The sequence below is a fragment of the Heterodontus francisci genome, unplaced genomic scaffold (assembly GCF_036365525.1).
Source record: "Heterodontus francisci isolate sHetFra1 unplaced genomic scaffold, sHetFra1.hap1 HAP1_SCAFFOLD_835, whole genome shotgun sequence".
NCBI classification, from domain to species: Eukaryota; Metazoa; Chordata; class Chondrichthyes; order Heterodontiformes; family Heterodontidae; genus Heterodontus; species Heterodontus francisci.
Window position 1 is genome coordinate 41,056 of NW_027140925.1, and position 144,179 is coordinate 185,234.

A 144,179-nucleotide genomic window follows, 5' to 3' on the forward strand; every position below is an offset into this window, starting at 1 on the left:
ATGTCGACCACATCCACTGCACTACCTTTATCAATCCTTCTTGCTACTTCTTCACAAAACTTAATTATGTGAGTAAGGTAAGACCTTCCATTAACAAATCCATGCTGACTATCCCAGATTAATCTTTGCCTTTCTAAGTGACAGTTTATCGTAGCTCTGAGAATTGATTCTAATAATTTGCCCACCGATATCCGACTAAAGGCCTGCTCGGGTCTGGAAATAAAACCCGACCGAACCCGACAGAACAACATCGGACCCGAGTCCCAGCCGGCCCGAGCCTGACATGAACATATTGCACTCACTGTACTTAGCATTTTTGGATGGAATGGAAGGAAGCTGCTGCATGAGCGCGGTGACATCATAGAAACACTTACTTTCTCACTGCGCAGACTCAGAGTCTGTTGAGTCCAGATGCACGTTTCCCTCCTTGACGTCCCAGACTCCCAGCTCAGGCAGGCTTTTAAAATGTTGATGCTTACTTACTCTACTTCCCTTTTTCTCACAGCCGATCCAAATGAAGTACTGTGTGTGTCCGACCCAACCCGAGTCTGAAAGCCGGATCCGGAAGAGCGATCCGATCCGTCCCGAACCCGACATATGTCGTCGGGTCTTGTCCGGTTTTGGCCGGGTAGCTGGCCTTGAGCTCAGACTGAAACGCCTATAATTATTTGGCTTATCCTTGGCACCAATTTTAAACATTGGTATTCCGTTCACATACCTCCAATGGTCTGGTACCTCTCCTGTATCTAGTGAGAATCTGAAGATGATCCTCGGAGCATCTGCTATTTCCTCCCTGGCTTCCTTTAATAGCCTGGGATACAATTTATCTGGTCCTGGCGATTTATCCACTTTCAAGGATGTCAGAACCTCTAGTACTTCCTCTCTCATTGTTCTTATCATATCTAATATTTCACAGACCTCCTCTTTAGCTATAATGTCTGCATCATCTCTCTCCTTTGTGAAGACAGAGACTCAGTAAGGACCCTGCCCACATCTTCTGCATCCACGCATAAACTACCTTGTACATCTCTGATATGCCCTCTCCTTTCCTTAGTTATCCTTTTATTCCTAATGTACTGATAAACCATCTTTCTGTTTTCCTTGATTCTACCTGCCAATATTTTTGACGTCCTCTCTTTGCTTTTCTAATTACCTTTTTTACTTCACCCCTGCACATTCTTTACTCCTCTCGGCTTTCTAAAGTAGTGTTTGTTTGTGACTGTCATAAGCATCGTTTATTCTGATTTATCTTACCCTATGTGTTTCCAGATAACCGGGGGCTCTAAATTTGACAACACACTGTGCAAGAAAATTCTCTTCATTTTGCCTCTGATTCTTTGCCCATTACCTTAAATCTGCATAATTTTAATGATGTTGTGAGCACAGTCCTAGCAAATACAGACCAGTTAGTTTAACATCAGTGGTGGGTCATGTTTTACAAATAATAATTAGAGAAGAAATCAACAGAAACTTGGAGGGGTTTGAGTTAATGATGGATGGCAAGCACGTATTTGTAGGAACATAAGAGCAGGAGTAGACCATTCAGCCCATCGACCCTGCTCCGTCATTCAATTAGATCATGTCTGATCATCTACCACAATGTCACTTTCCCATGCTATCCCTTGAAGCCATTTGTCTCCTGAAATCCATTGATTTCAGTCTTGAACATGCTCAGTGTTGATCTTCCACAGCCTCTGTGTTGGTGAATTCCAAAGATTTACCACCCTCTGAGTGAAGAAATTCTTCTTCATCTCAGTCTTAAATTGCTTACCCCTTACTCTGAGATTATGTCCCCTGGTTCAAGACTCACCACCCAGGGGTGGATCTGCATCCACCCCGTCACCCCCTGTAAAAAATTTGCATGAGATCACTTCTCATTTTTTGAAAGCCGGGAGAATACAGGCCCAGTTTTCTCAATCTCTTCTCATCCGACAATCCTGCCATCCTAGGGATTGCCTGCTGAACCTCAGTTTCACTACCTGCATGGCAAATATATCCTTCTTGAGACAAGGAGACCAAGACTGTACACAATACTCCGGGTGCAGTCTCACCAAATGTGTATACAATTGCAGCCAGACATCTTTACTCCTGTACTCAAAAACCCTTGAGATGGAAGCCAACATACCATTTGCCTTCCAAACTGATTGGTGCACCTGCACACTGGCCTTTAGTGACTCATGAACAAGGAGACCCACGTCCCTTTGGAAATCAACACTTCCCAACCTCTCACCAGTCAAAAATATACTGTCTTTCTGTTTTTGTTTTACTGTAGTGGATCACTTGATACTTATTCATATTATATTCCAGCTGCCATATTCTTGCCCATTCTCTTCGCCAGCCAAATCCGCTTGAAGCCTCCTTGCATCCTCCTCACAACTAACTTTCCCACCTAGTTTTGTATCATCAGCAAATTTGTAAATATTACATTTGGTCCCCACATCCAAATCATCTATATAGATTATGAACAGCTGTGGCCCTAGTACTGATCCTTGTGGTACCCCCACTCGGAACAGTCTGCCATCCTAAGAATGACCCGTTTATTCCCATTCTCTCTTTTCTGCATGTTAACCAATCAATCCATGCCAGCATATTACCCCAATCACATGTGCTGTAATTTTGTTTACTAACCTCCTGCATGGGATCTTATCAAAAGCCTTCTGTAAATCCAAATGCACCACACCCACTGGTTCTCCTTTAGTAATGCTGCAAGTAATATCCTCAAAAAACTTCAACAGATTTGTTACACATGATACCGCTTTCATAAATCCCCTTTGACTCTGCCAATTTTATCATTATGTTCTAAGTTCCAGTTATCACATCCTTTACAATAGATTCTCAGATTTTTCCTATTACTGATGTTAAACTAACAGGTGTGTAGTTCTCATTCTCCCTCTCCCACCCTTCTTAAATAGTGGGATAGATTTGCTACATTCCAGTCTTCAGGATCTCTTCCAGAATCTATAGAAGATTGAAAGATGCCAACCAATACATCCACCATCCCGATTGCCACCAGTTGTTGGGAAAATGCTGGGACTCTATTCCAGAGGATGTGATAAATGGACAGTTGGATAATAATCTGCTTGGGCATCGTAAACATGGATTTATGAATGAGAAATCATCATTGACGAACCTGTTGGAGTTTTATTGAGGCTGTTACGAACTGAATTGAGAAAGGGGAGTTGGTGGACGTGTTATACTTGGATTTTCAGAAGGTTTTTGATAAAGTCCCCCACAGGAGGTTGGTTAGCAACATTAACGTACATGGGATAGGAGGTAAATACTGGCATGGATTAAAGATTGGTTAACAGGCAGAAGACAGAGAGTAGGAAGAAACGGGTCATTCTCACTTTGGCAGGCTGTGACTGGTTGGGTACCGCAAGGATCAGTACTTGGGCCCCAGCTGTTAACATTATATGTCAATGATTTGGATGTGGGGACCAAATGTAGTATTTCCAAGTTCGCAGATGACACAAAACTAGGTGGGAATGCATGTTGTGAGGTAGATGCAATATGTCTTCAAGGGGATTTGGACAGACATAGTGACTGGGCAAGAACATGGCAAATGGAATGTAATATGGGCAAATATGAGGTTATCCACTTTGGTAAGAGGAACAGATGTGCAGAGTATTTCTTAAATAGTGAAAAATTAGAAAGTGTAGATGTACAAACGGACCCGGGTGTCAGTAAATCACTGAAAACTAACATGCAGGTGCAGCAAGCAATTAGGAAGGCTAATGTTCTGTTAGCCTTTATCACAAGATGATTTGAGTACAGGAGTTGTGAAGTCTTACTTCATGTGTATAGAACCTTGCTTAGACCACACCTGGAATATTGTGTGCAGTTTGGGTCCCCTTACCTTAGGAAGGATATTATTGCCATAGAGGGAGTGCAATGAAGGTTCACCAGACTTGTTCCCGGGATGGCGGGACTGTTCTATGAAGGGAGATTGGAGAAACTGGGCCGGTATTCTAGAGAGTTTCAAAGAATGTGTCGTGATCGCATTGAAACGTACGAAATAATTAAAGGGATAGACATCGTAGATGCATGTGCGAAAATTCCCCTGGTTGCGGAGTCCAGAACTAATGGATACAATTTCAAAATAAGGGGGAAGCCATTTAGGACAGAGATGAGGAGAAAAGTTTGACTCAGAGGTTTCTGAATCTTTGGAATTCTGCATCCCAGGCGGATGTGGAATCTCAGTCGTTGAGTATATTTAAAGTATAGATTGACAGATTTCTAACTACAAATGACAAAAAAGGGGATATGGAGATTATGTGTGAAAAAGGCATTGATATGGATGATCAGCCATGGTCATATTGAATGGTGGAGCAGCCTCGATGGGCTGAATGGCCTACACCTGCTCCTTTGCCCCTATGTTCGGAAGCTGCTTAACACTTTCAAACTCGAGGTCAGTTTAGTCAGGCTGCTTTCTGAGGGTTTGGAATGTTTGACGGTACACTTCCGGTACTATCTCATGTACACCCAGGATAGCAATTTTAGTCATCTCATAATCTGATGAACTTTCATCTGGCAATAGTGAATAAATCTCATGGGATTTTCCTGTTACTTTGTTTTGTAAAAACAGTGTCCAGCTCTCTGCTGGCCATTTCGGTTGCTTTACAAGCTTTTCAAAAGTGACGAAAGATTCTGCCACATCCTCCTCATTGAACTTTGTCATGAACTGGGAGAACTTTAAGAGCTCAGTACATTTTCCTGAGCTAGGGGTAGCTCCCTCAATAGCTGTGCCTTCACTGGGTGTATCGGTCTTCCTCCAGTTGTTTGAGCCGCCTTAACTCCCTTTCCTCCTTCTCCTTCTGGAACACTCTGACTTTTTCCCTTTCGTGACACTCACTCTGCTCCTTCTCGCTCTCTCTGGAATTCTAATTCTAGTCTATTCTGTTCTAGTTCTACCTTAGCTAACATTATTCTATCTGTTAGTGATTCTAACCCTGTTTGAGTCTTCAGCTTCAAGTGAAATATGTTTGGCCAAAAGTCTTAGGATTTCGGGTTTCCTACCTTTTGGACAGATAGTAATCCCTAACTGTCCAGCTACATTACTCAACTTTTCAACAGACAGGCGTTTTGACCTGTACCGAGTTACTTAACTCTGTATGCAACTCCTTTCTTGGGAATGTAACTCCTTTAGGAAGAAAGGGAGGGAAAGAGGAAACTACAGGCAAGTTAGCATCACATCTGTCTGAGGTAAAATGTTAGAAGCTATTATTAAAGACAGTGTGGCTGGCACTTAGAACAATTCAACGTAATCAGGCAGAATCAAAATGGTTTTATGAAAAGGAAATCATGTTTAATCAATTTGTTGGAGTTCTTTGAAGAGGTAACATGTGCTGTGGAGAAAGGGGAACCGGTGGATGTACTGTACATCGATTTCCAGGAGGCAATTGATAAGGTGCCACATCAAAGGTTTTGTGAAAATAAAAGCTCATGATGAAGGGGGTAACATGTTGGCATGGATAGAAGATTGGTTAGCTAACAGAAAACAGGCAGTAGGCATAAATGGGTCACTTTCTGGCTGGCAAGATGTAACGAGTGGTGTGCCACAGGGATCAGTACTGGGACCTCAACTTTTTACAATTTATATAAATGACTTGGATGAAGAGACCGAAGGCATGGTTGCTAAATTTGCTGATGAGACAAATATGAGTAAGTAAGTAACATGTGACGGGGACATAAGGAGGCTGTAAATGAATGTAGATAGGTTAAGTGAGTGCGTAAAGACCTGGGAAATGGAGTATAATGCGGGAAATTGGGAAATTGTCCATTTTGGCAGGAATTATACGAAAAAGAAGCATATTATCTAATGGTGAGAGATTGCAGAGCTCTGAGATGCAGAGGGATCTGGGTGTCCGTGTGCATGAATCACAAAAGGTTAGTATGCATGTTCAGAAAGTAATTAGGAAAGCTAATAGAATGTTATCGTTTATCGTAAGGGTAATTGAATACAAAAGTAGGGATGTTATGCTTCAGCTATAGGGGGCATAGGTGAGACCACATCTGGAGTACTGTGTACATTACTGGTCTCCTAATTTAAGGAAGGATGTAAAAGCATTGGAAGCAATTCAGAAAAGGTTTACCAGACTAATACCTGGAATGAGTGGGCTGTCTTATGAGGGAATATTGGAAAGGCTCGGCTTATATCCACTGGAATTTAGAAGGGTAAGTGGCGACTTGATTTGAACATCTAAGATCATGAGCGGTCTTGACAGGGTGCATGTGGAAAGATGTGTGTATCTGGGTGTATCTAGAATTAGGGGTCACTATTTAAAAATGAGGGGTCGCCCATTTAAAACAGAGATGAGGAGATTTTTTTTTTCTCTGAGGGTTGTGAGCCTTTGGAATTCTCTTCCTCAAAAGGCAGTGGAAGAGACTCATTAAGTGTGTGTAAGGCAGAGATAGATAGATTCTTGATAAGCAAGGGGGTGGAAGATTATCGAGGGTAGGTGGTAATGTGGAGTTGAGGTTTCAATCAGATCTTACAGAATGGCAGAGCAGTCTTGAGGGACCGAGTTGCCTACACCTGCTCCTAATTCATATGCTCATATGTTTGTATGCTCTGTCTTCGAACGTGGGCATTTCAGTGTTCCAGCAGTGAAAACAACAATAAAGCCTGCATTGACATTTTCAGTTTAGTCTACTTCAACGCCAGGAATATCCGGAATAAGGTGGGTGAGCTTGCAGCATGGCTTGGTACCTGGGATCTCGATGTAGTTACCATTCCGGAGACATGGGTAGAGCAGGGGCAGGAATGGATGTTGCAGGTTCCGGGATTTAGATGTTTCAGTACGAACAGAGAAGATGGTAAAAGAGGAGGGGGTGTGGCATTGTTAATCAAGGAGAGTATTACAGCGGCAGAAAGGACGTTTGAGGACTCGTCCACTGAGGTAGTATGGGCCGAGGTTAGAAACAGGAGAGGAGAAGTCACCCTGTTGGGAGTTTTCTATAGACCTCCGAATAGTTCCAGAGATGTAGAGGAAAGGATAGCGAAGATGATTCTCGACAGGAGCGAGAGTAACAGGGTAGTGGTTATGGGGGACTTTAACTTACCAAATATTGACTGGAAATACTATAGTTCGAGTACTTTAGATGGGTCTGTTTTTGTCCAGTGTGAGCAGGAGGGTTTTCTGACACAGTATGTAGACAGGCCAACCAGGGGCGATGCCACATATGATTTGGTACTGGGTAATGAACCCGGCCAGGTGTGAGATTTAGATGTAGGTGAGCACTTTAGTGATAGTGATCACAATTCGGTTAGGTTTACCTTAGCGATGGGCAGGGACAGGTATATACCGCAGGGCAGGAATTATAGCTGCGGGAAAGGAAATTATGATGCGATTAGGCAAGATTTAGGATGCGTAGGATGGGGAAGGAAACTGCAGGGGATGGGCACAATCGAAATGCGGCGCTTATTCAAGGAGCAGCTACTGCGTGTCCTTGATAAGTATGTACCTGTCAGGCAGGGAGGAAGTTGTCGAGCGAGGGGGCCGTGGTTTACTAAAGAAGTTGAAGCGCTTGTCAAAAGGAAGAAGAAGGCTTATGTTAGGATGAGACGTGAAGGCTCAGTTAGGGCGCTTGAGAGTTACAAGCTAGCCAGGAAGGATCTAAAGGGAGAGCGAAGAAGAGCAAGGAGAGGACACGAGAAGTCATTGGCGGATAGGATGATGGAAAACCCTAAGGCTTTCTATAGGTATATCAGGAATAAAAGAATGACTGGAGTTAGATTAGGGCCAATCAAGGATAGTAGTGGGAAGTTGTGTGTTGAATCAAAGGAGAAAGGGGAAGTGTTAAATGAATATTTTCCGGCAGTATTTACAGTAAAGAAAGAAAATGTTGTCGTGGAGAATACTGAGATACAGACTACTAGGCTAAATGGGATTGAGGTTCACAAGGAGGATCTGTTAGCAATTTTGGAAAGTGTGAAAATAGGTAAATCCCCTGGGCCAGATGGGACTTATCCTTGAATTCTCTGGGAAGCCAGGGAGGAGATTGCAGAGCCTTTGTCCTTGATCTTTACGTCGTCATTGTCGACAGGAATAGTGCCGGAAGACTGGAGGATAGCAAATGTTGTCCCCTTGTTCAAGAAGGGGAGTAGAGACAGCCCTGGTAATTATAGACCTGTGAGCCTTACTTCGGTTGTGGGTAAAATGTTGGAAAAGGTTATAAGAGACAGGATTTATAATCATCTTGAAAAGAATAAGTTCATTAGCGATAGTCAGCACGGTTTTGTGAAGGGTAGGTCGTGCCTCACAAACCTTATTGAGTTTTTCGAGAAGGTGACCAAACAGGTGGATGAGAGTAAAGCAGTGGATGTGGTGTATATGGATTTCAGTAAGACGCTTGATAAGGTTCCCCACGGTAGGCTATTGCAGAAAATACGGAAGTATGGGGTTGAAGGTGATTTAGAGCTTTGGATCAGACATTGGCTAGCCTAAAGAAGACAGAGGGTGGTGGTTGATGGAAAATGTTCATCCTGGAGTTTAGTTACTAGTGGTGTACCGCAAGGATCTGTTTTGGGGCCACTGCTGTTTGTCATTATTATAAAGGACCTGGAAGAGGGTGTAGAAGGGTGGGTTAGTAAATTTGCGGATGACACGAAGGTCGGTGGAGTTGTGGATAGTGCCGAAGGATGTTGTAGGGTACAGAGGGAGATAGATAGGCTGCAGAGCTGGGCTGAGAGATGGCAAATTGAGTTTACTGCGGAAAAGTGTGAGGTGATTCACTTTGGAAGGAGTAACAGGAATGCAGAGTACTGGGCTAATGGGAAGATTCTTGGTAGTGTAGATGAGCAGAGAGATCTTGGTGTCCAGGTACATAAATCCCTGAAAGTTGCTACCCAGGTTAATAGGGCTGTTAAGAAGGCATATGGTGTGTTAGCTTTTATTAGTAGGGGGATCGAGTTTCGGAGCCACGAGGTCATGCTGCAGCTGTACAAAATTCTGGTGAGACCGCACCTGGAGTATTGCGTGCAGTTCTGGTCACCGCATTATAGGAATGATGTGGAAGCTATGGAAAGGGTGCAGAGGAGATTTACTAGGATGTTGCCTGGTATGGAGGGAAGGTCTTACGAGGAAAGGCTGAGGGACTTGTGGTTGTTTTCGTTGGAGAGAAGGAGGAGGAGAGGTGACTTAATAGAGACATATAAGATAATCAGAGGGTTAGATAGGGTGGATAGTGAGAGTCTTTTTCCTCGGATGGTGATGGCAAACACGAGGGGACATAGCTTTAAGTTGAGGGGTGATAGATACAGGACAGATGTTAGAGGTAGTTTCTTTACTCAGAGAGTAGTAGGGGCGTGGAACGCCCTGCCTGCAACAGTAGTAGACTCGCCAACTTCAACTGCATTTAAATGGTCATTGGATAGACATATGGATGAAAATGGAATAGTGTAGGTCAGATGATTTCACAGGTCGGCGCAGCATCGAGGGCCGAAGGGCCTGTACTGCACTGTAATGTTCGAATTCTAATTCTAAAAAAAAAGTTTTTTCTCAGGATCAATTGTTTGTCCCTACTTCCGATTTCTCATTTGTTGTTGGTTTGCGATCACTAGAACCTCCAGATTTCTGTGACAGCCAGGTGAGGAGGGGTTCCAGGCTCCCCTCTTGTCTTATATCTTATTTCACCACAACAGAGTTTATTCCTTTTTAGCAGTGGGCGTGCTGACCACCTCAGTGAGTGTTTTACCTTCTCTCTTTATTGTGATCGTGAAAGAGCCAATAGGACAGGTTTAAACAAGAGGTGAGTTTATTATACTTAACAATCTAAGCTGTATCTAAATAAAATAATAAAAATATACGCAACACATTCACGCACACACTCACACGAGAATCACACACAAATAAATTAGAGTGAGGAATATATTTGTGATGGATTAGTGTCCAGAATAAATAAATGTTAAAGAAAAACGTCTGTGAAGTTGGATAATTCTCTGGTCTGCATTTTCCCACCTTTAGTTATGCGTTTCATGTCATCTGCAAGAGCTGAAATTATGTTTTTTTTACGCATACGTTTGTGTCAGTTATATATCTATCTATATGCCAGGAACGGGACTGGTCCTAATACAGACTCCTGAGAAACAGCACTGCATACTCCCCCTCCCCCAGTCTGAACAATGTCTGTTCACCACTTCTCTCTGCTTTCTGTCCATGAGTCAGTATCATATCCACACTGTCACTGTCACATTAGTCCATATGTTCCATTTTTCATAACAAGTCTATGAAATGTCATTTGATCACCGGTCTTTTGGAATTCTGTGCACATAACACAAAACATGTTATCCTCATCAACACTCACAGTTATGTCATCAACGAACTTGATCAGGATTATCAGAGATGATTTTCCATCAACCTATCCGTGCTGTTTGTTATTTATTATCCCATGTTTTTCCAAGAAAGATATATTTTTGTGCTGGGTTCTGGCCTCTAGTAATTTCCAACCACTGACATTAGACTGACTGGTCAGTAATTACAGGATTTATATAATCACTCCTTTTGTAACAGGGAGTAACATTTACAGCCCTCCAGTCCTCTGTCATGACTCCCCTATCCATGGAGGATTGGAAGATTCTGACCAGTGCCTCTGCTATTTCCACCATTCCTTCCCTCAGCAACCGTCTCCATTGTTTTATCAATCACTGCATAGTGTTCAGTTTTCCGAATCAGTCTATTGAATGTAACTTGATCAAACACCTTTTGAAAGTCTATAAATATAACTTAAATCACACCACCCTCATCAACCCTCTCCATTGTTTTATCAAATAACTCCATCATGTTTACCTCACCACCACCTCTCTCCTCTCCTCCACTGCTGTTAAATTATCCAACTGCTTATCCGATATCCAGCACTGGATGAGCAGAGATTTCATCCAATTAAATATTGTGAAGTTTGAGGCCATTGTTTTCCCTGCCCAGTCCAAATCTGTTCCCTTGTTATTGATTCCATCCCTCTCCCTGGTAACAGTCTCAGATTCAGACAGTCTGTTTGCAACATTGGTGTAATATTTGGGACAACAGTAATAGGCATATGGACAAATGTGGGTTAATTAAGGAAAATCAGCACGGATTTGTTAAGGGAAAATGGTGTTTAACAAACTGGCTGGAGTTTTTTGAAGAGGTAAAAAGGAAGCTTGATGAGGACAATGCTGTTGGTATGGTTTAAATGGAATTCCAAAAAGAATTTGATAAAGTGGCACACAACAGACTTGTGAGCAAACTTATAGCTCATCGAATAATAAAGGACAGTAGCAACATGAAACTAAACTGGTTGAGTGACAGGAAACAGAGAGTAGTGATTAATGGATGCTTTTCGGGTTGGAGAAAAGTTTGTAGTGGAATCAAAACAAAATACTGCATATGCTGGAAATCTGAAATAAAAACAGAAAGTGCTGGAAATACTCAGCAGCGTCTGTGGAGAGAGAAACAGAGTTAATGTTCCAGGCTTGTGACCTTTCATCAGAACTGGATTAGGTTAGAAATGTAATAGGTTTTAAGCAAGTGAAGCGGGAGTGGAGGGTGTAAACACAAGAACAGAAATGTAGTCATGAGAGCGGGGGTGGGGGATAGAGTGTGTTGAAATGACAAGCGAGTGGAAGCTCGGGGTCATGCTTTTGGACTGAGCGGAGGTGTTCCACAAAGCAGTCACCCAATCTGTGTTTGACCTGCTGTGGTGTTCCAGTGAACATCAACGCCAGCTCGAGGAACAGCACCTCATTGTCCGAATAGGCACTCTACAGACTTCAGGACTGAACATTGAGTTCAATAATTTCAAAGCATGACTGGTCCATTTTTATTATTTGTTTTATCAGTTTGTTACCATGTGCCAGACTTAAACTGGGATTTTTATATTGGTGCTTTTAGCTCGGGCTGTTCATTATTCTATCATTTAACACCTGCTGTGCACTAATGCTTTGTCTTTCACCACACCATGAAGACACTCTCTTTGCCTTTGCCCCACGACCTCCTGGTCAGTGAATCTCTCTGACCCTCTGTTCTATCAACACCCCTTCTTATCAATTTTGCCCCATCCCTGCTTTATTTGCTTAAAACCAATTACATTTCTAACCTTTTCCAGCTCTGATGAAGGGTCAGAGACCTGGAACATTAACTCTGCTTCTCTGTCTACTCAGATGGTGCCAGACCTGCTGAGTATTTCCAGCACGTTTCGTTTTTTATTTAAGATTTGTAGTGGAGGTCCACAGGGATCAGTGTTTGGACCCTTTCTCTTCCTGACATATAGTAATGACCTGGACCTTGGTGTACAGGGCACGATTTCAAAGTTTGTAGATGATACAAAACTTGGAAGCATTATGAACTGTTGGCAGGATAGTGTAAAACTTCAAAAGGACACAGACAAGTTGGTGGAATGGGCAGACAGATGAAGTTCAATGTGGGGAAATGTGAAGTGATTCATTTCGTAGAAAGGACATGGAGAGAAAATATAGAATAAAGGTTAGAATTCTAAAGGGGGTTCTGGAGCCGAGGGACCTGGATGTATATGTGCATCAGTCATTGAAGGTGGCATGACAGTATCAGAGAGCAGTTAGTAAAGCCTACAGTATCCTGTAGCATGGAATACAAGAGCAAGGAGGTTGTTTTGAACTTGTATAAGACACTAGTTCGGCCTCAGCTGCAGCGTTACGTTTAGTTCTGGGCACATTAGATAACATGGAAACATTGGAGAGTGTGAAAAAACATTCACAAGAATGGTTCCAGAGATGACGAATATCAGTATTGAAGATAGACTGGAGAAGTTGGAACATTTTCCTTGCAGAGGAGAAGGCTGAGAGGAAATTTGAAAAAGGTCTGCAAAATTATGAGGTGTCTGGACAGAGTGGAAAGGGAAAAACTGTTCCGATTTCTGAACGGATCGAAAGCGAGAGGACAAAGAATTAAAGTAATTGGTAAAAGCAGCAGAACTGACATGAGGAAAACATTTTCATACAGTGAGTGTTAAGGTCTGGAATGCACTGCCTGAGAGTGTGGTGGAGGCAGATTCAATCGAGGCATTCAGGAGGAAATTGGATAGTTATCTGAAAAGGAAGATTGTACAGAGTTACAGGGAGAAGGCAGGGGAGTAGCTCTAGATCAATTGCTCTTTCGGAGAGCCAGTGCAGACTCGATGGACAGAATGGCCACCTTCTGTGCTGTAACAATTCTGTGACTCTGTGGCATTCGACCACAAAATGAGCTTCCAACCTCATATTCGTGCCATCACTATGACCACCTATTCCCACCTCAATAAGATCGCCCAACTTCACTCCTGTCTCAACTCATCTGCTGCTGAAGCTCTCCTTCATGTTTTCATTACCTGTAGACTAGACTATTCCAAGTCATTCTCCCACATTTTACTATCTGTAAACTTGAGGTAATCTAAAACTCTGCTGCCTGTGTCTTAACTCACAACAAGTCCCATTCCCCGATCACTGACCTACATCAGCTCACTGTCAAACAATGCCTTTATTTTAAAATTCTCAATCATATTTTCAAATCCGTCCATGGTCTCATCCCTCACTATCTCTGTAATCTCTTCCTGCCCGACAACCCTCTGAGATATCTCTACTCCACTAATTCTGGCCTCTTGTGCATTCCTGATTTTAATTACTCCCCCATTGCTGGCCGCACCTTCAGTTGCCTCGGTCCCGAGCTCGGGAATATCCTCCCTACACAGCTCTACCTCTCCACCTCACTTTTATACTTCAAGACACTCCTTTAAATCTTACCTCTTTGACCAAGCTTTTGGTCTCCTAACCTAATATCTACATTTGTGGTTCAGTGTTATACTTTTTTTCATAATGCTGCTGTGAAGTACCTTGGGATAAGTTCTTGTTGAAGTTTTCCAGACATGATTTGTCATTAGCATATCCATGCTGCTTGAAATTAATTATGCTATGTTTTTCCAACTAACGAATATTTCTGTCCTGGGTTGTGAAATTTCCCCACCACTGACGTCAGATGGACTGGACAGTACAGGGTTTGCTCCATCTCTCCATTTGTAACCAGGGTGTAACATTTACAACCCTCCAGTCCTCTGTCACCACTCCCATATCCAAGGAGAAATGAAAGATTCTGTCAAGTGCCTCTACTTTTTCCACCATTCCTTCCCTCAGCTATCCTTATACATCCCATCCCTACTGGGTAAATGTTCTATTTTATTGTGGGACAAAAAGAGTTGGATTGAAAGGGGTTAACTGAACCTGTTTGTTCAGTGACTGTAATTAATGTCATTCTCCATGGACTCTAATTGTGTCAATGGAGGGTTTCCCGCTGCTATTAATAATGGACTGCTTTCAATGCGTTATCACAAAGTGTTAGCGGGAGCATCAGACCTGGCACTAACAGGGATCAGCAGCTCCAGAGAGAGGGAGAGGATAGATCAGAATCTGAGAGCAATAGATTGAAATGTTCCAACAATGGATCAGAATCTGAGAACAATTGACTGGAATGTTACAACAATGGGTCAGAATATGAGGACAATAGATTGGAATGTTACAACAATGTGTCAGACACTGAGAACAATAGATTGGAATGTTACAACAATGGTTCAGAATCTGAAAACAATAGACTGGAATGTTACAACAATGGGCAGGAGTTTCATTTGGGAGTTTGACCGTCTTTCTGCCAATTATGATCGGTTCCCATTAGAGTATCCGATCTATCTCACATTGAAGATTATGCAACACATTTACTATCCCATCCTTGCTATTATCAGTGTCCCTGGTAAGTCTCTCTATATAGCTATGTATGTTATAAACCAAGTTTAGCAACATTACTGCTCTTGTCATTTACTCTGCCCTCCTTGTTACTTTTGTTATCCCTGGCAAAACTCTATCTCCAGCTATGAGCTCAATAAACCATTGCTACTTGTATTAGAGTTCGTGTAATTTACTCGACCGTGTTTTCTGCTGCTGCTTCCCCTGCTAAGTCCCTATTTCCCGCTATGTGATCTGTAAACCGCGTTTCACTGAAATAATGTTCTTACAATTTTAATTTTGGGAAGAGTGGAGCTCGTGCAATCGGTCTCCTTCAGAAATTCTGTCCATATCCATGAACCACGTACCCCTAACTGGCTAATGTCTGAGGATGAATCAGACAGTTTGCATCCTCTGCGTTCTATTTAACCCTGAGCTGAGTTCTGACCCCTTATTCTCTCCATCACCTGCCCTGCCTATTACCAGCTCTGTAATATCATCCGTCTGCCACAGCTCATCTGCTACATAAACCCTCATCTGTGCCCTTGTTAACATGGAAACATATAAAATAGGAGCAGGAGTAGGCCGTTCGGCCCTTCGAGCGTACCCCGGCATTCATTATGATCATGGCTGATTGTCCAACTCAGCAACCTGTTTGCGCTTTCCCCCCATATCCTTTGATCTCTTTCATCCTAAGAGCTACATCTAACTCCTTCTTGAAAACATGCAATGTTTTGGCCTCAACTGCTTCCTGTGGCAGCGAATTCCACTGACTCATCACTCTCTGGGTGTAGAGATTTCGCATCTCAGTCCTGAAAGGTTTACCCTGTATCATTAGACTATGACCACTGGTTCTGGACTCCACCACCATCGGGGACATCCTTCCTGTATCTGTGCTGTCAAGTCCAGTTAGAATTTTATAGGTTCCTATGACATCCCCCATCATTCTTCTGAATTCCAGCGAACATAATCCTAACCGACTCAATCTCTCCTCATACATCAGTCCCGCCATCTAGGGAATCAGTCTGGTAACCTACAGCAAGAACATCCTTCCTTAGATAAGGAGACCGAAACTGCACACAATATTCCAGGTGTGGCCTCACCAAGGCCCTGTATAATTGCAACAAGACATCCCTGCTCCTGCACTCGAATCAGCTCGCTGTGAAGGCCAACATACCATTTACCTTCTTTACTGTCCTTTGCACCTGCATTCTTACCTTCATTGACTGGTGTACGAGAACACCCAGCTCTCCTTGCATATTCCCCTCTCTCAGTTTATAGCCATTCAGATAATAATCTGCCTTCCTGCATTTGCTACCAAAGTGATTAACCTCACATTTATCCACATTGTACTGCATCTTCCATGCATTAGCCCACTCACTCAATTTGTCCAAATCACCCTGAAGCCTCTCTGCATCCTCCTCACAACTCACCCTCCCACCCTGTTTTGTGTCTTCTGCAAATTTGGAGATATTACATTTAGTTCGCTCATCGAAATCAGTAAGATATATTGTGAATAGCTGGGGTCCTATCACAAATCCCTATGGTACCCAACTAGTGACTGCCTGCCATTCGGAATAAAATACCCATTTATTCCTCCTCTCGGGTTTCCTGTCTGCCAATCAATTTTCTATACATCACAATACACGAGCACCAATCTCATGCACTTTAATTTTACAGGCTAATCTGTTATGTGGGACTTTGTCGAAAGCCTTCTGAAAGTCCAAATAAACCACATCCACTGGCTGTCCCTCATCAACTCTACTAGTTACATCCTCGAAGAATTCTTGTAGATTTGTCAAGCATGATTTCCCTTTCGTAAATCCATGCTGACCCTGTCCGATTCTACCACTTTTCTACAAGTGGTCTGCTATAAAATCTTTGATAATGGACTCTAGAACTTTCCCCACCACCGACGTCAGGCTGACTGGTCTATAATTCCCTGCTTCCTCAACAACCTCCCTGGGATTACCCTCCAATCTGTAGGAAATGTTCCAGAATCTATAGAATCTTGTAAGATGACCACCAATACATCCATTATTTCTGGGACCGCTTCCTTCAGTACTCTGGGATGTAGATTATCAGGCCCTGGGAATTTATCGGCCTTCAATACCATCAATTTCCCCAACACCATTTCTCTACCAATACAGATTTCCTTAAGTTCCTCTCTCTCACTAAACCCCATGTTCCCCAACATTTCTGTTATGATATTTGTGTGCTTATTTGTGAAGACAGAACCAAAGTATGCATTTAGTTGGTCAGCCATTTCTTTGTTCCCCATAATTAATTCCCATGTTTCTGACGGTAAGGGAACTACATTTGTCTTCACCAATCTTTAAATCTGTTAAATCCACACTTGACTATTCCAATTCTATCCTGGTCACCCTCCCAGTTATAAACCTCCATAAACCACAGCCCATCCAGAACTCTGCTGCCTGTAAACTAATTCGCACCAAATCCTGATCACCCGTCACCCCAAATCCTGATCACCCATCACCCCTGTGCTCACTGATCTACATTAGCTCCGGGACCGGCAGCACCTTAAATTTAATATTCTCATTCTTGTGTTTGAATCTCACCCTCAATTAGTCCCATTGCCCTGTCCATTCCCATATTCCAGCCTTCAAGTCTTTTCTTCAATTCCCATTTAAAAGAAGGCTTCTTTCCTTCTGTATCTATCTATTTCAGGTATTCTCAGCTCTGCAGTGTCACTGGGCCCAATGCCATGGAAGTGTGGATCCATAAAATGGTACGGGCTGAGCTGCCGGTCACTTTCAGTGCTGCATGCTAAACAGGGCTCTAGTCCCTGTTCACCAAGTATGTGCTGGTAGTGTGCAGAGGGATCTGATCTGACAACAATCAGCCATTCCAGCAGCTTTGCTATACGTCTTTTAAACTAAGTGATGGGGGTGTGGTACATTGAGCTGTGTGAGAGGTTGGTGATGTTGGGGGTAGGAGATGCCATGTGGTGATGAATTCACTGACATTGGCCACCCGTGTGAGCTCATGAAACTTCTTCTGGCTCTGCTGCCAGGTCCTCGGGGCCAGATTCTTGCATTTGACCTCCCTGACCACCTGCTCCCATTCCCTTCGGAAGACGTTCCTTATGGGTCTCCGCCCCACCCCACAGAAACATGGCCACTCTCCTCTGGTCAACCTCCATGACTCAGGCCTCCAACACCACATCCGTGAACAGCAGAGACCTCTCTCTGTCCTAGTATTCCATTTACCTTGTCTCCAATTGCAGCATTCACAGTCAGCAGCAGCAGCCTCCTGTGATTCAGTAAAGCTTCCCTTTAAGAGGGACAGACTACCTTTAAGAGCTGAATCCTGGCTGAAGCACGTGCCAGCCTCACACACAGTGAGGTGCCTGTTAAGCCTGCAGACAGGCAGCAGTGCGTGTCACCCTGGGCAGCACGTAGAATTCATGGAAATGAGGAGGCAGCAGGAAGTTTGTGTGTCACCTGCCTCAACAGGAATGGGCACGGGCAGATCACGAATCACAATCCCTACCCCTGAAAACTGGTACAAACGTCTCTTCCACTCTGTCTCTATTTTCCTTCCCCTCTTTCACCCTTTCTCCCTCTCTCTCTGTGTCTCTTGTTCATACAATCAGAGATTGATGCAGCACATAAAGAGGCTATTCGGTCAGTGCTGTCCCTTTCAAAGAGATATCTAATTAGTTCCACTCCCTCCTCTTTCCCCAGACTACGATTGTTTTTTTTTCCTTGTCAAGTTTTTGTTTAATTCCCTTTTGAAAGGTATTATTGAATCTGCTTCCACCATGTTTTCAGGCAGTGAATTCCAGATCGCACCCACAGACAGATTGGACCAAATATCCATGGAAGGGTTAACGCTCAAAAGGAGGCTATTCAGCCCAATGTGTCTCTGCTGGATGAAAAAACTAGCCGCCCAATCTAATCCCATCTTCCAGCCGCTGGTCCATGGCCTTGCCAGTTGCAGCACTTCAGGTGTAGGTCCAGGTACCTATTAAAATAATTGATGGTTTTTGCCTCCACCACCGGCCTGGCAGTGAATTCCAGACACCCACCACCCTCTAGGTGAAAAGGTTTTTCCTCATGTCGCCTCTGATCCGTCTATCAATCACTTTAAATCTGTGCCCTCTGGTAATTGACCTCCCCGCGAGGGGAAACAGGTGCTCCCTGGTTACTCGATCTGGGCCCCCTCATAATTTTGTACACCTCAATCAAGTCACCCCTAAGTCTCCTTTGTTCTAAAGAAAACAATCTTAGCCTATCCAATCTTTCATCATGGATGCAATTTTCCATCACTGGTAACATTCTTGAAAATCTTCTCTGTACTCTCTCCAAAGCAATTATGTCCTTCCTGTAATGTGGTGACCAGAACTGTACACAATACTCCAGCTGTGGCCTAACCAGTGTTTTATACAATTCCAGCATTACATCCCTCCTTTTGTATTCTATATATCGGCCAGTAAAGGAAAGCATTCCATATGCCTTCTTCACCACTCTGTCTACCTGTCTTGCCACCTTCCAGGAACTGTGGACAAACACTCCAAGGTCTCTAACATCTTCTACCCCTTTCAATATCCTCCTGTCTGTTGTGTATTCCTTCGCTTTATTTGCCCTTCCCAACTGCATTACCTCACAGTTCCCCAGATTGACTTCCATTTGCCACTTTTCCGCCCACTCAACCAAACCATTTAACAATTGATATCATTCTGGAGTCCACAGCTATCCTCTTCACTATCAACTACATGACCAACTTTTGTGCCATCAGCAAATTTCCAGTCATGCCTCCCACATTTAAGTCCAAAGCATTAATATACATCACAAATTGCAAGGGACCCAACACTGAGACCTGGGAACGCCACGAGACACCGCTTTCCATTCACAAGAAACATCTGTCGACCATTACCCTTTGTTTCCTGTCATTGATCCAATTTTGGAAATAAATTGCCACATTCCCCTGTATCTCATGAGCGTTCACTGTTCTGATCAGTCTGCCCTGTGGGACCTTTTCAAACGCCTTACTAAAATACATGTGGACCACATCCACTGCACTACCTTTATCAATCCTTCTTGCTCCTTCCTCAAAAAACTTAATTGTGTTAGTAAGACAAGACCCTCCCTTAGCAAATCCATGCTGACTATCCCTGATTAATCTTTGCCTTTGTAAGTGACAGTTTATCGTTGATCTGAGAATTGATTCTAATAATTTGCCCACCGATGTCCAACTAAAGGCCTGCTCGGGTCTGGAAATAAAACCCGACCGATCCTGACAGAACAACATCGGACCCGAGCCTGACCGTACCATATTGCACTCACTGGACTTAGCACTTTTGGATGGAATGGGAGGAAGCTGCAGCATGAGCGCGGTGACATCATAGAAACACTCACTTTCTCACTGCGCAGACTCAGAGTCTGTGGAGTCCAGATGCACGTTTCCCTCCTTGACATCTCGGACTCTCAGCTGAGGATGACTTTTCAAACTATCATGCTTACTTACTCAACTTCCCTTTTCCTCCCAGCCGATCAAAAGGTAGTACTGTGTGTGTCCGACCCAAACCGAGCCCGAAAGCCGGATCCGGAAGAGCGACCCGAACCCGACATATGACGTCGGGTCTCGTCGGGTTTGGGTCGGGTAACAGGCCTTTAGGTCAGACTGACCAGCCTCTAATTATTTGGCCTATCCTTCGCACCATTTTTAAACACTGGCACTATGTTCACAGACATCCAATCGTCTACTGCCTCGCCTGTATCTAGTGAGAATGTGAAGATGATCCTCAAAGTATCTGCTATTTCCCCCCTCGCTTCCTTTAACAGCCTGAGCTACGATCCATCCGGCCCTGGCGATTTCTCCACGTTCAAGGATTTCAAACCCTCGAGTACTTCCTCTCTCATTATGCTGATTGTATCTAATATTTCACACTCCTCCTCTTTAACTACAATGTCTGCATCATCACTCTCTTTTATGAAGACAGAGACATAAAACCCATTAAGGACCCTGCCAACATCTTCTGCATCCATGCACAAACTACCTTTTACATCTCTGATAGGCCCTCCCCTTTCCATAGTTATCCCTTTATTCTTAATGTACTGATAAAACATCTTTGGGGTTTCCTTGATTTTACCTGCCAATATTTTTTCATGCCCTCTCTTTGCTTTTCTAATTTCGTTTTTTTACTTCACCCCTGCACTTTCTTTACTCCTCTCAGCTTTCTGAAGTATTATTTGTTTGTACCTGTCATAAGCCTTCTTTTATCTGATTTATCTTACCCTGTATGTTTCTAGATAACCGGGGGCTCTAAATTTGGCAACTCACTGTGTAAGAAAATTCTCTTCATTTTGCCTCTGGTTCTTTGCCAATTACCTTAAACCTGCATCTTCTTCATGATGATGTGAGCACAGTCCTAGCAATTACAGACCAGTTAGTTGAACATCAGTAATGTTTTACAAACAATAATTAGAGAAGAAATCAACAGAAACTTGGAGAGGTTTGAGTTAATGAAGGAAAACAATCACGTGTTTGAAGGAACATAGGAGCAGGAGTAGGCCATTCAGCCCATCGACCCTGCTCCATCATTCAATTAGAATCCTTAAACACGGGTGATGTCCCGGAGGACTGGAGAATTGCTAATGTTGTCCCCTTGTTTAAGAAGGGTAGCAGGGAAAATCCAGGTAATTATCGACCGGGGAGCCTGACGTCAGTGGTAGGTAAGCTGCTGGAGAAGATACTGAGGGATAGGATCTATTCCCATTTGGAATAAAATGGGCTTATCAGTGATAGGCAACATGGTTTTGTGCAGGGAAGGTCATGTCTTACCAACTTAATAGAATTCTTTGAGGAAGTGACAAAGTTGATTGATGAGGGAAGGGCTGTAGATGTCATATACATGGACTTCAGTAAGGCGTTTGATAAGGTTCCCCATGGTAGGCTGATGGAGAAAGTGAAGGCGCATGGTGCCCAGGGTGTACTAGCTAGATGGATAAAGAACTGGCTGGGCAACAGGAGACAGAGAGTAACAGTGGAAGGGAGTTTCTCAAAATAGAGACGTGTGACCAGTGGTGTTCCACAGGAATCTGTGCTGGGAGCACTGTTGTTTGTGTTATACATTAATGATTTGGAGGAAAGTATAGGTGGTCTGATTAGCAAGTTTGCAGACGATACTACGATTGGTGGAGTAGCTGATAGTGAAGGGGACTGTCAGAGAATACAGCAGAATGTAAATAGATTGGAGAGTTGGGCAGAAAAACTGCAGATGGAGTTCAATCAGGGCAAATGCGAGGTGATGCATTTTGGAAGATCCAATTCAAGAGTGAATTATACAGTAAATGGAAAAGTCCTGGGAAAAATTGATGCGCAGAGAGATTTGGGTGTTCAGGTCCATTGTTCCCTGAAGGTGGCAACGCAGGTCAATAGAGTGGTCAAGAAGGCATACGGCATGCTTTCCTTCATCGGACGGGGTATTGAGTACAAGAGTTGGCAGGTCATGTTACAGTTGTATAGGACTTTGGTTCGGCCACATGTGGAATACTGCGTGCAGTTCTGGTCGCCACATTACCAAATGGATGTGGATGCTTTGGAGAGGGTGCAGAGGAGGTTCACCAGGATGTTGCCTGGTATGGAGGGCACTAGCTATGAAGAGAGGTTGAGCAGATTAGGATTATTTTCATTAGAAAGACGGAGGTTGAGGGGGGACCTGATTGAGGTATGCAAAATCATGAGAGGTATGGATTGGGTGGATCGCAAGAAGCTTTTTCCCAGAGTGGGGGATTCAGTTACTAGGGGTCATGAGTTCAAAGTGAGAGGGGAAAAGTTTAGGGGGGATATGCGTGGAAAGTTCTTTACGCAGAGGCAGGTGGGTGCCTGGAATGCGTTGCCAGCGGAGGTGGTAGACGCGGGCAAAATAGCGTCTTTTAAGATGTATCTAGACAGATACATGAATGGGCAGGAAGCAAAGAGATACAGACAGTAAGAAAATAGGCGACATGTTTAGGTAGAGGATCTGGATCGGCGCAGGCTTGGTGGGCCGAAGGGCCTGTTCCTGTGCTGTAATTTTCATTCTTCTTTGTTCTAGATCATGTCTGATCATCTACCTCAACGCTACTTTCCCGTGCTATCCCTGTATCCCTTGATGTGATTTGTCTCCCTAAATCCATTGATTTCTGTCTTGAACATGCTCAGTGTTGATCTTCCACAGCCTCTGTGGTGGTGAATTCCAAAGATTTACCTCCCTCTGAGTGAAGAAATTCTTCTTCATCTCAGTCTTAAATTGTTTACCCCTTATTCTGAGATTATGTCCCCTGGTTCAAGACTCACCACCCAGGGGAAACATCCGATCTGCATCCACCCCGTCACCCTCTGTACAAATTTTGTATGAGATCACTTCACATTTTTTGAAACTCGAGAGAATACAGGCACAGTTTTCTCAATCTCTCCTCATATGACAATCCTGCCATCCCAGGGATAGTCTGCTGAACATCAGTTGTACTCCCTGCATGGCAAATATATCCTTCTTTAGACAAGGAGACCAAGACTGTAAGCAATACTCCAGGTGCAGTCTCACCAATGCTGTATACAATTGCAGCCAGACATCTTTACTCCTGCACTCAAAACCGCTTGAGATGGAAGCCGACATACCATTTGCCTTCCAAACTGATTGGTGCACCTGCACACTAGCTTTTAGTGACTCATGAACAAGAAGACCCACGTCCCTTTGGACATCAACACTTCCCAACATCTCCCCAGTCAAAAATATACTGTCTTTCTGTCTCTGTTTTACCAGAGTGGATCACTTGACACTTATTCATAATATATTCCAGCTGCCATGTTCATGTTCGTTCACTTATCCTATCCTAATCCGCTTGAAGCCTCCTTGCATCCTCTTCACAACTTACTTTCCCACCTAGTTTTGTATCATCAGCAAATTTGTAAATATTACATTTGATCCCCACATTCAAATCATTTATATAGATTGTGAACAGCTGTGGCCCTTGTGCTGATCCTTGTGTTACTCCCGCTTGTAAGAGCCTGCCATCCTGAGAATGACCCGTTTATTCCTACTCCCAATCCCATGCGTTGTAATTTTGTTTACTAACCTCCTGTGTGGGACCTTATCAAAAGCCTTCTGTAAATCCAAATACGCCACATCCACTGTTTCTCCTTTAGTAATGCTGCAAGTAACATCCTCAAAAGACTTCAACAGGTTTGTTGCACATGATACCCCTTTCATAAATCCACGTTGACTCCGCCAATTTTACCATTATTTTCTAAGTGTCCAGTTATTACATCCTTTACAATAAATTCTAACATTTTCCCTATTACTGACATTAAACTAACAGGTCTGTAGTTCTCATTCTCCCTCTCCCACACTTCTTAAATTGTGGGGTTACATTTGCTACTTTCCAGTCTTTCGGATCTCTTCCAGAATCTATAGAAGTTTGAAAGATACCAACCAATACATCCACCATCTATATTGCCACCTCCTTCAACACTCTGGGATGTAGCTCATCTGGTCCAGGGATTTATCAACCTTCAATCCAGTTAACTTTTCAAGTACTACCTCTTTACCAACACTAAATTGCCAATTTGCCCCTCGTACCTTCATAGTTTCCCTTTTTCAGGTTTAACACCCTAGTTTCAAAATTAACATATTCAAATGAAATGTGAAATTTTATCATAATATAGCCATTATTTCGCAAAAGCCCATTCACAGCAATGTTATTAACTAACCCTTTCTCGTTCCATAAAATAGCCCGATTCTAAGTTAATCCTTCAATGTACTTCTCCAGAAACCCATCTCTTACACAGTCCAGTAAAGGCAGATCATACTTCACTCATTTAGTTGAAGGTTTTGATGAAGTAACAGAGACGGTTGATGAAGGGAATGCCGTGGATTTTGTGTATATGTATTTTAGGAAAGTGTTTAATAAGGTACCACATAAAAGGCTGGTTAGCAAAATTGAGGCTCATGGAATAAGAGGATCATTGTCAAATTGAATTAAGGACAGAAAACAGCGAGTGGTAATAAATGGTTGTTTTTAAGTGTGGAGGATGTTAGACAGTAGGTGTTCCCCAAAGGTCAGTGTTGGGACCATTGCGTTTTTGCGATATATAAATGACTTAGATATTGGAATGCAGAGTAGAATCTCCAAATTTGCCTAAGACATCAATTTTGAGATTTCTGAGCCAGTCCCAATGCTGATCACATGTCTTTGAGTGTACATTCTCTCTCTCCAGCTCTCTGTCACAAATTCTTACCCAGACTTCGCAATAACCACAGGCATTTGACTGATTATAATCCCTCTCTGTCTCCAAAGCTCCTACACATTCCCAGCAATGATCGCTCAACTGAGTTTGACATTACTCACAAACCAAGTAAACTAAGCCTATGATCCCGATCTCTGTCATCCCTCTCCGACACCACTGTAAGATCTGATCAACGGTCACAGATTAACCAAAAGGAGGGAGAAGGTTCACAAGCAGTTAATTAAGTAATGACAGTTCAAATACAGGACATAATCTAATTGGAAACAGTAGACATATGACCTGTAACAGGTGAAAAAGTATTTCTGGCTACGGATTAATTGTTGGAAGCTAGTATCAAATATGTTATAGCAGGGCACGTAGAGAAATTCAACATGATCAGGCAGAATCAACATGGTTTTGTGAAAGGAAAATCATGTTTAACCAATTTATTAGCGTTCTTTGAAGAAATAACATGTGCTGTGGATAAAGGGGAGCCGGTGGATGTACTGTACTTAGATTACCAGAAGGCATTTGATAATGTGCCACATCAAAGGTTATTGTGGAATATAAAAGTCCATGGTATAGGGGGTGACATATTGGCATGGATAGAAGATAGGCTAGCTAACAGGAAACAGAGAGTAGGCATGAATTTGTAATTGTCTGGTTGGCAAGATGTAACGAGTGGTTGACACAGGGATCAGTGCTGCGACCTCAACCTTTTACAATTTATATAAATGACTTGGATGAAGGGTCCAAAGGTATGTGTGCTAAATTTGCTGATGACACAAAGATAGGTCGGAAAGTACGCTGTGCGGCTAAAAAGGGATGTAGATAAGTTAAGTGAGAGCGAAAAGATATGACAAATGGGGTATAATAGGGGGAAATGTGAAATTGCCCATATTGGCAGGAAGAATTAAAAAAAATAAACACAATATCTGAATGGTGAGAGACTGCAAAGCTCTGGGATGCAAAGGGATCTGGATGTCCTAGTTCATGAATCACAAATGTTAGCATGAAGGTTCAGCAAGTGTTTAGGAAAGCTAATGGAACTGCTTATTGGGAGAGCAGTTGAATGCAAAGGTAGAGAGGCTATGTTTCAGTTGTACAGGCATTGATGAAACTGCATCTGAAGTATTGTGTACAGTACTGACCACCTTATTTAAGGAAGGATGTAAATGCGTTGGACGCAGTTCAGAGAAGGATTTCTAGACTAATACCTGGAATGGGTGTGCTGTCTTATGAGGAAAGGCTGCAGAGGCTAGGCGTACATCAGCTGGAGTTTAGAAGTGTAAAAGGCGACATATAAGATCCTAAGGGCGGGGGGTGGGGGGGAGGGGGGCAGAACAAGTGCGGGCGACAGAGAGAGAAACAGAAAAAGATAGAGAGTGAGGGAAAGAGAGCGGTCACATCAGCTCATCTGCTGCTGAAACCCTCATCCATGCCTTTGTTACATCGAGGCTTGACTATTCTAACACACTCTTGGCTGGTCTCGCACATTCTACTCACTGTAACCTTGTGGTCATTTAAAACTCTGCTGCCATCTTCTAATTTACACTAAATTCTGTTCACCCAACATCCTTGTGCTCACTGACCTACATTGGCTCTTGGTCCAGTCACACCTCAAATTTAATATTCTCACTCATATGATCAAATCCCTCCATGGCATCACCCCTCTGATTATCCTAATCCCCTGCCCATTTCCAATATTCCTGAAGCTTGTTTATCTTAAAGTGTTTTGCTAATTCCCTTTTTAAAGTGAGTTTATTTCCCTCTGTTTCTCTCCCTGACCACACATTTCATCTGTCCAGCTCCACTGGTGCTGTGGAAGTTTGGATCCATAAAATGGTGTGAGCTGCACAGCCGGTCACATCCAGCACATTGTACAGGACACCCAGGCTGGCCGGGGTGCTAGCGTGGGTGCAACGTGTGTGTGTCTGTAGCGTGAGGAGGGGTCATAGTGTGGTGTCAATCAGCCATTCCAGCAGCTTTGTTGTACGTCTTTGAAACTTGTTCTGTGCATGTTCATTGACCGCCTGTGTTAGTCACTCTCAGCTGAACATACATTCAACAGCACGAGGAACCCCCTCTAGTGTTATTTAAAAGGACCAGGCATCCATCTGACAGGTGAGGGACTTTTGACTGACTTCTGCTATTGTAAAGTTAGTGGAGGTGCTGTGGATGGTTTTCTGGAGGTTGTGTTGTGAGCTGCTGCAGACATTCAGGGAGGACAGAGGATTTGGTTACCCAAATGTGGACGATATAGGGGGACTGTAGTTACAGTGTCTCTGGGTCAGTAACATGACCAACAAATGGAGCAGAGGCTGCCGAAAGGGGAAGCAATGTGATAATGATCAGATCTGTTTTTGTGATGTTGATTGAAGGATAAATATTGACCAGGACAGCGGGAATAATTCCCCTGCTCTGCTTCTACATAGAGCGATGGGATATTTAACATCCATCTGAGAGGGCAGATGTGGCCTTGGTTTAACATTTCATTCGAAAGACGGCACATCTGACAGTGCGACACTCCCTCAATACTGCATTGCAGTGTCAGCCTTGATTCTTGTCATCAAGTCCTGCAGTGACCCTTGATCCTAGAAGCTTGTGACTGAAAGGTGAGAGAGCTACAAACTGAGCCACGGCTGACATTGGTCCTTTAATCCCAAGTGTTTCTAATTTGGTAACACGGCCGTTATGTGGTACTTTATCAAACGCATGTTGAAACGATAGGGGTAATGAGAAAATGCAGGCAGGAGCAATCATAGAAACACAGAATAGCATTGCATTGAATGAGGCCATTTGGTCCATTTATTCTGTGATGGCCCTTTTGAAAAGCTTCCAGTTCGTCCCACACACTGGCTCTTTCCCAGATCCTTCCTTTTATTCTCCTTAAGATATTTATGCATTTCCCTTTTGGAATCTACTGTTGAATCTGTTTCCTTCAGCCTATCAAACAATACATTGCAAATCCCAAACACCCATTGTCTAAAAAAAATCCTCGTGTCACCTCTGCTTCTTTTTTCCAATCACCGTAAATCTGTGTCCTCTGGTTAATGGCCCCTCACACATTGGAAACGGTTTCACTTTATTTAATTTATCTAAATCCTTCATAATGTTAAACATCTCTATCAGATCTTCTTTTAAATTTCCCTGCTCTGAGGTAAACAATCCCAGCTACATAACTGTAATCCCTCATCCCTGGAAAAGTTCCAGTAAAACTCTTCTGTCTCCTCTCCAAACGTTTCCTGTCCTTCCTCAAGTGTGGTTCCCATATTGGACACAGGTGGAGCCGGACTCGTCTTTTCTATAGGTGTAACATAACATCCTGACTATTCTACTCTGTGTCTGTATTAATAAAGCCTAGGAATCTATTTGCTTCGTTAACTGTTTGTTAACCTGTCCAACTAACGTCAAAGATTGTACACAAACACCCCTTGTCTCTCTGTTATTCTCACCACCTTTAAAGTTGTGTCATTTACCTTGTATTATCTCTCCACATTCATCCACATGCAGCTCACCATCACCTTCTCAAGGGCAATTTAGGTATGGGCAATAAATGCTGGCCCAGCCAGCGACACCCACAATCCATGAATAAATAATATCAACAACATCTTCCCACAAAGTATCACCTTACATATCTGCCATGCCAATTAAATATTAGGAAGAATGAAGCCACTGTTTTCAAACCCCACATCAAACATTTCCTAGCAACAGACTCCATCCCTCTACTTGCCAACTCTTTGAGACTAAACCAAACTGTTCACAAAGTGATGTCATAGTTGACCCTACAATGAGCTTCCTGCTAAATATTCACACTATCACTAAAACAGCCTATTTCCACCGAATCTTCAGCCAGCTTTGCCCGTCTCTCAGCTCTTCTGCTGATAAAACACCACCCACCCCCCACCCACTTGCCTGTGTTACCTGTAGACTTGACTATTCCAACACACTCCTGGCTGTTCTCCCACATCCTACCCTCCATAAACTTGAGGTGATCCAAAACACTGCTGCCTAACTCACACCAAGTCCTATTCACCCATCACCCTCTGTACTCACTGACCTACATTGGATCCTGGCCAGCAACTCCTCAATTGTAAAACGCTCAACCTTCTTTTCAAATCCCTAAACAGAGTGAGATGCTAGGCCCTTTCAGAGGGCAGTTACGAGTCAATGACATTGCTGTGAGTCTGGAGTCACATGTAGGCTAGACCAGGAAAGGACGGCAGATTTCATTCTCTAAAGGACATTAGTGAATCAGATGGTGTTTAATAAAAAAAATCGCTAATAGTTTCATGGCGCCATGACTGAGACTAGCTTTCTATTCCAGATTTTAACACACTCGTGGCTTGTCTCACACATTCTACTCTCTGTAAACTTGAGGTCATCCAAACTCTGCTGCTCTTGTGTTAACCCGCACCAAGTCTCGTTCCTAATCACTGACGTACATCAGCTTCCAGTCAGGCCATGTCTTGATTTTGAAATTCTCAACCGTGTTTCCAACTCTCTCCATTTTCTCACCCATCCTTATCTCTGTATTCTCTACCAGCCCCACAACCCTCCAAGATATTTGCACTCCTCTAATCCTGGGCTCTTGTGTATGCTTGATTTTCATCATTGCACCACTGCCAGCCAGGTCTTCAGCTGCCGAGGCCCAAAGCTCTGGAATTCCCTCCCGCCACCACTTTTTTTATTATTGTGTGAGATGTGGGCTTCGCTGGCAAGGCCAGCATTTGTTCCCATCGCTAATCGCCCTGACAATTGAGTGACTTGTTTGGACATTTCACAAGGCAGTTCAGAGTCAACCACATTGCTGTGGGTCTGGAGTCAGATGTAGGCCAGATCAGGTAAGGACAGCAGATTTTCTTCCCTAGCGGACATTAGTAAATCCGATCGGTTTTTACACCAGTCAATGATAGATTCGTGACAACATTACTGAGAATAGTTTTCATTTCCAGATTTTTATCAATCAGTTGAACTTATTAATTGATTGAATTTTAATTCCCACCAGCTGCCATAGTGGGATTTGAACCGAGGGCATCAGCCTGCACCTCTGGGATTCTAGTTCAGTGACATCGTTACGATACCACTGTCACTGCTTCTATGCCTCACTTTCCTCCCTTAAACCACTACTTAAGACATTCTGCTTTGACCAAGAAATGTAAGTTGCTGTTGTTGAGCTTTGCTAGACATGATTTGTCATTACCATATCCCTGCTGCCGTCCATTCATTGTCCGGTGTTTTTTTTCAAGCAACGATTGCTTTTGTCCTGGGCTGTGAACTCCAGAAATTTCCCACCAGCGACGTTAGACTGACTGGTCAGTAATTACACGGTCTACCGCATCTCTCCTTTTTTAAAACAGTGTGTAACATTTAGAACCCTCCTGTCTCTGGCACCAGTCTCATACCCAAGGAGGGTTGGAAGATTCTGGCCAGTTCCTTCCCTCAGCACCCCCCACACATCCAATTCAGACATGTTCTACTTTATTAGAATTAGAATTAGAACATTACAGCGCAGTACAGGCCCTTCAGCCCTCGATGTTGCGCCGACCTGTGTAACCATCTGACCTACACTATTCCATTTTCATCCATATGTCTATCCAATGACCACTTAAATGCCCTTAAGGTTGGCGAGTCTACTACTGCTGCAGGCAGGGCAGGGCAAAAATTGGTGGATTGAAAGGGGTTAACTGAACTTGTTTGTTCAGTTACTGTTACTAATGTCAGTCACCATGGACCCCACATTTGTCACTGGAGGGTTTCCAGCTTCTATTAATCCAGGACTCCTGTCAATGTGTTATTCCCAGCAGCTTCCCGGTACTTTCAGGATCAGCAGTTCGAGAGAGAGAGAGAGGGTAGATCAGAATCTGAGAACAGTAGATTGGGATGTTACGACAATGGGAGGCAGGAGTTTCTCCTCTTGGTTTGGCCTAGTTACTGCAGATTATTTTTGGCTAACATTAGATGATCGGATCTATTATGCACTGAAGATGATTCAAACGATTTATTATCCCATCTTCGCTATTGTTGGTGTCCCTGGTAAGTATCTTTATCCAACGTTTAGAACTATAAATCATATTTCACTGATTTAATGTTCTTGTCATGTAAATCTTGGGAAGTCCAAAGACATTGCATTCAGTCACTGTCACAAACTCCATTCCCTATCCACCATCTGCATTCCCCTCACTGACCAATGTCTGAGGCTGAAATAGACTGTTTGCGACCTCTGGCATCCAGTTGACTCTGAGCTGAGTTCATCTCCACATTCTCTCCATCACCCACCCTGCCTACAACCACCTCTGTAATATCACCCGTCTCCACCTCTGCCTCAGCCCATCTGCTGAATAAATACTCATCTATGCCTTTCTTAAATCCACACTTGACCATTCCAATTCTATCCTTGACACTCTCCCAGTTATAAACCTCCATAAACCACAGCCCTTCCAGAACTCTGCTGCCTGTATCCAAACTCACAGCAAATCCCGATCACCCATCACCCCTGTGCTCACTGATCTACGTTTCTTCCTGGTCTGGCAGCACCTTAATTTTTATATTCTCATTCTTGTGTTTGAATCTCTCCATGGCCTCACCCCTCCAATTGATCCCATTCCCCTCTCCAGTCTCATATCATTGTAATCTTATGCCTTTGAGGCTTTTTTCCCAATTCCCTTTTGAAAGTGATTTGATTTACCCTCCCTGTCTCCTCCGGCTGTGATTTGTCCTCTATGGCACCACTGGTGCCAATATTACAGAAACCTGGATCTGTAAAATGATGTGAATGGAACAGGCGACCACTTCTAGTATGGCCAGCACAGTGCCCCATGCTGTGCAGGGATGTAGCCTGTGTATACTGTGCATTTGCTGTTAGTCTGAGGAGGGATTTGAAGTGATGTCAATGTCCCATTCCAGCAGCTTTGATGTACGCCTTTGAAACTTGGTCTGTGCATGACCACTGACCGCCTGTGCTACTCACTCACAGCTGAAGATACATTTAGAAGCATGAATAAACCCTTCTAGTGTTTTTTAAAAGGACCAGGCATCCTGGTCCAGAATATTGAGGGGTATATGACATTCAAGAAGAATAGGAAGCTAGGTAAAGGTGGAGGGGTAGCACTGTTAATCAAGGATAGTATTGGTGCATTAGTTCGAGATCAACTTGGTACAGGAGATCAGGGTGTCGAATCGGTTTGGGTGGAGATGAGGATTAGCAGGGGAAAGAAGTGCCCAGTGGGAGTGGTCTACAGGTCTCCTAACAGTAATCGCAATATAAAACATATTATACAAGAAGAAATATCGTTTGCTTATGATAGAGGTCCGGCAATAATCATGGATGATTTTAATCTACATATAAACTGGAAAAATCATATTTGGAATAATAGCCTGGATGAGGAGTGCATAGAATGTTTTAGGGATAGTTTCTTAGAGCACCATGTTCTAGACACAATCAGACAGCAGGTTAAATTAGTTTTGATATAGTGTAATGTGACAGGATTAATTAATGACCTCAGAGTAAAGGCACCTCTAGGTAGCAGCGACCACACTGTGACTGAATTTTACATCCAGTTTGAAAGTGAGAAGAGTGGGTCTAAGACGAGTATTTTAAACTTGAATAAGGGAAAGTATTTGGGCATGAAAACTGAGCTAGCTGACGTGAACTGGGTTACTAGGCTTGGAGGTATATAATTAGAGAAGCAGTGGCAGAAACTTATGGGGAATTTCAAAATGCTCCAGAATAAGTATATTCCTACTATAAGGGGAAGGAGCCACCGTCTGCGGTTAACTAACGAAGTTAAGGAAAACATGACACTGAAGTTAAAGGCATATCATTGTGCAGAAATGAGTAGCAGTTCTAATGGTTGGTCAGAATATAAAGAACAGCAGACAATGACTAAAGGGTTAATCAGGAGAAATACATTAGAGTATGAGAGGAAGCTAGCGAGAAATGTAAAAATGGATAGCAAGAGTTTCTACAGGTATTTAAAAAGGACAAGAATAAGTAAAGAGAGTGTTCCTACTCTGGACAGTGAGAATGCAAAGTTAGTAGTAGATAATAAGGAAACGGTGGATGCAATGAACAAATATTTTGCTTCGGTCTTCACTATAGAGGATGCACGAAACATGCCAGTAATAGCTGTAAATCAGGAGGTGGAAGGAAGCGAGGACCTTGGTGAAAATACAATCACCAGGGAATCTTTACTGAGCAAACTTATGGAGTTGCGGGCTGACAAGTCCCCGGGTCCTGATGGACTTCATCCTAGGGTCTTAAAAGATGTGGCTAATGAGGTAGTAGATGTGTGGGTGTTATTTTTTCAAAATTCACTAGACTCTGGAAAGATTCCATCTGACTGGAAAGTAGCAAATATAACCCCTCTATTCAAGAAGAGGGGGAGGCAGAAAACAGGCAACTATATGTTAGTTAGCTTGACATCTGTTATGGGGAAGGTGTTAGAATCGATCATTAAGGAGGCTTTCGCTGGGCACTTAAGAAAAACTCAAGGTAATCGCGAATAGACAGCATGGTTTTGTGAAAGGGAAATCATCCTGAACTAATTTATTGAAGTTCTTTGAAGGAGTAACATGCAATATGGATAAAGGGGAGCCCTTTGACCGACTGTGCTTGGATTTCCAGAAGGCATTAGACTGGATGTCACATAAAAGGTGATTGTGCAAAGTAGGAGCTCATGTGTAGGGGGTAACATATTAACTTGGATCGAAGATTGGCCAGTTGCAGCAAACAGAGGGTCTGCATAAATGGGTCATTTTCAGATTAGCAGGATGTGACAAGTGGAGTCCATCAGGGGTCTGTGCTGGGGCCTCAACATTTTACAATTTATATTAATAACTTGGATGAGGGAAGCGATGGCATGGTAGCTAAATTTGCAGGTGGCACAAAGATAGATAGGAAAGTATGTTGTGAAGAGGACATAAGGAGGTTGCAGACCGATAAAGATAGGTTGCATGAGTAGGACAACAATCTGACAGATGGAGTATAATGTGGGAAAATGTGAAGTTGTTCACTTTGGTAGGACGCTGCAAAATTCCGAGGTGCCTAGGGATCTAGGTGTTCTAATGCATGAGTCACAAACAGTTAGTAGGTAGGTACAGCAAGTAATAAAGAAGGCGAATGGAATGCTATCCTTCATTACAAGAGGAATTGAAAATAAAAGTCAGCATGTGATGCTTCAGTTATACAGGGCATTGGTGAGACCACATCTCGAATAATGTCTAGAGTTTGGGTCTCCTTATTTAAGGGAGGATGTGAATACTTTAGAGGCGGTTCAGAGGTAGTTTACTAGAGTGATAATAGGAATGAGCGGGTTATCTTATGAGGAAAGGTTGGACAGACAGGCTTGTTTTCACTGGAGTTTAGAAAAGTGAGGGGAGACTTGATTGAGGTTTACAAGAATCTGAAAGGTCTTGACAAGGTAGATGTGGAAAGGATGTTTCCTCTTGTGGGTGAGTCGAGAACTTGGGGGCACTGTTTTGATATTATGGGTCGCCCCTTCAGGACAGAGATGAGGAGAACATTTTTCTCTCAGAGGTTAGTGTGACTTTGGAACTCTCTGCCACAGAAGGTGGTGGAGATGGGGTCATGAAATATTTTAAAAGTGGAGGTAGAAAGATTCTTGTTAGTCAAGAGAGCGAAAGGTTATCAGGGTAAGATGGGAGTTAGAATTCAAAACACAACCAGATCAGCCATGTTATCATTGAATTTCAGAGCAGGCTCGAGGGGCCGAATGGCCTACTTCTGCTCCTCATTCGTATGTGTGTACGTTTGCACTCAACTTACAGGTGAGGGGCTTTTGACTTATTTCTGCTATTGTAAAGTTAGTGGAGGTGCTGTGGATGGTTTTCTGGAGGTTGTGTTGTGAGCTGCTGCAGATATTCAGGGACGACAGAGGATTGGTTGACCCAACTCTGGTCAAGGTATGGGACTGCAGTTACAGTGTCTCTGGGTCTGAAACATAGAACATAGAACATAGAACATAGAACATACAGCACAGAACAGGCCCTTCGGCCCACAATGTTGTGCCGATCCTTTGTCCTCTGTCAAGGACAATTTAATCTATACCCCATCATTCTCCTTTATCCATATACCTATCCAAAAGCCTTTTGAAAGTCCCTAAAGTTTCTGACTCAACAACTTCCCCGGGCAAGGCATTCCATGCCTCGACCACTCTCTGGGTAAAGAACCTTCCCCTGACATCCCCCTTATATCTCCCACCCTTCACCTTAAATTTATGACCCCTTGTAACGCTTTGCTCCACCCGGGGAAAAAGTTTCTGACTGTCTACCCTATCTATTCCCCTGATCATCTTATAAACCTCTATCATGTCACCCCTCATCCTTCTCCGTTCTAATGAGAAGAGGCCTAGAATGTTCAGCCTTTCCTCGTAAGACTTATTCTCCATTCCAGGCAACATCCTGGTAAATCTCCTCTGCACCCTCTCCAAGGCTTCCACATCCTTCCTAAAATGAGGCGACCAGAACTGCACACAGTACTCCAAATGAGGCCTTACCAAGGTCCTGTACAGCTGCATCATCACCTCACGGCTCTTAAATTCAATCCCTCTGCTAATGAACGCTAACACCCCATATGCCTTCTTCACAGCCCTATCCACTTGAGTTGCAACTTTCAATGATCTATGCACATAGACCCCAAGGTCTCTCTGCTCCTCCACATGCCCAAGAACCCTACCGTTAACCCAGTATTTTGCATTCATGTTTGTCCTTCCAAAATGGACGACCTCACACTTTTCAGGGTTAAACTCCATCTGCCACTTTTCAGCCCAGCACTGCAACCTATCCAAGTCCCTTTGCAGACGACAATAGCCCTCCTCGGTATCCACAACTCCACCAACCTTTGTATCATCTGCAAATTTACTGACCCACCCTTCGACTTCCTCATCCAAGTCGTTAATAAAAATCACAAACAGGAGAGGACCCAGAACTGATCCCTGCGGCACGCCACTGGTAACTGGGCTCCAGGCTGAGTATTTACCATCTAAGACCACTCTCTGCCTTCTATCAGTTAGCCAATTCTTAATCCAACTGGCCACATTCCCCACTATCCCATGCCTCCTGACTTTCTCCATAAGTCTACCATGGGGGACCTTATCAAATGCCTTACTAAAATCCATGTACACCACATCCACTGGTTTACCCTCATCCACTTGCTTGGTCACCTGCTCAAAGAATTCAATCAGGCTTGTGAGGCAAGACCTACCCCTCACAAAACCGTGCTGACTGTCCCGAATCAAGCAGTGTCTTTCCAGATGCTCAGAAATCCTATCCCTCAGCACCTTTTCCATCAACTTGCCTACCACCGAAGTAAGACTAACTGGCCTGTAATTCCCAGGGTTGTTCCTATTCCCTTTCTTGAACAGGGGCACAACATTTGCCACCCTCCAATCACCTGGTACCACCCCCGTCAGCAGAGAAGATGAAAAGATCATTGCCATGACCAACAAATGGAGCAGAGGCTGCAGAGAGGGGAAGCTCAGTATAGAGGGAGGAGGAGGGGGCTCTACCATCCCCACCCTGGGTTTTCCAAGCGCAAAGAGAACAGTGGTCCCAATACCGAACATAGAACATAGAACATAGAACATAGAACATAGAACAGTACAGCACAGTACAGACCCTTCAGCCCACAATGTTGTGCCGAACCTTTAACCTACTCTAAGATCAAACTAACTACCTACCCTTCATTCTACAATCATCCATGTACCTATCCAAGAGTCGCTTAAATGCCCCTAACGTATCTGCTTCTACTACCACCGCTGGCAGCACATTCCACGCACCCACCACTCTCTGCGTAAAGAACCTACCTCGGACATCTCCCCGAAACCATCCTCCAATCATCTTAAGATTATGCCCCCTGGTGATAGCCCTTTCCACCCTGGGAAAAAGTCTCTGACTATCCACTCGATCTATGCCTCTCATCATCTCTATCAAGTCACCTCTCATCCTTCCTCGCTGCAATGAGAAAAGCCCTAGCTCCCTCAATCTTTCTTCGCAGGACATGCCCTCCAGTTCAGGAAGCATCCTGGTAAATCTCCTCTGCAGCCTCTCTAAAGCTTCCACATCCTTCCTATAATGAGGCGACCAGAACTGAACACAATATTCCAAGTGTGGTTGAACCTTACAGAGCTGCAGCATAACCTCGCGGCTCTTAAACTCAATCCCCCTGTTAATAAAAGCCAACACACCATACGCCATCTTAACAACCCTATTAACTTGGGTGGCAACTTTGAGCGATCTATGGACATGGACTCCAAGATCCCTCTGTTCCTCCACACTACCAAGAATCCTTTCTTTAAGCCTGTATTCTGCATTCAAATTCGACCTTCCAAAGTGAATCACTTCACACTTTTCCAGGTTGAACTCCATCTGCCACTTCGCAGCCCAGCTGAGGAACACCACTGTTTTCTGCCATCGAGTCTGAACAACAACTTTTCACCACTTCTCTCTGTTTACTCTTCATTAGCCAATGTTATATTGACACTGGACTAGTAACCAGAGACCCAGGGTATTCCTCTGTGGACATGGGTACGAATCCCACCACAGCAGAAGGTGGAATTTGAACTTAATAAAAAAAAATCTGGAATTAAAACTAGTCTAAAGATGGCCATGAAACCATTGTCGATTGTTGTAAAAACCCATCTGGTTCACTAATGTCCTTTAGGGAAGGAAATCTGATGTCCTTACCTGGTCTGGCCTATATGTGACTCCAGACCCACAGCAATGTGGTTACCTCTGACATGCCCTCTGAAATGGTCTAGCAAGCCACTCAGTTGTAACTAACCGCTACAAAGTCAATAAAAAGGAATGAAACTGGACGGACCACCCGGCATCGACCTAGGCACCGGAAACGACAATGGCAAACCCAACCCTGTCGACCCTGCAAAGTCCTCCTTACTAACATCTGGGGGCTTGTGCCAAAGTTGGGAGAGCTGCCCACAGACTAGTCAAGCAACAGCCTGACATAGTCGTACTCACGGAATCATACCTTACAGACAATGTCCCAGACACTGCCATCATCATCCCCGGGTATGTCCTGTCCCACCGGCAGGACAGACCCAGCAGAGCTGATGGCACAGTGGTATACAGTAGGGAGGGAGTTGCCCTGGGAGTCCTCAACATCGACTCCGGACCTCATGAAATCTCATGTGATCAGGTCAAATATGGGCAAGGTAAACTCCTACTGATTACCACCTACCGCTCTCCCTCTGCTGATGACTCAGTACTCCCCCATGTTAAACAGCACTTGGAGGAAGCACTGAGGGTGGCAAGGGCACAAAATGTACTCTGAGTGGGGGAATTCAATGTCCATCACCATGAGTGGCTCGGGAGCACCACTACTGACCGAGCTGGCCGAGTCCTAAAGGACATGGCTGCTAGACTGGGTCTGCGGCAGGTGGTGGGGGAACCAACACGACGGAAAAACATACTCGACCTCGTCCTCACCAATCTGCCTGCCACAGATGCATCTGTCCATGACAGTATTGGTAGGAGTGACCACCGCACAGTCCTTGTGGAGACGAAGTCCCGCCTTCACATTGAGGATACCGTTCATCGTGTTGTGTGGCACTATCACCATGCTGAATGGGATAGATTTCGAACGGATCTAGCAATGCAAAACTGGGCATCCATGAGGCGCTGTGGGCCATCAGCAGCAGCAGAATTGTACTCAACCACAATATGTAACCTCATGGCCCGGCATATCCCCCACTCTACCATTACCATCAAGCCAGGAGACCAACCCTGGTTCAATGAAGAGTGCAGGAGGGCATGCCAGGAGCAGCACCAGGCATATCTCAAAATGAGGTGTCAAGTTGGTGAAGCTACAACCCAGCACTACTTGCATGCCAAACTGAGTAAGCAGCATGCGATAGACAGAGCTAAGCGAACCAATAACCAACGGATCAGATCTAAACTCTGCAGTCCTACCACATCCAGCCATGAATGGTGGTGGACAATTATACAACTAACTGGAGGAGGGGGCTCCACAAATATCCCCATCCTCAATGATGGGAGAGCCCAGAACATCAGTGCGAAAGATAAGGCTGAACATTTGCAACAATCTTCAGCCAGAAGTGCCGAGCTGATGATCCATCTCGGCCTCCTCCTGAAGTCCCCAGCATCACAGATACCAAACTTCAGCCAATTCGATTCACCCACGTGATAACAAGAAACGACTGAAGGCACTGGATACTGCAAAAGCTGTGGGGCCTGACAACATTCCGGCAATAGTATTGAAGACCTGTGCTCCAGAATTTGCAGCACCCCTAGCCAAGCTGTTCCAGTACAGCTACAACACTGGCATCTACCCTGCAATGTGGAATATTGCCCAGGTATGTCCTATACACAAAAAGCAGAACAAATCCAACCCGGCCAATTACCGCCCCATTAGCCTCCTCTCAATCATCAGTAAAGTGATGGAAGGTGTCATCAACAGTCCCATCAAGCGGCACTTGCTTAGCAACAACCTGCTCAGTGATGGTCAGTTTGGGTACCGTCAGGGCCACTCAGCTCCTGACCTTATTACAGCCTTGGTTCAAACATGGACAAAAGAGCTGAACACAAGAGGTGAGGTGAGAGTGACTGCCCTTGACATCAAGACAGCATTTGACTGAGTATGGCATCAAGGAGCCCGAACAAAACTGAGGTCAATGGGAATCAGGGGGAAAACCCTCCACTGGCTGGAGTCATACCTAGCGCAAAGGAAGATGGTTGTGGTTGTTGGAGGTCAATCATCTGAGCTCCAGGACATCACTGCAGGAGCACCTCTGGGTAGTGTCCTAGGCCCAATCATCTTCAGCTGCTTCATCAATGATCTTCCTTCAATCATAAGGTCAGAAGTCGGGATGTTTGCTGATGATTGCACAATGTTCATCACCATTTGCGACTCCTCAGATACTGAAGCAGTCCGTGCAGAAATGCAGCAAGACCTGGACAATATCCAGGCTTGGGCTGATAAGTGGCAAGTAACATTCGTGCCACACAAGTGCCAGGCAATGACCATCTCCAACAAGAGAGAATCTAACCATCTCCCCTTGATATTCAATGGCATTACCATCGCTGAATGCCCCACTATCAACATCCTAGGGGCGACCATTGACCAGAAACTGAACTGGAGTAGCCATATAAATACCGTGGCTACAAGAGCATGTCAGAGGCTAGGAATCCTGAGGCGAGTAACTCACCTCCTGACTCCCCAAAGCCTGTCCACAATCTTCAAGGCACAAGTGAGGAGTGTGATGGAATACTCTCCACTTGCCTGGATGGGTGAAGCTCCAACAACACTCAAGAAGCTCAACACCATCCTGGACAAAGCAGCCCGCTTGATTGGCACCCCATCTACAAACATTCACTCCCTCCACCACTGACGCACAGTGGCAGCAGTGTGTACCATCTACAAGATGCACTGCAGCAATGCACCAAGGCTCCTTCGACAGCACCTTCCAAACCCGCGACCTCTACGAACTAGAAGAACAAGGGCAGCAAATACATGGAAACATCACCACCTGCAAGTTCCCCTCCAAGTCACACATTATGCTGACTTGGAACTATATCGCCATTCCTTCACTTTCACTGGGTCAAAATCCTAACAGCACTGTTGGTTTACCTACCCCACATGGTCTGCAGCGGTTCAAGAAGGCAGCTCACCACCACCTTCTCAAGGACAATTAGGGATGGGTAATAAATGCTTGCCTGGCCAGCGATGCCCACATTCCGTGAATGAATTTATAAAAAACACTGTCATTGCCCCTTTAATCCATAGGGTTCAGTTTCGTTAAGCTGTCTATTGAATGACACGTGATCAAACACAGTTGAAAGTCTATATAAATATAACTTCAATCACACCACCCTCATCAGACCTTTCTATTGTTTCATCAAAGACCTCCATAAAGTTTACCTCACCATCACCTATCTCCACTTCTCCACTGTTGTTAAATTATCAGACGACTTATCCGACATCCAGTACTAGATGAGCAGAAATTTCCTCCAATAAAATATTGGGAATACTGAAGCCATTGTTTTGACTCCCTACTCCAACTCTGTTCCCTTGCTATTGATTCCATCCCTTTCCCTGGTAACAGTCTGAGATTCAAACAGTCTGTTTGCAACCTTGGTGTCACATTTGACCACAAAATGAGATTTAACCTCATTTTCAGGATATCGTTACAACCGTCTATTTCCACCTTGGTAACATCGCCAACTTCATCCCTGTCTCAGTCCATCTGCTGCTGAAACTGCACAGCGCCCCATACCGGGCAGGGCTCTAGTACAGTCAGCACAGTGCCCCATGCTGGACAAGACTCTAGTGTGGTCATCACTGTAACCCATGCTGGGCAGGGGCCATGTGTGGTCAACACAGTGCCCAATGCTGGGAAGGGATCGAATGTGGTCAGCACAGTGCCCCATGCTGGACAGTGCACTAGTGTGGTTAGCATAGTGTCCCATGCTGGGCAGGACTCTAGTGTGATCAGCACAGTGCCCCATGCTGGGCAGGGCTCTAGTGTGGTTAGCATAGTGTCCCATGCTGGGCAGGACTCCAGTGTGATCAGCACAGTGCCCCATGCTGGGCAGGGCTCTAGTGTGGTTAGCATAGTGTCCCATGCTGGGCAGGACACCAGTGTGATCAGCACAGTGCCCCATGCTGGGCAGGGCTCTAGTGTGGTTAGCATAGTGTCCCATGCTGGGCAGGACACCAGTGTGATCAGCACAGTGCCCCATGCTGGGCAGGGCTCTAGTGTGGTTAGCATAGTGTCCCATGCTGGGCAGGACACCAGTGTGATCAGCACAGTGCCCCATGCTGGGAAGGGATCTAATGTGGTCAGCACAGTGCCCCATGCTGGGAAGGGATCTAGTGTAATCAGCACAGTGCACCATGCTGGACAGTGTGGTCTGCACTGTACCCCATTCAGGGCAGGGCTCTAGTGTGGTCAGCACAGTGCCCCATGCTGGGAAGGGATCTAGTGTAATCAGCACCGTGCACCATGCTGGACAGTGTGGTCTGCACTGTACCCCATTCAGGGCAGGGCTCCAGTGTGGTCAGGACAGTGCACCATGCTGGGCAGGGTTCTAGTGTAATCAGCACAGTGCACCATGCTGGACAGTGTGGTCAGCACTGTACCCCATTCAGGGCAGGGCTCCAGTGTGGTCAGCACAGTGCCCCATGCTGGGCAGGGTTCTAGTGTAATCAGCACAGTGCACCATGCTGGACAGTGTGGTCAGCACTGTACCCCATTCAGGGCAGGGCTCCAGTGTGGTCAGGACAGTGCACCATGCTGGGCAGGGTTCTAGTGTGATCAGCACATTGCCCCATGCTAGGTAGGGCTCCAGTGTGGTCAGCACTTACCTCCTCGTGCTGGGCAGGACTCCAGTGTGGTCAGCACAGTGCCCCATGCTTTACAGTGCTCCAGAGAGGTCAGCACAGCGCCTCATGCTGGGAAGGGATCACATGTGGTCAGCAGAGTGCCCCATGCTGGAAAGACGCTAGTGTGGTCAGCACAGTGCCCCATGCTGGAAAGATTCTAGAGAGGTCAACACAGCGCCCCATGCTGGGAAGGGATCAAATGTGGTCAGCACAGTGCCCCATGCTGGAAAGATTCTCGAGAGGTCAGCACAGCGCCCCATGCTGGGAAGGGATCAAATGTGGTCCGCACAGTGCCCCATGCTGGGAAGGGATCGAATGTGGTCAGCACAGTGCCCCATGCTGGGAAGGGATCGAATGTGGTCAGCACAGTGCCCCATGCTGGGAAGGGATCTAATGTGGTCAGCACAGTGCCCCATGCTGGGAAGACGCTGGTGTGGTCTGCACAGTGCCCCATGCTGGAAAGATTCTAGAGAGGTCAGCACAGCGCCCCATGCTGGGAAGGGATCGAATGTGGTCAGCACAGTGCCCCATGCTGGGAAGGGATCAAATGTGGTCAGCACAGTGCCCCATGCTGGGAAGGGATCGAATGTGGTCAGCACAGTGCCCCATGCTGGGAAGGGATCGAATGTGGTCAGCACAGTGCCCCATGCTGGGAAGACGCTAGTGTGGTCTGCACAGTGCCCCATGCTGGAAAGATTCTAGAGAGGTCAGCACAGCGCCCCATGCTGGGAAGGGATCGAATGTGGTCAGCACAGTGCCCCATGCTGGGAAGGGATCGAATGTGGTCAGCACAGTGCCCCATGCTGGAAAGACGCTGGTGTTGTCTGCACAGTGCCCCATGCTGGAAAGATTCTAGAGAGGTCAGCACAGCGCCCCATGCTGGGAAGGGATCGAATGTGGTCAGCACAGTGCCCCATGCTGGAAAGACGCTAGTGTGGTCTGCACAGTGCCCCATGCTGGAAAGACTCTAGTGTGGTCAGCACAGAGCCCCATGCAGGGCAGGGTTCTAGTGTGGTCAGCACAGTGCCCCATGCTTGACAGTGCTCTAGAGTGGTCAGCACAGTGCCCCATGCTGGAAAGACGCTAGTGTGGTCAGCACAGTGCCCCATGCTGGAAAGATTCTATTGTGTTCAGCACAGTGCCCCATATTGGACAGGGATCTAGTGTGGTCAGCACAGTGCCCCATAGTGGACAGGGATCTTGCATGTTCAGCACAATGCCCCATGCTGGGTAGGGCTCGAGTGTGATCAGCACAGGGCGCTAGTGTGCCTATGAGAGTCCCCCATGCTGTGCAGCGCTCTGGTATGGTCAGCACAGTGCCCCATGTTGGACACGGGTCTGGTGTGGTCAGCACAGTGCCCCATGCTGGACAGTGATCTAGTGTGGTCAGCACAGTGCCCCATATTGGACAGGGATCTATTGAGTTCAGCACAGTGCCCCATGCTGGGCAGAAGTCTAGTGGGGTGATCACTGTGCCCCATGCTGGGTAGGGCTCGAGTGCGATCAGCACAATGCTCGATGCTGAACAGTGCGCCAGAGTGCCCATGACAGTCCCCCATGATGTGCAGGGCTCTAGCATGGTCAGCACAGAGCCCCATGTTGGACAGGGATCTGGTATGGTCAGCACAGTGCCCCATGCTGGGCAGGGCCCTGGTGTGGTCAGCACAGTGCCCAATGCGGGGCAAGGCTCTGGTGTGGTCAGCACAGTGCCCAATGTTGGACAGGGATCTAGTGTGGTCAGCACAATGCCCCATGCTGGACAGGGATCTAGTGTGGTCAGCACAGTTTCCCATGCTAGACAGGGATCTAGTGTATTCAGCACAATGCCCCATGTTGGACAGGGACCTAGTGTGTTCAGCACAATGCCCCATTTCGGACAGGGATCTAGTGTGTTCAGCACAGTGCCCCATGTTGGACAGGGATCTAGTGTGTTCAGCAGGCTCCCCCATGTTGGACAGGGATCTAGTGTGTTCAGCACGATGCCCCATGTTGGACAGGGATCTAAGGTGTTCAGCACAGTGCCCCATGTTGGACAGGGATCTAGTGTGTTCAGCACCATGCCCCATGTTGTACAGGGATCTAGTGTATTCAGCACAGTGCCCCATGTTGGACAGGGATCTAGTGTGTTCAGCACCATGCCCCATGTTGGACAGGGATCTAGTGTGTTCAGCACGATGCCCCATGTTGGACAGGGATCTAGTGTGGTCAGCACAATGCCCCATGTTGGACAGTGATCTAGTGTGTTCAGCACCATGCCCCATGTTGGACAGGGATCTAGTGTATTCAGCACAGTGCCCCATGTTGTACAGGGATCTAGTGTATTCAGCACAGTGCCCCATGTTGTACAGGGATCTAGTGTATTCAGCACAGTGCCCCATGCTGGACAGGGATCTAGTGTATTCAGCACAATGCCCCATGTTGGACAGGGATCTAGTGTGTTCAGCACAGTGCCCCATGCTGGACAGGGATCCAGTGTGTTCAGCACGATGCCCCATGTTGGACAGGGATCTAGTGTGGTCAGCACAGTGCCCCATGCTGGACAGGGATCCAGTGTGTTCAGCACGATGCCCCATGTTGGACAGGGATCTAGTGTATTCAGCACAGTGCCCCATGCTGGACAGGGATCTAGTGTATTCAGCACAATGCCCCATGTTGGACAGGGATCTAGTGTGGTCAGCACAGTGCCCCATGCTGGACAGGGATCTAGTGTGGTCAGCACAATGCCCCATGTTGGACAGGGATCTCGTGCATTCAGCACAATGCCCCATGTTGGACAGGGATCTAGTGTGGTCAGCACAGTGCCCCATGCTGGACAGGGATCCAGTGTGTTCAGCACGATGCCCCATGTTGGACAGGGATCTAGTGTATTCAGCACAATGCCCCATGTTGGACAGGGATCTAGTGTATTCAGCACAGTGCCCCATGCTGGACAGAGATCCAGTGTGTTCAGCACGATGCCCCATGTTGGACAGGGATCTAGTGTGGTCAGCACAATGCCCCATGTTGGACAGTGATCTAGTGTATTCAGCACAATGCCCCATGTTGGACAGTGATCTAGTGTGTTCAGCACAATGCCCCATGTTGGACAGGGATCTAGCGTGTTCAGCACAATTCCCCATGCTGGACAGGGATCTAGCGTGTTCAGCACAATTCCCCATGTTGGACAGGGATCTAGTGTATTCAGCACAATGCCCCATGTTGGACAGGGATCTAGTGTGTTCAGCACAATTCCCCATGCTGGACAGGGATCTAGCGTGTTCAGCACAATTCCCCATGTTGGACAGGGATCTAGTGTATTCAGCACATTGCCCCATGTTGAGCAGTGCGCCAGTGTGCCCATGACAGTCCCCCATGCTGGGCAGGGCACTAGTGTGATCAGCACAGTGCCACATGCTGGACAGGACTAGAGTGTGATGAGCATAGTGCCCCGTGCTGGACAGGAATGTAGTGTATTCAGCACAATGCCCCATGTTGGACAGGGATCCAGTGTATTCAGCACAGTCCTCCATGCCGGGCAGGGCACTAGTGTGATCAGCACAGTGCCCCAAGCTGGACAGGGATCTAGTGTGAACAGCAGAGTGCCCCATGCTGGACAGGGATCTAGTGTGATCAGCATAGTGCCCCATGCTGGACAGGACTGTCGTGTGATCAGCACAGTGCCTCATGCTGGACAGGGATCCGGTGTGATCAGCATAGTGCCCCATGCTGGACAGGACTGTAGCATGCTCAGCACAGTGCCCCATGCTGGACAGGGATCTAGTGTGATCAGCAAAGTGCCCCATGCTGGACAGGACTGCAGCATGCTCAGTACAATGCCCCATGCTGGACAGGCCTCTAGTATGATCGGCGCAGTGCCCCATGCTGGACAGGACCGTGTGTGTGATCAGCACATTGCCCCTTGCTGGGCAGGACTGTCGTGTGATCAGCACAGCGCCCCATGCGGACAGGGATCTAGTGTGGTCAGCACAGTGCCCCATGCTGGACAGGGATCTAGTGTGATCAGCACAGTGCCCCATGCTGGACAGGGCTCTAGTGTGATCAGCGCAGTGCCCCATGCTGGACAGGACTGTGGTGTGATCAGCACAGTGCCTCATGCTGGACAGGGATCCAGTGTGATCAGCACAGTGCCCCATGTTGGACAGGACTGTGGTGTGATCAGCACATTGCCCCATGCTGGACAGGGATCTAGTGTGATCAGCACAGTGCCCCATGCTGGACAGGACTGTGGTGTGATCAGCACATTGCCCCATGCTGGGCAGGACTGTAGTGTGATCAGCACAGCGCCCCATGCTGGACAGGGATCTAGTGTGATCAGCGCAGTGCCCAATGCTGGACAGGACTGTAGTGTGATCAGCACAGCGCCCCATGTTGGACAGGGATCTAGTGTGGTCAGCACAATGCCCCATGTTGGACAGTGATCTAGTGTGTTCAGCACCATGCCCCATGCTGGACAGGGCTCTAGTGTGGTCAGCACAGTGCCTCTTGCTGTACAGGACTGCAGTGTGATCGGCACAGTTTCCCATGCTGGGTTGGTCTCTAGTGTGATCAGCACAGGGCTCCATGTTGGGCAGGTCACTAGTGTGATCAGCACAGTGCCCCATGCTGGACAGGGCTCTAGTGTGATCAGCAAAGTGCCTCATGCTGGACAGGACTGTAGTGTGATCAGCACAGTGCCCCATGCTGGACAGGGCTCTAGTGTGGTCAGCACAGTGCCCCATGCTCGGCAGGACTGTAGTGTAATCAGCACAGTGCCCCATGCTGTACAGGGCTCCAGTGTGATCAGCGCAGTGCCTCATGCTGGACACGACTGTAGTGTGATCAGCACAGTGCCCCATGCTGGACAGGACTGTAGTGTGATCAGCACAGTGCCCCATGCTGGACAGGTCTGTAGTGTGATCAGAACAGTGCCCCATGCTGGACAGGGCTCTATTGTGGTCAGCACAGTGCCTCATGCTGGACTGGACTGTAGTGTGATCAGCGCAGTGCCCCATGCTGTACAGGGCTCGAGTGTGGTCAGCACAGTGCCCCATGCTGTACAGGACTGTAGTGTATTCAGAACAGTGCCCTATGCTGGGCAGGGCTCTAGTGTGGTCAGCACAGAGCCCCATGCTGGACAGGACTGTAGTGTGATCAGCACATTGCCCCATGCTGGACAGGACTGTAGTGTGATCAGCACATTGCCCCCTGCTGGACAGGACTGTAGTGTGATCAGCACAGTGCCTCATGCTGGACAGGACTGTAGTGTGATGAGCACAGTGCCCCATGCTGGACAGGACTGTGGTGTAATCAGCACAGTGCCCCATGCTGGGCAGGACTGTAGTGTGATCAGCACAGTGCCCCATGCTGGACAGGACTGTAGTGTGATCAGCACTGTGCCTCATGCTGGACAGGACTGTAGTGTGATCAGCTCAGTGCCCCATGCTGAACAGGGCACTCGTGTGGTCAGCACAGGCCCCAAGTTGGACAGGACTGTCGTGTGATCAGCACTGTGCCTCATGCTGGACAGGACTGTAGTGTGATCAGCACAGTGCCCCATGCTGGACAGGGCGCTCGTGTGGTCCGCACAGGCCCCATGTTGGACAGGACTGTCGTGTGATCAGCACTGTGCCTCATGCTGGACAGGACTGTAGTGTGATGATCACAGTGCCTCATGCTGGACAGGACTGTAGTGTGATCAGCACAGTGCCCCATGCTGGACAGGGCGCTCGAGTGGTCAGCACAGTGCCCCATGCTGGACAGGACTGTCGTGTGATCAGCACAGTTCCCCATGCTGGACAGGACTGTAGTTTGATGAGCACATTGCCCCATGCTGGACAGGACTGTCGTGTGATCAGCACATTGCCCCATGCTGGACAGGACTGTCATGTGATCAGCACAGTGCCCCATGCTGGACATGCGCTTGAGAGGTCAGCACAGTGCCCATGCTGGACAGGACTGTAGTGTGATCAGCACAGTTCCCCATGCTGTGCAGGACTGTCGTGTGATCAGAACAGTGCCCCATGCTGGACAGGGCTCTATTGTGGTCAGCACAGTGCCTCATGCTAGACTGGACTGTAGTGTGATCAGCGCAGTGCCCCATGCTGGACAGGGCTCTAGTGTGGTCAGCACAGAGCCCCATGCTGGACAGTGCTCTAGTGTGGTCAGCACAGTGCCCCATGCTGGACAGGACTGTCGTGTGATCAGCACAGTGACCCATTCAGGGCAGGACTCTAGTTTGGCCAGCACATTGCACCATGCTGGGCAGGGTTCTAGTGTGGTGAGCACCGTTCCCATGTGCTGGGTAGGGTTCGTGTGTGGTCAGCATGGTGCTCCATGCTGGGCAGGGTTCTAGTGTGGTCAGCTCCGTTCCCATTTGCTGGGTAGGGTTCTAGTGTGGTCAGAATGGTGCCCGATGCTGGGTAGGGTTCGTGAGTGGTCAGCTCCGTTCCCATTTGCTGGGTCGGGTTCTAGTGTGGTCAGCATGGTGCCCCATGCTGGGCAGGGTTCTATTGTGGTCAGCACCGTTCCTGTTTGCTGGGTAGGGTTCCAGTGTGGTCAGCATGCTGCCCGATGCTGGGTAGTGTTCCAGTGTGGTCAGCATGGTGCCCGATGCTGGGTAGGGTTCGTGTGTGGTCAGCTCCGTTCCCATTTGCTGTGTAGGGTTCTAGTGTGGTCAGCATGGTGCTCCATGCTGGGCAGGGTTCTAGTGTGGTCAGCTCCGTTCCCATTTGCTGGGTAGGGTACTAGTGTGGTCAGAAAGGTGCTTGATGCTGGGTAGGGTTCGTGTGTGGTCAGCTCCGTTCCCATTTGCTGGGTAGGGTTCCAGAGTGGTCAGCATGGTGCCTGATGCTGGGTAGTGTTCCAGTGTGGTCAGCATGGTGCCCCATGCTGGGTAGGGTTCGTGTGTGGTCAGCTCCGTTCCCATTTGCTGGGTAGGGTTCTAGTGTGGTCAGCATGGTGCCCTATGCTGGGTAGTGTTCCAGTGTGGTCAGCATTGTGCCCCATGCTGGGCATTGTTCTAGTGTGGTCAGCAACGTGCCCGATGTTGGGCAGGTCTGTAGTGTGGTCAGCATAGTTACCCATGTTGGACAGGGCTCTCGTGTGGCCATGACATTCCTCCATTTTGGGCAGGGCTCCAATATGGTCAGCACTGTGACCCATGACGGGCAGGGCTTTGGTGTGGTTAACACAGTGCCGCATGCTGGACTGGGCTCTAGTGTGTTCATCACATGTCCCATGTTGTGCCAGTCTCTCGCCCAGGCTAATTGACCATGTGCTGTTAGTGTGAGGAGGGATATGAATTGACATCAATCAACCATTCCGACATCTTTGACAGACGTCTTTGTAGCTTCCACTGTGCACGTCTACTGACCGCCTGTGTTAGTCACGCTCACCTGAACATACATTCAGCAGCACGAGTGTTATTTAAAAGGACCAGGCATCCAACTTACAGGTGTGGGTGTTTTGACTTACTTCTGCTATTGTAAAGTCAGTGGAGGTGCTGTGGATGGCTTTCTGGAGGTTATGTTGTGAGCTGTACAGACATTCAGGGATGACAGAGGATTTCCTGACCCAACTCTGCATGAGATATGGGGACTGTAATTAGTGCCTCTGGAGATGTGTTTCTCTGGGAATTCCTGGACGTAGGTAGATCTTATAATCCATGTTGAGGAGGGAGACCGGACGCCCGTTCTTAAGCAAGCAGAGATCACCCCTTTTCAGCAACAGGATGACAACCACCCTGTGCCACGAGAGGGGCACCCCCGAGTCGCCAGGCTTTCCCCCAGCAACTGCACGTTATTGTCCTCAGGACGTATCCCAATGCCCCGAGGAACTCCACAGTGGCCCCGTCCAGCCCCGGCGATTTGCCCATTCAGTGCTGGTGGTGGGCACCGTACAATTGTGGCAATGTGAGTGGAGTCTCCAATCCTTTGGCGCCCTCCAGTCTGATCTTTGGCAGGTCCTCCTTCAAAACTCTACACGTGTCCTCGCTGGACGGGTCCGGAGAGAGCAATGCACTGTTATAGGTTCGGACCAATATTCCCATTCCCTCCGGATCCATCGTCTGCCAGCTGCTCGAAGAGCTGCTTATGCACCCTCTGCCAATTTTCCAGTGAGTAGAAGAAGGGTGAGGCGCGGTTCAAATCTTCCAGGATCTGGATCCGCGACCTCACGTACACACCTCGTGAGCTGCAGGTCCCTCAGCGCGCCCTCTTCTCTTTGTACACCTGCCACAGGATGGGGTCTGTGATGGCCTGACCGAGATGGGACTCCAAGTCAAGCACCTCCCTCTCTAGAAGCTCGATCTCGGCTTCCCGCCTCTTGGTCGACACCTTCGTGTTCTCCTGACAGAAGACGCGGATGTGAGTCTTGACCACATCCCACCATAGCCTCAAGTGGAGGAAGCCTCCCTGCTTCCTTCTCCAGTCAGCCCAGAATCGACGGAATGAGTCACGGAATCACTCGTCCTCCAGCAGCCATTTGTTAAAAGTGCCATTACAGGGACCCGTCCCGTGTGCGGAGTGGAGTGAATTCCTCCCACATCAGGTGGTGGTCCGAGCACGGAACCAGCCACTTGGAGGCCACCGAGATGCAGGAGGCGTATGCCTGTAAAATGTAGAGGCGGTCAATTCCGGTACCCTTCTTCTGAGTCCTCCAGACGAAAGCACTGGAGTTGGGATGGAGATTCCACCAGGCGTCCACTAATTTGAGGTAGTTGATCCATCAAGTCACCCTGCTACTCCAGGAGCCAGGTGGCTTCATCTCCCGGAACGGTGTGGGTTTCCTGCATAAAACCCATCACAAATCTCCCTTCCCTGAGGACTGTGAGATTGTGAAAACGGCTGAGAGACCCCCTGCTGCTGTTGATGTTGAGGCTGGCTATGGATATCTTCATGTTAAAAATACCACCATCCTGTCACCAATACCTTACTGTGAGGAGAGAGTGGAACTGCTCATCGCCTTCCACTCCCCCAGCAATCCAGAGAGGACACATTGAACAGACATCGCACGACCTTTTTCATGTCTGCACATTTGCAACCCTCCTTGAGGGCAAGACGGACAGACCTGATGATCAGCGCCAGCTACACACACTGGTCAAGGGGCGGCTGAACCTCCCTGCAAGCAGCAAGGAAGTCCTGGAGTTCTACAATGGGGATGAGAGGAGACTCGGTAGGAGGCATGAGGGAGTGCACCGCCTCACTGGCAATGGATTCAAGGTCGTCCTCCGTGCCCCTCACCGAGACTCCATCCTCCTCCGGGCCGTCACCGCCAGTGGCCGACACACCCACCACACAATGTGGTGTGGACATCCCGGCCACGCCAGCGAGTCTCACCTCCCTCATGATCACACCCCCAGGATCGGTGGTGGAGGAGTCATTCCTATATTCCTCTGGGGAAACTGGGAATATAAGTGCCTGTGGTTGAGGACACCCTCTCCCCCTCGGTGCCCGGGCTTGTGATCAGCCTCGGGGGAGGCAGTTGTTTCTTGACTCTGGAAATCCAGCTGGAGTGGGACCCGAGGTAGAGAGAGGAGGCCATCTCCCACCCTGCCAGCGCCACAGTACCAGCAGACAGAGCACTGTTAACATTATTCAAATCAACCTCCGGGTCGGATCCATCCTGGATGACAGCAACAGGCGCCGAGAGCGTTGACCCTCTCAGGTCTCAGCCCCACCCAGGACACCGGACCCAGTGGGAGATGGAATGTTTTCTCCTGGTGGATCCACAGGCTCCCCCCTCAGGGGAGGGGCCCTTCACCACTCCCCCGCCCCTCCTCGGGTTTTGCAAATGGTACAGAGGCTTCTGTCCCCACTCCATTTTATGGGATAGAAAGCTGTGACTTAGGGCTCGAGCCCCAATGGTGCTGGTAGTGCGGGGAGTCCGACGACCTGCCAGGAGACTGACCCTGTTCCTCTCGGCAATCTGCAGTGGCGGGATGCCTCCTCCTCTTATTCATGGAGAGGTGAGGAGGTTCAGAGACCTCAGTCTCACGAGACATCTATGTTTATCCCTCCACACCCTCAACAGTGTAGAGGGAGATTTACTCTCGATCTGACCCTCAGGCCCGTTTTGTTTTTTTGTCGAGGGGGACTTTATTCGCCAGGACCCCTTTATTTAAATTTTGAATTAAGTTTATTAAAAACAGATAAATAAACCAAAAACTAAAATTAAAATGCCATTCTCGGCATTAAAGATGCATCACAGCCCTTGCGGTACCCACCGATGGTGGAAGGCCTCGAGTGTGCCAGATTCTGAATAGATCCCTGTTAAAGACAGGAACTTCAGTCCGTGTCATCCACACCCATAGCGGCAGGAGGTGGAAAGAGGGTTTTCAAGGTTTTTACCTACAGGAACAATCAAAGTACCAGAGCTCACATTTCCTCTGTCCCTGAGTGTCATTACTCATTATCCCCCCTGGAGGAACACCTCCCTCTCTCTCTCTCTCACTCACTCCCTCTCTCACTCTCTCCCCCTCTCTCTCTCTGTCTCTCTCTCTCACTCATTCTCTCTCTCACTCTCTTTCTCTCTCTCCCTGTCTCTCTTTCTTTCTTTCTCTCTGTCTCCTTCCCAGCAGAAAGCAATTGCTATTTTACACTCCAAATTCCATGTTATCAAAACTTTTGTCCTCCCCACTCACACCAATTTAAAATATAACTATGCACACTTGTTAAACAACCAACTACATTCAGACAGCATGCAGGACCAGACGTAACTGACCGTAATAGACACTGGCTGAGACAGACAAAGAAATCAAACAGGAAACTTCAAATACAAAAACAGACCCACTTACTCAAACACAAGCTTTTCCTCCTGTTCTCCTCAGACATTGTTTCGGCCTTACTGTGGCTCCGAAAGATTTCCTTTCCTTTTATATCTCAGGTACAGACAGGGTGGATAGCAAGAAGCTTTTTCCCAGAGTGGGGGATTCAATTGCAAGGGGACACGAGTTCAAAGTGAAAGGTGAAAACTTTAGGGGGGATATGCGTGGAAAGTTCTTTACGCAGAGGGTGGTGGGTGCCTGGAATGCATTGCTGGTGGAGGTGGTAGACGCGGGCACGATAGCGTCTTTTAAGATGTATCTAGACAGATACATGAATGGGCAGGAAGTAAAGAGATACAGACCATTAGAAAATAGGCAACAGGTTTAGATAGAGGATTTGGATCGGCGTAGGCTTGGAGGGCCGAAGGGCCTGTTCCTGTGCTGTAATTTTCTTTGTTCTTTGTTCTTTGTTAACGTCACACGTGACTTGGTGGGATTGAGAGTAACAGACTGTTCCATTCGGTGTTGTCACCACATTAACGGGACAGCCTGTCAAGGAGGTTACCTTAACGGGACAGATTGGTAAACGTTCTCCCTCTCCAACATTGTCCCCCTCCGAGGCCTCCTGCTCCGTTTTAGTGCCACCTGTGTGATACTCTGCTTTTTGTGAAGGCTGCTACACCCGCCTGGGAGCTGCTTTCCCTCTGGGTTTGCAATCACTGAATGTTAGACCTGTACTGTGCATGCTCTGTCTTCAGGTGGGGTCACTCCTGTAACTCCCTAAGGACACCTCTAGAATCCTCTAACTTTTTTTTTAGAACATTACAGCGCAGTTCAGGCCCTTCGGCCCTCGATGTTGCGCCGACCTGTGAAACCATCTGACCTACACTATTCCATTTTCATCCATATGTCTATCCAATGTCCACTTAAATGCCCTTAAAGTTGGCGAATCTACTACTGCTGCAGGCAGGGCGTTCCACGCCCTTACTACTCTCTGAGTAAAGAAACTACCTCTCACATCTGTCCGATATCTATCACCCCTCAACTTGAAGCTATGTCCCCTCGTGTTTGCCATCACCATCCGAGGAAAAAGACGCTCACTATCCACCCTATCTAACCCTCTGATTATCTTATATGTCACTATTAAGTCACCTCTCCTCCTCCTTCTCTCCAACGAAAACAACCTCAAGTCCCTCAGCCTTTCCTCGTAAGACCTTCCCTCCATACCAGGCAACATCCTAGTAAATCTCCTCTGCACCCTTTCCATAGCTTCCACATCCTTCCTATAATGCGGTGATCAGAACTGCACGCAATACTCCAGGTGCGGTCTCATCAGAGTTTTGTACAGCTGCAGCATGACCTCGTGGCTCCGAAACTCGCTCCCCCCTACTAATAAAAGCTAACACACCATATGCCTTCTTAACAGCCCTATTAAGCTGGTTAGCAACCTTCAGGGATTTATGCACCTGGACATCAAGATCTCTCTGTTCATCTACACTACCAAGAATCTTCCCATTAGCCCAGTACTCTGCATTCCTGTTACTCCTTCCAAAGTGAATCACCTCACACTTTTCCGCATTAAACTCCATTTGCCATCTCTCAGCCCAGCTCTGCAGCCTATCTATGTCTCTCTGTACCCTACAAAATCCTTCGGCACTATCCACAACTCCGCCGACCTTAGTGTCATTTGCAAATTTACTAACCCACCCTTCTACACCCTCTTCCAGGTCATTTATAACAATGACAAACAGCAGTGGCCCCAAAACAGATCCTTGCGGTACACCACTAGTAACTAAACTCCAGGATGAACATTTGCCATCAACCCTCTGTCTTCTTTCAGCTAGCCAATTTCTGATCCAAAACTCCAAATCGCCTTCAACCCCATACTTCCGTATTTTCTGCAATAGCCTACCGTGGGGAACCTTATCAAACGCCTTACTGAAATCCATATACACCACATCCACTGCTTTACCCTCATCCACCTGTTTGGTCACCTTCTCGAAAAACTCAATAAGGTTTGTGAGGCACGACCTACCCTTCACAAAACCGTGCTGACTATCTCTAATGTACTTATTCTTTTCAAGATGATTATAAATCCTGTCTCTTATAACCTTTTCCAACATTTTACCCACAACCGAAGTAAGGCTCACAGGTCTATAATTACCAGGGCTGTCTCTACTCCCCTTCTTGAACAAGGGGACAACATTTGCTATCCTCCAGTCTTCCGGCACTAATCCTGTCGACAATGACGACATAAAGATCAAGGACAAAGGCTCTGCAATCTCCTCCCTGGCTTCCCAGAGAATCCTAGGATAAATCCCATCTGGCCCAGGGGACTTAGCTATTTTCACACCTTCCAAAATTGCTAACACCTCCTCCTTGTGAACCTCAATCCCATCTAGCCTCGTAGCCTGAATCTCAGTATTCTCAACAACATTTTCTTTCTCTACTGTAAATACTGACGCAAAATATTCATTTAACACTTCCCCTATCTCCTCTGATTCCACACACAACTTCCCACTACTATCCTTGATTGGCCCTAATCTAACTCTAGTCATTCTTTTATTCCTGATATACCTATAGAAAGCCTTAGGGTTTTCCCTGATCCGATCCACCAATGACTTCTCGTGTCCTCTCCTTGCTCTTCTTAGCTCTCCCTTTAGATCCTTCCTGGCTAGCTTGTAGCTCTCAAGCGCCCTAACTGAGCCTTCACGTCTCATCCTAACATAAGCCTTCTTCTTCCTCTTGACAAGCGCTTCAACTTCTTTAGTAAACCATGGCTCCCTCGCACGACAACTTCCTCCCTGCCTCACAGGTACATACTTATCAAGGACACGCAGTAGCTGCTCCTTGAATAAGCTCCACATTTCGATTGTTCCCATCCCCTGCAGTTTCCTTCCCCATCCTACGCATCCTAAATCTTGCCTAATCGCATCATAATTTCCTTTCCCCCAGTTATAATTTTTGCCCTGCGGTATATACCTGTCCCTGCCCATCGCTAAGGTAAACCTAACCGAATTGTGATCACTATCACCAAAGTGCTCACCTACATCTAAATCTAACACCTGCCCGGGTTCATTTCCCAGTACCAAATCCAATGTGGCATCGCCCCTGGTTGGCCTGTCTACATACTGTGTCAGAAAACCCTCCTGCACACACTGGACAAAAACTGACCCATCTAAAGTACTCGAACTATAGTATTTCCAGTCGATATTTGGAAAGTTAAAGTCCCCCAGAACAACTGCCCTGTTACTCTCGCCCCTGTCGAGAATCATCTTCTCTATCCTTTCCTCTACATCTCTGGAACTATTCGGAGGTCTATAAAAGACTCCCAACAGGGTAACCTCACCTCTCCTGTTTCTAACCTCAGCCCATACTACCTCAGTAGACGAGTCCTCAAACGTCCTTTCTGCCGCTGTCATACTCTCCTTGATTAACAATGCCACACCCCCTCCTCTTTTAGAATCTTCTCTGTTTTAACTGAAACATCTAAATCCCGGAACCTGCAACATCCATTCCTGCCCCTGCTCTACCCATGTCTCCGAAATGGCCACAACATCGAAATCCCAGGTACCAACCCATTCTGCAAGCTCACCCACCTTATTCCGGATGCTCCTGGCGTTGAAGTAGACACACTTTAAACCAAGTTCTTGCTTGCCAGTGCCCTCTTGCGTCCTTGTAACCTTATCCCTGACCTCACTACTCTCAACATCCTGTACACTGGAACTACAATTTAGGTTCCCATTCCCCTGCTGAATTAGTTTAAACCCCCCCGAAGAGCACTAGCAAACCTCCCCCCCAGGATATTGGTACCCCTCTGGTTCAGGTGAAGACCATCCTGTTTGTAGAGGTCCCACCTACCCCAGAAAGAGCCCCAATTATCCAGGAAACCAAAACCCTCCCTCCTGCACCATCCCTGCAGCCACGTGTTCAACTCCTCTCTCTCCCTATTCCTCGCTTCGCTATCACGTGGCACGGGCAACAACCCAGAGATAACAACTCTGTTTGTTCCCGCTCTTAGCTTCCACCCTAGCTCCCTAAATTTCTGTCTTAAATCCCCATCTCTCTTCCTACCTATGTCGTTGGTGCCTATGTGGACCACGACTTGGGGCTGCTCCCCCTCCCCATTAAGGATCCCAAAAACTTCTGGGTCAACTGGACATTATCCTGTGTGACAGTAACAATATGTTTCTCTGCAAACTCTAACTGCTGCTGAACTGCACAAGCTTGTCCTGCATTAAGTGGCTGTTGTTGTATAGTGACAGTAAAGGACACTAGCTTATTGTGTAACTCATGTAGCTGTGTCTGCTGCTGCTGGGTCTGTTCACTTTGAGCTACCATTTCTCTCACCTGTGACTCGATCACTTCCTCATCGCACTGTGCACGATGCTGCACATGGAGTCAGATTTAAAGCCTTTTCACCCTTCTGATGTTTAGCCAAGCCGTGTGCCTGGATAAACTTCACTATATTTTAAAAGGAACGTGTGCATGCTTCCATACACAGTCTCCGAACAGGGACTGGATACTGTCCATATTACACTTAGTGCTTAACTCTTCCTCATATGTTTCCCAGAGACCCTTCTTCCCATTGTCTTTTTAGTGACATAATGTGTATTTAAAGAGACATCACTGGGTCAGTATAATCGTCTGCCCCTCAAAAGAGTTTATCCCTGCAAGAGTTTTCACTGGTCAAACGAATATTGATATGTTTGCGAAACTTTGCTACAACACCCTCGGTTTGCATAGCAGTCAAAGTCCCGGGTTTCAGCACCACTTGTAAGATCTGGGGTTTGATTTAATGTAATTGTCAGACTTAGGTCAATTACAATGACTGTCTATGTTGGGAGATCAGATCTAAAAGGGACTTGCTGCTCAGACTAGCTATAAAACTACATGTGTACGGGGCTGCTTTCACAAGCTTCACAGACTGAATGAAGTTCTGCACAATAAGCAGAACATGGTAATATTGAGCAAAGGGAAGTGGTCAGCAGTTGTGTTCACAATGGAACACCCGGTCCTCAACCTCCGGTTAACTGTGGAACCTTGTCTCTTCATTGGAGTCTATCTTCTGTCTTCTTCTTGATGATGATGTGCCCTTTTGGGGTCTTACAAGCTCTTAATTTATACACATTTCCCAGCTTGGTTCTGTTCCATATTAGGGGTAAAAGGCCATTTCTGTTAATTTGATTGGTCAGTCATTAACTAACTACCCTTCCATGATAGTACCTTGAGCCTGGTTTAAGTCATTGTCATTGTCGTTCAGTGGGGAGTGGCGGGGGGAGGGGAGGGGCCTCCAGATTCCAGCTGCCTTAACTCTACGAATTCCTTTACAAAAGGTCATATCTTGACCCGGTGCCACCCTGCTGTGCCTATTCAACCACAGTGACCACTTAATGGCATTGAATTGTACATATCTCATTTCACAGCTTCCTGGCCACACGGGCATTGTTTACAGTTTTATACCAGTTAAAAAGCTAACAGTCTCCCTGGGATAATCCACAGTCTAACGACTTTAAAATAAAGGGTCTCAACAGGTCAGGACTTGTCCAGATATTTAGCTAACATCATGCGTTGTGGTTATGTTACATACAGAATACTATTTTAACCGTTATACTGAAGGGAATGACAACTCACTTCTAACAGTCCTATCATAAAATAAACTCAATCCTACAGTTTTGTCCCAACAAGGACGCAGATATCTAGCTTTGTGTCTGGAAACAGCAGCCACTACTGCCCACTGTTGACTGATTGTGTCTGAAGCTGTTGGGTTTTAGCTAAACACAGGGCATTTCTTTTATTCGCTCATTCATGGGATGTGGGTGTCGCTGGCTCTGCCAGCATTTATTGCCATCCCTAATTGCCCTTGAGAAGGTGGTGCTGAGCTGTGTTCTTGAACCCCTGTAGTCCATATCTGGGGATGGTGATGGCATTGTCTGGAACACTGTAAGGTGTGATTCGATGAGTATGACTATGTTTTCTGCTGCTTGACTAGCCTGTGGGACAGCTCTCCCAACGTTGGCACAAGCCCCCAGATGTTAGTATGGAGGACCTTACAGGGTCGACAGGGCTGGGTTTGTCTTTGTTGTTTCTGGTGCCTAGGTCGATGCTGGGTGGTCTGTCTGGTTTCATTGCTTTTCTTAGATTTTGTAGCCGTTTCGTACAACTGAGCAGCTTGCTAGGCCATTTCAGAATCAACCACATTGCTGTGAGTCGGGAATCACATGTAGGCCAGACCAGGTTAGGATGGCAGATTTCCTTCCCTAATGGACATTGGTGAACCAGATGTGTTTTTACAACAATTGACAATGAACACCATGAGAATAGATATTTTAATTCTAGAGTTTTATTCAAGATGATTAATGATGTCAGAGTATGTCTTGTTTTGAAATGCAAATAAACCAGAAATTCTCTAAGCAACAGTTTGTAAGACGTCAGGAATGTAAGGGATTTGGATTGTTTAATTGTCCTGTGGTTTAAAATGTGTATGTGACCAGGAAGAAAAGCTGCTATTGTTTGTGCTGAGAACAATCCTGAGGCATCTGTAACATCCACAAGTGGTGATGAAAATACTGAAGGAAATGTAAACACATGCTCACCATCAAGGCAGTCTCTCATATCATCATCTGAACAAAGAATTAGGCATCTCATTGGACAATTGTAGCTTACGGTGTATTTTGATAGGACAGTGTGATCTTGTCAGTGAAACATTCAGCCCACCTTGATATGAAAGGTGCAAAATCATTGGAAATAGTGATTCAATGATAAGGTCGAGGAGATTGGTCAGCGGCAGAACGATTAGCAGGGAGGGAAATGCTCACTGGGTTATCATGTATGCATGACTCTTTGCAACATGTTTGTGACTAATGGGTGTATTGTTCACCGGTACATTGTGAATGGGTATTTTGTATAATTGTTAACTAGTAGTATTCCTACTGAATCTAGTAGAGTCATTGGTGTTTAATTTGAGCTCTGAGTGCTGTCTCATTATTTCTTGTAATACTCATGATTGAACCATCGAGTAACCAATCAAAAAGATGACAGTTTATAAACAACAATTGTTTCGAAATGTGGACATGAGGCTTCACATTATCATTCCCAGGAATGTCGACCCAAAGACCTGTGTCCAGAGTTACGACCGAGACTAGTTAACGACCCTTATGAAAATCTCTGGAATACCATTCCTGCATCTTTGTTGTCCATCCATAATTATGCTTGACACTGATTGGCTTTCTAGACTATTTCAGAGGACAGTTAAAAGTGAACCACATTGAGTTACATGGCGACCAGAACAGATAAGGATGGTAGATCACCTTCCCTAAAGGACATTAGTGAACCAGATAGATTGTTATAAAAATCGATGATACTTTCATGGCAACATTCTTAAGTCCAACTTTCAATTCCAAATTTGTATTTATCAATTGAATATATTAAATCATTGAATTTTAAATTTCGCCAGCTGCTATGGTGGGATTTGAACCCAGGGCATTAGCCTGAGCCTCTGGATTACTAGTTCAGTGACATTACCACTATCCCACTGTCACTGCCTCTCTGCATCACATTCCTCCCTTAAGACACTACATAAAACCTTCCTCTTTGACCAAGCTGTTGGTCATCTGACCTCATATCTCCTGTTGTGGCTCTGTGTCATACTTTGCTTCATAATGCTCCTGTGGAGCTCTTGCGATGTTTTATTGCATAAAAGGCACGATATAAATATACGTTGTTGTTGTTGGCATTTACTAGACATGACTTGTCTTACCATATCCTTGCTGCTGGCCATTTGTTGTCCATGGTTTTTTTTCTTTTCTCAAGCAGCAAATACTTTTGTCCTGGGATGTGAACTCTAGAAATTCCCCGTCAGTTTACTCCACCTCTCCTTTTTTAATCAGAGTGCAACATTGGCAACCCTCCAGTCCTCTGCCACGACTCCCATATCCAAGGTGTATTGGAAGATTCTGGCCTGTGCATCTGCTATTCTCATCTTTCCCTCCCTCAGCAATCCTCATACATCCCATTCAGACTGGGCAAATGTTATCGTTTATTGTGGTACAAAAGGTGTCCAAATGAAAAGGGTTAACTGAACTTGTTTGTTCAGTAACTGCAATTAATGTCAGTCTCCATGGACCCTAACTGTGTCACTGGAGGGTTTTCCTTTTCTATTAATAAGGGACTCTTTCAATGTGTTATCACATAGCGTCAAAGGGAACATCACGCTCAGCACTGACAGGGATCAGTGGCTCCAGAGAGAGGGAAGGGATAGATCAGAATCTGAGAACAATAGATTTGAATGTTACAACAATGGACAGGAGTTTATCCTCGGTTCTTTACTATCTTTCTACATATTGGGATTGGTACTCATTAGAAGATCGGATCCTGTATGCACTTGTGATATTTCAACATATTTACTATCCCATCCTGGCTATTGTTGGTGTCCCTGGTAGGTCTCTCTATACAGCTATTATTTCTACAAACCATGTTTAATTGCAATACTGCTCCTGTAATTTACTCTGCCCTTCTTGCTGCTGCGACTGTTGCTGGTGAATCTCTACCTCCAGCTATTAGCTGTAAATCCATTGCTAATTGTATTGCAGTTCTTGTAAGTTCATCACTCATCTTCGGTCCTGTCTGTGCTCCTTGTAAGTCTCTATTTTCCGCTAGGAGATCTGCGAACCCTGTTTCACTGAAATGCTGTTCTGTAATGCAAATATTGGGAAGACTGAAGCCAGTGTCATTGGTCTTCATCACAAATTCCATCCCCTATCTGTGAAACATATACCCCACCCTGCCCGATATCTGAGGCTGAACCAGACTGTTCACAACCTCTGTATTCTATTTATACCTGAGCTGAGTTCATCTCCATATTCCCTACATCACCAATCCTGCCTATTACCACCTCTGTAATATCATCCATCTCCACCTCTGCCTCAGCCCTTCTGCTGCATAAACCCTCATCTGTGCCTTTATTCACTTCATTTTTCCAATTCTATCCTGGTCCCCCTGCAGGTTATAAACTTCTATAAACCACAGCCCATCCAGAAATCTGCTGCCTGTATTCTAACTCACACCAAATCCCGATCACCCATCACCCCTGTGCTCACTGATCTACATTGGCTCCCGGTCTGAAAGCACTTAATTTTAATAATCTCATTCTTGTGTTTGAATCCCTCCATGGCCTCGCCCCTCCAATTAGCCCCATTCCCCTGCCCATTCCCATATTCCAGCATTTCTTCCACCATCAAGTCTATTTCCATGTCCCCTTTTAAAGTGAATTTCCTTCCCTCACTATCTCTCCCTGGTGGTGATTTTCAGCTCTTACAGCAGCATTGTTGCCCACACTGTGGAAGCCTGGATCCAGAAAAGGGTCTGAACTGAGCGCCCAGCCACTTCTGGTGTGGCCTGCACACTGTCCCATGCTGTGCAGTACTCTAGCCCGGGTGTACATTGTGTGCACTAGGAGCATGAGGAGTTGTGGAAGGTCATGTCAAACTGCTATTCCGGCAGCTTTGATGCACGTCTTTGAAACGTGATCTGTGCATGTCCACTGACCGCCTGTGTTAGTCACTCTCAGCTGAACATACATTCAGCAGCACGAGGAACTCCCTCTAGTGTTATTTAAAAGGACCAGACATCCAACTTACAGGTGAGAGGCTTTTGACTTACTTCTGCTTTTGTAAAGTTGGAGGAGGTGTTGTGGATGGTTTTCTGGAGGTTGTGTTGTGAGCTGCTGCAGACATTCAGGGAGGACAGAGGATTTGGTGTCCCAACTCTGGACGAGGTATGGGGACTGTAGTTACAGTGTCTCTGGGTCTGTAACATGACCAACAAATGGAGCAGAGGCTGCAGAGAGGGGAAGCTCTGTAACGATGGAGGAGGAGGGGACTCTGCTCTACCCACCCCTGGTTTTCCAAGAACACTTTTCCTACCTACATCTAACCCAGGAGTAGTGTGTGAGGTGACTCTGATTCAATACGGATGTGGTCACAGAGCTGTGTCACCTCCTGTCACATAACCTGGAGCCTCACACCAGGGTGAGGACGGAGCTGTCAGTGGCTGTTAAGGTCACAGTTTCATTGAACGTCTATGTATCTGGATCTTTCCAGGCAGGAGCAGGAGACATATCCAACATTCAGTCATAGACAGTGACAGAGTCAAAGTCACTTACTACACATAAGGAGTCCATTCGTCCCATCGAGACCATGCTGGTTCTCTGTGGATCAATCAAGTCAGTCTTACTCCCCCGCCCAATTCCCGTAGCCCTGCAAGTCCACTTCATTCAATCACCCATCCAGTTTCCTTTTGAAATTGGAAGGAAGGATCAAATTGGAAGGAAGTAAAGCTGGTAACAGGAGGTAGAAAAGTAGAAGGTGACATTCGAAGGGAGGCGAAACAAAGGTGAGCTTCAACTAGAATGCAGAATGTCAATAAGGCACGGTTATGGGCACTGTACCTGAATGTGCGCAGTATTTGGAACAGGGTAGATAATTTAAAGGCCCAAATAGAGGTACATGGGTATGATCTAATAGTCATAACGGAAACGTAGCTACAGAGTGACCAAGACTGAGAACTGAATATGCAGGCATATTCGACCTTTTGGAAGAACAGGCAACAAGGGAAACGACGTAATGTTGCGCTGATAATAAGGGATGGGACCAGTACATTAGTAAGGGAGGATCTCAGGTCTGCAGAACAAAATATGGAATCTGTTTGGGTGGAGCGAAGAAACTGAAAGGGCAGAAAACATTGGTAGGAGAGCTGTTTATAGGCCACCAAACAGCATTGTTAGTGTGGAGCACAGCATTAATGCAGATGGGAGAATCATACAGGTTGGGTAATGCAATAATCAGGGGTGAGTTAGATCTTCATATAGACTGGGTAACCTAATGAGAACAAATTTCATGGATAGCGAGTTTCTGGAGTGTGTTACGGATGGTTTTCTAGAGCAGTATGTTCAGGAACCGACTAGAAAACAGGCTATTTTAGATCTAGTATTATGTAATGTGACAGGGCTAATTATTAATTGTATTGTAAAATTACCTTTAGGGATGAATTACCATAATGTGATAGAATTTTACATTATGCTTGAAAGTACGTTCGTTCAATCTTAAGCCAGGGTGTTAAATTTGCACAAAGGAAATTATGAAGATATGAGGAGCAAATTGCCCGAGGTGGATTGGGAAACTACATTGAAAGGTATGATAGTACATAGGCAATCGATAGTCTTTAAAGAAAGATTATATAGTTTACAGCACCGATACATTGCTTGCAGGCACATAAACCCCAAAAGTAAAGGCAGTCACTGTGGATAACAAAGGAAGTTAAGGATTGTATAAGATTAAAACTGCGGTTAGCACCGCAGCTTCACAGCTCCAGCAACCCGGGTTCAGTCCTGGGTATTGCCTATGTGGAGATTGCAAGTTCTACCTGTGACCGCGTGGGTTTCAGCGGGGTGCTTCAGTTTCCTCCCACAGCCAAAGACTTGCAGGTTGATAGGTAAATTGGCCATTGTAAATTGCTCCTAGTGTAGGTAGGTGGTAGAATAATGGTGGGAATGTGGTGGGGAATATGGGATTAATGTCGGATTGGTATAAATGGGTGGTTGTTGTTCGCCACAGACTCGGTGGGCTGAAGGGCCTGTTCCAGTGCTGTATCTCTCTATGTCTCTATAAAAGGCCTATAAAGTTGCCATAAATCGGAGTAAACCTGAGAATTGGGAGGACTTTAGAATAGATCAAAGGAGGAAGAAGAAACTGATAAAGAAAGGGAGAATAGAATATGAAAGTTTGTTGGAAAAAATATGAAAACGGACTGTAAAAGCTTCCACAGGTACATAAAAAGGAAACGTTTGGCGAAGACAAATGTGGGTCCATCACAGGCAGTGTCAGTAGAATTTATAATGGGGAACAGAGAAATGGCAGAGAAGCTAAATGATTATTTTGTGTCAGTGGAATATATAAGAAATCTCCCAGAATGAAAGATCCAAATGATGGTCGGAATAAAAAATTGAAGGAAAATAAAAGCATAATACTATGGATGCTGGAAATCTGAAATAAAAACAAGAAATGCTGAAAACACTCAGCAGGTCTGATAGCATCTGTGTAGAGAGAAGCAGAGATAACGTGACCCTTCTTCAGAACTGCAATGAATTGAAGGAAATTAGTATTACTTAGAAGAAATTGAAGAAATTAATTGGGCTGAAGGTTGGTATGTCCCCAGGACCTGATATTCTACTTGCCAGAGTGTTGACGAGATAGCTATGGAAATGCATTGCTGATCATCTTCAAAGAATCTGCAGATTCCGGAGCGGTTCCTGCAGCTTGGAAGGTCGCAAATGTCACCCACTATTTAAGAGGGAGGGAGAGAGAAAACAGGGAATTACAAAGCTGTTAGCCTTTCATTAATCGTTGGGAACCTGCGAGAATCATTTCTAAAGGATGTGATAAATGGACTTGGATAACAATGATCTGATTGGGCACAGTTAACATGGATTTATGAATGGGAAATGATGTTTGACGAACCTGTTGGAGATTTTGAGGATGTTACTAACAGAATTGATAAAGGGGAGTTGGTGGACATGGTATACTTGTATTTTCAGAAGGTTTTTGATGAAGTCCACCAGAAGGAGCTTGCTTCGCAAAATTAAAACAAATGGGATAGGAGGTAGTATACTGGCATTTTCACGTTGGCATGGTGTGACTAGTGGGGTACTGCAAGGATCAGAGCTTGGCCTCAGCTGTTCACAATATGTATCGATGATTTGGATGTGGGGACCAAATGTAATATTTCCAAGTTTGTGCATGACACAAAATAAAACGAAACCAATAAAATTCAAGCAGGACTTGACACGGTAGATGCAGGAAGGATGTTCCCGATGGTGGGGAGTCCAGAACCAGGGGTCATAGTCTAAGGATACGGGTTAAAACTTTCAGGACTGACATGAGGAGAAATTTCTTCACCCAGAGAGTGGCGAGCCTGTGAAAATCTGTCATCACGCCCATATCCAAGGGGGATTGGAAGATTCTGGCCAGTGCCTCGGCTATTTCCACCATTCCTTCCCTCAGCAACCCTCATACATCCCATCCAGACTGGGTAAATGTTCAACTTTATTGTGGTACAAAAAGTGTTGGATTGAAAAGAGTTAACTGAATCTGTTAATTCCGTGACTGTGTGTACATAATGTCAGTCTCCATGGACCCTAATTGTGTTTTCCATCTTCTATTAATAAGGGGCTTCTTTCAATGTGTTATCCCACAGTGTCAGTGGGAACATCAGCCCCGGCACTTACAGAGATCAGCTGCTCCAGAGAGATAGAGAGAGGATAGGTTAGAATCTGAGAACAAAAGACTGGAATGTTACAGCAATGGGTCAGAATCTGAGAACAATAGATTGGAATGTTACAACAATGGACAGGAGTCTATCCTCGGATCTTTACTCTCTTTCTACATATTATGATCGGATGTCATTAAACTCTCGTATCTATCTCGCACTGAAGATTATTCAATATATTTACTATCCCATCCTGGCTATTATTGGTGTCCCTGGTAAGTCTCTCTATCTAGCTATAAATCCTTTAAACCATGTTTGACTGCATTACTGCTCCTGTAATTTACTCTGTCCTTCTTGCTGCCGTTGTCTGCCTGGTGAATATCTCCAGATATTAGCTCTATAAACCATTGCTAACTGTATTACAGTTCTTGTCATTTACTCTCTCATTTTATTTATTTAATAATAATTAACTAATTAGTGTTAGAAATGTCAGTTGGAGGGGTGAAGTGCTTCACCTGTGAGATGTGGGAAGCCCGTGACGCTTCCAGCGTTCTGGAGGACTACATCTGCAGGACGTGTACCCAGTTGCAGCTCCTCATAGACCGCATGGATCGGTTGGAGCGGCAACTGGATGCAGTTAGGAGCATGCAAGTGGCGGAAAACGTCATAGTCAGGAGTTTTAGAGAAGTGGTTACACCCAAGGTGCAGGGGATAGATGCGTGACCGCGAGAAGGGGCAGGCAGTCAGTGTAGGAATCCCCTGTGGCTATCCCCCTCTCTAACAAGTATACCGCTTTGGATACTGTTGGGGGGGATGGTCTATCAGGGGAAAACAGAAGCAGCCAGAGCAGTGGCACCACGGCTGGCACTGTTGTTCAGCATGGAGGGACAAAACACAGAAGAGCAATAGTTATAGGGGACTCTATAGTCAGGGGCACAGATCGGCGCTTCTGTGGACGTGAAAGAGACTCCAGGATGGTATGTTGCCTCCCTGGTGCCAGGGTCAAGGATGTCTCTGAATGGACAGGGGGAATTCTGAAGGGGGAGGGTGAGTAGCCAGAGGTTGTGGTACACATCGGTATCAACGACATAGGCAGGAAGAGTGATGAGGTCCTTCAGGGGGAGTTTAGGGAGTTAGGTAGAAAGTTAAAAAACAGGACCTCTAGGGTTGTAATCTCCGGATTACTCCCTGTGCCAAATGCCAGTGAGGCTAGAAATAGGAAGACAGAGCAGCTAAACACGTGGCTGAGCAACTGGTGTAGAAGGGAGGGTTTCAGATATCTGGACCATTGGGATCTCTTCAGGAACAGATGGGACCTGCACAAGAAGGACGGGTTGCATCTAAACTGGAGGGGCACAAATATCCTGGCTGCGAGGTTTGCTAGCGTCACTCGGGAGGGTTTAAACTAATGTGGCAGGGGGGTGGGAACCAGAGCAGTAGGACAGCAAGTGAAATAAATGAAGGGGAACTAGTAAATAAGGCCAGTAAGACTAAGAGGAAGAGCAGGCAGGGAGATGTTGTGGAGAACAGCGGGACTGGTGGTGTGAAGTGCATTTGTTTCAATGCGAGAAGTATAACGGGTAAGGCAGATGAACTGAGAGCTTGGATTAGTACTTGGAACTATGATGTTTTTGCTATTACAGAGACTTGGTTGAGGGAAGGACAGGATTGGCAGCTAAATGTCCCAGGCTTCGGAAGCTTCAGAAGGGATAGAGGGGGATATAAAAGGGGTGGGGTAGTTGCATTACTGGTGAAGGAGAATATCACAGCTGGACTGCGGGAGGACACCTCGGAGGGGTCATACAGCGAGGCAATATGGGTGGAGCTCAGGAATAGGAAGGGTACAGTCACGATGTTGGGGCTTTACTACAGGCCTCCCAACAGCTGGTGGGAGGTAGAGGAGCAGAAATGTGGACACATTTTGGAAAGGTGTACAGGTAACAGGGTTGTAGTGGTGGGTGATTTTAACTTCCCCTGTATTGACTGGGACTCACTTAGTGTTAGGGGTTTGGATGGGGCAGTATTTGTAAGGAGCATCCAGGAGGGCTTCTTGAAACAATACGGAGATAGTCCAACAAGGGATGTGGCCGTACTGGACCTGGTATTGGGGAATGAGCCTGGCCAGGTGGTCTACGTTTCAGTAGGGGAGCATTTCGCGAACATTGACCATAATTCCATGAGTTTTAAGGTACTTGTGGATAAGGATAAGAGTAGTCCTCGGGTGACAGTGCTAAATTGGGGGAAGGCTAATTATAACAATATTAGGCAGGAACTGAAGAATTTAGATTGGGAGCGGCTGTTTGATGGTAAATCAATATCTGACATGTGGGAGTCTTTCAAACGTCAGTTGATTAGAATCCAGGACCAGCATGTTCCTGTGAGGAAGAAGGATAAGTTTGGCAAGTTTCGGGAACTTTGGATAACGCGGGATATTGTGAGCCTCGTCAAAAAGAAAAAGGAAGCATTCATAAGGGCTGGAAGGCTAGGAACAGACGAATCCGTTGAGGAATATAAAGACAGTCGGAAGGAACTTAAGCAAGGAGTCAGGAGGGCTAAAAGGGGTCATGAAAGGTCATTGGCAAACAGGATTAAGGAAAATCCCATAGCTTTTTATACGTATATAAAGAGCAAGAGGGTAACCAGGGAAAGGTTTGGCCCACTCAAGGACCGAGAAGGGAATCTATGTGTGGAGCCAGAGGAAATGGTACTAAATGAGTACGTTGCATCAGTATTCACCAAAGAGAAGGACTTGGTACATGATGAGCCTAGGGAAGGGAGTGCAGATAGCCTCAGTCATCCCATTATCAAAAAGGAGGAGGTGTTGGGTGTCTTGCAAAGCTTTAAGGTAGATAAGTCCCCAGGGCCTGATGAGATCTACCCCAGAATACTGAGAGAGGCAAGGGAAGAAATTGCTGGGGCCTTGACAGAAATATTTGCATCCTCATTGGCTCCAGGTGCGGTCCCAGAGGACTGGAGAATAGCCAATGTTGTTCCTTTGTTTAAGAAGGTTAGCAAGGATAATCCAGGAAATTATAGGCCAGTGAGCCTTACGTTAGTGGTAGGGAAATTATTAGAGAGGATTCTTCGGGACAGGATTTACTCCCATTTGGAAACAAATGAACTTATTAGCGACAGGCAGCATGGTTCTGTGATGGGGAGGTCGTGTGTCACTAATTTGATTGCGTTTTTTGAGGAAGTGACAAAGATGATTGATGAAGGAAGGGCAGTGGATGTTATCTATATGGACTTCAGTAAAGCCTTTGACAAGGTCCCTCATGGCAGACTGGTACAAAAGGTGAAGTCACATGGGAACAGAGGGGAGCTTGCAAGATGGATGCAGAACTGGCTCGGTCATAGAAGACAGAGGGTAGCAGTGGAATGGTTCTTTTCTGAATGGAGGGATGTGACTAATGGTGTTCCGCAGGGATCAGTGCTGGGACCTTTGCTGTTTGTAGTATATATAAATGATTTGGAGGAAAATGTAGCTGGTCTGATTAGTAAGTTTGCGGACGACACAAAGTTTGGTGGAGTTGCGGATAGTCATGAGGATTGTGAGAATATACAGCAAGATATAGATCAGTTGGAGACTTGGGAGGAGAAATGACAGATGGAGTTTAATTCGGACAAATGTGAGGTAATGCATTTTGGAAGGTCTAATCCAGGTGGGAGGTTTGCAGTAAATGGCAGAACCCTTAGGAGTACTGACAGGCAGAGAGATCTGGGCGTCCAGGTCCACAGATCATTGAAAGTGGCAACGCAGGTGGATAAGGTAGTCAAGAAGGCATACGGCATGCTTATCTTCATGGGTCGGGGCGTAGAGTATAAAAATTGGCAAGTCATGCTGCAGCTATACAGAACTTTAGTTAGGCCACATTTAGAATATTGCGTGCAATTCTGGTCGCCACACTACCAGAAGGATGTGGAGGCTTTGGAGAGGGTACAGAGGAGGTTTATCAGAATGTTGCCTCGTCTGGAGGGCATTAGCTAGAAGCAGAGGTTGGATAAACTCGGATTGTTTTCACAGGAACGACGGAGGTGGAGGTTTACAAAGTTATAAGCGGCATGGACAGAGTGGATAGTCAGAAGCTTTTTCCCAGGGTGGAAGAGTCAGTTACTAGGGGACATAGGTTTAAGGAGAGAGGGGCAAAGTTTAGAGGGGATGTGAGAGGCAAGCTCTTTACACAGAGGGTGGTGAGTGCCTGGAACGTGTTGCCGGGGGAGGTGGTGGAAGCGGATACCATAGAGATGTTTAAGAGGCATCTTGACAAATACATGAATAGGATGGGAATAGAGGGATACGGACCCCGGAAGTGCAGACGGTGTTAGGTTCGGCAGGCATCAAGATCGGCGCAGGCTTGGAGGGCCGAATGGCCTGTTCCTGTGCTGTACTTTTCTTTGTTCTTTGTTCTTGTTCTTTGCTGCTGTTGCTGTCTCTATTTCAGGCTCGGAGATCTGTAAACCCTGTTTCACTGAAATACTGTTCTGTTATGTAAATTTTGGGAAGACTGAAGCCAGTGTCATTGGTCTCCATCACAAACTCCATCCCCTATCTGGGAAGCACATACTCCACCCTGCCCAATATCTGAGGCTCAACCGGACAGTTTACAACTTCTGAGTTATATTTAAACCTGAGCTGAGTTCATCTTCATATTCTCTCCATCACCAACCCTGCCTAATACCACCTCTGTGATTTCACCCATCTCCACCTCTGCCTCAGCCCATCTGCTGCGTAAACCCTCATCCGCATCACTGATAAATCCACACTTGACTATTCCAATTCCATCTTGGTCACCCTTCTCGTTATAAACCTCCATAAACCACAGCCCATCCAGAACTCTGCTGCCTGTATTTTAACTCATTCCAAATCCCGATCACCCATCACCCCTGTGCTCACTGATCTACATTGGCTACCGGTCTGGCAGCACCATAATTTTAATATTCTCATTCTTATGTTTGAATCTCTCCATGGCCTCAGCCCTCCATTTATTCATTTTCCCCTCTCCAATTCATATATTCCTGCAAATCTTTCGACTTCACTCTTTTTTCAGTTCTCCTTGTAAAGTGAATTTCTTTATCTGTATGTGTCCCGAGACAGGATTATAGACTCCGCAGCAAGACTGCTGCTGACGGTACAGAAGCTGGTTATCCATAAAGAGATGTGAATCGCACAGCCGGCCACTTCCAGTGCGGTCTGCACAATATCCCATGCTGGACGGGGCTCCAGCCCGTCGTATCATCTATGTGCTGTTCGCGTGGTCTTCGCAGCCGGCCACTTCTACTGTGGCCTGCACACTGTCCCAAGCTGGGCAGAGCTCTAGCTCAATTGTACCTTGTATGTGTTGTTCCTTTGAGGGTGGATTTGAAAGTGATGTCAATGTACCATAGCAGCAGCTTTGATGTACTTCTCTGAAACTTGGTCTGTGCATGTCCACTGACCGCCTGTGTTAGTCACTCACAGCTGAAAATACATTCAGCAGCAGGAGGAACCCCCTCTAGTGTTATTTAAAAGAACCAGGCATCCAACATACAGGTGAGGGGCTTTTGACTTACTTCTGCTATTGTAAAGTTAATGGAGGTGCTGTGGATGGTTTTCTGGAGGTTGTGTTGGGAGCTGCTGCAGACATTCAGGGAGGACAGAAGATTTGGTGACCCAACTCTGGAAGAGGTATTGGGACTGTAGTTACAGTGTCCCTGGGTCTGTCACATGACCAACAAATGGAGCAGAGGCTGCAGACAGGGAAGCTCTGTAAATATAGAGGAGCAGGGGGCTCTGCCCTACCCACCCCGGGTGTTCCAAGAGCTCTTTTCCTACCTACACTTAACCCAGGAGCAGTGTGTGAGGTGACTCTGATTCAATAAGGAGGTGGTCACAGAGCTGTGTCACCTCCTGTAACACAACCTGGAGCCTCACACCAGGGTGAAGACGGAGCTGTCAGTGGCCGTTCAGGTCACAGTTTAATTGAACTTCTATGTATCTGGATGGTTCCAGGCAGGAGCAGGTGACATATCCAACATCGAGTGGTAGAAATCGATGGAGTCATTTACAACACTGAAGGAGGCCATTCAGCCACTCTATGCCGGCTCTCTGTGGAACAATCCAGTCAGTTCCACTCCCCCGCTCAATTCCCGTATCCCTGCAAGTTCATTTCCTTCAGGTGTCCATCCAGTTTCCTTTTGAAATCATTGATTGTCTTGGCTTCCACCACCCTCATGGGTAGTGAGTTCCAGCTCATTACCATCCACTATGTAAAAATGTTTCTCCTCATATTCCCCCTGTATCTCTTACCCAAAACCTTCCATCTGTGTCCCCTAGTCCTTGCTTCATCAGTTAATGGGAACAGTCTTTCCTTGTCTATCTTATCTAAGTCTATCATAATCATGTGCACCTCTATCAAATCTCTCTCAATCTCCTTTACACCAGGGAGAACAACTCCATCTTCTCCGAACTCACTTTGTAACTAAACTTCCATCCCTGGAATCATTCTGGTAAATCTCCTCTGCACCCTTTCAGGGACTTTCACATCCTTCCGACAGTGTGGTGACCAGAACTGTACACAGTTCACTAGTTGGGGTCTAACCAAAGCTTTATGAATGTTCTGCATAACTTCCCTTATTTTGTATCTTTGCATCCAATGATGAAGCCCAAGATCTGATATGATTTGCTCAGCACCCTCCTAATATGTCCTGGCACCTTCAAAGATCAATACATATGGAGCCCCAGGTCCCTCTGTTCCTGCACAATCTTTAGAACTGTGTCATTATGTCTATATTGCCTTCCTCGTCCATCTGATAAAATGCATCACCTCACACTCCTCTGTATTAAATTCTACCTGTCACTTCTCTGTCCATTCTGCTAGCCGATCTATATCATGTTGTAGGTGGTTTGTGACATCCTCACTGCTTACTACTCCTCCAAGATTGCAATCATCAGAAAAAATGTAAATTCTACTCATTATTCCAAGATCCATGTCATTTATATGTAGCAAAAAAAAAGCACAGTGTTCCTCGCACTGACCATTGGGGAACTTCACTGTCTACCATCCTCCAGTCTGAAAAACAACCATTTAACACATTTCTCTTTTTTCTGTCATTTGGACAATTTTTGATTCAACTGGATGCTATTCCTGAGATTCAATTTTGTTAACCAAGCTTTTGTGTGGTTGTTCATCAAACAATTTCATAAAATCCATGCATACAACATCCACCACATTCCCTTCATCAACCTTCTCAGATCATCGAAATAAGTTCAATTAGTTCAGTCAAGCATGATCTGCCTTTTTAGAAATCCGTGCTGACAATCCTTAAATAACTCAAACCTCTCCAAGTGTGTGTTGACTTTTCCCTGATAATTGCTTCTAAAACTTAACTCACCAATGATGTTAAACTAACTGTCCAGTGGTTGCGAAGCCTGTGTGTTGTCCATTGATAATTCTGGGAGGTGAGGGTGACCATCTATGTCATCAATTTCTCCCTCAGCAGGGAGAAGCAGGATGAGTGATCCCGTGGCTTTGTCAGGATAGCGGGATTCCTAATGGTGTCGGTAGCTCTGCGGGGCCCCCATGTCAACAGGGAGAGGTACAGGAACTGGAAGCACTCTCACTCCATTAATGTACAGTTGGTGTGTGAGCATGCCCAGTACATCATGTTGGTGAATGTCCACTATCCTGGCAGCAGCAAGGATACCTTCATTCTGAATCAGTCAGCCGGTCCCAATACTCCGGGGCTCCTTGCAGAACCAGAATGCGGCTTCTCGGAGGCGAAGGAAACCCCTCTAGACACAGCTCATGTTTCTGCACCCCCAAATCACATCCCACACCAACCAACCTCACAAAATTACCATGTGTATAATGTGAGCAATGGAATCGCCAGGAACATGGTGGAACAGACCATCGGTGTGATGAAGCAATGCTTCCGATGTCTGAACCGCTCGGGGGTGCCCGCCAGTACACACTGGAGCAGGTGTCCAGGTTCATGGTGTTCTGCTGCATCCTTCATATCATCACCATCATGAGGACACAGGCATTGGCACAAGGAATCTGGAGGATACCTCAGGAGGAGGAGGAGGCAGGGAGGATATTTCCTGGATGCCTTCCAGCCGGACAGGTTGTCAGAGAGTCCCTGCTAAGATACCGGTTCCCATAGGACAACTTCTCTTTCCCGCCATGGATCCCCCATTCTCCACCATTACACCCATCTGAGATGCCCCATCACAGTGTTATTACAGCACAGAAGGAACTATTCAGCTCATCGTGTCTGCACCGGCTCTCCGAATGCACAATTCACCTAATCCCATTCCCTGCCTTCTTCCCGGAACCCTGCACATTCTTCCTTCTCATATACCAGTTTATTCAGCTTTAGCATGTTCATAGATGTGGTCACCACACTGCTGAAGAGCATGCAGGCAGAGAGGGAATGGGTGATCAGCAGGCAGTCAAAAGTTATCAGGCAGGTAGTGCCGGAGACCCCTGAGTGCATCTCAGTCTCCAACAGGTATTCAGTTCTGAATACTGAGGGAAGTGATGCTTCACCTGAGGAGAGCAGCCACAGCAAGCCCATGGCACCACGGGTGGCTCAGCTGCAGAGCGGGATACAGGGATGACTGGAAGAGCCATAGTGATAGGTGAGTCTATAGTCAGGGCAACAGACAGGCGTTTCTGTGGCCACAGACGTGAATCCAGGATGGGGTGTTGTCTCCCAGGTGCCAGGGTCAAGGATGTCACTCAGCGACTGTAGAGCATCTTGAAGCAGGAGGGGAACAGCCAGAAGTCGTGTTCCACATGGGAACCAACGACAGAGGTAGAAAGCGGGATCTGGTCTTGCAGTCAGAATTTAGGGAGCTAGGGAAGAAATTAGCAAGCAGGACCACAAACACAGTCAAAAAGTAGAATTCTCCAGATTACTCCCAGTGCCAGGTGCAACGTAGTATATAAATAGAAAGATAAGGCAGACGAATCTGTGGCTGGAAAGATGGTGCAGGAGGGAGGGATTCATATTCCTGGGACACTGAAACCGGCTCTGGGGGAGATGGAACCTTTACAGGCCGGATGGGTTGCACGTGAACAGAGCCAGGACTGGGTTCCTTGCGGAACGTTTTGCGAGTACTGTTGGGGAGGGTTTAAACTAGTTTAGCAGGGAGGTGGGGGACCTGAGGGTAGACTTAGCTGGGACAAAATCAGAAATGAAAATGGAAGGTGGCAAATTAATGGATGAGTCTAGAAGACAGAGGAAATGAGGGTGAGAAAATGAAAAAAGGGTTTGGCAGTGCTCAAGGCTATCTGTTTCAATGTATGGAGTGCTGCAAATAAAGCAGATGAGCGGAGGGCAAAGATAGACATGTGGCAGTATGATATCATAGTTGTTACAGAAACTTGGCTTAAGGAGGGACAGGAATGGCAGCTCAACGTTCCTGGTTATCAGGTTTTTAGATGCGATAGAGAGGGGGTTAAGAAAGGAGGGGAATTGCAATTCTGGTCAAGGAATCTTTTGCAGCTGTGAGGAGGGATGATATGTTGGAAGGTTCATCAAGTGAGGCCATATCGATTCAGCGAAGGGACCATAAAGGGGCAATCTCACTGCTGGGAGAGTGATCTCGACAGCCAAATAGTCAGAGGTTGATAGAGGAGCAGATAAGTAGGCAGGTCTATGAGAAGTGCAAGAACAATAGGGCAGTAATAGTAGGTTATTTTAATCACCCCGATGTTAACGAGGATAATTTTAGTATGAAAAGAATTGAGGGAGCAGAATTCTTGAGGTGCATTCAGGACAACATTTTTGTCCAGCATGCAGAAAGTCCAACAGGAGAGGGTGCAGTTTTAGACTTTGTTGTAGGAAATGACGACGGGCAGGTGTATGGAGTGTCAGGGGAGAGCATTTTGGTGGGAGTGATCATAATTCAGTCAGTTATAACATAACTATGGAAACGTACAGACATAGAATAGGATTTAGAGTTCTCAATTGGTGCAAGGCCAATTTTACTAAACCGAGGAGCGAAAGTGGACTGGAAACAGCGACTTGAAGGTAAATCAGTCTCAGAGCACTGGGAGGCATTCAAAGTGGAGATTCAAGGGGTTCAGTGTAAACATGTTTCCACAAAGAAAAAGGGTGAGGCGGCCAAATCTCGAGTCCCATGGATGTCAAGGATCCTATATGGTAAGATAAAACAGAAAAGGGAAGCATACATCCGACACTGAGAACTCAATACTACAGAAAGTTGAGAGGACTTTAGAAAGTGGAAGGATTAAATCAAAAAGGAAATTAGGACAGCAAAGAGAGAGCATGAAAGAATATTGGCAAGCAAAGTCAAGGTGAACCCAAAGATGTTTTCTCAATGCATTAAGAGTAAGAGGTTAACTAAGGGGAGAGTAGGGCCCATAATAGACCAAAAAGGTAACCTATGCGTAGGGGTGGAAGATATTGGTATGGTTTTATTGAATACTTTTAGTGTCTTCAGAAAAGAGGGCGAATGCAGATATTGTAGTTAAGGAGGAAGAGTGTGAATTATTGGATGTGATGAACATACTGAGAGAGGAAGCGTTAATGGGATTAGTATCCTTGAAAGTTGATAAATCACCTGATCCAATTGAAATGTGCCCCAGGTTGCTACAAGAAGCAACAGAGGAAATAACAAAGGGTCTGACCATCATTTTCCAGTCCTCACTGGATACAGTATGTGATGCCGGAGTATTGGAGAATTGCTGACGTTGGACCTCTGTTTAAAAAGGGAGTGAAGGATAGTCTGAATAAGTACAGGCCTGTCAGTCTAACCTCAGTAGTGGGAAAATGATTGGAATCTATTCTGAGAGACGGGGTAAACTGTCACTGAGACAGGCACAGGTTAATCAAGGATAATCAGCATGGATTTGTTAAGGGAAGAGCTTGTTTGACCAACTTGATCGAATTTTTCGAAGATGTAACAAGGGATATCGATGAAAGTAGTGCCGTTGATGTGGTTTACATGGATTTCAGCAAGGCTTTTGACAAGATCCCACATGACAGACTGGTTCAAAAAGAAAATTCCATGTAATCCAGGGAAATGCAGCGAGGTGGATAAAAAATTGGTTCAGTGGCAGGAAACAAAGGGTAATTGTTGACGGGCGTTTTTGCAACTGGAGGGCTGTTTCCAGTGGTATTCCAGAGGGCTGAGTACTGAATCTCCTGCTTTTTGTGGTGTATATTAACGATTTCGACATAAATGTAGGGGGCATGATCAAGAAATCTACGGATGACACAAAGATCGGCCGTGTGGTAGATAGCGAGAAGGATAGCTGTAGACTGCAGTAAGTTATTGGTGGTCTGGACAGATGGGCAGAAAAATGGCAAATGGAATTCAACTTGGAGAAGTGTGAGGTGATGCAATTGGGGAGCTCAAATAAGACAAAGGAATACACGATTACTGGGAAAATACTGAGAAGTGTGGAGGAAGTAAGGGACCTTGGAGTCAATGTCCACAGATCCCTGAAGATAGCAGGACAGGTCAATAAGGTGGTTAAGAAGGCATATGAATCCTAGCCCTTATTAGCCGAGATACAGAATATAAGAGCAGGGAAGTTATGCTGGAACTGTATAAATCATTGGTTGGACCACTACTTGAGTACTGTGTTCAGTTCTGGCAACAACATTACAGAAAGGATGTAATTGCACTAGTGAGGGTACAGAGGAGATTTACGAGGATGTTGCCAGGACTGAAATAATGCAGTTGTGAGGAAAGATTGGAGAGTCTGGGGTTGTTCTCCTTGGAACAGAGAAGGCTGAGAGGAGATCTGATTGAAATGTACAAAATTGTGAGTGGCCTGGATTGACTGGAGGTGAAGGGTCTATTCACCTGAGCCGAGAGGTAAGTGATTGGTAGAAAGATCAGAGGGGAGATGAGGAAAAACTTGTACAACCAGAAATACAAAATTGGCTCAGTGGCAGTAAACAAAGGGTAATTGTTGAAGGGTATTTTAGTGACTGGAGCACTGTTTCCCGTGGTGTTCCAGAGGGCTCAGTACTGGGTCCCCGGCTTTTAGTGCCGGTCTGGAACCCACTGTCGGCAAGGATGTTTGAGGCAGAAACCCTCTACTCATTAAAAAGCGGTCTGAATGTGCACCTCAAGTGTCATAATCTGTAGGGCTATGGATCAAATGCTGGAAGGTGGGATTCGAATAGGTGGATCATTTTTCGGCTGGTACAGACACGATGGGCCAAGTGGCCTCTTTCTGTCCCTTAAGGTTTCTACGAGTCTGGCATTCTATAACATGAAACACGCTATCCTCATTAACACTCACAGTTATATCAACAAACCCCAGCAAGATTATCAGAAACGATTTTCCATTAACCTATCCGTGCTGCTTGTCATTTATTGTCCCATGATTTTACAAGCATGATATATTTTTATGTCAGGCTGCTGCTTGACTAGTCTGTGGGACAGCTCTCCCAACTTTGGCACAAGCCCCCAGATGTTAGTAAGGAGGACTTTGGAGGGTCGACAGGGCTGGGTTTGTCCGTGTCGTTTCTGGTGCCTAGGTCGATGCAGGGTAGTCCATCCGGTGTCATTCCTTTTTATTGACTTCATAGTAGTTAGATACAACTGAGTGGCTTGCTAGCCCATTTCAGAAGGCATGTAAAAGCCAACCACATTGATTTGGTCTGGAGTCATATGTAGGCCACCAGGTAAGGGCAGCAGATTTCCTTCCCTAAAGAACATTAGTGAACCTTATGTTTCACTGGAGAGTTTCCATCTTCTATCACTCTCATATCCAAGGATGACTGAAAGATTCTGGCCAGTGCCTCTGCTGCTTCCACCATACCTTCCCTCAGCAACCCTCATACATCCCATCCAGACCAGGCAAATGTTCAACTTTGTTATTGTACAAAAAGTGTGGAATTGAAAGGGGTTAACAGAACCTGTTTGTTCAGTGACTGTATTTAATGTTAGTCTCCATGGACCCAAATTGTGTCACTGGAGTGTTTTCAACTTCTATTAATAAGGGGCTCCTTTCAATGTGCTATTCCATGGTATCAGCAGCAGCATCGCCTCCGGCACTAACAGAGATCAGTAGCTTCAGACAGAGGGAGAGGATAGATCAGAGTCTGAGAATAATAGATTGGAATGTTACAACAATGGGTCAGAATCTGAGAACAATAGATTGGAATGTTACAACAATGGATCAGAATCTGAGAACAATAGATTGGAATGTTACAACAATGCATCAGAATCTAAGAACAATAGATTGGAATGTTACAACAATGGACAGCAGGAGTTTATCCTCTTCGTTTGATCTGGTTACTGCTTATTATTATTGGATGACATTAGAATTGCGGATTTATTATGCTCTGAGGATGATTCAATTTATTTACTATCCCATACTCGCTATTATTGGTGTCCCTGGTAAGTCTCCATCTGCAATTATTGGATTCAGAAAACATATTTCACTGATTTAATGTTCTTGTCATTTAAATCATGAGAAGACTGAAGTCATTGTCTTCAGTTTTTGTCACATACTCTATTCCCTATCCACGGTCTGCATCCCCCTCACTGACCATTGTCTGAGGCTGAACCAGGAAGTTTACAATCTCTGGTACCTGTTTAATGCTGAGCTGAGTTCATCCCCATATTCTCGCGATCCCCAACCCTGCCTATTGTTACGGCCAGGTGAGGATGGGTCACAGTCGCTCGTCTTATTTGACCACAACTCTGTTTGTTCTTTTTAACCAGTGGATGTGCTAACCCTCTCATTGAGTATTTGACCTTTTACCTTTGGAGTGATTGTGAAGGACCTGATCGGGCAGGTTCTCTTGAGTTTAAACAGGAAAGAGGTAAGTTTATTATACTTAACAATGTCAACCCGATCTCAATAAAATCATAAAAAAATACACCACACATTTACGCACACATTCGTACGAGAATTACACAGAAATAGATTACAGAGTGAGAAGATGGGAGTCCGGCATAAATAGAAAAATAAAATACTCATTCTGTGATGTTGGATGACACGGCGGTCTTCCGGCTGCAGTTGTATTCTTGAAGTCTTTGGCTGGTCGAAGCACCCTTTGTGGCTGGCCCACGTGGCTCAGGGATTTCTTTGAGGCAGACTTGTAGGTGGCTTTCTTTCCCTGCTGTCTCTGTCTGTAGTAATCTGTCGGCTTGGAGGGACCACAGTCGCATGTGGTATTCAAACTTGTGACGTTATCTGGAGAGAGAGAGACGGGGGGACACAGCCCTTCTGATTCTGCACAGTTTGAATCACTGGCTTGTCTGTCTTTGTCCAGGGGAAACTCCCAACTTTCACATAGATGGACAGAAGGCCTCATGACTGTCTCAGTGCATTCGCTGGAACCTGATAATGAGATTCAAGGTTAGAAACTTCTGTCACCCCGGGGCTCAGGATGCCAGTATTTATAATTGTAGGAGTTTTCTCTTTCAAAGTCAATATGTCAGGATGCCCTTGTATGCCGTGTTAATGAAAGTAATTTAAGGTAATTCAATCACTAGAGCAAGCCAATGATACAGGTCTAGACTCAGCAGACATGTGTCTCCCGTTGGTGGCCTATGAATGTGAAAAGGTGTTTCAGATGCCAATTGCGGTGGGCATCTTGGCTGCCAGTTTTGTCAAGGTTAACTGTGGGATTTCTTTTTTCATTAAAGGTTTATTGCAAGTTTCAAATCGGTGAATTAAAATTCCTCATTGGGCATATGGTGTTATCTTGACACCACCACAGCACACTGAAAGAAATTTGATAATAGGAACATTTCATTACAGAATTGTGGGAAGAAATAGAAGGAAATACACATTCATTCTCAATAATCACTTCTCAAATTCACACATGAATCTTGGAATTACTGCAGCTGTCATTGTCTGTTACAGTTGTGCTGATTTAATTGTTTTGGAGTTTTGTCTGGGATGGTTATGTGTCGGGTTCGACCCTGGACATTGCATCAGCGATTACATAGGTTTTTTTTCTCTCTTGCAATGAAGCTTTAACTATTCAGGTTCCTGCACCTTGATGATCTTTCTCCCTGTGAGGTGTCTGAGATTTCCTGTGGACCTTTGTTCTTGCTGAGCACGGCTTTGAAATTTATTTATTTAGAGGTACAGCACTGAAACAGGCCTTTCGGCCCACCAAGTCTCTGCCGACCATCAACCACCCATTTATACTAATCCTACATGAATCCCATATTCTTACCACATCCCCACCTTCCCCTGCCACCTACCTATACTAGGGGCAATTTATAATGGCCAATTTACCTATCAACCTGCAAGTCTTTGGCTGTGTGAGGAAACCGGAGCACCCGACAAAAACCCACGTGGTCAAAGGGAGAACTTGCAAACTCTACACGGGCAATACCGAGAATCGAACCTGGGTCACAGGAGCTATGAGGTTGTAGCGCTAATCACTGCACACCTTTGCAGCCCCAAGTTGCAGGGTTTGATTAGCTTTGGGTTTGGGACCTGATCATTGGGTTCTTCAGTGGGTAGATCCACACTGACCTTACTTTTAACTTTCTGCTGAGGTACGCAAGTGCTGTTCACTTTAGGGCAATTTCCCTTCCCTTTTCTCTTCACTATGAGGAGGATATTTTTCCTAATCTGCCCTATTTCCTCTGGGACAGTAGTGTTCGCCAGTGTCTGTCCAGCTTTCACTGAACTTTCCAGCGGCACTTTGACTAGTTCAGACATCTCCCTTACCATTGGCATGCCTTTTTGGGAACTTTCTTTGTCCCTCCACGTTTCTGTAAATGTTGTTAGCAGCCTTTTTATGGTCCCTGTTTGACCTGCATTTAAGGAGGAGAGTGAGTGGTCTAATTTCTCTAACATTTCAGGGTTGGCTAATCGGAGAGTAGGGGGTTCCAATTGGTAATCCTCCTGGCCCTCCTCCAACCTGTCCTCACTGTCCTTTTGAATCCTTCCCTCCTGACTGTCTGACAGATCTGTACTTGTCTGTCCCCTCCACAGACTTGATTTTTTGCCTTTGCTCTGGGGAGTCAATTATATAATTTACCCGCTATTCTTTTGGTCACTCGATATGGACCACTGAAACGGGCTTTCAGGGGTAGACCCTCCATTGGGAGTAATAACAATACATGGTCTCTGGGCGGAAATGTTCTCGCCTTGGCATTTTTTCCTGCTTACCTTCTCATGGCTGCCTGGGGGGTCTTTGGTTGTTCCTGAGTCATTGCACAGGCTCCCGTGAGCCGATCCCAGAGCATGGAAATGTATTCTAACATGGAAGACTCATCCCTGTGTCCGAAAAACTTCTTGAATCATTTAAGCAGAGCTCTCACCTCGTGTCCATAAATTAATTCAAAGAGGCTAAAGCCAGTGGAAGCATTGAATAAGTCCCTGGTAACCAACAGGTGAAATCCTAGCCCTTTGTCCCAGTCATGGGGTTACTCATAGCAGTATGGCCTGTTCATTGTCTTTAGGGTCTGGTGGTAACACTCCAAAGCCCCTTGTGACTGTGGGTGGTAGGCTAAGGACCTTAGCTGGGTTATGTCCAGATTGCCCATGACCTTTTCAAAAATACTGGACATAAAATGTGTGCCCTGATCCAACTGGATCTCAGCAGGCAGCCCATTATCGGGTAAAGAATTGGGTTAGCCCCTCCACCACTACCTTGGCAGAGATAACTCTTCGGGAGAATGACCTCTGGGAATCAGGTCACCACATCCATAATGGTGAGAAGATACTGGTAGTCCCGTTTTGTTTTCAGCAGGTGTCCCACAAAATCCACCAGCACTCTGCTGAAGGGTTCCCCAAAAGCTGGTAGATGAATTTGGGTGCAGATTTTATTGCAGGTTGGGGCTTCCCCACCACCTAGCGCATGTGACTAGTTTTACAGAACTCCACCACATCTTTGTGGAGTTGTGGCCAGTCAAAATGCTGTCTTATGCGGCTTCGATTTTTCATACACTGACATGTCCAGTCATTGGAAGTTCGTCGGCCATTCTTAATATTTCTTTAAGGGACCTCAGCGGCACCACTATCTGGTGAACCACTGTCCTCTCTTCATCCGCAGGTCTGTGAGGAGGTCTCTACTTCCTCATCAGCACCTCGTTCCTTAAATAGTAGCACTCTGCAATTCCCTCTGCTTCAGTTTTGGTTTGGACAGTCCGTGCTATTTTTTAACACAGGGTCGGGGGATTGAGCCTCAACTAAGGAAGATCTGTTTAGCAAATCCTTTCTGTTCTCTAACTTCCCAAAGAAGGTTGCAGACAGCCAGGCAGTCGGGTCATCCATCTACAGTGTCAGTTCAGGGATTGTTTGGCCGTGGACCGTGTCACCACACAATCAGGGAGAATGTCAGGGGCCTTATCCTGTAACTGCTCTGTCTCCCTGCGTTATCTTAGTCTCTCGAGAACTACCGGGGAAGCTGGCACCTTTTCCCCTGTCAGATCATTACCCAGGAGCAGGTCGACCCATCCATCGGTAAACTAGGTACAATCCCCATGGTTACCGGTCCTGAAACTGGGTCACAGTCGTTATAAAGGTATGGACATATACTGTCTTCCGATACAATTCACTAACTCTTTAGCATTCACTACACTATCGAAGAAAGGTCATTCCTTTTCCCAGCAGAAGGGATTGGGTTGCCCCTGTATCCCTTAGTATGACTATGGGCTTGCTTGCCTCACTCAAGGTAGATGGGGTCACTTTTCCTTGGGATTATAATTCCTGGTAACTCTCAGGGATTTTGTTAAGATTTCCTGCACTCTCAGTGGTAGGTTTACTGGGTCTGACTGCCACAGTTAAAGGCACAGCCTGATCTGCTGTGATTTCCATCAGGGCCCGTTTTCCTGCACTGATCTGGTGGACATTTAAAAAAAAAAATATTCATTCACAGAATGTGGGCGTGGCTGGCCAGGCCAGCAATTATTGCCCAACCCTAATCGCCCTTGCCAAGGTGGTGGTGAGCTGCCTGCTTGAACTGCAGTAGTCCATATGGGGTAGGTACACCCACAGTGCTATTGGGAAGGGAGTTCCAGGATTTTGACCCAGCGACAGTGAAGGAACGGCGATAAAGTTCCAAGTCAGGATGGTGCGTGACTTGTAGGGGAACTTGCAGATGGTGGTGTTCCCATGTATTTGCTGCCCTTGTCCTTCTAGTTGGTAGAGGTCGCGGGTTTGGAAGGTGCTGTCTAAGGAGCCTTGGTGCATTTCTGCAGTGCATCTTGTAGATGGTACACACTGCTGCCACTGTGCGTCGGTTGTGGAGGGAGTGAATGTTTGTAGATGGGGTGCCAATCAAGCGGGCTGCTTTGTCCTGGATGGTGTTAAGCTTCTTGAGTGTTGTTGGAGCTGCACCCATCCAGGCAAGTGGAGAGTATTCCATCACACTCCTAACTTGTGCCTTGTCGATTGTGGACAGGCTTTGGGGAGTCAGGAGGTGAGTTACTCGCCTCAGGATTCCTAGCCTCTGACCTGCTCTTGTAGCCACGGTATTTATATGGCTACTCCAGTTCGGCTCCTGGTCAATGGTAGCCCCTAGGATGTTGATAGTGGGGGATTCAGCGATGGTAATGCCATTGAATGTCAAGGACAGATGGTTAGATTCTCTCTTCTTGGAGATGCTCATTGCCTGGCACTTGTGTGGCGCGAATGCTCCTTTCCACTTATCAGCCCGAGCCTGGATATTTTCCAGGTCTTGCTGCATTTCTACACAGACTGCTTCAGTATCTGAGGAGTCGCGAATGGTGCTGAACATTGTGCAATCATCAACGAACATCCCCACTTCTGACCTCATGATTGAAGGAAGGTCATTGATGAAGCAGCTGAAGATGGTTGGGCCCAGGACAGTACCCTGAGGTAATCCTGCAGTGATGTCCTGAAGCTCAGCTGATTGACCTCCAACAACCACAATCATCTTCCTTTGCGCTAGGTATGACTCCAGCCAGCGGAGGGTTTTCCCCCTGATTCCCATTGCCCTCAGTTTTGCTAGGGCTCCTTGATGCCATACTCGGACAAATGCTGCATTGATGTCAAGGGCAGTCACTCTCACCTCACCTCTTGAGTTCAGCTCTTTTGTCCATTTTTGAACCAAGGCTGTATTGAGATCAGGATGAGTGGCCCTTTTGGAACCCAAACTGAGCATCACTGAGCAGGTTGTTGCTAAGCAAGTGCCGCTTGATGGCACTGTTGATGACACCTTCCATCACTTTACTGATGATTGAGAGGAGGCTAATGGGGCGGTAGTTGGCCGGGTTGGATTGGTCCTGTTTTTTGTGTGCAGGACATACCTGGGTAATTTTCCACATTGCAGGGTAGATGCCAGTGTTGTAGCTGTACTGGAACAGCTTGGCTAGGGCCGCAGCATGTTCTGGAGCACAGGTCTTCAGTACTATTGCCGGAATATTGTCAGGCCCCATAGCTTTTTCAGTATCCATTCGCTGCAGTCGTTTCTGGATATCACGCGGAGTGAATCGAATTGGCTAAAGTTTGGCATCTGTGATGCTGGGGACTTCAGGAGGAGGCCGAGATGGATCAACTCGGCACTTCTGGCTGAAGATTGTTGCAAATGCTTCAGCCTTATCTTTTGCACTGATGTGCTGGGCTCCCCCATCATTGAGGATGGGGATATTTGTGGAGCCACCTCCTCCAGTTAGTTGTTTAATTGTCCACCACCATTCACGGCTGGATGTGGCAGGACTGCAGAGCTGAGATCGGATCCGTTGTTTATGGGATCGCTTAGCTCTACGCAGTTTGGCATGCAAGTTGTCTTGGGTTGTAGCTTCACCAGGTTGACACCTCATTTTGAGGTATGCCTGGTGCTGCTCCTGGCATGCCCTCCTGCACTCTTCATTGAACTAGGGTTGGTATCCTGGCTTGATGGTAATGGTAGAGTAGGGGATATGCCGGGCCATGAGGTTACATATTGTGGTTGAGTACAATTCTGCTGCTGCTGATAGCCCACAGCGCCTCATGGATGCCCAGTTTTGCATTGCTAGATCTGTTGGAAATCTGTCCCATTTAGCACGGTGATAGTGCCACACAACACAATGGACGGTATCCTCAATCTGAAGGCGGGACTTCGTCTCCACAAGGACTATGCAGTGGTCACTCCTACCAATACTGTCATGGACAGATGCATCTGTGGCAGGCGGATCGGTGAGGACGAGGTCAAGTATGTTGTTCCCTCGTGTTGGTTCCCCCACCACCTGCCGCAGCCCCAGTCTAGCAGCTGTGTCCTTTAGGACTCGGCCAGCTTGGTCAGTAGTGGTGCGACTGAGCCACTCATGGTGATGGACATTGAAGTCCCCCACCCAGAGTACATTTTGTGCCCTTGCTACCCTCAGTGCTTCTTACAAGTGGTGTTCAACATGGAGGAGTACTGAGTCATTAGCTGAGGAGGGCGGTAGGTGGTAATCAGGACTCTCATTAATCTTACAGGTTTTCCCGACACTTCCACCAGTCAGCATGACGGTGATCTGCCTCATTACAATGGAAACACACATGGCTTCGGCTGTTACTCCTGCTCTCAGTACCGTCCTATTTGGCCTGAGGAAGGGCTCCCGTGTGTCCAGCTTTTCCTTCTTGCCCATGGCTGTTCAGGGTCCGATCAGCCTCCCACCTTTTATTCTCGGGTCTTTGGGGTTACTAGGGAATGGTTTCCCTTTGGGGCTAAGGCCTTGTATACAAGGGAAAATTCATCAGCCAGAAGTGCAACCTGCCTGGCTCTTTGAACCTTCTGTTCCTCTGTGTGTGTTTTAATGGGAGGGAGAGCGAGTTTGTGAACTCTTCGAGATGGATCACTGCTCTGAGATTTATATATGTGGGCTGTATCCTGATCTTCTGTATCCACTGGTCAAAGGTAAGCACCAAAACAGGCTGGAAATCTACTATTGGTTCATAAAATGGTAATGTTTAGCTTAGACAAATGTAGGGCCATTACAGGCAGAGTCAGGAGAATTTATAATGGGGAATTGAGAAATGACAGAGAAGTGAAATGTGATTCGCACCGCAGCCTCTGAGCTCCAGCGACCCAGGTTCAATTCTGGGTACTGCCTGTGTGGAGTTTGCAAGTTCTTCCTGCGTCTACGTGGGATTTCTCCGGGTGCTCAGGTTTCCTCCCACAGCCAAAAGACTTGCAGGTTGGTCGGTTAGTTGACCATTATAAATTGCCCTTAGTATAGGTAGGTGGTAGGGAAATATAGGGACAGGTGGGGATGTGGTAGGAATATGGGATTAGTGTAGTATAAAATGAGAGGTTGATGGTCGGCACAGACTCGGTGGGCCGAAGGGCCTGTTTCAGTGCTGTATCTCTAAACTAAACAAAAAAATATTTTGTGTCTGTCTTCACTGAGGAAGATACAAGAAATCTCCCAGAATTAGAGATCCAAGGGATTGGGAGAATGAAGAATTGAAGGAAATTGGTATTAGTGAGAAGTTTGTATTGGAGACATTAGTAGGGCTGATGTTTGACAATTATCCAGGATCTGATATTCTATATCCCAGAGTGTTGAAGGAAGTAGTAATGGAGATTGTTCATGCATTGGCGGTCATCGTTCAAAATTCTATCACTTCCGGAACGCTTCCTGCAGATTGGAAGGTAGCAAATCTCATCCCACTGTTTAAGAAGGGAGGGAAAGAGAAATTTGGGAACAACAACCACCCATTTATGCTAACACTACAGTAATACCATATTCCCTACCACCTACCTACACTAGGGGTAATTTATAATGGCTAATTTATCTATCACCTGCAAGTCTTTGGCTGTGGGAGGAAACTGGAGCACCCGGCGAAAGCCCACGTGGTTAGCATTTCATCAGTACTAGGGAACATGTTAGAATCTATTCTAAATTATGCGATAAATAGATCTGATTGGGCAGAGTCAACATGGATTTATGAATGGGAAATCATGCTTGATGAACCTGTTGGTTTTTATTTTTTGGATGTCATGAACAAAATAGAGAAGGGGAGTCGGTGGATTTTCAGAAAGCTTTTGATAAAGTTCCCCACAGTATGTTGGTCAGCAAAGTTAAAGAACATGGGATCGGAGGTAATATACTGACTAGCAGTAAGGATTGGTAAACAGGCAGGAAACAGAGAGCAGGAATAAATGGGCCATTCTTGCTTTGGCAGGCTGTGACTAATGGAGTACCGCAGGGATCTGTGCTTGGGCCCCAGCTGTTCACAATATCTATCAATGATTTGGATATTGGGACCAAAGTAATATTTCAAGTTCGCAGATGACACAAAATTAGGTGGAAATGTGTGTTGTGAGGAAGATGCAAAGTGGGTTCAAGGAAATTTGGACAGACGTAGTGAGTGGGTAAAAACATGGCAGATGGAATATAATGTGGAAAAATGTGAAGTTAGCCACGGTGGTAGGATGAATAGATGTGCAGAGTGTTCTAATTGGTGAGAGATTAGAAAGTGTAGATGTACTAAGGGACCTGGATATCCTCATTATACGTAATTGAAAGCTAACATGCAGGTGCAGCAAGCAATTAGGAAGGCAAATGGTATGTTGGCCTTTATCACGAGTTGATTTGAGTAGTGAAGTCTTGCTGCAATTGTCTAGAAACTTTGTTAGACCGCAGATGGAGTGCTGTGCGCAGTTCTGGTCTCTTTACCTGAGGAAGGATATTATGACCACAGAGGGAGTGCAAAGAAGGTTCACCAGACTTCTTCCCGGGATGGTGGGACTGTCCTATGAAGAGAGATTGGGGAAGCTGGGCCTGTATTCTCTAGAGTTTCGAAGAATGAGAGGTGATCTCATTGAAACCTACAAAATACTTAAAGGGATAGACAGGGTAGATGCAGCTAAGATGTTTCCCCTGGTTGGGGAGTCCAGAAATAGCAGACATAATTTCAAAATAAAAGAGAAGCCACTTAGGACAGAGATGAGGAGACATTTCTTTACTCAGATGGTTCTGAATCTTTGAAATTCTCTACCCCAGAGAGCTGTGGAAGCTCAGTCATTGAGCATGTTTAAAGTAGTGATTGACAGTTTTATAAATACCACTGACAAAAAGGGATATGAGGATAATGTGGGGGAAAAGGCATTGGATGATCAACCATGATCATATTGAATGGTGGAGCAGGCTCGATGGGCTGAATGGCTTACTTCAGCTCCTATGTTCCTATGTTCGGAAGCTGGTTAACTCTTTCAAACTCGAGGTCAGTTTAGTCAGGCTGCTTTCCCAGGGTTCGGAATGTTTTACAGTAAACTTCTGATACTATCTCATATGCACCCAGGATACCATTTTTATCCATCTCATAATGTGATGAACTTTCATCTGGCAACAGTGAATAAACCTCATGGACTTTTCCTGTTATTCTACTTGGTAAAAACAGTGTCCAGCTCTCTGTCAGTCATTTCAGCGGCTTTGCAAGCATTTCAAAACTGATGAAAAATTCTGACACATCCTCCTCATTGAAATTTGGAACTAACTGGGAGAACATTAAGAGCTCAGCACATGGTCCTGAACTATGGGTTGCTCCTTCACTAGCTGTGCCTTCAGTGGGTGGACTGGGACTTCCTCTAGTTGTTTGAGCCACCTTAACTCCCTTTCCTCCTTCTCCTTCTGGAACACTCTTACTTTTTCTCTTTCTTGACGCTCTGCTCTTTCTCGCTCTCTCTAGAATTCTAATTCTAGTCTTTTCTGTTCTAGTTTTACCTTAGCTAACATTACTCTATCTGTCAGTGATTCTAACCCTGTTTGAATTTTCTGCTGCAAATAAAAAATGGTTGGCCACAAGTCTTAGGATTTCGGGTTTCCAATCTTTTGGATGGAGAATAATCCCTAACTGTCCAGCGACATTACACAACTTTTCAACAGAGAGGGGTTTTAACCTGTACCGAGTTACTTCACTCTGTATGTAATTCCTTTATTGGGAATGTAAATTCTTTATTTAAAAAAGGGACAGAGACAGAAAGCACGAAAAATTATGAGGGTATGGATAGGGTAGATAGGAAAAAACCTTTTCCTTAGCGGAGGTGTCAATAACCGGGGTGCATTGATTTAAATTAAGGGGCAGGAGGTTGAGAGGGGACTTGAGGGGAAGAAAAATCACCCAGAGGGTATTTGGAATCTGGAACACACTGCCTGAAGGGGCTTCAGAGGCAGGAACCCTCCACAACATTTACGAATTATGTCGATGAGCACTTGAAACGCCATAGCGTACAAGGTTACGGGCCAGGTGCTGGAAAATGGGATTAGAATGGATAGGCTTGTTGGCCAGCACAGACACAGTGGGCCGAAGGGCCTGTTCCTTTTCTCTATAACTCTGTGACTCTATGACACTTCCAATTTCTCGTTTGTCATTGCGTTGCAATAACTAGAACCTCCACATTTCTGATACAGCCAGGTGAGGAGGGGTTCCAGGCTCCCCTCTTGTCCTATCTTTTCTTTGATCACAATGGGATTTAGTCCTTTTTAGCAGTGGACATGCTGACCACCTCAGTGAGTATTTTACCTTTTACCTTTACTGTGATCGTGAAAGAACCAATCAGACAGGTTTTCTTAAGTTTAATCAAGAAGTGAGTTTATTGTAATTTAAAATCTAAAATGAATCTAAATAAAATAATAAAAATATACGTTAGACATTCATGCACAAGCTCACAGGCAAATCACTCAAATGAAGTATACAGTGAGAAATAAATTTGTATTTGGATTGGAGTCCAGAATAAATTAAAAATAAACAAAGTCTGTGATGTTGGATAATTCTGTGGTCTGCGTCTTTGCCACCCGTACTTATGAGTTTCATGTCATCTTCAAGCGTTGAAATTATGTTTTTTTGCATATAAGTCTCTATTACTTGTATATGTATCTACATGTCAGGAAGAGCACTGATGCTAAAACTGACCCCTGAGAAACAGCAATTTATACTCCCCCTCCCCCAGTTTGAACAAAGTCTGTTCACCACGTCTCTCTGCTTTCTGTCCCTGAGTCAGTGTCATATTCACACTATCACTGTCAAAATATTCCATGTGTTATATTTCTCATAACAAGTCTATGAAATGTCATTTGATCACAGGCCTTTTGAAAGTCCTTATGCATAACATGAAACACACTATCCTCAACAACACTCACAGTTATGTCATCAATGAACTTGATCAAGATTATCGGACGTGATTGGTCATTACTTACCCGTGCTGTTTGTCATTTATTATCCCATGTTTTTCCAAGAATGATATATTTTGTACAGGCTTATGGCCTCTAGAAATTTCCAACCACCGACATTAGACTGACTGGTCAGTAGCTACAGGATTTATCTAATGTCTCATTTTATAAGCAGGGTGTAACATAGACAACCCTGCAGTCCCCTGTCATCACTCCCAGATCCAAGGAGGATTGAAAGCTTCCAGCCAATGCCTCTGCTTTTTCCACCATTCCCTCCCTCAACTCACGTCGTATCTCCCATCTAGACTGAGGAACACTTCTACACTATTGTGGTACAAAAAGTATTGGATTGAAAGAGATTAACTGAACTTGTTTGTTAATTGACTGTAATTAATGTCAGTCACTACGGACTATAATTGTGTCACTGGAGGGTTTCCCTCTTCTATTAATAAGGGACTCCTTTCAATGTGTTAAATCATAGTGTCAGTGGGAGCATCAACCCCGGCCCGAACAGGGATCCGTGGCTGCAGAAAGAGCGAGAGAGAGAGAAAGACGATCGATCAAAATCTGAGAACAATAGATTGGAATGTTACAACAATGGGTCAGAATCTGAAGACAATAGATTGGAATGTTCCAACAATGGGTCAGAATCTGAGGACAATACATTGGAATGTTCCAACAATGGGTTAGAATCTGAGGACAATAGATTGGAATGTTCCAACAATGGGTCAGAATCTGAGGACAATAGATTGGAATGTTACAACAATGGATCAGAATCTGAGGACAATAGATTTCAATGTTCCAACAATGGGTCAGAATCTGGGAACAATAGATTGGAATGTTACAGCAATGGACAGCAGGAGTACGTATTATTGGTTTGGCCTGGTTACAGCTGAGTATTTTCGGATGACATTAGAAGCACGGATCTATTATGCTCTGAAGATGATTCAAACGGTTTACTACCCCATCCTCGCTATTATTGGTGGCCCTGGTAAGTCTCTGTATCCAACTATTAGATCCATAAACAAAGGTAATTACATCGGCATGAGTACAGATTTAGCCCTAGTGGACTGGGCAGGAAGACTAAAAGGTAGGACAGTTGATGAGCAGTGGCAGATGTTGAAGGAGATTTTCAATTCCTCCCAACTACAATATATTCCAGAGAGGAAGAAATATTCTAGGAGGGGGGAAAACATCCATGGCTAAGCAAGGAAGTTAAGGATAACGTAAAGACAAAATCTAAGGCATACCATATTGCAAAGGCCAGTGGCAGGCTGGAAGATTGGGAAATTTTTAATGATCAACAAAGGGTTACTAAAAAAGTAATAAAAAGAGCAAAGATAAATTATGAAAGAAAACTAGAGCAAAATATAAAAACGGATAGTAAAAACTTCTTTAAGTATATAAAAGGTAAGAGAGTGGCTAAAGTGAATGTTGATCCCTTGGAGGATGAGACTGGGAAGTTGATAGAGGGGAACACAGAAATGGTGGAGACACTAAATCAGTATTTTTCCTCAGTTTTCACGGTGGAGGACACCAGTACCATCTAAATAGTAACAGGTAATGCAGAGGTTATAGAAAGAGAGGAATTTAGAACAATCATCATTACTAGGTAAAAAGTGCAGAGCAAACTATTGGAATTGAAGGCAGACAAGTACCCAGGGGCTGATGGCCTGCATCAGAGTGTCTTAAAGTAAGTGGCAGCAGAGATAATGGATCCATTGGTTACAATATTCTAAAATTCGCTGGATGCGGGAAAGTTTCCAGTGGATTGGAAAAAAGCTAATATAACGCCCTTGTTCAAAAAGGGAGGGAGGCAGAAAGTAGGAAACTATAGACCAGTTAGTTTAACATCTATCGTTGGGAAATTGTTAGAACCCATTATTAAGGAAGTAATAACAGGACGTTTAGAAAGTCAAAACGCAATCCATCAGAGTCAGCATGGTTTTATGAAGGGTAAATCCTATTTGACGAATTTGCTGGAGTTCATCGAAGCTGTGACAAGAAAAGTGGAAAATGGTGATCCTGTAGATGTAGTATATCTGGATTTCCAGAAGACATTTGATAAAGTGCCGCACAAAAGGTGAATACAGAAGGTAAGATCACATGAGTTCAGGGGCAATTTATTAACTTTGATAGAGGATTGGCTAACCAACAGAAAACAGAGAGTCGGGATAAATGGATCTTTTTCTGGTTGGCAATATGTAACTGGTGGGGTACCACAGGATTTGGTCCTTGGCCCCTGCTATTTACAATATATATTTATGATTTGGATGCAAGGATAGAAGTTACTATAGCCAAATCTCCAGATGACACTAAAATAGGTGGGATAGTATGTTGCAATAATTAAATAAGAAATTTACAAATTGATATGGATAGGTTAGGTGAATGAACGAAAATTTGGCAGATGGAGTTTAATGTGGATAAGTGTAAGGTTATCCATTTTGGTCGGAAGAATAGAAAGGCAAATTATTATCTAAATGGAGATAAACTTCTGAGTGCTTCGGTGCAGAAGGATCTGGTTGTCCTCGTGTATGAATCGCAGAAAGCTAGTTTTCAGGTACAGCAGGTGAAAAGGAAGGCAAATTGAATTTTGGTATTTCTTGCTAATGGAATAGAATATAAAAGTAGGAAAGTGCTGCTGCAACTGTACAAGGCATTAATGAGACCGCACCTGGAGTATTGTGTATAGTTTTAGTCTCCTGACTTGAGGATGCATGCAGTTGCACTGGAGGCAGATCAGAGGAGAGTCACTGGAGAGTCCAGGGAGGAGGGGTTTGTCTTATGAAGAGAGATTGAGCTCTTTATGCCTTTACTCTATGGAGTTTAGAAGAATGAGAGTCGATCTAATTGAGGTCGAGAAGATTGTTAAGGGGATTGACAAAGTAGACACAGAGAAGACGTTTCCTCTTGAGGGGCAACCTAGAATGAGAGGTCATTGTTTTAGGATAAGGGATAAGGATTTAAAATAGAGATGAAGCGAAATTTCTTCTCTGAAAGGGTCGTGTGTCTGTGGGATTCACTACCCGGAGTGCAATAGATGCCGGGACATTGAGTAAATTTAAGGAGGCGATAGACAGATTTTTAATTAGTAATGCGTTGAAGAGATATGGAGAACGGGCAGGAAAGTGGAGTTGAGACCGAGATGAGATCAGCCATGATCATATTGAATGGCGAAGCAGGTTCAAGGGGCTGAATTGCCTACTCCTGCTCCTACTTCTTATGTTATTATGTTCTTATCTGTATCTTTCCAGACAAGAGCGGGTGACATATCCATTATCTCTCTCTCTGTTGTCCATTCATGTATCTGCTGTGTGACGGAGGCCATCTATGTCGGGTGAGGTGAATTGTACTGTCTGCTCCATCAGCAGGGAGAAGCAGGTGAGAGATCCCGTGGCTTTGTCAGGATAACGGGATTCCTGATGGTCTAGGTGTCTCTGCGGGGTCCCCAAGGCAGCGGGGAGAGGTATAGGAACTGATACAGCTCTCACTCCATTAATGTACAGTTGGTGTGTGAGCATGCCCAGTACATCATCTTGGTAAATGTCCACTGTCCTGGCAGCAGCCACTGTACCTTCATTCTGAAGCAGTCAGCCGGTCCCAACACATCGGGCCCCCCTGCAGAACCCGAATGTGGCTCATGACCTCTAAACTCTAGACACTCCCCTCCTCCACACAAAACCACCAGGTGAAGCAATGCTTCAGATGTCTGAACCGCTCGTGGGGAGCCCTCCAGTACATACTGGAGCAGGTGTCCAAGTTCATGGTGTTCTGCTGCACCCTTCACATCAGCACCATCATGAGGACACAGGCTTTGGCACCAGGAATCCGCAGGCTACCTCAGTAGGAGGAGGAGGAGGCAAGGAGGATATTTCCTGGATGATTTCAAACCGGAAAGGCTGTCGTAGAGACGCTGCTAAGATTCCAGTTCCCAGAGGACAACTTCCCTTTCCCACCATGGATCCCCCACTTCTCCACCATTGCACCCATCTGAGATGCCCCATCACAACGTCCCCGAGGTAAGCATCCTGCAATAAAAACACCAACAAAATGTTTTTCATGATCGTCTTTATCCAGCAACACATGCAATTATACAAACAAAACTGAACTATTCACCCTTGTGTGTTCCCTTAGTTCCTGTCTTGTGGATTCCCTCAACCTGCCTACTGCTCCTACACAGTGTTTCCCAGTGACTGCAGCATGGCTGGTGGAAGGCTGCTGACTTTCACTGGGGTGACTGCAGATGGCCTTGCAGGACTTCCTCGAGCTGCTCTAGGCCTTGAGGACTCGGATTCAGACTGCACCACCTCGACATGGGCAGCAGCTCCAGCAATGTTCACATCTGAGTCCTGTGTATTATAACTCGTTTGTGACCTCACCCTACTGTGATCTGACACATGAACTATCCTTTCCCCCTGGCCTGGCTGCAGCTCACTCGTGCTCGGTGTCTCACCACATGCAGATTCTGACTCTATACCAGCCTCTAAGGTACACGCACTGTAAGTATTTGATCTGGTGGCTGTGAGCATCAGACCAAGTGATGGGGCTTTAGTGCTCTTTTGCTGCTCTCTTTCTGTCTCCTGGAGCTGCTGTGACTGGGAAGTTGGTCGTATTGGGTTATCATTGGAAAGTATAAAATCAGAAGGGGAGGTTTGAGGTGAAGGATTGGGGGTGGTATGGAAAGCAGGAGGTCCATGGTCTCACTATCTCCAGCTTGTACATCAACATTTCTAACGTTTACCAGTTCTGATGAAGGGTCACATATCTGAAACATTAACTCTGTTTCTCTCTGCACCGATGCTGCCAGACCCACTGAGTATTTCCGGCACTTTCTGTTCAGGTGCACAGATGTGCCCCATTGACCAACTTATCTCAGCCCTTTTTTTGCTTAAATTTGTATTTCTGGACATCCTCAGATATTCCATTGAGAATAAAATCGTAATTACAATCATACACCTCGAAAATCCTTAGTATGTCCGTCTCCCCAGGCGTGCCTGTTTTTCTTCTCTACCAGGTTATCAATTGACTGTTTCCTGTGATATGCGAGTGAGATTGTATTTCTGGCTTTTTTTATTCAAAACTCTCTGAAAGTCCTCCCCCCCCCCCCCCACCCACGCTCTTAGTGATGAACACACACGTTTGATTGAGTGTAAACTCTTTTTGTTGCCAAATCTCCTCCTCATTCATCACTCAACTGAGTTTACTATTTTTCACAAACCAAGTAAACCAAGCCTATCATCCTGATGTCTGTGTTCCGTCTCCTACACCACTGTAAGGTCTGATCTAGGGTCAGAGATCACCCAAAAAGCAGGTCAAAGGGTCACAAGCAGTTTATTGAGGAGTGACAGTTCAAATACAGCACAAAATCAGAATAAACACAGTAGAGAAACAATCTGTGACATATGAAAAAGGCTTTCTGGCTGTGAATTAGTTTTTTAGAAGCTATTATTAAAGATGTTATAACAGGGCAGGTCGAAAAATTCAAGGTGATTAGGCAAAGTCAACATGGTTTTGTGAAAGGGAAATTACGTTTAATCAATTAACTGGAGTTCTTTGAAGAAGTAACATGTGCTGTGGATAAAGGCGAACTGGTGGATGTACTGTACTAGATTTCCAGAAGGCATTTGATAAGGTGCCACATCAAAGGTCATTGCGAAAAATAAAAGCTCATGGTGTAGGGGGTAACACATTGCCATGGATAGACGTTTGGTTAGCTAACAGGAAACAGACAGCAGCCATAAATGGGTAATTTTCTGGTTGGCAGGATGTAACGAGTGGGGTGCCACAGGTATCAGTGCTGGGGCCTCAACTTTGTACAGTTTGTTTAAATGAATTAGATGCAAGGACCGAAGGTGTGGTTGGTAAATCTGTTGATGAAACAAAGTTCTGAAGAGGACATAAGGCGGCTGCAAACGGACATAGATAGATTGAGTGAGAAGGCAAAGATCTGGGAAATGGAGTGGAATGTGGGGAAATGTGAAATTGTCCATATTGGTAGTAATAATGAAATTAAACTAAGCATATTATCTGAATGGTGAGGGATTGCAGAACTCTGAGATGCAGGAGTATCTGGGTGTCCTGGTGTATGAATTGCATAAGGTTAGTATGTCGGTTCAGAAAGTAATTAGGAAAGCTAATATAATGTTATCATTTATTGTGAGAGGAATTGAATACAAAGGTAGGGAGGGCATTGGTGAGACATTATCTGGAATTCTGTGTTCAGTACTGGTCTCCTTATTTAAGGAAGCATGTAAATGCGTTGTAAACAGTTCAGAGAAGGTTTATTAGATGAATATGGGCGGACTGTCTTATGAGGAAAGGCCGGACAGGCTAGGCTTATATCAGCTGGAGTTTAGAAGAGTAAGGGGCGACTTGATTGAAACATTGAAGATTCTGAGCGTGGGATAGAGCAAGTGAGGGCGACAGAGAGAGAGAGGGAGAGATAGAGAAAGAGAGAAGGAGAGAGCTGAGCTCATCGGCTGCTGAAAACCTCACCCATGCCTTAGTTACCTCGAGATTTGACTATTCCAGCACACTGCTGGCTTGTTTCCCACATTCTACTCTCTGTAACCTTGTCCCTTGTGGTCTTCCAAAACTCTGCTGCCATCTTCTAATTTACACCAAATTCTGTTCACCCAACATCCCTGTGCTCACTGACCTACATTGGCTCTTGGTTCAGTAACACCTCAATTTTAATATTCCAACCATGAGATCAAATCCCTCCATGTCCTCGTCCTTCTGATTATCTCAATCCCCTGTCCATTTCCAATATTCCTGAAACTTGTTCATCTTAAATTCTTTTGCTAATTCCCTTTATAAAGGTGGGTTTCTTTCCACCTGTCTCTATCCCTGACCACACATTTCATCTCTTCATCTTCCACCCTGAAAAATCATATAAAAGGGAGGCAGGAACTCTGTTGCCACTCCTACACCACTGTAAGATCTGATCGAGGGTCACAGATTAACAGAAAGGAGGTCGAAGGGTCACAAGCAATTTTTTGCAGGGAAACCATTGGAAAAAATTCGGAGGGACCGGACGTGGAGAGGCAGGGATTAATCAGGAATAGTCAGCATGGCTTTGTCAAGGGGAGTTCCTGTCTAACTAAATTGATTGATTATTTTCGAGGTGGTGACTAGGGGTGTAAAGGAGGGTAAAGCAGTAGTCTATATGGACTTCAGTAAGGCTTTTGATAGGGTCCCGCATGGGAGATTTGTTAAGAAGGTAAGAGCCCATGGGATCCAGGGCGATTTGGCAAATTGGATCCAAAATTGGCTTAGCGGTGGGAGGCAGAGGGTGATGGTCAAGGGTTGTTTTTGCGAGTGGAAGCCTGTGACCAATGGTGTACTGCAGGGATCGGTGCTGGGACTCTTGCTGTTTGTAGTGTACATTAATGATTTAGACGTGAATATAGGAGGACTGATCAGTAAGTTCGCAGCTGACACGAAAATTGGTGGTGTTGTAAATAGTGAGGAGGAAAGCCTTAGATTACAGGACGATATAGATGGGCTGGTAAGATGGGCAGAGGAGTGGCAAATGGAATTTAATCCTGAGAAGTGTGAGGTGATACATTTTCGGGGGGGGGGGCGAACAAGACAAGGAAATATACAATGGATGGTCGGACCCGAGGAAGTATTGAAGGTCAGAGGGAGCTTGGTGTACTTGTCCATAGATCACTGAAGGCAACAGCACAGGTAGACAATGCGGTCAGGAAGACGTATGGGACACCTTCCTTTATTAGCCGAGGCGTAGAATATAAGAGTAGGGAGGTTATGATGGAGCAGTATAAAACTCCAGTTAGGCCACAACTGGAGTACTGTGTATAGTTGTGGTTGCCGCACTATAGAAAGGAGGTGATTGCAAAGGAGAGGGTGCAGAATAGATTCACCAGGATGTTGCCTGGGCTGGAGCATTTCAGCTGTGAAGAGTGACAGAAAAGGCTAGGGTTGTTTTCCTTAGAGCAGAAAAGGATGAGGGGTGTCATTTTTGAGGTATACAACATAATGAGGGGCATTGATAGGTTAGACATGAAGAATCTTTTTCCCTCAGTGGACGGGTCAATAACCAGGGGGAATAGATTTAAGGTAAGAGGCAGGAGGTTTAGAAGGGATTTGAGGAAAATAATTTTCACCCAGAGGGTGGTTCGAATCTGGAACACACTGCCTTAAGAGATGGTCCGGGCAGCTACCCTCACAACATTTCATAAGTATTTAGATGAGCACATGAAACGCCATAGCAAACAAGGCTACAGGCCAAGTGCTGGGAATTGGGATTAGAATAGTTCGGTGCTTGATGGCCAGCACAGACACAATGGGCTGAAGGTCCTGTTTCTGTGCTGTATATCTCTATAATTCTATGACTCTATTGAGGAGTAACAGTTCAAATAGAGCACAACATCAGAAGAGACATTGTGTACATCCGACCTGTGGCAGGTGAGAATGGCTTTCAGTTATGGATCAAATGTTAGAAGCTATTATTAAAGACGTTATAGCAGGGCACGTAGAAAAAAATCAAGGTGATCAGGCAGAGTCAACATGGTTTTGTGAAAGGGAAATCATGTTGAACCAATATACTGGAGTTCTTTGAAGAAGTAACATGTACTGTGGATAAAGGGGAACTGGTGGATTTACTGTACTTAGATTTACAGACCACATCAAACGTCATTGTGGTAAATAAAATGCCATAGTGTAGGGGGTAACATAATTGGCATGGATAGAGGATAGGCTAGCTAACAGGAAACAGAGTAGGTATAAATGGGTTACTTTCTGGTTCGCAAGCTGCGGCAAGTGGTGTGCCACCGCGATCAGTGCTGGGGCCTCAACTTTTTACAATTGATACAAAAAACTTTGATGAATAGACCGAAGGTATGCTTTCGAAATTTGCTAATGACTCCAAGATTGGTAAGAAGGTAAGTTCTGAAGAGGACATAAGGAGGCTACAAAGGGATTAGGAAAGGTTAAATGAGTGGTCAAAGAACTGGCAAATGGAGTATAATGTGGGAAAAGATCAAACTGTCCATTTTGGTTGGAAGACTTGACTGTTACCTCGAGACTTAACTATTCTAACTCACTCCTGGCTGCTCTCCCATAACCTACTCTCTGTAAACCTGTGGTCATCCAAAACGCTGCTGCCACCTTCTAATTTACACTAAATTCTGTTCACCCAACATCCCTGTGCTCACTGATCTACATTGGCTCTTGGTCCAGTAACACCTCAATTTTAATATTCTCACTCGTATGATCAAATCACTCATGTCCTCACCCCTCTGATTATCCCAATCCCCTGTCCATTTCCAATATTCCTGAAGCTTGTTCATCTTAAAGTCTTTTTCTAATTCCCTTTTAAAAGTGAGTTTCTTTCCCTCTGTCTCACTCCCTGACCACACATTTCATCTCTCCAGCTCCACTGGTGCTGTGGAAGTTCGGATCCATAAAATGGTGTGAGCTGCACTGCCGGTCACATCCAGCACATTGTACAGGACACCCAGGCTGTCCGGGGTGATAACGTGGGTGTAACATGTGTGCGTCTGTAGTGTGAGGAAGGGTCTGAATATGGTGTCAATCAGCCATTCCAGCAGCTTTGATGGACGTCTTTGAAACTTGGTCTGTGCATGTCCACTGACCGCCTGTGTCAGTCACTCTCAGCTGAACATACATTCAGCAGCACGAGGAACCCCCTCTAGTGTTATTTAAAAAGACCAGGTATCCATCTTACAGTTTTCTGGAGGTTGTGTTGTGAGCTGCTGCAGACATTCAGGGAGGACAGAGAATTTGTTGACCCAACAGTAGGGGCGTGGAACGCCCTGCCTGCAACAGTAGTCGACTCGCCAAATTTAAGGGCATTTAAGTGGTCATTGGATAGACCTATGGATGAAACTGGAATAGTGTAGGTCAGATGGTTTCACAGGTCGGCGCAACATCGAGGGCTAAAGGGCCTGTACTGCGCTGCAATGTTCTATGTTCTATGTTCTATAACTCTGGACAAGGTATAGGGACTGTAGTTACAGTGTCTCTGGGTCTGTAACATGACCAACAAATGGAGCAGAGGCTGCAGAGAGGGGATGCTCTGAAAGAATGGATGAGGAAAGGGCTCTGCCCTACCAACCCCGGGTTTTCCAAGAGCACTTTTCCTACCTACACCTAACCCAGGAGCAGTGTGTGAGGTGACTCTGATTCAATTAGGAGGTGGTCACAGAGCTGTGTCACCTCCTGTAACACGACCTAGAGCCTCACACCAGGGTGAGGACGGAGCTGTCAGTGGATGTTAAGGTCACAGTTTAATTGAACTTCTTTGTATCTGGATCTTTCGAGACAAGAGCAGGAGACGTATCCAACATCGAGTCACAGAGACTGATAGAGTCATTTAGTACATAGAAGGAGGCCATTCATCCCATCATATCCATGCTGGCTCTCCATGGAGCAATCCTGTCAGTCCCACTCCCCCACTCAATCCCTGTAGCAAATTCATTTCCTTCAGGTCTCCACCAGCTTTCATTTGAAATCAATGATTGTCTCTGCTTCTAACGCACTTGTGGGCAGTGAGTTTCAGATCATTAACACCCGCTGCATAAAGAAAAATGTTCTTCCTCATATTCCCCCTGCATCTCTTGTCCAAAACATTCAATCCGTGCTCCTAGTCTTTCTTCCATCAGTTAATGGGAACACTTTGTCATTGTCTAAATTATCTAAACCTGTCATAATCGTGTAACCTAACCTTGGAACTAAAATCCTCCATCCCTGGAACCATCCTGTTAAATCTCCTCAGCACCAAGAACCTTCATAATCTTTCTGAAGTGTGGTGACCAGAATTGGACACAGTAGTCCAGCTGAGACCTAACCAGAGATTTTTAAACATTCATCATAACTTCTCTGCTTTTGAACTCAATACCTCTCTGTATGAAGTCCAAGATTATATGTATTTTACTATCCAATCTCTCAATATGTCCTGCCACCTTAAACGATGGATATTCATACACCCACAGGTCTCTCTGTTCCTGCACACTGTTTAGAACAGTGTTATTAAGCCTATATTGCCTTCCTATCCTTTCTGACAAAATGCATCACCTCACACTTGTCTCACACTTTCATCTGCCACTCGTCTGCTCATTCCAATCAGTATCTATGTCCTTTTGCAGGTGGTTCTGAACATACTCACTGTTTGTCACAGCTCCATGTTTGGTATCAGAGGCGGATTTTGAAATTCTACTCTGTATTCCAAGATCCAAGTCATTTATACACAGCAAAATTAAACAGTGGCCCGAGCACTGGCCCTGGGGGAATACCCACTGTCTAACACCTTTCAGTCTGATAAACTCCCATTTACTATGACACACTGTTTTCTCTATGTAAACCATTTTTTTATCCAATTGGACACTGACCCTCCCATTCCATTTGACTCAATGTTGGTAATTAACCTTTTCTGTGGCACTTTATCAAACACATTGTTCAAACCAATCTAGACAACCTCCATCACATTCCCTTCATCAACCTTCTCTGTTACATCATCAAAAGTGCAATTAGATTAGTCAAGCATGACTTTCCTTTTGTAAATCTATGCTGGCTATCCTGAAGTAACTCAAACCTCTCAAATGCTTGTGGTTTTATCCCTGATAATTGTTCTAAACCCTTTCCCACCACTGATGTTGGACTATCTGGCCTGTAGTTGTGAGGAATGTGTGCTGTCCATTGATGTATCCGCTAGGTGAGAGAGGCCATCTATGTTGGGTGAAGTTAATACACCTTTTTCTCCCTCAGCAGGGAGAAATAGGATAAGGGGACCCCTGGCTTTGTGAGGATAGCTGCATTCCTGTTTTTTGAGATGTCTCTACGGTGTCCCCATGTCAACGGGGAGAGGTACAGGAACTGGAAGAACTCTCACTCCATTAATGTACAGTTGGTGTGTGAGCATGCCCAGTACATCATGTTGGTGAATGTCCACCATCCTGGCAGCAGCCACCATCCCTTAATTCTGAAGCAGTCAGCCCGTCCCGACACATCGGGCCCCCATGCAGAACCAGAATGTGGCTCCTCGGAGACAAATGTAACCCCCCCTCTCCAGACACAGCTCATGTTTCTACTCCCCCAAACCTCCTCCCACCACCACCCAACCTCACACAATTAACATGTGTATAATGTGAACAATGAAGTCACCAGGAACATGGTGGAACAGACCATCAGTGTGATGAAGTAATGCATCCACTGTCCGAATCGCCAGAGGGAGCCCTCCAGTCCACACTGGAGCAGGAGTCCAAGTTCATGGTGTTCTGCTGCACCCTTCATATCATCACCATCATGAGGACACAGGCATTGGCACCAGGAATCCGGAGGCTACCTCAGGAGGAGGAGGAGGAGGCAGGGAGGATATTTCCTGGATGCCTTCGACCCAGAAAGACCGTCTGAGAGACCCTGCTAATATTCTGTTTCCCATAGGACAACATCTCTTTCCCACCATGGATCCCCCATTCTCCACCATTACACCAATCTGAGACGCCCCATCACATTGTCACCTTGCTCACCATCCTGCAATAAAAAACACCAACAAAATTATTTACTTTGACATCTTTATCCTACAGCACATCCAATTATACAAACAAAACTGAACTATGCACCCCTGTGTATTCTCTTAGTGCCTGTCTTGTGGGTTCCCTCGACTTGACTAGTGCTCCTACACAGTGTTTCTCCAATGACTGCAGCATGGCTGATGGAGGGCTGCTGACTTTCCCTGGGGGAGACTCCAGGTGGCCTTGCAGGACGTCCTCGAGCAGCTCTGGGCTTTGAGGACTGGGCGTCGGACTGCACCACCTCGACATGGGCAGCAGTAGCCTGGGATGTCTGATGGGTAACAGCAAGTACACTGGTGGAGTGGCGGTGAAGGGAGAACAAATACTGTCATCCTGAGAGAGGACAGCAGGTTCATGCTCCATGGAGACACTGTCAGTCCCACGGGGCGACAGTTCATCAATCCGAGTAATCTACTGGATCACAGATTGCTGGACTGCTGTGAGATCCTGAAAACCCCTTTGAACACTGAGATCCACAGCCATGTTGACAGCAGTCTGATCCTGCATGGCAGCAAGCATGGATCTCATGACATAAAAGCAAAATACTGCAGATGCTGGAAATCTGAAACAAAAACAAGAAATGCTGGAATCACTCAGCAGGTCTGGCAGCATCTGTGGAAAGAGAAGCAGAGTTAACGTTTCGGGTCAGTGACCCTTCTTCGGAAAAGTAGGACCCTTCCGAAGAAGGGTCACTGACCCGAAATGTTAACTGTGCTTCTCTTTCCACAGATGCTGCCAGACCTGCTGAGTGATTCCAGCATTTCTTGTTTTTGTTATGGATCTCATGACTTCAGTCTGAACTTCCACTGCAGCACTGAGACGTCATATAACTCTGGACTCTTGAGCATCTCCGAGTTTAATTACTCTACCATTGATGGCCGTACCTTCGGCTGCCGAGGCCCTAAGCTCTGGAAGAGAAGAGCAGAACGTCTTTAAGGTAGGAATTCCTGGAATAGAAGTGACAGTGAATTAAATACTAAAATAAAAACAAAATACTGCGGTTGCTGGAAATCTGAAATGAGAACAGAAAGTGCCAGAAATACTCAGCAAGTCTGGCAGCATCTGTGCAGAGAGAAACAGAGTTAATGTTTCAGATCTGTGACCCTTCATCAGAACTGGAAAACGTTAGAAATGTAACAGTCTGTCATTTAAACTCTCCCCTCTCCGTCCCATCACAATCCTTCCTTCTTGTTCCTCTTCCCCTTCCCCTCTTTCACTTGCTCAAAGACTGTTACATTTCTAACATTTACCGGTTCAATTGACAATTTCCTGTGATATGCTAATTTCATTGTATTTCTGGCTTTACTTATTCAAAACTCTCTTAAAGTTCCCCTACCCCCGCCCCGCCCCGCAACTCTTAGCGATGAACACACACACGTTTGATCGAGTGTAAACTCTCTCTGTCTCCTAATCCATTTGGACAGTGAGAATAAAAACTGATCATATTATTTGAATGGTGATGGATTGCAGAATTCAGAGTTGCAGAGGGACATGTGTATCCTGCTGCATGAATTGTATAAGGTTAGTCTGCAGGTTCAGCAAGTAATTAGGAAAACTAATAAAATATTATCATTTATTGCGAGCGGAATAGAACACAAATGTAGGGTGTTTATATTTCAGTTATACAGGTCATTGATGAGACCTCATCTGGAGTACTGTGTACAGTATTGGTCTCCTTATTTAAGGTAGCATGCAAATGCGTTGGAAGCAATTCAGAGAAGATTTCCTAGACTAATACCTGGAATGTGCGGGTTGTCTTATGTTGAAAGGCTGGAGGGCTAGTCTTATATCAGCTGGGGTTTAGAAAAGTAAGAGGCGACAAGATTGAAGCATATAAGACGATTAGGAAAGTAAGAGGCGACAAGATTGAAGCATATAAGACTCTGAGTGTGGGCCAGAGCAAGAGAGGGAGACAGAGAAAGAAACAGGGAGAGAGAGAGAGAGAGAGTTCAGCTCATCTGCTGCTCAAACTCTCATCCATGCCTTTGTTGACTTGAGACTTGACTATTCTAACACACTCCCAGCTGGTCTCCCACATTAAAACTTTCTGTAACCTTGTAATCATCCAAAACTCTGCTGCCATCTTCTAATTTACACCAAATTCTGTTCACCTAACATCCCCGTGCTCACTTACCTACATTGGCTCTTGTTCCAGTAACACCTCAATTTTAATATTCTCACTCGTATGATCAAATCCCTCCAAGTCCTCAACCCTCTGATTATCCCAATCCCCTGTTCATTTCCAATATTCCTGAAACTTGTTCATCTGAAAGTCTTGTTCTAATTCCCTTTTTAAAGTGAGTTTCATTCACTCTGCCTCTCCCTGACCGCACATTTCATCTCTCCAGCTCCACTGATGTTGTGGAAGTTTGGATCCATACAATGGTGTGAGCTGCACTGCCGGTCACATCCAGCACATTGTGCAGGACACCCAGGCTGGCCGGGGTGATAGCGTGGGTGTAACATGTGTGTGGCTGCAGCGTGAGGAGGGGTCTGAATAAGATGTCAATCATCCATTCCCGCAGCTTTGATGCACGTCTGTGAAACTTGGTCTGTGCATGTCCACTGACCGCCTGTGTTAGTCGCTCTCAGCTGAACATGCATTCAGCGGCACGAAGAACCCCCTGGTGTTATTTAAAATGACCAGGCATCCAAATTACAGGTTTAGGGCTTTTGACGTACTTCTGCTATTGTAAAGTTAGTGGAGGTGCTGTGGATGGTTTTCTGGAGGTTGTGTTGTGAGCTGCTGCAGACATTCAGGGAGGACAGAGTATTTGGTGACACAACTCTGGACGAGGTATGGGACTGTAGTTACAGTGTCTCTGTGTCTGTAACATGACCAACAAATGGAGCGGAGGCTGCAGAGAGGGGAAGCTCTGTAAAGAGAGAGGAGGAGGGGGCTCTGCCCTACCCACCCCTGGTTTTCCAAGGGCCAAAAGAGCAGTGGTCCTAATACCGAGCCTTGGGGAACACCACTGTATACTCCTATCGAGTCTGAACAACAACCTTTCACCACTTCTCTCTGTTTACTGTTCCTCAGTCAATGTTATATCCACACTGTCACTGTCCCTTTCATCCATAAGGTTCAGTTTTCCTAACCTGTCCATTGAATGACACTTGATCAAACACCTTTTGAAAGTCCATATATATAACTTCAATCACACCACCCTCATCAACCCTCTCCATTGTTTTATCAAATAACTCCATCAAGTTTACCTCAGCACTACCTCTCTCCACTCCTCCACTGTTGTTAAATTATCAGACTGCTTATCCGACATCCAGTGCTAGATGAGCAGAAATTTCCTCCAATTAAATATTGGGAAGACTGATGCCATTGTTTTCACTCCCCACTCCAACTCTGTTCCCTTGCTATTGATTCCATCCCTCTTCCTGGTGACAGTCTGAGATGCAGACAGTATGTTTACATCCTTGGTGTCACATTTCACCCAAAACGATCTTTCACCTCATTTTCAGGAATTCATTGCAACCGCCTATTTCCACCTCAGTAACGTCACCCGACTTCACCCCTGTCTCAGCCCATCTGCTGCTGAAACCTCATTCATGCATTCGTCACCTCTCGATGTGATTATTCCAACTCACTCCTTGCTGATCTCCCACATTCTACTCTCTGTAAACTTGAGGTCATCCAAAACTCTGCTGCCCATGTCTTAGCTCACACCAAGTCCCGTTCATCTATCACTGACCGACATTGGCTCCCAGTCAAGCAATGTCTTGATTTTAAAATTATTATCCTTGTTTTCAGATCCCTCCATGGCCTCGCCCCCCGCCCCATATCTTTGTAATCTCCTCCACCTCCACAACCCACCGAGATATATGTACTCCTCTAATTCCGGCCTCTAGTGCAGCCGGATTTTAATCACTGCACCACTGGCGACTAGGTCTTCAGCTGCCTAGGCCGAAAGTTCTGGAATATCCTCACTGCACTGTTTTTTTTTTCATTCGTTCATGGGATGTGGGTGTCACTGACAAGGCCAGCATTTTTTGCCCATCCCTAATTGCCCTTGATGACTGAGTGGTTTGCTGGACCTTTCAGAATTCAGTTTAGAGTCAACCACATTGTTGTGGGTTTGGAGTCACATGGAGGTCAGACCGTATAAGGATGGCAGATTTCCATTGCTGAAGAACATCAGTAAGCCAGGCTGTTTTTTTTTATGACGATCAATGATAGCATCATGGCACCATTGCTGAGAATAGTTTTCAAATGCAGATTTGTATTAATTAATTGAATTTTAGCTCATATTGAATTTTAAATTGCACCAGTTACCACGGTGGGGTTTGAACCCATGTCCTCAGAGAATCAGCCTGAGCCTCAGTATTACAATTTTGGTAATATTACCACTCCGCTACGGTCACCACCTTTCCGTCTCACTTTCCTCCTTTCAGGTACTCCTTAAAACCTATCTCTTTGTTCAAGCTGTTGGCCATCTGATCTAATATCTCATGTTGTGTCTCAGTGTCATACTTTGCTTCGTAATGATCCTGAGAAGCACTTTGGGATGTTTTATAACATTAAAAGCACTATATAAATATAAGTCGTTGTTGAGGTTTGCCAGACATGCTTTTTCATCACCATATCCCTACTGCTGTCTATTTATTATTCCATGTTTTTCAAAGCAATGAATATATTTGTCCTGGGTTATGAAATTTCCCCATCAGTGACGTTAGACTGTCTGGTCAGTAAATACAGTGTTTACTCAATCGCTCCTTTTTTTCAAGTAGGGTGTAACATTTACAACCCTCCAGACCTCTGTCACAACTCGCATATCCAAGGAGGATTGAATGATTCTGTCCAGTGCCTCCGCTATTCCCACCTTTCCTTCCCTCAGCATCTCTCAGACATCCCATCCAGACCGGATAAATGTTCTACTTTATTGTGGTACAAACAGTCCTGGACTGAAAGGGGTTAACTGAAACTGTTTGTTTAGTGACTGGTATTAATGTCAGTCTCCACGGACCCTAATTGTTTCACTGGAGGGTTTCCAACTTCTATTAATATGGGAGTCATTTCAATGTATTATCACATAGTGTCAACAGGAGCATCAAACCCGGCAGTAAGAGGGACCAACAGCTCCAGGCAGAGGGAGAGGATAGATCAGAATCTGAGAACAATAGATGGGAATGTTACAACAATGGGTCAGAATCTGAAAACAATCGATGGGAATGTTATAACAATGGACAGGAGTTTAATCTGGCAATTTGACGATCTTTCCACATATTATGACTGGTTCTCATTAGACTATCGGATCTTTTTAGCTCTTCAGGTTATTCAATATATTTACTATCCCATCCTCGCTATTATTGGTGTTCCTGGTAAGACTCTTTATCCAGCTATTAATTCTATGAACCGTGTTTAACTGAATTACTGCCCCTGTCATTTTCTCATCCCTCTTTGCTGTTGTTGTTAGTCCTGGTGAGTCTTTGATAAAGGCTGCAAACTCGACAAAGCATTGCTAATTTTGTTACTGGTCGTGCAATTTTCTCTCTAGGCGTTGCTTGTGTTTATGTTCCTGGTAAGACCTTGTATAGATCTATCAGATTGTTGCTGTGCCTGATCTGCACTTACTCTTGAAGAATTCACAGAATCGGACTGGTGGAAGGTATATCAATGTTTATTCACACATTAAATCATCAGGTACAAGCACTCACTACTTGCATGTTATACTACCCCAAGACACGAGATGATCAGTCTCAGAATGGCAGCTGCCTTTCTATTCTCTGAGTCCATAACTCAGGGAATTTTCTTGAGTGTTCTTCCTCGGGGTTCTCGTGCTGTCACCATTTTCAGCCATTGTCTACTGTGAGTCTCATCCGACCTCATGCCAATAGAAACTCCTTTATCTGGTTTGTGCAGGGACACTGTCTGGTAGAATCTCTCTCTTGTTTCAGCCTGCTTTTCTGTATGGTCTACAATTCCTTGACCATCTGTTTGCTGTGCTCCTTCTAACCAGCCCCTCTATGTTTCAAAACGTTGTGTATTGTTGTGTGACGAGCCTCATTGCTTCAATTACGTTCTTATGTGTTTTTACTGAGTCTACACCCACCACCACACCACCCCCGTCCCCCTCTGATCATGCAGGGCTATGCCCAAGGGATCACACTCTCATGTCTCTTTGGTAGTACACTTCTGCAATTATAATTTCATTGTTAACGCAAGATCATAAGCAGTGTAATGTTAAAGAAAGCACAATGTTAACATCGTTGTTAAATAAATAATCACTTGTGCGAGCATAACGCAGTCGCAATTTAACTTTTAGAATACATTTGTCATTCATTAATTCATTTTAAGTATCTACCAATAGTTATACAACTACCCTCGTGTTACATAATTAATTGTCAATATTTTAATGGAGCAACTTCGAATACTGATTGCCTTTAAGGTAGCTGTCCAACCTGTGTTCATACATCCTCTCACATTCCTTAATCAATTTCTTAAATTTCCAAATTAAGTATGTCACATCTATCACCATGACACCCGAAACGACTATCAGGACATGGGAGATATTTCGAAACCAGGGTGTATCTTCACGTTTGACCCCCAGTTCCATAAGTCCTCCCACCAGGTAGAATCATTTATCTCATCAATCTGAACTTGTATCATCTTCCACTGTTGTTCCAGATTGTAGTACACTACATCAATGGTTTCTCGTTGCTGCCTCTCTTGACCCAAACGTATGGGCAATGGCTGAATAGTATATTTATGTTCCCGAAGGTAATTTATCAAGTCGTCCTTAATACTTTCTGTAACAATTATCGTTTCTGTCTTTCTTTTATGTATGCCGACCAACTCCGTCTTCTCTACTCAAGTTGGTATTTGTGGGTTGACAAGCGACGTACTGTTGCTCACCAGACAAATCCGGTTATGTCCATACTGGTACTTCTTCATTGTGGTGGTTAAGCAATATCTCCCCTTTGCCTTATAGGCCACATGGGTTAACCTGATAATGCCTTCCTCGTTTCCATGGTGCAATTTACAGTGGTATTAAATCCACATTTTGATTCTGCTGTTTTATATGTATGTATATATATATATAGGGTAAGGACATATGACCACCTGGTTTTCCAGACGACACTTAGACAAAGTTGTCCCAATTATCTCCTTTCCAATTTTCACAACATAGGTCAATATATCATAGTATTTTCTGTAATCCTCTCCTCGCTGCATCTACTATTCTCTGCAGTAATAGGACAGATGGAAAAGGTTTGCCATCTGCTGACACAAAACCTCTCGCTTCCCACAGAGGTAGGTACTCGGTCAAACAGTTACACACGTACATACTGTCAGAATTTATATCAACCAGTGGGGGAAACATGTGGTTGTGTCAGCACAAAGTGACTGCAGCTCATTCGGCACACTGCACACTTAAACTCGCCAGTAACTGTAAGGCAATGTCTTTAATAGGTTTTCCATTATGATCCTGTATTTGTAATCCGCACTTTGCCTGCCTAATCCCATCCTCCACTGCAGATGAACCGTCAACAAAAATGTTGAGTGCTGGTTTGATTTCTGATTTCTTCCGTTGGACACTCCCGCCCCGCACTGATTTTGACACAAAATGTCCCTTGACGGCCTTTTCTGTCAAAACCTGACACTCATGGGGTTCAGCCTGGTAGATTAAATTGTATGCCAAGCATTTCAAAGTATTTTCCTTTTTTACTGAAATATATCTATCTTGCAAGAGCAAGGCCCACCGAGCAATGTGATTCTGACTAACATTACCGTCCTTCAGTCATCCATCCAGTAACAACTGGAAGGGTGTGTGTTCAGTTAGGATAGTAACAGGGCTGAGGCTGACAATATAACATTACCGTCCTTCAGTCATCCATCCACTAACAACTGGAAGGGTGTGTGTTCAGTTAGGATAGTAAAGGGGCTGAGGCTGACAATATAACATTACCGTCCTTCAACCGTCCATCCAGTAACAACTGGAAGGGTGTGTGTTCAGTTAGGATAGTAACAAGGCTGAGGCTGACAAGATAACATTACCGTCCTTCAGTCATCCATCCACTAACAACTGGAAGGGTGTGTGTTCAGTTAGGATAGTAAAGGGGCTGAGGCTGACAATATAACATTACCGTCCTTCAACCGTCCATCCAGTAACAACTGGAAGGGTGTGTGTTCAGTTAGGATAGTAACAAGGCTGAGGCTGACAAGATAACATTACCGTCCTTCAGTCATCCATCCACTAACAACTGGAAGGGTGTGTGTTCAGTTAGGATAGTAAAGGGGCTGAGGCTGACAATATAACATTACCGTCCTTCAACCGTCCATCCAGTAACAACTGGAAGGGTGTGTGTTCAGTTAGGATAGTAACAAGGCTGAGGCTGACAAGATAACATTACCGTCCTTCAGTCATCCATCCAGTAACAACTGGAAGGGTGTCTGTTCAGTTAGGATAGTAAAGGGGCTGAGGCTGACAATATAACATTACCGTCCTTCAACCGTCCATCCAGTAACAACTGGAAGGGTGTGTGTTCAGTTAGGATAGTAACAGGGCTGAGGATGACAATATAACATTACCGTCCTTCAGCCGTCCATCCACTAACAACTGGAAGGGTGTGTGTTCAGTTAGGATAGTAACAGGCTGAGGCTGACAATATAACATTACCGTCCTTCAACCGTCCATCCAGTAACAACTGGAAGGGTGTGTGTTCAGTTAGGATAGTAAAGGGGCTGAGGCTGACAATATAACATTACCGTCCTTCAACCGTCCATCCAGTAACAACTGGAAGGGTGTGTGTTCAGTTAGGATAGTAACAAGGCTGAGGCTGACAATATAACATTACCGTCCTTCAGCCGTCCATCCACTAACAACTGGAAGGGTGTGTGTTCAGTTAGGATAGTAACAGGCTGAGGCTGACAATATAACATTACCGTCCTTCAACCGTCCATCCAGTAACAACTGGAAGGGTGTGTGTTCAGTTAGGATAGTAACGGGGCTGAAGCTGACAATATAACATTACCGTCCTTCAACCGTCCATCCACTAACAACTGGAAGGGTGTGTGTTCAGTTAGGATAGTAACAAGGCTGAAGCTGACAATATAACATTACCGTCCTTCAACCGTCCATCCACTAACAACTGGAAGTTTGTGTGTTCAGTTAGGATAGTAACGGGGCTCTGGCTGACAATATAACATTACCGTCCTTTAGCTTCCATCCACTAACAACTGGAAGGGTGTGTGTTCAGTTAGGATAGTAACAGGGCTGAGGCTGACAATATAACATTACCGTCCTTCAGCCGTCCATCCAGTCACAACTGGAAGGGTGTGTGTTCAGTTAGGATAGTAACGGGGCTGTGGCTGACAATATAACATTACCGTCCTTTAGCTTCCATCCAGTCACAACTGGAAGGGTGTGTGTTCAGTTAGGATAGTAATGGGGCTGAGGCTGACAATATAACATTACCGTCCTTCAACCGTCCATCCACTAACAACTGGAAGGGTGTGTATTCAGTTAGGATAGTAACGGGGCTGAGGCTGACAATATAACATTACCGTCCTTCAGCCGTCCATCCAGTCACAACTGGAAGGGTGTGTGTTCAGTTAGGATAGTAACGGGGCTGAGGCTGACAATATAAGTAACATTTTGAATCACCCAGAAGACGGCCAGCAAATCTTTTTCACACATTGTAAAGGCCCTTTCTACTGACGTTAACAAGTGAGATGCGTATTCCACTCGGCAGAATCGGCCATGTTTCTTCTGAAGGAATACCGCTGATAAGGTGGTATCTGTGGTAGCGACATCGAGGGCAAAGGGTAGGGGTGGGTCCGGCACCTGCAACACCGGATCTATCGCCAACCACTGGTGGAATGTTGTCGGACCATCATGTAATCCCTGGGGGAGACACATCCAGGTGTACAGTTGTCCGGGAATGTAAACGCAAATTTATATTGACACTCTCGTGCCAGCGAGAGTCTGGATAAAACTCCATCTGCCATTTCTCTGCCCTAGTCTCCAACCGATCCATATCCTGCTGTATCCTTTGACAATCCTCATCAGAATCCGCAACTCCACCAAGCTTTTTGCTGTCCACAAACTTACTAATCAGACCAGCTACATTTTCCTCCAAATCATTTATATGTACTACAAACAGCAAAGGTCCCAGCACTGATCCCTGCGGAACACCACAATTTACAGCCCTCCATTCAGAAAAGCGCCCTTCCACTGATACCCTCTGTCTTCGATGACCGAGCCAGTTCTGTATCCATCTTGCCAGCTCACCTCTGATCGCGTGTGACTTCACCTTTTGCACCAGTCTGCCATGAGGGACCTTGTCAAAGGCTTTAAAGAAGTCTGTATGGACAACATCCACTGCCCTTCCTTTATCAATCATCTTCGTCACTTCCTCAGAAATCTCAATCAAGTTCGTAAGACACGACCTCCCCTTCACAAAACCATGCTGCCTCTCGCTACTAATAAGTTAATTTGTTTCCAAATGGAAGTAAATCCTGCCCCGAAGAATCCTCTCTAATAATTTTCCTACCACTGACCAAAGGCTCACCGGCCTGTAATTTCCTGGATTATCCTTGCTATCCTTCTTTAACAAAGGAACAACATTTGCTATTCTCCAGTCCTCTGGGACATCACCTCTTGCCAATGAGGATGCAAAGATTTCTGTCAAGGCCCCAGCTATTTCTTCCCTTGCCTCCCTCAGTATTCTGCGTTAGATCCCATTAGGCCCTGGGGACTTATTTACCTTAATGCTTTGCAAGACGCCCGACACCTCCTCCTCTGTTCCCACAAACTTCAGAACTCTGTGGAGAATCAGAATGTAGCTCCTGGGAGACAATCACTACCCTGTCTATACATGGCTCAAGATTCACCCCCAAGGAATTCAAACCCCACCATCCATCGCCAACCAACCAGGATATTTCCAGAATATTTCCTGGATGCCTTCCACCCGGACAGGCTGCCGGCGATTGCCTGCTAAGATTCCGGTTGCCGTAGGACAACTTCACTTTCCCACCACGGATTCCCCATTCTCCACCATTGTCCCCATCTGAGATGCCCCATCACAGCATCCGCTTGGTCACCATCCTGCAATAAAAATCTGTTCATTAACATCTTTATCCAACAACACATCCAATTATGCAAACACAACGCAACTATTCACCCTTGTGGATTCCCTTAATGACTGTCTTGTGGGTTCCCTCGACTTTGCTAGGGATCCTACACAGTGTTTCCCCAGTGTCTGCAGCATGGCTGGTGGAAGGCTGCTGACTTTCACTGGGGAGACTGCATATGGCCTTGCAGGACGTCCTCGAGCAGCTCTGGGCTTTGAGGGCTCGGATTCGGACTGCAACACCTCGACATGGGCAGCAGCAGCCTGAGCTGCTGTTACCCATCAGCCAGCTTTTTTGTGACCTCGCCCTCCGGTGATCTGACACATGAACTATCCGTTCCCCCTGGCCTGGCTGCAGCTCACTCGTGCTCGGTGACTCACCACGTGCAGATTCCGACTCTATACCACCCTCTAAGGTACACAAAGCGAAAGTATTTGATCTGGTGACTATGAGTTTCAGACCAAGTGATGGAGCTTCAACATCAGTGCTGTGCTGCTTCTCTCTCTCTCTGTCACCTGGAGCTGCTGTTACTGGGAAGCTGGCATTTTTGGGTTATCATTGGAAAGTATAAAATCAGAAGGGGAGGGTTGTGGTGAGGGATTGGGAATGGGATGGAAAGCAGGAGGTCCATGGTCCCATCATCTGCAGCTTGTACATCTTCCCAGACAGTAGGATGAGGAGGAGGTGGGAGTTAAGAAGGAACGTCAGGCAGCAACATAACATCATCCTGAATGCTCTCGGTGATGCCGCATGCTCCGGGCTCTGTCACAGCCGGTCCCATGATGTGGAGAGTCATTTCCTCCCTCATTCTCAGGGGATCAAGTTATGCCTGGTCCCCACCGGATCACTGCTGCTCCCTGTGTTTATGAGCCACCTTGTCCTGTAAGATAGAGGACAGAATGTCACTAATTGTGTTGCACTGTGTTTGTGTGATGTGCCTGCCATAGCTGAATAGCTGGAGGCATGTGGAGGCAGGGAGAGGTGGATGTGAGGCTGGTATCAGTAGAAGGTGTGTGAGGGTGAGATGGAGTATGTGAATGTTAGGTGTGGGTCCTGAGTGTTAGGGACAGCTGATGGGTGAGTGATGGGGGTGTGGTTCATTGAGCAGTGTGAGAGGTTACTGGTGTTGAGGGCAGGAGATGTCATGTGGAGATGAATTCACTGACATTGACCACCCGTGTGAGTTAATTTAACTTCTTCTGGCTCTTCTGCCAGGTCCTCGGGGCCAGACTTCTTGCACTGACCTCCCTGGCCACCTGCTCCTATTCACTTCGAAGTGCATTTCTTGAGGGTCTGCACCCCACCCCATGGGAACATGGCCTGTCTACGCCTTTCACCCTCCATGACTAAGGCGTCCAGCAACACATCCATGAACCGCAGAACCCTCTCTCTGTCCTAGTATTCCATTTACCTTGTCTAATTGCGGCATTTCACAGTCAGCAGCAGCCTCCTGTGATTCAGTGCAACCTCCCTTTAAGAGGAACAGACTGTCTTTAAGAGCTGTATCCTGGATGAAACACGAGCCAGCCTCACACAACCTTAGGCCCCAGCAGACAGACAGCACCGCGTGTCACCCTCGGAGGTACATAGAATTCGTAGAAATGAGAAGGCAGCAGGAAGTTTGTGTGTCACCTGCCTCAACATGAATAGGCAAGGGCAGACCACGAATTACAATCCCTACACCCGAAAAGCGAAGCAAACCCGATTTTCTCGCTATATCTATCTTCCTTTCCCACTTACGCATGTCCTCACTCGCTCTCTACACTCTCTGTCTATTTCTCATAGAATCAGAGATTGATGCAGTACAAAAGGAGGCTATTCTGCCCATTGTCTCAGTTCTGTCTCTTGGAATGAGCTACTTAATGAATTCCACCACCAACATCCACCAAACCGCCCCCCCCCAACTTTCCGCAGTCTCCTTTATTTCCTATTCAAGTATTTGCTAAATTCCCTTTTGAAAGATATTATTGAATCTGCTTCCACCATGTTTACAGGTAGTGAATCCCACATCCCAACAACTCGCTGTGTAAGAAAATTCTCCTCATTTCACCTCTGGTTCTTTGTCAATTACCTTCAATCTATGTCTTCTTAATACTGAACTTCCTGACACTGGAAACAGTTTCACATTAATTACCCTATCAAAACCCTTAATGATTTTGAATTATATATTAAATCACCCCTTACCCTCCATTGCTCCAAAGAGAACAATCCCAGCTTTTCCAATCTCTCCACGTAACTGAATTCCCAGATCCCTGGTACCATTCTAGTAAATCACCTCTGTATCTTCACTAAGTCCTTGACATCCTTATCAAAGTGTGGTGACCAGAATTGGACACAATTCTCCAGCTGGGACCTAACCAATGATGTCCAAACATCAGCATTTCCTCATGAGTTTTATTACTGTGTGCCTCTCTCTCTGACATCAAGGACACTACATGTTACCTTCAAAGATCTGTGTGTGACGCCGCAGGTCTCTCTAATCCTGCACCCGCTTTATAGTGGTACCATTTATTTTATATTGTTTCTCCTCATACTTCCTACCCATGTCTCACTTCACACTTCACTGTGTTAAATTACATCTGCCATGTTCCTGCCCATTTTACCAGTCAGTCTCTGTCCTCCTGAAGTTTGTTACTATCCTTCTCACTGTTTATTCACATTTCTGAGTTTCCACCCATCACAAAACCTTGACATTATCCCCTCTGTACACAAACCCATTGTATTAACATACTGCAACAGTGATCCCAACAGTGACCCACGGGATAATAAAAGCAAAATACTGAGGATGATGGAAAGCTGAAATAAGTACATGTAATTCTGGAAATACACAGCAGGTCTGGGAGCATCTGTGGAGAGAGAAGTAGAGTTAATGTTTCAGGTCAGTGACCCTTCTTCAGAACAGGGGAACGCCATTGTATACTTCCCTCCAGACTGAACAATAAATATTCTCCACTACTCTCTGCTTTCTGCTTCGCATCTCGATCAGATCTGCTTTTACATTTCCCTGCTTTAAGTTGAACCATCCCAGCTACATAACTGTAACCCCTCATCCCTGGAAAAATTCCAGTAAAACTCTTTTATCCCCTCTCCAATGGACTCATGTCCTTCCTAAAATGTGGTTCCCTGTATTGGACACAATGCTCCAGGTGGAGCCGATCTAGTCTTTTCTATAGGTGTAACATAACAGCCTGACTATTCGACTCTGTGTCTCTATTAATAAAACCTAGGAATCTATTTTCTTTGTTAACTGTTTGTTAACCTGTCCAGCTCACTTCAAAGATTGCACACAAACACCCCAGGTCTCTCTGTTATTCTCACCACCTTTAAAGTTGTGTTATCTCTCCTCATTCATCCACCTGCAGTTCGCTATCACCTTCTCAAAGGCTATTAGGGGTGGGTGATAACTGCTGGCCCAGCCAGCGACACCCACAACCCATGAATAAACAATATTATAAAATCTTTCCACAATGTATCACTTCACACATCTGCCAGGCCAATTTAATATTAGGAAAACTAAAGCCAGTGTTTTCAAACCCCACATCAAACATTTCTTCGCTACAGACTCCATCCCTCTCCTTGACAACTGTCTGAGACTAAAGCAAAGTGTTTACAACCTGGTGTCATAGTTGCTCCTGCGATGAGCTTCCTACCAAATATTCACGCTATCAATAAAACTGCCTATTTCCACCCCTTTAACAGAGGACGACTTCATCCCTGTCTCAGCTCCTCTGCTGGTGAAACACTCTCCCTTGCCTGTGTTACCTGTAGACTTGACTATTCCAACACACTCCTGGCTGGTCTCCCACATTCTACTCTCTGTAAACCTGAGGTGATGAAAAACACTGCTGCCCATGTCCTAACTCACACCAAGTCCTGTTCACCCATCACTCCCTGAACTCACTGACCGACATTGGATCCTGGTCAGCAACACATCAATTTAAAAACTCTCAGCCTTCTTTTCAAATGCTTCAACAGAGTTGCTTGCTAGGCCCTCACAGAGTGCAGTTAAGAGTCAATAACATTGCTGTGAGTCTAGAGTCATATGTGGGCTAGACCAGGAAAGGACGGCAGATTTCTTTCCCTAAAGGACATGAGTGAATCAGATGGTGTTTAACAGAAAACGATGATAGTTTCATGGCTCCATGAGTGAGACTAGCTTTCTATTCCAGATTTTAACACACTCCTGGCTTGTCTCACACATTCTACTCTCTGTAAACTTGAGGTCATCCAAACTCTGCTGCTCTTGTGTAAACTCACACCAAGTCCCGTTCCCCGATCAATGACATACATCGGCTGCCAGTTAAGCAATGTCTTGATTTTAAAATTCTCAACCGTGTTTGCAACTCCCTCGATGTCCTCACACCTCCTTATCTATGTAATATTCACCAGCCCCACAACCCTCCAAGACATCTGCACTCCTGGTCTCTTGTGTATGCTTGATTTTCATCATTGCTCCACTGCCAGCCAGGTCTTCAGCTGCCTAGACCCAAAGCTCTGGAATTCCCTAACTACACCTCTTTTATTTTATTCGTGTGTGGGATATGTGCATCGCTGGCAAGGCCAGCATTTGTTCCCATCTCTAATTGCCCTTGACAAATGAGTGACTTGCTCGGACATTTCACAAGGCATTTAAGAGTTAACCACATTGTTGAGGGTCTGGAGTCACATGGAGGCCAGATCAGGTAAGGACAGCAGATTTCCTTCCCGAAAGGACATTAGTAAATCAGATCGGTTTAGACAACAATCGATGACAGATTCATGGCACCATGACTGAGACTAAATTTCATTTCCAGACTTTTATTAATGAATTGAAATTACTAATTGATTTAATTTTAATTCCCACCAACTGCCATGTGGGAATTGAACCCATGGCATTAGCCTGAACCTCTGGTTTTCTAGTTCAGTGACATTACCGCTATACCACTGTCACTGCCTCTCTGCCTCACTTTCCTCCCTTAAGACACTACTTAATACCTCCTGCTTTGACCAAGAAATGTAAGCTGTTGTTGTTGGGCTTTGCCAGATATGATTTGTCATTACCATATCCCTGCTGCCGTCCATTTATTGTCCCATGTTTTTTTCCAAGCAACGAATGTTTTTGTCCTGGGCTGTGAAGTCTAGAAATTTCCCACCAGCGACGTTAGACTGACTGGTCAGTAATTACACTGTTTGCTCCATCTCTCCTTTTTTAAACCGAGTGTAACATTTACAACCCTCCCATCTCTGGCATCAAGCCCATATCCAAGGAGGATTGGAACATTCTGTCACTGCCTCTGCTATTTTCAACATTCCTTCTGTCAGCATCCCCCACACATCCCATTCAGACAGGGTAAATGGTCTACTTTATTGTGGCACAAGAAGAGTTGGACTGAAAGGGGTTAACTGAACCTGTTTGTTCAGTGATTGTAATTAATGTCAGTCACCATGGACCCTAATTGCGTCGCTGGAGGATTTCCCTCTTCTATTAATACAGGACTCCTTTCAATGTGTTATCCCATAGTGTCAACAACAGCATAATCCCGGCGCTATCAAGGATCAGCAGCCCCAGCGAGAGAGAGGATAGATCAGAATCTGAGAACAATAGATTGGAATGTTACAACAATGGGTCAGAATCTGAGAACAATAGATTGGAATGTTACAACAATGGGTCAGAATCTGAGAACAATAGATTGGAATGTGACAACAGTGGGTCAGAATCTGAGAACAATAGATTGGAATGTTACAACAATGGGTCAGAATCTGAGAACAATAGATTGGAAAGTTACAACAATGGGTCAGAACATGAGAAAAGTAGCTTGGGATGTTACTACAATGGGAAGCCGGAGTTTCTCCTATTGGTTTGGCCTTGTTACTGCAGATTACTTTTGGATAACATTAGATGATCGGATCTATTATGCACTGAAGATGATTCAAACGATTTATTATCCCATCCTCGCTATTATTTGTGTCCCTGGTGATTCTCTGTATCCAACGTTTAGAATTATAAGCATATTTTACAGATTTAATGTTCTTGTCATGTCAATCTTGGGAAGTCTGAAGCCATTGTCTTCAGTCACTGCCAGAAACTCCATTCCCTATCCACTGTCTGCATTCCTCTCGCTGCCCAATGTCTGGGGCTGAAACAGACTGTTTGCGACCTCTGCATCCAGTTAACACTGAGCTGAGTTCATCTCCATATTCTCTCCATCACCAACCCTGCCTATCACCACCTCTGTAATATGTCCCGTCTCCACCTCTGCCTCAGCCCATCTACTGCATAAACCCTCATCTGTGCCTTTGTTAAATCCACACTTGACTATTACAATTCTATCCTGGTCACCTTCCAATTCTATCCTGGTCACCCTCCCAGTTATTAACCTCCATAAACCACAGCCCATCCAGAAATCTGCTGCCTGTGTTCTAACTCACACCAAATCCCGATCACCCATCACCCCTGTGCTCACTGATCTACATTGTCTTCCGGTCTGGCAACACCTTAATTTTAATATTCTCATTCTTGTCTTTGAATCTCTCCATGGCCTCACCACTCCAATTAGCCCTATACCCCTCTCGATTTCACATATTCTTGTAAATCTTATGCCTTTGAAACTTTTTTAAATTCCCTTTTGAAAGTGAATTTCTTTCCCCTCCCTAGCACCTCTGGCTGTGATTTTTACACTAAGGTGCCACTGGTGCCAATGTAACAAAAACCTGGATCTATAAAAACGATGTGAATGGAACCGCCAACCACTTCTCGTGTGGCCAGCACACTCCCCCATTCTGTGTAGGGATCTAGCCTGGGTGTACTGTCATTTGCTGTTAGTCTGAGGAGGGGTTTGGAGTAACGTCAATGTCCCTTTCTAGCAGCTAATATGTACATCTTTGAAACTTGGTCCGTGCATGTCCACTGATCACGTGTGTTAGTCACTCACAACTAAGCATACATTCAGCAGCACCAGGAATCCCCTCTAGTATTTTTAAAAGGACCAGGCTTCCTGGTCCTGAATATTGAGGGATATTTGACATTCAAGAAGAATAGGATGCTCGGTAAATGTGGAGGGGTGGCACTGTTAATCAAGGATGGTGTTGGGGCATTAGTTCAAGATGACCTCGGTTCAGGAGATCAGAATGTCGAATCGATTTGGGTGGAGGTGAGGAATACCAGGAGAAAGAAGTCCCTAGCAGGAGTGGTCTACAGACCTCCTAACAGTAATCACAATGTAGGACATCGTATACAAGAAGAAATATTGTTTACTTGTGATAGACGTACGGCAATAATCATGGGTGATCTTAATCTACATATAAACTGGAAAAATCAGATTGGGAACAGTAGCCCGGATGAAGAGTTCATAGAATGCTTTCGAGGTAGTTTCTTGGAACAGCACGTTCTGGAAACAACCAGAGATAAGGTTATATTAGACTTCGTATAATGTAATGTGACAGGATTAATTAATGACCTCAGAGTAAAGGCACCTCTCGGTAGCAGCGACCACATTATGACTGAATTTTACATCCAGTTTCAAAGAGAGAAGAGTGGATCTATGATCAGTATTTTAAACTTGAATAAGGGCAACTATTTGGGCATGAAAGTTGAGCTCGCTGAAGTGAACTGGGTTACTAGTCTTGGAGATAGATCAATAGAGAAGCAGTGGCAGACATTTAAGGGGATATTTCAGGAATACTCCATAATAAGTATCTTCCTACTATCAGGTGGAGGACCCACCAGCGGTTTAGTAAGAAATTACGGAAAACATCACACTTAACGAAAAGGCAGATAATTGTGCAAAGATGAGTGGCAGTTCAGATGATTGGTCAGAATATAAAGAACAGCAGACAATGGCTAACGGGTTAATCAGGAGAAAGACATTCGAGTATGATAGGAAGCTAGCTAGAAATGTAAAAATGGATTGCAAGAGTTTCTCCGTGTATTTAAAAAGGAGAAGAGTAAGTAAAAAGAGCGTTGGTCCTCTGGACAGTGAGAATGTGGAGTTAATAGTAGATAAAAAGGGAACAGCGGATGCAATGAACAAATATTTTGTTTCTGTCTTCACTATCGAGGATACAAGAAACATTCCAGTAGGAGCTGTAAATCAGGAGGTGGAAGGAAGAGAGAAACTTGGTGAAAATACCAAGCTTTACTGAGCAAACGTATGGAGTTGTGGGCTGAAAAGTCCCCGGGTCCTGATGGGCTTCATCCCAGAGTCTTAAAAGAGGTGGCTAATGAGGTAGTAGTCGTGTTGTTGTTAATTTTTCAAAGTTCACTAATTTTGGAAAGGTTCCATCAGACTGGAAAGTAATAAATATAACCCCTCTATTCAAGAAGAGCGGGATGCAGAAAGCAGGTAACTATAGGCCAGTTAGCTTGACAACTGTCGTGGGGAAGATGTTTGAATCGATCATTGAGGAGGCTTTCGCTGGGCACTTAGAAATACTCAAGGTAATCGCCAATAGACAGCATTGTTTTGTGAAAGGGAAGTCATTTTTAACCAATTTATTGGAGTTCTTTGAAGGAGTAACATGCGATATGGGTAAAGGGGAGCCCTTTGACATACTGCGCTTGGATTTCCAGAATGCATTAGACAAGGTGCCACATAAAAGGTTATTGTGCAAAGTAGGAGCTCATGGTGTAGTGGGTAACATATTAGCTTGGATCAAAGTTTTATTGGCCAGTTGCCGAAAAGAGGGAGTATGCATGAATGGGTCCTTTTCAGATTGGCAGGATGTGACAAGTTGAGTCCATCATGGGTCTGTGCTGGGGCCTCAACATTTTACAATTTATGTGAAAGACTTAGATGAGGGAAGCGATGGCATGTTAGCTAAATTTGCAGATGACTCAAAGATAGGTAGGAAAGTATGTTGTGAAGAGTACATAAGGAGGTTGTAGTCCAATATAGATAGGTTGAGTGAGTGGGGAAAAAAATCTGTCAGATGGAGTAAAATGTGGGAAAATGTGAAGTTTTTCACTTTGGCAGGAGGACTGCAAAATTCCGAGGTGCTGAGGGATCTAGGTTCTGTAGTGCATGAGTCACAAACAGTTAGTAGGTAGGTACAGCAAGTAACAGAGAAGGCTAATGGAATGCTCGCCTTTATTACAAGAGGAATTGAAAATAAAAGTCAGCATGTGATGCTTCAGTTATACAGGACATTGGTGAGACCACATCTCGAATACTGTCTGTAGTTTTGGTCTCCTTATTTAATGGAGGACGTGAATGCTTTGGAGGCGTTTCAGATGTGGTTTACCAGATTGATACCAGGAATGAGCAAGTTGTGTTCTGAGTAAAGGTTGGACGGACGGTCTTGTTTTCACTGGAATTTAGAATAGTGAGGGGAGATTTGACTGAAGTTTAAAAGAACCTGAAAGGCCTTGACATGGTGAATGAGGAAAGGATGTTTCCTCTTGTGGGTGAGTCCAGTACTAGGGGGCACTGTTTCGAAATTAGGGGTCGCCGCTTTCGGACAGAGAGGAGGAGAACATTTTTCTCTAGAGGGTTGTGTGACTTTGGAATTCTCTGCCACAGAAGGTGGTGGAGACGGGGTCATTGAATATTTTTAAGGTGGAGATAGATAGATTCTTATCAGGCAATGGAATGAAAGGTTCTCAAGGTTAGATGGGAGTGTGGAATTCGAAACACAAACCGATCAGCTATGATCTGATTGAATGGCGGTGCAGACTCGAGGGGCCGAATGGCCTACGTCTGCTCCTAGTTCATATGCGTGTATTTTTTACTCAGCTTGCATGTGAGGTGCTTTTGACTTACTTCTGTTATTGTAAAGTTAGTGGAGGTGCTGTGGATGGTTTTCTGGAGGTTGCGTTGTGAGTTTCTGCAGACATTCATGGAGGACAGAGGATTTGCTAACCGAACTCTGGACGAGTTATGGGGACTGTAGTTACATGACCTACAAATGGAGCAGAGGCTAGAGAGGGGAAACTCTGTAAAGTGGGAAGAGGAGGGGGCTCTGCCCTACCCACCCCGGGTTCTCCAAGAGCAAACAGAGCAATGGTCCTAATATCGAGCCCTGGGGAACACCACTGTATACTCACCTGGAGTTTGACCAACAACCTTCACCATTTCTCTCTGTTTACTTTTCATTAGCCAATGTTATATCCACAATATCACTGTCTCTTTAATCCATAGGGTTCAGTTTTCCTAACCTGTCTATTGAATGTCATTTGATCAACCACCTTTTGAACGTCCATATATATAACTTCATTCACACCACCCTCATCAGCCCTCTCCATTGTTTTATCAAAGAACTCCATCAAGTTTACCTCACCGCCACCTCTCTCCACTCCTCCACTGTTGTTAAATTATCAGACTGCTTATGCAACATCCAGTACTGGATGAGCAGACATTTCCTCCTATAAAATATTGGGAATACTGAAACCATTGGGCTGGACTCTGTTGGGCTCCTGATGTAGGTCTCCATGGAGCCACACATCGGGATTGCTGGGCCTGATCTTTCCAGCTGTACAGAGGCTCGTGGCTCCCTGCCCCCTCCCCCCAACCGCTCGGCAGCGGTACCCTCCTTTAAATATTTCAATAAACTTACTGTATACATTTCAGTCCAATTCCCTGTGATCTTACTGACAGCCCGGGATCTTCCATGCAGCGGCTGACACTCACACACCTTCAAAATAAAAGCATAATACTGCAGATGCTGGAAATCTGAAATAAAATCCAGAAATGCTGGAACCACTCAGCAGGTCTGGCAGCATCTGTGGAAAGAGAGGCAGAGTTAACGTTTCGGGTCAGTGACACTTCTTCTCACACACCGTCGCTTTCCCGTCCAGGGAAAGCCAACGCCACAGAGGTGGGGAAGGGGGGAAAGTAGGATTTTTAGAGTACTGATGGGGTGGGTGGTGGTGGCTGGTGCTTGTGGCGGGCGTGGTCAACTCTGCATTAATAGTGTAGGGGAAGAAGGGGCAAACTCTACACTTTGGACAGTTGTTGGGTTGCGAGGGTACTCGGCAGTTTAAGTCTTTGGAGGGGATGGTGGGAAGGCAACTATACAATGTAAGTTTTTGGGGGGAAATGGGCAACATTTTATTTGCAGTGCACTGGCGGGGGTGTGTGTACGGGGTTAAACTTTGCACTTTTTGTGGCAGGTCTGGTTGCCCTTTAAAAATGGCACCAGTGTCTGTACAGAGACAGCTGACAACACTACTGTTGTCGCTCAGGCCGTCCCTGTTACGTGATTGGGGGTGGAGTGGGCGGCCCGTTCACTGTATTAAAATGAGCCGTCGCCTGCTACATCACAGTGGCACAGCAGACACAGACTGCACATATGGGCCACCAATGTTTCGCACTCCGCTGGGGAGAATAAAATTCAGCCCCTTGTTTTTGCTTCCCGCTCCAATCTCCCTTCCCTAGCTAGCAATTCCTTCCTTCTTCCTAGTAACTGTCTGAGATTACGAGAGTCTGTTCACAACCTTGGTGTCACATTGGACCACAAAATAGGCTTCTAACCTCACACTGGTGCCATCACCACAATCGCCTATTTCCATCTCTGTAACATCACCTGACTAAATCCCTGCCTCAGCTCATCTGCTGCTGAAACCCTCATTCAAGAAAAGAGGCGCTGCTGGATCTGGTACTTGGGAATGAGGTGGGCCAAGTGGATCAAGTACCAGTAGGGAAGCACTTAAAGGACAGTGGTCATTACATCATAAGGTTTAGGCTGACTACATAAAAGGACAAAGGGTAAGAATAATTAACTGAGGGAAGGCCAACTTCAGCGGGGTAAGAATGCAGCTGGGGAAAATAAATTGGAGTCAACGATTGGCAGGAAAACAATAGCTGAACAATGGGCTACCGTCAAAGAAGAGATAGTTTGGGCTCAGTCAAGGTATATTCCTTCGAAGGGGAAAGGTAGTGTAAACAAATCCAGAGCTCCCTGAATTACAAAAGAGGTGAGTGACGTAGAGATTAAGATGAAGAAGAAAAAGTGTGCTTATGACAGACGCCAGGTCAACAATCCTACTGAGAACCAGGCAGAGCGGAAGCATAAAAGCAAGTAAGAGAAGTAAAATAGAATATGAGAAGAGTCTGGCGGCTAGAATTAAATGGAGTTCCTAAGTTTTCTATAGACGTATAAACAGGTAGCAAAAGGAGGAGTTGCACCAATTAGGGGCCACACAGAGGATTTGCACATGCATGCAGAGGGCATAGTTGAGGTATTAAATAAATACGTTGCATCTGTCTTTACCAAGTGTAACAAAAGTGATTCTTTTTTGGTAAAAAAAAAATATTTCTAAAGGCATTTATGGTTCAGCTGAATAAATGTTAGACCGTTTTTTTATTAAAAATTGAACCACCAAGAGGTCACTGAGAGGGAGCTGGACTGGCAACAGAGTTACTGGTTATCACAAGGCTCGGGTTGGAGATGAAGCCGAAACCCTGGTAGCGGGCAGAAAAGTGATAAGTTCTCCTTTGATTGGACAAGCCCCGTTGTCGCAGAGAACACCTGGGATGGACAGAAAAACTGACAAGCTTTCTGGTTGTCGGTCAGTGTGTGTGGTTTTACCTTCTAGAAGGAGATAACGTCAAGTCTGAAGAAAAAGTCAAGAAAGCAGAGAAGACCACAACCCAGCTCATTTTCCAGAAATTCCAGAACAGAACTTGTGAAGTCCGCGGAGTTGAGTCATCTTGTTTCCTGTTTGAAGAAAGCCTGCTAAAAATAATTCTCAATGCTGCCTGAAGAGAACTGTTGTCTGGTAACCTGGATGTGTGTGCTCAGAAGTTAGACTGCATGCTGGTTTGGAACAACATAACTCATCTGCTGTTTCCTTCAAAATGGGCAACTAGTTAACCCAAATGCTTTTTGTTTGTAACAGAGCTCTGATCGAAAAATCTTTTTTTTTTTAAGATCTTGTTTTCGGTTAACCAGTGTATATGTCTGTGTTTGAGTTTTAAGGGACTAAGGTAAAAAAAAAGTAACTTTAAAATTTGGTTCAGGTTGAAAGGGACTTTGAAGTTTGGTTAAGGTGGGAAAGGGAAGTTAAAAATTAATTGTTGGATTTTTAAAATTTTGATCTGTGTGATATTGTTTTACTTCATTTCTAGTTGAGACTTTTTTATTTGATCCTGGGATGTAGGCATCACTGGCTAGGCCAGCATTTATTACCCATCTCTCCTTAACCCTTGAGAAGGTGGTGGTGAACTGCCTTCTTGAATCGCTGCAGTCCATGGGAGGTAGGTTCACTCACAATTGTGTTAGGAATGGACTTCCAGGATTTTGACCCAGCGACAGTGAAGGAATGGCGATATAGTTCCAAGTCAGAATGGTGTATGACTTGGAGGGGCACTTGCAGGTGGTGATGTTCCCATGCATTTGCTCCCCTTGTCCTAGATGGTAGAGGTCACGGGTTTGGAAGGTGCTGTCTAAGGTGCCTTGGTGCATTGCTGCAGTGCATCTTGTAGACGATACACACTGCTGCCACTGTGCGTCGGTGGTGGAGGGAGTCAATGTTTGTGGATGGTGTGCCAATCAAACAGGCTGCTTTGTCCTGGATGATGTCGAGCTTCTTGAGTGTTGTTGGAGCTGCAGCAATCCAGGCGAGTGCAGAGTATTCCATCACACTCTTGACTTGTGCCTTATAGATGGTGGATAGGCTTTGGGGGGTCAGGAGGTGAGTTACTCGCTGCAGGATTCCTGGTCTTACACCTGCTTCATTTATGATAAACTGTTAATTGTTTAGTTCAGTAAAGTGTGTTCGATTGTGATGAGAATAGTGTATCTGATGGACTGTTTCAGCAAGTGGGAAAATGAGAAAAAAATGCTGTGACCTGTGGAGAAGCTGGACTGAATTAACAGTGCACACCTCTCGCCTCGGGTCATAACACAAGGAAGAAGGTACAACACAGGCAATGGCGAAAGAGCAGGTAATTAAGAAACAAGAAGGGTTTAAAATTGATAAAGTGGACATATTAGATAGGCTGTCTAGAGGTAAAGTGAATAAAGCACCAGGGCCAATGAGGTGCATCCAAGGATTATGAGGGAAGTGAGAGTGGAAATCGCAGAGGCACTGGCCATAAATTCTCAATCTTCCTTAGACTTGGGGTGATGCCGGAGGACTGGAGAATTGCAAATATTACATCCTTGTTCAAAAATGGGTGTAAAGATAATCCCAAGAACTCCAGGCCAGTCAATTTAACTGCAGTGGTGGGGAAACTTCTAGTAATAATAATTCGGGACAAATTAATAGTCACATGGACAAATTCGGGTTCAGTAAGGAAAACAGCATGGATTCCTGAAGGGCAAATACTATTTAACTAACAGCCTGGAGATTTTGAGAAGGTAACAGAGAGGGTTGATGAGGGCAATGCGATTGATGTGGTGTATTGTATTTACAAAAGACATTTGATACTGTGCTTGTGAGAAAACTTATAGTTCATGAATGAAAAGAGACGGTAACAACATGGATACGGCTTTGGCTGAGTGGCAGGAAAGAAAGAATTGTAGTTTGTGGATGTTTTTGGGGGGCTGGAGGAAAGGATGGAGGTCCCTAGGGGTCAGTGTTGGCACCCTTGATTTTCCTGATATATATTACAAGAGCGACGTCTCAATTCATTCCATCTTCGCTGCCTCCGGAGAATCCTTGGCATCAGGTGGCAGGACCATATCTCCAACGTGGAAGTCCTCGAGGCGCCCAATATCCCCAGCATATACACCCTACTGAGGCAGCAGCGCTTGAAATGGCTTGGCCATGTGAGCCACATGGAAGATGGTAGGATCCCCAATGACGCCTTGTACAGCGAGCTTGTCACTGGTATCAGACCCACCGGCCATCCGTGTCGCTGCTTTAAAGACATCTGCAAACGCGAAATGAAGTCCTGTGACATTGACCACAAGTTGTGGGAGTCAATTGCCAGTGATCTCTAGTGCTAGCAGATAGCCATAATGGCGAGTCTGAAGAATGGCAAGTCGAAGAGACTTAACATTTGGCAGGAAAAAAGACAAAAGCACAAGGAGAGAGCCAACCGTGAAATAGCCTCGACAACCAATTTTATCTGCAGCGCCTGTGGAAGAGCCAATTCACTCTAGAATTGGCCTTTATAGCCACTCCAGGTGCGGCTCCACAAACCACTGACCACCTCCAGGCGCTTATACATTTTCTCTCGAGACAAGGAGGCCAAAGAAGGTAACTGACCAAGACCATGGTGTTCAGGGCACAATTTCAGAGTTTGCAGATGATACGAAACGTGGAAGCATTGTGAACTGTGAGGAGGATGGTGTTGATTTTCAAAAGTACTTAGACAACTTGGTGGAATGGGCAGGCAGGTGGCAGATGAATTTCAATGCAGAGAAATATGAAGTGATTCATTTTGGTAGGATGAATATTGAGATAATGTAAAATAAAGGGCACCATTCTAAAGGAGCAGAGAGACCGAGGTGTATATGTGCATAAGTCATTGATGTTGGCAGGAGAGGTTGAGAGAGCATTTAATAAAGCATACAGTATCCTGGGCTTTATTAACAGGGACATTCAGTACAAGAGCAAGGAAGTTATGTTGAAATTATATAAAACACTGATTCAGCCTCAGCTGAAGTATTCTGTCCAATTCTGGGCACCACACTTTAGCAAGATTGTGAGGGCATTGGAGAGAGTGCAGAAAAGATCAATGAGAATGCTTCCAGGCATGAGGAATTTCAGTTATGAAGATAGACAGGAGAAGTTAGGATAATATTCCTTGGAGAAGAGAAGGCTGAGAGGTGAGTTGATTTGATAGAGTTGTTCAAAACCATGAGGGGTCTGGACAGAGGAGACAGAGAGAAACTGTTTCCACTCGTGAAAAGAATCGAGAACGAGAGGGCACAGATTGAAATTAATGGGTAAGAGAGGCAGAAGTGACATGAGGCAATATTTTCTCACGCAAGGAATGGCTAAGGACTGGAATGTACTGCCTGAGAATGTGATGGAGACAGGTTCAATTGAAGCATTCAAAATGCAATTAGACTGTTATCTGAAAAGGAAGAATGTGCAGGGTTATGGGGAGAAGGCGGGGAATGGCACGAGGTTAATTGCTCTTTCGGAGAGCCGATGTGTACATGATACACTGAATAGCCTCCTTCTGTGCTGTAACAATTATGTGATTCCCTGATTCATGCCTTTGTTACCTCTGTGCATAACTATTCCAACTCACTCCTGGCTGATCTCCCACATTCTACTCTCTGTAAACTTGAGGTCATCCAAAACTCTGCTGCCCATGTCCCAGCTCACACCAAGTTTTCTTCCTCTATCACTGACCGACATGGCTCCCAGTCAAGCAATGTCTTGATTTTAAAATTCTCATCCTCGTTTTCAATACCTCCATAGAACAAAGAACAAAGATAATTACAGCACAGGAACAGGCCCTTCGGCCCTCCAAGCCTGCGCCAATCCAGATCCTCTATCTAAACATGTCACCTATTTTCTAAGGTTCTGTATCTCTTTGCTTCCTGCCGATTCATGTATCTGTCTAGATACATCTTAAAAGACGCTATCGTGACTGCGTCTACCACCTCCGCTGGCAATGCATTCCAGGGACCCACCATCCTCTGCGTAAAGAACTTTCCATGCGTATCCCCCCTAAACTTTTCCCCTCTCACTTTGAACTCGTGAACCCTAGTATTTGAATCCCCCACTCTGGGAAAAAGCTTCTTGCTATCCACCCTGTCTCTCCCTCGCATGATTCTGTACACCTCAATCAGGTCCCCCCTCAACCTCCGTCTTTCTAATGAAAATAATCCTAATCTACTCAACCTCTCTTCATAGCTAGCGCCCTCCATACCAGGCAACATCCTGGTGAACCTCCTCTGCACCCTCTGCAAAGCATCCACATCCTTTTGGTAATGTGGCGACCAGAACTGCACGCAGTATTCCAAATGTGGCCGGACCAAAGTCCTATACAACTGTAACATGACCTGCCAACTCTTGTACTCAATACCCCGTCCGATGAAGGAAAGCATGCCGTATGCCTTCTTGACCACTCTATTTACCTGCGTTGCCACCTTCAGGGAACAATGGACCTGAACACCCAAATCTCTCTGTACATCAATTTTCCCCAGGACTTTTCCATTTACTGTACAGTTCACTCTTGAATTGGATCTTCCAAAATGCATCACCTCACATTTGCCCTGATTGAACTCCATCTGCCATTTCTCTGCCCAACTCTCCAGTCTATCTATATTCTGCTGTATTCTCTGACAGTCCCCTTCACTATCTGCTACGCCTCCAATCTTAGTGTCGTCTGCAAACTTGCTAATCAGACCACCTATACTTTCCTCCAAATCATTTATGTATATCACAAACAACAGTGGTCCCAGCACGGATCCCTGTGGAACACCACTGGTCACACGTCTCCATTTTGAGAAACTCCCTTCTACTGCTACTCTCTGTCTCCTGTTGCCCAGCCAGTTCTTTATCCATCTAGCTGGTACACCTTGGACCCCAAGCGCCTTCACTTGCTCCATCAGCCGACCATGGGGAACCTTATCAAACGCCTTACTGAAGTCCATGTATATGACATCAACAGCCCTTCACTCATCAATCAACTTTGTCACTTCCTCAAAAAATTCTATTAAGTTGGTAAGACATGACCTTCCCTGCACAAAACCATGTTGCCTATCACTGATAAGCCCATTTTCTTCCAAATGGGAATAGATCCTATCTCTCAGTATCTTCTCCAGCAGCTTCCCTACCACTGACATCAGGCTCACCGGTCTATAATTACCTGGATTATCCCTGTTACCCTTCTTAAACAAGGGGACAACATTAGCAATTCTCCAGTACTCCGGGACCTCACCCGTGTTTAAGAATGTTGCAAAGATATCTGTTAAGGCCCCAGCTATTTCCTCTCTCACTTCCCTCAGTAACCTGGGATAGATCCCATCCGGACCTGGGGACTTGTCCACCTTAATGCCTTTTAGAATACCCAACACTTCCTCACTCCTTCTGCCGACTTGACCTGGAGTGATCAAACATCTGTCCCGAACCTAAACATCCGTCATGTCCCTCTCCTCGGTGAATACCGATGCAAAGTACTCGTTTAGAATCTCACCCATTTTCTCTGACTCCACGCATAACTTTCCTCCTTTGTCCTTGAGTGGGCCAATCCTTTCGGGCGGCACAGTGGCGCAATGGTTAGCACCGCAGCCTCACAGCTCCAGGGACCCGGGTTCAATTCCGGGTACTGCCTGTGTGGAGTTTGCAATTCTCCCTGTGTCTGCGTGGGTTTCCTCTGGGTGCTCCGGTTTCCTCCCACAAGCCAAAAGACTTGCAGGTTGATAGGTAAATTGGCCATTATAAATTGTCACTAGTATAGGTAGGTGGTAGGGAAATATAGGGACAGGTGGGGATGTTTGGTAGGAATATGGGATTAGTGTAGGATTAGTATAAATGGGTTGTTGATGTTCGGCACAGACTCGGTGGGCCGAAGGGCCTGTTTCAGTGCTGTAATCTAATCTAATCTTTCTCTAGTTACCCTCTTGCTCCTTATATATGCTCCCTATCTCTGTAATATCCTCCAGCTCCACAATCCGCCAAGATATCTGTGCATCTCTAATTCTGGCCTCTTGTGCATCCCTGATTTTCATCACTCCACCACTATTATCTGCATCTTCAGCTAATGAGGCTCCAAGTTCTAGAATACCCTCCCTTCACCTCTTCGCTTCTCCACCTGGCTTTCATCGTTTAACACGCCCGTTAAAACCTACTTCTTTGACCAAACTTTAAACTAGTATCTCATTTTCGGGAAGCACCTTGAGACATTTCATTATGTTAAAGGCGATGTATAAATATAAATTGTTGTTGAAGTTTGCCAAACATGATTTGTTATTACCAGACCCCTGCTGCTTCTTGTTTGTTATCATATGTTTTTCAAAGAAACGAATATATTTGTCCTGGGTTGTGACCCCATGAAATTTCTCCAGTAGTGATGCGTGTCTGACTGCTCAGTAATTACAGGGTTTACTCTATCTCTCCTTTTCTAAACAGTGTGTAACAATTACAGTGCTCCAGTCCTGTGTCATCGCTCCCATATCCACGGAGGATTGAAAGATTCTGGCCAGTGCCTCTACTATTTTCACCATTCCTTCCCTCAGTAACCCTCACGCATCCTGTCCAGAGTAAATTTTCTGCTTTATTGTGGTATGCAAGGTGTCGGAATGAAAGAGGTTAATGGAATCTATTTGCTCAGTGACTGTAATTAATGTCGGTCTCTATGAAACCTAATTATTTCACTGGAGGTGCTCCATCTTCTAATAGTAAGGGACTCTTTTCGATGTGTTTGCACATAGTTTGAGTGGGAGCATCATCCCTGGCACTAATAGGGACCAGCGTCTCCAGAGAGAGGGGGAGGATAGATCAGAATCCGAGGACAATAGATTGGAATCTGACAATAATGGGTCAGAATCTGAGAACAATGGATTGCAATGTTACAAAAATGGGCAGGGGGTTATCCTGGGATCTTGACACTCTTTCTGCATATTATGATCGGCTACCATTAGCATCTAGCATCTATTACGCAGTGAAGATTACTCAATACATTTACTATCTCATCCTCGCTATCGTTGGTGTTCCTGGTAAGTCTCTATATCCAGCTCTTCATTCTATAAACTATGTTAAACTGCATTACTGTACTTCTCATTTACTCTGCCCTTGCTGATTTTGGTATCCCTCCAGCTATTATCTTTATATAACCATTGCTATCCACATTATGGTTTGTGTAATTTAATCTCACATCTTTGCTTCTGTTGTTGCCCTGGTAAGACTCTAGTTCCAGCCATGAGATATGTAAACCTTGCTTCACTGAAATACTGATTTGGAATTTCTTTATTTTTTTGAAGACAGAAGCTAGTGTCATTGGTCTCCATAAGAAACTTCATACCCTATTTGTGAACCACTTACCTTTCACTGGCCAGTGTCTGAGACTGAACAAGACAGTCTACAACCTCTGTAGTAATTTAAACCTGAGCTGATTTCATCTCCATTTTCCCTCCATCAACAAACATGCCTACTACCACCTCTGCAATAACTGCCATCTCCACCTCGGCCTCAACCCATCTGCTGCATAAACTCTCATCTGTGCCTTTGTTAAATCTACACGTGACTATTCCAGTTATATCATGGTCACCTTCCCAGTTATAAACCTCCATAAACCACAGCCCAGCCTGCGGTGGTGTCTCAGTGAACATCAACGTCAGCTCGACGAACAAAACCTCATTGTCTGATTAGGCATTCTACAGACTTCCAGACTGAACATTGAGATCACTAATTTCAGATCAAGACTGGCTCTTTTATTTATTTTGCTTTATCATTTTTTTTGCCATGTCCTGGCCTTAAACTGGATTTTTTTATGTTGCTGCTTTTGGCTTGGGCTGTTCATTATTTTGTCATTTAACACCTTTGCTGCACTAACGCTTTGTCTTTCACCACACCACAAGCACACTCTCTTTGCCTTTGCCCCATGACCTCCTTGTCTGTTAATCTCTATGACCCTCTGTCCTTTCAACACCTCTTTTGTCTCTTTTGCCCCACCCTTGCTTTATTTCCTTAAAACCTGACCTTTCTAACCTTTGCCAATTCTGATGAAAGGTCACAGGCCTGAAGCGTTAACACTGCTTCACTCTCCACAGATGCTTCCAGACCTGCTGAGTCTTTCCAGCACTTTTTGTTTTCATTTAAGACTTGTAGTGGAGTTCCCCAGGGATCAATGTTGGGATCGTTTCTCTTCCTGACAAATATTAATGACATGGAACTTGGTGCACAGGGCACAATTTCAAAGTTTGCAGATGATGCAAAATTTGGAAGCATTGTGAACTGTGAGGAGGATAGTGTAGAAATTCAAACGGACATAGACAAGTTGGTGGAATGGACAGACAGGTGGCAGATGAAGTTCAATGTGGAGAAATGTGATGTGATTCATTTCGATAGGAAGAACATGGAGAGGCAATATAGAATAAATGGTACAACACTAAAGGGGGTGCAGGAGCAGAGGACCTGGGTGTTTATATGCATGGGTCATTGAAGTTGGCAGGAGAGGTTGAGAGCAGTTAATAAACCAGACAGTATCCTGAGCTTTATTCACAGCAGCATGGAATGCAAAAGCAAAGAGGTTATTTTGAACTTGTATGAGACACTAGTTCGGCCTCAGTGGCAGTATTATGTCTAGTTCTGGGCACCACACTTTAGGTAACGTGAAGACATTGGGGAGTGTACATAAACATTCACACGAATGGTTCCAGAGATGAAGAATATCAGTTATGAAGAGAGACTGGAGAACTGGGAACATTTTCCTTAGAGAAGAGAAGGCTGAGAGGAGATTAGAAAAAAAGGTATTCACAATTATGAGGTGTCTGGACAGAGTGGATAGGGAAAAACTGTCCCCACTCCTGAAAGGTTTGAAAACGAGAGGGCAAAGAATAAAAGTAATTGGTAAAAGAAGCAGAAGTAACATGAGGAAAACTTTTTCACACAGCGAGTGCTTAAGATCTGGAATGCACTGCCTGAGAGTGTGGTGGAGGCAGATTCAATCGAGGCATTCAGGAGGAAATTGGATAGCTGTCTGAAAAGGAAGTGTGTACAGAGTTACAGGGAGAAGACAGGGAAGCGGTACTAGATGAATTGCTCTTTTGGACAGCCAGTGCAGACACGATGGACTGAATGGCCGCCTGTAACAATTCTGTGATTCTGTGACAGTTGACCACAAAATGAGCTTCCACCGTTATATTCGTGCCATCACTATCACCACCTATTTCCACTTCAATAACATCGCCTTATTTCACCCCTGTCTTAACTCATCCGCTGCTGAAGCTCTCAGTCATGTTTTCATTACCTGTAGACTGGACTATTCGAACTCATTCTCCCACATTCTACTATCTGTAAACTTGAGGTCATCTAAAACTCTGCTGCCTGTGCCTTAACTCACAGCAAGTCTAATTCCCCGATCACTGACCGACATCAGCTCACAGTCAAGCAATGTCTTGATTTTAAAATTCTCATTCTTGTTTTCCAATCCCTCCATTGCCTCACCCCTCACTAACTCTGGAATCCCCTCCAGCCCCACAAACCTCTGAGATATCTCTGCTCCTCTAATTCTGGCCTCTTGTGCATCCCTGATTTTAATTACTCCACCATTGTGGCCACACCTTCAGTTGCCTCGGCCCAAAGCTCTGGAATACACGCCCTACACAGCTCCATCTCTCCATCTCTCCACCTCGCTTTTATCCTTTCAGACACTCATTTAGAGTTTGCCTCTTTGACCAAACATTTGGTCACCTAACCTAATATCTCCCTTGGTGGTTCAGTGTTATACTTTGTTTCATAATGCTGCTGTGAAGTACCTTGGGATAAGTTCTTGCTGAACTTTGCCAGACATGAATTGTCATTGGCATATCCATGTGGCTTGAAATTTATTATGCTATGCTTTTCCAAGCAAATAATATTTCTGTCCTGGGTTGTGAAATTTCACCACCACTGACGTCAGATTGACTGGACAGTACAGGGTTTACCACATCCCTCCTTTTTGTAAACTAGGTGTATAATTTGCCGCCCTCCAGTGCTCTGTCATCACTCCTATATCCAGAGAGAACTGACAGATTCTGTGCAGTGCTTCTTCCATTTGCACCATTCCTTCTCTCACCAACCCTCAGAATTCCCATCCAGACCGGGTAAATGTTCTAGTTTATTGTGATACAAAAATTGTTGGATTGAAAGGGGTTAACTGAACCTGTTTGTTCAGTGACTGCAATTAATGTCAGTCTCCATGGACCCTAATTGTGTCACTGGAAGATTTCCCTCTTCTATTAATAAGGAGCTCCTTTCAATGTGTTATCATATAGTGTCAGTGGGAGTATCACATCACTCCCGTCACTAACAGGGATCAGCGGCTCTGGAGAGAGGAAGAGGAAAGATCAGAATCAGAGGACAATAGATTGGAATGTTATAACAATGAACAGGAGTTTCATCTGGGAGTTTAACTTTCTTTCTGCAGATTATGATCAGTTCTCATTAAACAGTCTGATCTATTCCGCACTGAGGAATATTCAATACATTTACTACCCCTTCCTGGCTATTATTGGTGTCCCTAGTAAGACTCTGTATCTAGCTATTAATTCTATAAACCATGTTTAACTGCATTACCATTCTTGTCATTTCCTCTGCCCTCCTTGCTGCTGTTGTTATTCCTGGCAAATTTCAGTCTCCAGATATTAGCTCTATAAACCATTGCTATGTGCATTAGAGTGCTTGTAATTTACTCTCCCATCTTTGCTGTCTCTGGTAAGTCTCTATTTCCCGCTATGAGATCTGTAAAATTTGTTTCACTGAAATAATGTTCTTGCTATTTAAATTTGGGAAGAGTGCAGTTGTCATTGGTCTCTATAAGAAATTCCATCCACTATCCATGAACCATGATCTCCTCATTGCCAAATATCTGAGGCTGAACCAGACAGTTTGCAACCTCTGTCTTATATTTAAATCTGAGCTGAGTTCATCTCCATATTCTCACCAACCCTGCCTACTATCACCTCTGTACTAACACACATCTCCACCTCTGCCTCAGCCTTTCTGCTGCATAAACATTCATCTGTGCCTTTGTTAAATACACACTTGACTATTCCAATTCTATCCTGGTCACCCTCCCATTTACAAACCTCCATAAACCACAGCCCATCCAGAACTCTGCTGCCTGTATTCTAACTCACACCAATCCCGATCACCCATCACCCTTGGGCTCACTGATTTACATTGACTCCCAGTCTGGCAGCACCTTAATTTTATTATTCTCATTCATGTGTTTGAATCCCTCCATGGCCTCACCCCTCCAGTTAGTCCCATTCCCCTGACCGTTCCCATATTCCTTTTGGCCTTCTAGTATTTTCTTCAATTAGCTTTAAAAATAAACTTCACCCCCTCTTTATTCTACCACTGACCACGATTTTCAGCTCCACAGCGCCACAGGGCCCAACGTCATGGACGCTTGGATCCATAAAATGGTACGAGCTGAGCTGCCGGTCACTTGCAGTGTTCCATGCTGGACAGGGATTTAGTGCTGGACAGGGATTTAGCCCGGGGTTATCAAGCATGTGCTGGTAGTGTGAGGAAGGGTCTGAATATGGTGCCAATCAGCCATTGCAGCAGCTTTGATGTATGTCTTTGAAACTTGGCCTGTGCATGTCCACTGACCACCTGTGTTAGTCATTCTCAGCTGAACATATATTCAGCAGCACGAGGAGCCCCTCTAGTGTTATTTAAAAGGACCAGACATCCAACTTACAGGTGAGGGGCTTTTGACTTACTTTTGCTATTGTAAAGTTAGTGGAGGTGCTGTGGATGGTTTTCTGGAGGTTGTGTTGTGAGCTGCTGCAGACATTCAGGGAGGACAGGGGATTTGGTAACCCAACTCTGGACGAGGTATGGGGACTGTAGTTGCAGTGTCTCTGGGTCTGTAACATGACCAACAAATGGAGCAGAGGATGTTGAGAGGGGGTGCTCTCTAAAGAGGGATGAGGAAGGGGCTTTACCCTACCCACCCTCGGTTTTCCAAGAGCACTTCCCCTACCTTACCTGCCCCAGGAGCAGTGTGTGAGGTGACTCTGATTCAAAAAGGAGTTAGTCACAGAGCGGTGTCACCTCCTGCAACACATGGAGCCTCACACCAGAGTGAGGACGGAGCTGTCAGTGGACGTTAAGATCACAGTTTCATTGAAACTCTATGTCTTTGGATATTTCCAGGCAGGAGCAGGAGACATATCCAGTATAGATTAGTGGAGATTGATGGAGTCATAGCGTCATTTACGACACATAAGGAGGCCATTCGGTCCATCATTTCCGGTTCTATGTGGAACAATCCAGTCAGTCTCAATCCCCTGCTCAATCCCCGTAGCCCTGCAAGTGCATTTCCTTCAGGTTCCACCCAGTTTCCTTTTGAAGTCATTGATTGTCTCGGCTTCCACCACTCTCATGGGCAGTGAGTTCCAGATCGTTACCATCCACTGTGTTAAAAAGTTCTTCCTCATATTCCACCTGCATCTCTTACCCAAAATGTTCCATCTGTGACCCCTAGTCCGTGTTTCATCACGGGAACAGCTTTTCCTTCAATATCTTATCTATGCTTATAATAATCGTGTACACCTCTATCAAATCTATCTCAATCCCCATTGCTCCAGGGACAACAAATCCATCTTCTCCAAACTGACCTTGTAACTAAACCCCCTATCCCTGAAACCATTCTGGTAAATCTCCACTGCACTCTCTCAAGGACCTTTACATCCTTCCTAAAGTGTGGTGATTAGAACTGGACAGAGCTCTCTAGTTCGAGTCTAACCACAGCATTACAAAGTTTCAGCATAGCATCTATAACAGCATACCTGGCACAAAAGAAAAAAAAAGGGAAAAGTAGCCAAATTATGGCTTGCAAGGGAAATTAGAGATAACATTAGATCCAAGGAAGAGGCACACAAATTCTCCAGGGAAAAAAATACAACAGACCTGAATATTGGGAGCAGTTTTGAATTCAGCAAAGGAGGACATAGGGATTGATTAAGAAGCAGCAAATAGAGTAACAAAGTAAGCTTGTGGGGGCATAAAAACTGACTGTAAAAGTTTCTATAGGTATGTGAAGAGAAAACAATTGGTGAAGACCAATGTAGGTCCCTTACACTCAGAAACAGGGGAATTTATTCTGCGGAACAAAGAAATGGCTGACCATCTAAGTGCATACTTTGATTCTGTCTTCACAAAGGAGGACACAAATATCATACCAGCAATGTTGGGGAACACAGGGTTTAGTGAGAGATAGGAAGTTAAATACATCAGTATTAGTAGAGAAATGGTGTTGGGCCTGATAATCTTAATCCAAGAATAATTAAGGAAGTGACCCCAGAAATAGTGGACGCACTGATGGACATCTTCCTAGATTCCATGGACTCTGGAACAGTTCCTACAGATTGGACGGTAGCTCATGTAACTCCACTATTTAAAAAGGGATATATAGAGAAAACAGGGAATTATAGACCAATGAGCCTGACGTCGAAAGTGGGGAAAATCCTGGAGCCATTATCAGAGATTTTATAGCAGAGCACTTGGAGAACAGTGGTAGAATTGGACAAAGTCATCATGAATTTACGAAAATGAAATCATGCTTGTCAAATCTACTTGAATTCTTCGATGATGTAACTAGTAGAGTTGATGAGGGGGAGCCAGTAGATATGGTTTATTTGGACTTTCAGAACGCTTTTGGCAAAGTACCATATAAGAGATTAGAGTGTAAAATTAAAGCACATGGGATTGGGGGTAGTTTATTGTGATGGATAGAAAATTGGTTGCCAGACAGGAAACAAAGAGTATGGACAAACGGGTCTTTTTCTGAATGGCAGAACGTGAACAGTGGGTACCACAGGGATCGGTGTTAGGACCCCAGCTACGCACAATATATATTAATGATTTAGATGAGGGACCTAAATGTAATATCTCGAAATTTTCAGATGACATAAAATTGGGTGGGAGGGTGAGTTGTCAGGAGGAACCATAGAGGCTTCAATGTGATTTGGGCAAGTGGAGTGAGTGGGCAAATGCATGGAAGATGCAATATAATTGTGGGCAAATGTGAGGTTATCCACTTTGGTAGCAAAATCAGGAAGGCAGATTATTATCAGAACTGGTATAAACTGAGAGAAGGGAATTATCGGTGTTCTCGTACACGAGTTGCTGAAGGTAAGCATGCGGGTGCAACAGGCGGTAAAAAGGCAAATGGTACGCTGGCCTTTATAACGAGAGGATTCGTGTACAGGAGCAGGGATGTCTTGCTGCAATTATACAGAGCCTTGGTGAGGTCACATCTCGAATATTGTGTTCAGTTCTGGTCTCCATATATGAGGAAGAAGGTTCTTGCAATTGAGGGAGTGCAGCGAAGGTTTACCAGACTCATTCCTGGAATGGCGGGACTGATGTATGAGGAGAAGCTGAGTCGGTTAGGATTATATTCGCTGGAGTTCAGAAGAGTGAGGGAGGGATCTCATAGAAACCTGCAGAATTTTAATCAGTCTGGACAGTCTAGATGCAGGAAGGATGTTCCCGATGTTGGGATGTCCAGAACCAGGGGTAACAGTCTAAGGATAAGGGGTAAACCTTTCAGGACTGAGATGAGGAGAAATTTCTTCACCCAGAGAGTGGGGAGCCTGTGGAATTCGCTACCACAGGGAGCAGTCGAGGCCAAAGCATTGTATGTTTTAAAGAAGGTGTTAGATATAGCTCTTGGTTCTAAAGCGATCAAAGGACATAGGGGGAAAAGATTACTGAGTTGGATGATCAGCGATGATCATAACGAATGGTGCAGCAGGCTCGAAGGACCGAATGGCCTACTTCTGCTCCTATTTTCTATGTTTCCATGTTTCCCTGCTTTTGTATCCTTGCCTCCAAGATCTGATATGTTTTGCTAAACACTCTCCTAATATGTCCTGCCACCTGCAATGATAAATGCATATGGAGCCCCAGGTCCCTCTGCTCCTGCACAATGTTCAGAACTGTGTCATTAAGTCTATCTTGCCTTCCTATTCCTTCTGGCATAAGGCATCACCTCACACTCCTCTGTACTAAATTCCACCTGCCATTTCTCTGTTAATTCTGCTGGATTGTCGATATCCTGTTGCAGACAGTTTGTGTCATCCTCAGTGTTTGCCACGCGTCCAAGTTTGGTGTCATTGGAAAGCCTTGAAATTCTGATCTGTATTCCAAGATCCAAGTCATTTATATATAGCAAACAAAAAGTGGTCCTAGCACTGACCCTTGGGGAACATCACTGCCTACCATCCTCCAGTCTGAAAAACAACCATTTAACACGACTCACCCTTTTCTTTCCATCAATCAATATTTGATCCAATTGGATGCTAATCCATGTCATTCAATTTTGTTATCCAACATTTTAGAACATAGAACATAGAACAGTACAGCACAGTACAGGTCCTTCGGCCCACGATGTAGTGCCGAACCTTTAACCTACTCTAAGATCAAACTACCTACACACCCTTCATTCTACTATCATCCATGTACCTATCCAAGAGTCACTTAAATGTCCCTAATGTATCTGCTTCTACTACCGCCGCTGGCAGTGCTTTCCACGCTCCCACCACTCTCTGTGTGAAGAACCTACCTCTGACATCTCCCCGAAACCTTCCTCCAATCATCTTAAAATTATGCCCCCTGGTGATAGCCCTTTCTGCCCTGGGAAAATGTCTCTGGCTATCCAATATATCTATGCCTCTCATCATCTTGTACCCTCTGTCAAGTTACCTCTCATCCTTCTTCATTCCAATGAGAAAAGACCTCGCACCCACAACCTTTCTTCGTAAGACATGCCCTCCAGTCCAGGCAGCATCCTGGTAAAACTCCTCTGCACCCTCTCTAAAGCTTCCACATCCTTTTGTGTGGTACTTCATCAAACGCTTTCTTAAAATCCATGTAGACCATTCACGACATTCTTTTCATCAACCTGCTCTGTTACTTCATCAAAATAAATTCAATTAGTTCATGAAAGCATGATCTGCTTTTTAAAATCCGTGCAGACAACACTTAATTAACTCAAACATCTCCAAGTGTGTGTTGATTTTTTTCCCGCTGATTTAGTTTCTAAAACCTTCCTCATCACTGATGTTAAACTAACTGACCAGTAGTTACGAGGCCTGTGTGTTGTCCATTCCCATTGATAATTCTGGGAGGTGAGGGTGACCATCTATGTCATCGTTTTTTCGCTCAGCAGGGAGAAGCAGAATGAGAGATCCCGTGGCTTTGTCAGGAGAGCGGGAATCCTGATGGTGGAGGTGTCTCTGCGGGGGCCCCATGTCAATGGGGAGAGGTACAGGAACTGAAAGAACTCTCACTCCATTAATGTACAGTTGGTGTGTGAGCATGCCCAGTACATCATGTTGGTGAATGTTCACTACCCTGTCAGCAGCCACCATACCTTCATTCTGAAGCAGTCAGCCATTCTCAACACTTAGGGCTTCCATACAGAACCAGAATGTGGCTCCTCGGAGGCAAAGAAAAAAACCGTCTAGACACAGCTCATGTTTCCACATCCCCAAACCACCTACCACCACCACCCAACCTCCCACAATTAACATGTGTATAATGTGAGCAATGGAGTCACCAGGAACATGGTGGGACAGACCATCGGTGTGATGAAGCAATGCTTCCAATGTCTGAACCGCACGGGGAGAGCCC